The sequence below is a fragment of the Erinaceus europaeus genome, chromosome 2 (genome assembly GCF_950295315.1).
Source record: "Erinaceus europaeus chromosome 2, mEriEur2.1, whole genome shotgun sequence".
Taxonomy (NCBI): domain Eukaryota; kingdom Metazoa; phylum Chordata; class Mammalia; order Eulipotyphla; family Erinaceidae; genus Erinaceus; species Erinaceus europaeus.
In genome coordinates, this window is record NC_080163.1 from 38,120,557 (window position 1) to 38,264,735 (window position 144,179).

The 144,179-nt window shown below is 41.6% G+C and overlaps 4 protein-coding genes, 1 long non-coding RNA gene and 2 other non-coding genes across 9 annotated transcripts in view; 4 read left to right on the forward strand and 3 right to left on the reverse strand.

The window, feature by feature from the left end:
- Window positions 1-1,591: 1,591 nt before the first annotated feature.
- Window positions 1,592-1,722, reverse strand: LOC132537378 (small nucleolar RNA SNORA44). Its single transcript, XR_009548818.1, has one exon. It is a non-coding gene; the product is annotated as a small nucleolar RNA SNORA44 (small nucleolar RNA).
- A 12,774-nt stretch (window positions 1,723-14,496) lies between these two features.
- LOC103110732 (thymosin beta-4-like) lies at window positions 14,497-15,089 on the forward strand. Its single transcript, XM_060186397.1, has one exon. The coding sequence runs from the start codon at window positions 14,559-14,561 to the stop codon at window positions 14,691-14,693; it is 135 nt and encodes a 44-aa protein (XP_060042380.1). The 5' UTR covers window positions 14,497-14,558; the 3' UTR covers window positions 14,694-15,089.
- A 6,627-nt stretch (window positions 15,090-21,716) lies between these two features.
- Window positions 21,717-95,740, forward strand: SEC24A (SEC24 homolog A, COPII coat complex component). Of its 2 annotated transcripts, XM_016186780.2 has the most exons (23): window positions 21,717-22,234; window positions 31,789-32,283; window positions 38,350-38,515; window positions 40,661-40,740; window positions 41,180-41,337; window positions 43,320-43,492; window positions 45,258-45,360; window positions 46,881-47,007; window positions 48,946-49,055; window positions 55,562-55,674; window positions 58,305-58,423; window positions 64,453-64,508; window positions 65,559-65,765; window positions 67,986-68,106; window positions 72,079-72,237; window positions 76,483-76,656; window positions 77,373-77,483; window positions 81,507-81,682; window positions 83,398-83,535; window positions 85,425-85,529; window positions 86,095-86,187; window positions 92,067-92,170; window positions 92,522-95,740. In XM_016186780.2, exons 1-23 carry the CDS (start codon window positions 22,138-22,140, stop codon window positions 92,634-92,636), a joined length of 3,300 nt encoding a protein of 1,099 aa, XP_016042266.1. In that variant the 5' UTR covers window positions 21,717-22,137; the 3' UTR covers window positions 92,637-95,740. The 2 variants fall into 2 exon arrangements, with proteins under 2 accessions (XP_016042266.1, XP_016042267.1); XM_016186781.2 differs by lacking the exon at window positions 38,350-38,515 and having other exon boundaries at window positions 40,663-40,740.
- On the reverse strand, window positions 95,462-100,371 carry LOC132534364 (uncharacterized). Its single transcript, XR_009546090.1, has 2 exons — window positions 100,215-100,371; window positions 95,462-95,641 (listed from the first exon to the last, which is right to left on the reverse strand). It is a non-coding gene; the product is annotated as an uncharacterized LOC132534364 (long non-coding RNA).
- Window positions 100,371-121,033, forward strand: CAMLG (calcium modulating ligand). 2 transcript variants are annotated; one of them, XM_007519901.3, is made up of 4 exons: window positions 100,371-100,742; window positions 105,119-105,576; window positions 112,119-112,184; window positions 119,923-121,033. In XM_007519901.3, exons 1-4 carry the CDS (start codon window positions 100,574-100,576, stop codon window positions 120,112-120,114), a joined length of 885 nt encoding a protein of 294 aa, XP_007519963.1. In that variant the 5' UTR covers window positions 100,371-100,573; the 3' UTR covers window positions 120,115-121,033. The 2 variants fall into 2 exon arrangements, with proteins under 2 accessions (XP_007519963.1, XP_060034267.1); XM_060178284.1 differs by lacking the exon at window positions 112,119-112,184.
- Window positions 114,207-114,313, reverse strand: LOC132537311 (U6 spliceosomal RNA). The gene has a single exon (XR_009548764.1). It is a non-coding gene; the product is annotated as a U6 spliceosomal RNA (small nuclear RNA).
- Window positions 121,034-143,715: 22,682 nt separating the features above from the next.
- Window positions 143,716-144,179, forward strand: part of DDX46 (DEAD-box helicase 46) — an 80,637-nt gene continuing 80,173 nt past the window's right edge. Inside the window, exon 1 of the mRNA XM_060171335.1 lies at window positions 143,716-143,901. Within this exon, the coding sequence (XP_060027318.1) occupies window positions 143,885-143,901 (17 nt within the window). The 5' untranslated portion in view covers window positions 143,716-143,884. The remainder of the gene's footprint in view (window positions 143,902-144,179) is intronic.

A 144,179-nucleotide genomic window follows, 5' to 3' on the forward strand; every position in this document is an offset into this window, starting at 1 on the left:
GAAAAAACCGCCAACCAGTGAGGACTAAACCAAATGTCCCAGAGGGGGTGGGGTGGGGGGGGAGGGGAGAGACCAAACCAATATCCCGGAGGCAGGGGGGTGCCCAGCCAACAGTGGACATGCAAACAGAACACATCGCAAGCAACACAAGCGAACCCAATGTGATGATAAAAACAGAAGGCTTCACAAGCAGAATCCAGAAGCATACCAACAATATTCTATGGCCTATACAAAATCACAGATCAAAAATCTTGAATAATATAACTATTTCTAGTGAATATCTACTTTGAATATAAAATAGACTGAGAAAATAGGATCTAGGGAGTTGGGTGGTAGCCAGTGGGTTAAGCACAGGTGGAGCAAAGTGCAAGAACAGGCGTAAGGATCCTGGTTTGAGCCTCTGGCTCCCCAGCTACAGGGGAGTACCCTCACAAGTGGTGAAGCAGGTCTGCAGGTGTCTATCTTTCTCTCCCCCTCTCTGTCTTCCCCTCCTCTCTCCATTTCTCTCTGTCTTATCCAACAACAATGACACCAATAACTGCACAAATAAAATAACAAGGGAAACAAAAGGGAATAAATAAATAAGAAAATAAGATTTACAGAGAGTTAACGTAACAAGGTACTGAGACTTGATTTTGATTTGTTGTGAAAGAGAACACGTATACATTTTCATAGTGGTTTTTATGAAAAGTGCTAGACACATTCGCAAGAATTTAAGAAGAGCAAAAAAAGTTTCACAGTTTATGCTTTGGCATTAGGGGAGGTAGAATTATATACCTCTACTCTCTCTTTTTAATTTTTTTATATTTATCTATTTTCCCTTTTGTTGCTCTTATTGTTTTTTATTGTTGTAGTTATTATTGTTGCTGTTGTTGATATCGTCGTTGTTAGATAGTACAGAGAGAAATGGAGAGAGGAGAGCGAAAGAAAGACACCTGCAGACCAGCTTCACCACCTGTGAATCGACCCCCCCTGCAGGTTAGGAGATGGAGGGTCAAACCAGGATCCTTACACCAGTCCTTGCGCTTTGCGCCATGTGTGCTTAACCTGCTTCGCTACTGCCCGGCTTCCTATACCTTTACTCTAGAAGTAAGAAATGAACAAGAAGTGAGGAAGAGAAGTGGTGGCCATGGAAATGTTACATTTGCCTCCCTTTTAAGGAGAGCTTGAATGAAATAGTTTATGGGAGCCCCATGAAACAGGTCATATAGGAAGGTGCCTGCATTTCTTTTTTTTTTTTTTTTTTTTTACTTTTTACAAATATATTTTATTTTTATCAACAAAGATGGGATGCTTGGGATCAGTCTTCAAGCCTTAAGACTACGGCCATTGTAGTCCTGGCCACTTTCCCTTCTCAGCTTGGTTCCTTTTGGTTCTCCTTTTCTGTATTGCAGAGTACATCCTAGGAGCAGATGAAGATCGCTTTACTTGTAACAGATCTTTCTAAAAAGCAAAACTCTAGCAATTGGCCTGTCACAATCTTCAGTATTGACACTGCCAGGAAACCTGTTGAAGAAGTTAAAATTTCGTACACCCACTCCACCTGAAACTGGTGAAAATCCAAGAGAAAGTTATCAAAGCATATGTTGTGAAATATAGGAAAGTTGAGTGGCAGCTACAGGTATTATGCTGACCTGTGCTATCAAAGTCTCTCCAGGTTATTCTTGCATGCAGTTGGAGATCCCATGGCTACCACCAGCCATAAACCTTGGGAACATGCCGAGGTGCCTGCATTTCATGTGTGCTTTTTACTTTGACACAAGGTCAACTTTCTTTATTAAAAAATTAATTTATTATTAGATAGAGACAGTGAGAAATTGAGAGGGAAGGGGGAGGTAGAGAAGGAGAGGGAAAAAAAATGGATGATATTGTGTCCTTTGGGACAAACTGGATGGAATTGAAGAAGATGATGAAGCAAGTAAAGGAGGTGAAGGACAACATACAGGGAAACTTTAATTTGACAGCAGGTGCAACAAGCAATTAAAGAATGATAGATTTGGGGACCAGGGTATATAGCATAATGGTTATGCAAAGAGACTTTCATGCCTAAGGCTCTAAAGTCTCAGATTCAATCCCCTGCCCTACCATAAACCAGAGTTGAGCAATGCTCTGGTAAAAAAAAAAAAATGATTAGGGCAGGGGTAGATAACATAATGGTTATGCAAACAGACTCTCATGCCCAAAGTCCCAGGTTCAACCCCCTGCACCACCGTAAGCCAGAGCTGAGCAGTGCTCTGGTTAAAAAAAAAATTAATTAAATCTTTTTTTAAAAAATTAGACTTCCGGCTACTTTATTCCGCTTCCGGCTTGACACCACTGTCTTTGCTGAGGGTCACATTGAGCTGTGAAGCACATCAGGACTCTCTTTAGTCAGCACCATGGCAAATGACCAAGATCAAAATCAAGAACTACAAGACTGCCCCATTTGACAGCCATTTCCCCAACCAGAACCAAATCAAGAACTGCTGGTATCCCCCTTCCTCCTCGATTTCTGGTTGTCTCTATCCAATAAATAAATAAAGATAATAAAATTTAAAAAAAAAGAACGGCTAGTAGAACTACTTGGATTTCCATTGCTGTGAGAAGGCAATGACAGTTAAAGGGGGTGATGTCTCTGTGTGCCAGTGGTACCAGCGTGCATGCATGTCCCTCTGCCCCATATCCTGGGTATCCAACTGGGATGACCAACGAGCAGAAGGCACATTCCCGGGGAAGATCTCAACTTGCTCTACTCAACCTATCTTGACCTCTGTCCTTTTCCCAGGTGGTGAAGGGGAATCTGGGCACATGGCAATCCCCATCCTGGGATCCTGAACAACAGCTCACCTAGTAAATACTTGTTGAAAAAAAGAAAAAGAAAAAAGAAAGGGAAAAAATAGCTTTGGGAGTACAGGAAAATAAAAAAAAAATCAGTATTTAGAATCCTTGTTCAAAATGTAAGATGTACTGGAGAAAGGGAAATCAGATAGAGTAGCCCAGTAGTTCAAGCACAAAATGATGAGAACCAGAGTGAGCTGTTAGAATGATGAGAATCAGGTGGGGGCAGATAGCATAATGAGAATCATATAAAGGTTGAAAATTTTCAAAGAAAACAATGGGATTTACTGGCATTGCATGGAAGAGTTTACTTGTGGTATAGCTTCAGAGGTATTGACACAGATACAACCAGGTGTCTTGTCAGAGTCAAATGAGCCCAAAGGAGCTATCCTAAAATAGAAGCGCAAAAATTTCAGAACAGATCTTTTGCTTATAATTGAAACTTCTGTTTGTTTACTTGAAATAGAAAAAAAAAGTTTTGGGGCCAGGAGATGGCGCACGTGGTTGAGTGCAAGGTACAATGCAAAAGAAACTGGGTTAGAGCCTCTGGTCCCCACTTAGAGTGTTGCAGGTGTCTCTATCTCTCTTTCTCTCTATCATCCCCTTCCCTCTTTATTTCGGGCTGTCTCTGTCTAATAAATAAATAAAGATAATTTTTTTAATGTTTTAAATAGTTTTTTGTTTGTTTTTGCCTGAGCACTGCTCAGCTATTGTTTATGGTAGTGTGGGGGGATTGAACCTGGAACTTTAGAGCCTCAGGCATGAGAGTCTCTTTGCATAACCATTATCCTATGTACCCCCCCACCCAAGGATTTAGTTTATAAGTTATATATTTTTTAAAGAATTTATTTATTTATTTATTTATTTATTTCTGAGAAAGATAGGAGGAGAGAGAGAGAGAGAAAGAACCAAGACATCACTCTGGTACCTATGCTGCTCGGGATTGAACTGGGACCACCTCATGCCTGAGAGTCCAATGTTTGACTCACTGAGCCACCTCCCAGACCACAATAAGATATGTATCTATGTGTGTGTGTGTGTACATATATATATATTTATTTGTTTGTTTGTTTGTTTATTTTAACCAGAGAACTGCTTAACCCTGGATTATGGTGGTACAAGGGATTAAAACTGAGGTTTTGGAGCCTGGGCATGAGAGTCTCTTTGCATAACCATTATGCATTATTCCCACCCTTTACTTTTATTTTTTTAAATGAAGACAGAAGTTGAGAGGGAAGGGGCAGATAAAGGAGAGAGGGGCTGAGGTGAAAACAGAATGGTTATGCAGAAAGACTTTCATTCTTGAAGCTCTGAGGTCCTAGGTTCAACCCCAACACCATCATAAGCCAGAGCTAAGTAGTGTACTGGTCTTTCTCTCTCTCTCTTTTTTTTTTTAATATTTATTTATTTATTCCCTGTTGTTGAGCTAGATGTTGTTGTGTGCGGGCCGCGGAGAAGAGAGAGGGGGTCCGGAGCGAAGAGGAAACACAAATCTTTATTTGCGCTGGCACCTCAGAGTTGGGTGCTAGAGAAGCAGGTTGGGCCACGTGGAGGTAGCGAAAATGGCCGCCTCACGCAGTAAACTTTCCTGCGTCTAAACACCGGAGTGAAGCACTGGCAAGAGAGAGAGGTACGGAAAACGAAGGGTTTTTATAGGAGTAGCTTTCACGAGAATGGGAAGGGGGAGGAGTAACCATAGCACTCCAGGATAGGATGATAAGTCTCGTGAGAATGGGAGGGGGGAGGAGTAACCAAAGCACTCCGGATATCGCGGGGATATAGACAATGCCCTGAGGGCATAACATGGCGGGACAGGCACTCCGAGAATGTCCCAACTCTCGCGGGAACTAGCAGTAGCCTGAGGAGACAACATGGCAGATGTGACTGCATTGGCATAATTTCCCAGCATCCTCTGCTACCAAAAGGTTACTGCGTGAGGCAGCCATTTTCGCTACCTCCACGTGGCCCAACCTGCTTCTCTAGCACCCAACTCTGAGGGGCCAGGGCAAATAAAGATTTGTGTTTCCTCTTCGCTCTGGACCCCCTCTCTCTTCTCCGCGGCCCGCGCACAACAACATCTGGCTCAACAACATCTGGCGCTCAACGTGTCCCGCACTCACGCCCAGCCTGAGGTCCAGAAAGGCCGCCCAGACACAGGTAAGTGGCATCCACCCGCCTCTGTGGCCCCGCGTTTCCCTCCACCATGGGAATTTTTTCGTTTTATGAGGAGGTGTCCCAGTTATTATCTCCTTCTGCCCTGGGACAGATTTGCGCTCTCACAGACAGTTTAATTTTCGCTACCCCTTGGATTTTTATAACTGTGGTTGCCACTTACAAGATATGTACAACATGGTCTGCCATGAGGATAAGTGACCTTGAGGCTGAGATACGAGAGTTAAAGCACATGTGCTTAAGACTCAGATGCCCTCAGCGATCAGCAGATAGACCCAGAACTTCCGTTCCCACAGACACGTACAAGTGTTCAGAAGCTCCTCTTCCGACCCCGCCGCCTGCCACCCAGGGTTCAGCTTCTCCTGAGATACAAGAGTTAAGAGATATGTGCTTACAACCTAAACGCCCTAAGCGATTTGCAGTCAGCACCCAAATTTCTGTCCCTGCAGACACATGCTCAGTTCCTTCTGTGCCAGACACATGTTCAGTTCCTTCTGCTTCTCTGGCCCCGCCCCCTGATTCCCCTGAGGCTTCCAGTTCTCTAACCCCTCCTCCTACCTCCCCAGTTTTGGCTTCCCCTGAGGCTTCTGCTTCTCTGACCCCACCCTCTGCTGATATGTCATCATTAAGAGACCTAGTGGCTGAGGTACGGGAGTTAAAGGCAGCATTTAAGGACTTTAAACCATGTGCAGTCCACCCCAAGAGCTCCGTCCCCGTAGATATGTGTGCAGTTTCCCCTGCAGCCACTACAGCAGTTTCCACAGCACCTTCCACTTCTGTAGGTCCCTCTCCCGCACCATCGGACCAAATCCACACCTTCCCGGTAAACGTGGCCCCTTCTAAACAAAACCCACAGCCGTGGCAGCCATACTCCTCTAAAGTTCTCGGAGCACTCAGAACCACGGTCAGGGAGGATGGTATGCACGCTCCATGGACCAAGTCCGTTTTAAGGAGTTTTTACCACCATCTTAACACGCGCCAAGATTGGAAAGATCTGGCTCGTGCTGCACTCCCAGACCCCCTCTACCTACAGTGGAAGGCATGCTTCCGCGATGAGTGCTCTAGACAGTGGCAGGAAAATAGTAACAAACAGGTAGAATGGGATTCTGATGCTTTGTTTGGAGAGGGAGCGTATGAATCTGGAGCTCAGCAGGCAGAAGCCAGGTTTCCAACCGGTTATTTTGAACAGGTACGCATCTGTGCAACACAAGCATGGGAAAGGATGACCCCACCCAATGTAGATTCGTCAGTTCCCATTAACTCTCTTTGCCAAGGCACTGATGAATCATTAGCGAGCTTCATCTCAAGGGTGAAGACAAGTTTAGAGAGAAAGGTTTATAATCCTGATGTCCGCTCACTACTCCTGCGCTCTATTGTCTGGGAAGGCATGATACCACAATTCCGTCAGGCATGCCTTAATCTTAAATACCTACACCCAGATAATTGGATTTTAGTGACACAGGAACTTGTATCAGGCAATTATGGGGCATCCGCTACGACACAGGTTTATGCAGTTACCCCACGTAATCAAAATGGGGCCTGCTTTCAATGCGGTCACCAAGGACATTGGCGTAACCAATGTCCTGATAAGCTGCGACCACGCCTCCAGTCAGGGAAACCCCGCCTCCAGTCAGAGCAACCCCGCTTTCAGTCAGGGAGCCAGAGGCCACGTATTGTTTGTCCAAGATGTCGTAAAGGGTTTCATTGGAAGAGAGATTGTTGGTCCAAATTTCATAAAGATGGCACGCCCCTGAATGGTACAAATTCGGGGCCTGAGATTTTGTGGACCATTCCTGTTTTAGAACGAGGTCACCCTTCTATGACAGTAACGATTGGCAATATTCCTTTTAAATTTTTGATTGACACGGGGGCAGCAAAGACAATTTTAAGGCAAGAAGAGATTCCCCAAGATTGGGAACTCATCCCTGGACCCTGTTTACATGGAGTAGGAGGGGTGACCCAATCATTTCGCACACAAGATTCGCTCATATGGGAAGACCCAGAAGGTCCCCCTCCTCTCCGGTAAACCTTCTAATCTTCAACTCCACCCCCACAGTAGTAGGGGCATTGTGGCAAGACCATGGGGTTCTTGAGTGTCTTCACATGCCAGTAGGAGGAACTCCAAGACTCCTCACTGAGATAGACATGTTAGCATTCATGTTTCGCCAAGGAAGAAATAGGTCTGTGCAGGTCTTAGGGAAAGAACCGGATTTAATTATTCTGCCCTTTTCTCTCACAGATACAGAGTGGCTTATATGCCATCATTCCCGCTTTGCCATAAGCTTCGTGGGGTTTCCAGGACAAAAAGATAACCATTTTCCTTCTAATAAATTGATAGGTTCTTTACCTCTTTTGCCTCTACTAGCACCTAAAGTTTTCTCTCGAGATCCCATTATTTTGCTCCTACAGTCTTCACTGATGGTGGAAAAAAGGGAGCTGCTACCCTTATATATTATCCAGACAAACAATCTCCTAAACCTCTCTTTACTGAGCTTCCTGAGAATTCCCCTCAGTACAAAGAACTTTATGCTGCTTTCTTTGCATTAAAAGCTGTACCAGAATCCTTCAACCTTTTTTCTGACAGTGTGTATACTGTTAACTTACTTCCATGGCTTGCTCGTTCCTATGTGAAAATTGATGACAACCCACTTTCCCCTCTCTTGATTCAAATCGCCTCTATGCTCTCTTCTCGAACCCAACCACTATATATTCAGCACCTTCATTCCCACAGCCCTCTTCCTGGTTCCCTGTCGGAAGGTAATGCTGCAGCTGACCGCCTTGCCTCCACAGGAGCTCTCCTAGTCTCTGTCTCTGATCCTGCTGACTTTCATTCCCTAACCCATGTTAATCTTAAAGGCCTTTGAGCTCAATTTCCTGATGTACCGTTACCACAATTAAAACATATCCTACCTACATGCTCTTCCTATGCAAGTCTCATAAAAACACCTGCTATTCAGACTCTTGATGTTAACCCTCGAGGCTTAAAAGCTAATGCTATTTGGCAAATTGATGTCACCCACATACCAAACTTTGGCAAACAAAAATATGTGTTTGTCTCAATTGATACCTTTTCTAAATTTATGTGGGCAGCAGCTCAGACAGGACAAAGCTCTAAAAAGCTGATAAGCCATATGCTCTCCTGTTTTGCTGTGATGGGCTTACCTCTTCAAGTGAAAACTGACCGTGGAACAGCATTTACCAGCAAACAATTTAAAGATTTTTGTTCCCTATGGAACATTACTCATACCACAGGCATTCCCTATAATCCACAGGGACAAGGCATTGTTGAGAGGGCCCATCAAACCCTTAAGGCTCAATTAAATAAAGATAAAGGAGAAATGTACCCCCCCCAATATCCAGCTAGCAAAAGCCTTAACTACGTTAAATCTCTTTAATATTTACAATAGCTCGGACTTACCTCCTATTATTCTTCACTGGCAAACACCATCTACTCTCCCATCTATTAAGGTCAAATGGAGAGACCCACTCGATAAAATTTGGAAAGGGCCTGACCCTCTATTGACCATGGGAAGAGGTTTTGCATGCATTTTCCCTCATAATTACTCTAAACCTGTCTGGGTTCCTGCCCGCCATGTCCGACAATACCCTCATGATGGCACTGTTATCCCTGAAGAACAAGAAATACAAGAGGACTAGATGCAGGATACATCCCAGGATCCATAATATGACATGGCAGAACCTACAAAAGTTGGTTCACAGAGCCCTCTCTCCTACCCCTTCCCTGAATGTCTTATATTATGACTGGCCAGTTGTGTTTTGTGAGTGAGTGTGTTGAATGACCAAAAATTTTTGTATGACCCATCTGCTCAGAGTACTCTAAATGTTAAAACCATCGTCACTAACATGTGTTAACTCTCTAAGTAACCTGAGCCTGCTTATAGTCCAAAGTCAATTATAGTAAACCTCTAACTTGTTACAAGTTTTATTTTTTGTCACAAGTAAGTGATTACAGCTATCAAGCCTTCATATGAGAATTCATCTGTTCATATGGTAAGGTATTAAACTGTAAGAAGTTCCTCCATATCCAACCTATGTGAATTAACAACATTCACATATTCTTGTAAACTTAACTGGGGTATCTTGTCTTGCCACCATAAGCCATGCCTTTGTCAGCCAACAATTTAAAGATGTTTTCCTTTATAATATCACCCATGCCACAGACATTCTTTACTACCCCCAAAGACAAATGGCTGTTCCCCTAGACATCACATACACTGACTGCTTCCCTTAGACTTAAGATATGATCCTACCTCTTCATACCAATAGATATATTCCCCCTTCCTTACCTGTCTACCCTTAGTTGTAGGACCCTAGTTTGTTTTACTTCTTCTGCTCACAATAGGTCCTATAATTTTTTTAAACATTCTAATTAATTTATTAATGAGAAAGAGAGAAGGAGAAAGAAAGAACCAGATATCTTTCTGGTACACATGCAGCCAGGGATCGAACTTGGGATCTCACACTCGAGAGTCTAACGCCTTGTCCACTGGGACACCTCCCAGACCATGGTCCTATAATTCTTAACAAGCTCATGGCCTTTTTGCGGCAACAGATTGATGCCATAAAGATGCAACCTATACAAACTCACTATCATAGGCTGGACATGGCAGAATATTGAGTTGCTGTGGAGGATTTGCCCCCCTCCATCAGAACGTCCACCATGTAGAGAGCTGGCTAGTCAATGATGGGTAAGAGGAAACTAGCGCTATCCAGTCAACCTAAGACAGGGCACCTGGTACTACTGGGCAAAAATGACCAGGTGTTCCAATGACAGGTAAGACGGAAGGCTGATCCCCAACCTAAGACAGGCACAGTCCACCCTGCCACAAAACAAAGTCCACCAAACACCAAAACATGATATAAGACAGGGGACATGTGGGGAGCCACATGTGCCCTCAAGGTTGCTATTGGCATGGCCATAGAGTTTATTTATTTATTTTTTTAAATTTATTTCTTTATTGGGGAATTAATGTTTTACATTCAACAGTAAATACAATAGTTTGTACATGCATAACATTCCCCAGATTCCCATTTAACAATACAACCCCCACTATGTCATTCATCATCTTTCATGGACCTGTATTCTCCCCACCCACACCCACCCACCCCAGAGTCTTTTACTTTGGTGTAATACTCCAATTCCATTTCAGGTTCGACTTGTGTTTTCTTTTCTAATCTTGTTTTTCAACTTTGGCCTGAGAGTGAGATCATCCCATATTCATCCTTCTGTTTCTGACTTATTTCACTCAACATGATTTTTTCAAGGTCCATCCAAGATCGGCTGAAAACGGTGAAGTCACCATTTTTTTATAGCTGAGTAGTATTCCATTGTGTATATATACCACAACTTGCTCAGCCACTCATCTGTTGTTGGACACCTAGGTTGCTTCCAGGTTTTGGCTATTACAAATTGTGCTGCCAAGAACATATGTGTACACAGGTCTTTTTGGATGGATGTGTTGGGTTCCTTAGTATATATCCCCAGGAGGGGAATTGCAGGGTCATAGGGTAGGTCCATTTCTAGCCTTCTGAGAGTTCTCCAGACTGTTCTCCACAGAGGTTGGACCAATTGACATTCCCACCAGCAGTGCAGGAGGGTTCCTTTGACCCCACACCCTCTCCAGCATTTGCTGCTGTTACCTTTTCTGATGTATGACATTCTCACAGGAGTGAAGTGATATCTCATTGTTGTCTTGATTTGCATTTCTCTGACAATCAGAGACTTGGAGCATTTTTTCATGTGTTTTTCGGCTTTTTGGATCTCTTCTGTGGTGAATATTCTGTCCATGTCTTCTCACCGTTTTTGGATGGGGTTATTTGTTGTCTTGTTGTTGAGTCTGGCAAGCTCTTTATATATGTTGGTTATTAAACTCTTATCTGATGTATGGCATGTAAAGATCTTCTCCCATTCTGTGAGGGGTCTCTTGGTTTGGGTAGTTGTTTCTTTTGCTGTGAAGAAGCTTTTTAATTTGATGTAGTCCCATAGGTTTATACTTGCCTTAGTCTTCCTTGTAATTGGATTCGTTTCATTGAAGATGTCTTTAAAATTTATGCGGAAAAAAGTTCTTCCAATATTTTCCTCTAAGTATCTGATAGTTTCTGGTCTAACATCCAAGTCCTTGATCCACTTGGAATTTACTTTTGTATTTGGTGAAATACAGTGATTCAGTTTCATTCTTCTGCATGTTTCAACCCATTGTTTCCAACACCATTTGCTGAAGAGACTGTGCTTTCCCCATGTATTAGTCTGGGCCCCTTTGTCAAAGATTAGATGTCCATACGTGTGGGGCCTCATTTCTGGGCTCTCAATTCTATTCCACTGGTCAGTGTGTCTGTTCATGTTCCAGTACCAAGCAGTTTTGATGACAATGGCCCTATAATACAGTTTGAGATCTGGGAGTGTGATGCCTCTGGTTCTGTTCTTTTTTCTCAAGATTGTTTTGGCAATTCTAGGTCTTTTCTGGTTCCAGATAAACATTTGTAGCATTTTTTCTATTCTCCTAAAAAATGTGCTTGGGATCTTGATGGGGATAGCATTAAATTTGTAGATGGCTCTGGGTAATATATTCATTTTAATGATGTTAATTCTTCCAACTCATGAACATGGAATATCTTTCCACTTCTTTGTGTCTTTTTCAATTTCTTTGAGTAGTGACTCATAATTTTCAGTATACAAGTCTTTCACTTCTTTGGTTAGGTTTACTCCTAGATATTTTATTGTTTTTGTTGCTATAGAAAAAGGAACTGATTTCTGGATTTCAATTTCTTCTAACTTAGTGTTTGCATAGAGGAATGCCACTGACTTTTGAATGTTAATTTTATAGCCTGACACATTACTGTATTGCCTGATGATTTCCAAAAGCTTCTTGCTGGATTCCTTAGGTTTTTCCATGTATACTATCATGTCATCTGCAAATAAGGAGAGTTTGACTTCTTCTCTTCCAATCTGTATGCCTTTAATTCCTTGCTCCTGCCTGATTGCTATGGCAAGAATTTCCAACACTATGTTGAATAGTAATGGTGATAGTGGGCAGCCCTGTCTCGTACCTGATCTGAGTGGAAATGCTTCCAGTTTTTCACCATTGAGTATGATGTTGGCTGTAGGTTTGCTATATATAGACTCCACTATCTTGAGGAATTTTCCATCTCTTCCCATTTTTTGTAGTGTTTTGATCATAAAGGGATGTTGTATTTTGTCAAAGGCTTTCTCTGCTTTCTCTTTTTACTGCGTGAGGCAGCCATTTTCGCTACCTCCATCCACGTGGCCCAACCTGCTTCTCTAGCACCCAACTCTGAGGTGCCAGCGCAAATAAAGATTTGTGTTTCCTCTTCGCTCCGGACCCCCTCTCTCTTCTCCGCAGCCCGCGCACAACAACATCTGGCTCAACAACAATTCCCTTTTGTTGCCCTTGTTGTTTTACTGTTGTAGTTATTGTTGTTATTGTTATTGATGTCATCATTGTTGGATAGGACATAGAGAAATGGAGAAAGGAGGGGAAGACAGAGGGGGGAGAGAAAGACACACCTGCAGACCTGCTTCACTGCCTGTGAAGCGACTCCCCTGCAGGTGGGAGCTGGGTGCTAGAACTGGGATCCTTACTCCGGTCCTTGTGTTTTGAGCCAGGTGCACTTAACCCTCTGTGCTACCACCCGACTCCCGGTCTTTCCCTTTATACCTCTTTTTCTCTCATTAAAATGAAATTAAGGGAGTCCAACAGTGGCACAGTGGGTTAAGCGCACTTAGCGCAAAGCACAAGGACCTGGCGTAAGGATGCGGTTAGAGTCCCTGGTTCCCCACCTGCAGGGGAGTCGCTTCGCAAGCAGTGAAGCAGGTCTGCAGGTGTGTCTTTCTCTCCCGCCTCTGTCTTCCCCTCCTTTCTCCATTTCTCTATGTCCTATCCAACAACAAGGACACCAATAACCACAATAATGTTAAACAACAAGGGCAACAAAAGGGAAAATAAATAAATATTTAAAAAAATAAATTAAAATGTCAAGAGAGGCAGGGAGAGAAAAAGACACCTGCTCCGCTGCTTCACCACTGTATGTGGGGCCTGGGACTTGAGTCCTGCTCCTTGCTTATGACAATGTGTGTGCTTTAGGAGGTGTATGGAGGTATTACCTTGACAAAATGTTTTTAATAACTAAAGGACTTTGGGATGTGGAGATAGCATAGTGGTTATGCAAAAAGACTTTCAAGACCGAGGTTCTGAGCTCCCAGGTTCAATCCCCAGTACCACCATAAGTCAGAACTGAGCAGTGCTCTGGTATCTATCTGTCTCATTAAAAAATACTTAAATAGTGGTCCGGGAGGTAGCACAGTGATAAAGCTTTGGACTCTCAAGCATGAGATACTGAGTTCGATCCCTGGCAGCACATGTGCCAGAGTGATGTCTGTTTTTTTCTCTCTCCTCCTATCTTTCTCATTAATAAATAAATAAAATCTAAAAAAAAAAAAAACTTAAATAGGAGGTTGGGCAGTAGCGCAGTGGGTTAAACTCACCTGGCACAAACCCCAAGGACCGAGTAAGGATTCCAGTTCGAGCCCCCGGCTCCACACCTGCAGGCTAGTCGCTTCACAGGCGGTGAAGCAGGTCTGTAGGTGTCTATCTTTTTCTCTCCCCCTCTCTATCTTCCCCTCCTCTCTCCATTTCTCTCTGTCCTATCCAACAATGATGACATCAATAACAGCGATAATAATAACTACAACAATGATAAAACAACCAGGGTAACAAAAGGGAAAAAATGGCCTCCAGGAGCAGTGGAGTCATGGTGCAGGCACTGAACCCCAGCAATAATACCAGAAGCAAAAAAAAAAAAAAAAAAAAAACTTAAATAGGGGGCCGGGTAGTAGTGCAGCAGGTTAAGTGCACATGGCACAAAGCACAAGGACTGTGGCAGGGATCCCAGTTCAAGCCCCAGGCTCCCCACCTGCAGGTGGGTTGCTTCACAAGCGGTGAAGCAGGTCTGCAGGTCTCTTTCTCTCCCCCTCTCTGTCTTCTGCTTCTCTCTCCATTTCTCTCCGTTCTGTCCAACAACAATGACAGCAATAACAACAGCAACAACAATAAACAACAAGGGCAACAAAAGGCCCCACCAATAACTCTGAAGGAAAAAAAATAGCTAGGAGTATAGATCTACCTGCCAATGCCCATGTTCAGCGGGGAAGCAATTACAGAAGCCAGACCTTCCACCTTCTGCATCCCATGATGATCATGGGTCCATACTCCCAGAGGGATAAAGAATAGGAAAGCTATCAGGGGAAGGGATGGGATCCGGAGTTCTGGTGGTGGGACTTGTGTGGGATTGTACCCCTTTTTTCCTATGGTCTTGCCAATATTTCTATTTTATAAATAAAAATAATAATAATTAAATAGTAAAATATTAAAAAATAACTAAAAAGCTTTAAATAATGCCATCCCTTGCAGGAAACCGAATTGATCCTGTTTATCAGGTGATAAATGAGTTGAAAGTACACTCGGAGGCTGAACCGGCACAGGTCAATTTCTCCGGTCCGCTCTTGCCTCGTTCGGCTCTCCTCCGCAACCATGTCTGACAAACCCGATATGGCTGAGATTGAGAAATTCGATAAGTCAAAGTTGAAGAAGACAGAAACGCAAGAGAAAAACCCCCTGCCTCCAAAAGAAATGATTGAACAGGAGAAGCAAGCTGGTGAATCGTAATGAGGCAGGAGTCGCCAATATGCACACTGTACATTCCACAAGCATTGCCTTCTTATTTTACTTGTTTAACTTTGTAAGATGCAAAGAGGTTGGATCAAGTTTAAATGACTGTGCTGCCCCTTTTCACATCCAAGAACTACTGACAACGATGGCCTAGCCTGCCTCTCCCACCCCTTGGCTGGCAGGAAAGGGAAAGAACTTGCATGTTGGTGGAGGAGGAAGCTGGGTGGGAGACCACGAGAAATCTAGAGTCAAAATCCAGTTGGTCTAAGGTGGCCTGCAGGCTTATTAAATGCAGTTACATCAGAGTGCCATTTTTTTGTTCAATGATTTTAATTATTGGAATGCACAATTTTTTAAATATGCAAATAAAAAGTTTTAAAACCTGAAAAAAAATGAGTTGAAAGTAGTTATGCGCAGGCAGGGAAAGAGGTCCGTGTGTTAGCCCAAGTCAATTTCTACATATCAGCAAATCTTATTAGGAATGTCTGTCGTGGTCCAGGAGTTGATGCAGTGGTAAAGCTTTGGATTCTCAAGCATGACGATGAGGTCCCAAATTCAATCCCCAGCAGCACATGTGTCAAAGTGATGTCTGGTTCTTTCTCTCTCCTCCTTTCTTTGTCATAAATTAAAAAAAAAAAATTTTAAAAAGGAATGTCTGTCATCCTCTTTTCACTCTAAAGAATCAAGTTTAAAGAAATATAGTGTTGTCTTTTTACTGAAGCACATTTATGTCACTTGTTTTGGATATATATATATATATATAGTTATTATCAAGGTTTCACTGCTCCCAAGCTGACTTTTTCAGATAGAAAGACAGAGACAGACACATGCAGAGAGAGAGAAAGACACTACAGTGAAAGTTGTTCCATTGCATCGAGGCCAGTTTTTTTTTAAAATTTTTTATTTAAGAAAGGATTAATGAACAAAACCATAAGGTAGGAGGGGTACAACTCCACACAATTCCCACCACCCAATCTCCATAATCCACCCCCTTCCATGATAGCTTTCCCATTCTCTAGCCCTCTGGGAGCATGGACCCAGGGTCATTGAGGGTTGCAGAAGGTAGAAGGTCTGACTTCTGTAATTGCTTCCCCGCTGAACATGGGCGTTGACTGGTCGGTCCATACTCCCAGTCTGCCTCTCTCTTTCCCTAGTAAGGTGTGTCTCTGGGGAAGCTGAGCTACAGGACACATTGGTGGGGTCTTCAATCCAGGGAAGCCTGGCCAGCATCCTGGTGGCATCTGGAACCTGGTGATTGAAAAGAGAGTTAACATACGAAGCCAAACAAATTGTTGAGCAATCATGGATCCCAAGCTTGGAATAGTGAAGAGGAAGTGTTAGGGAGGTACTCACTGCAAACTCTAGTGTACTTCTGCTTTCAGGTATATATTTTGCAGTAGTTTATGGATACGTGTGAACATAAGCTCTCTCTCACAGAAACTGGTGTATATCTAGGTTATGGGACTTTGTTAGAAAGTGAACCACCTGAGATGAAATTAGAGTGTACTATAAAAGGAAAGGTCTCACCCGAGTAATGAAGCTGAAGGGTTGTCATTCCACACGTGAAGTCTCTGGACACAGTCTGAGGTGAAGCATGTTGAGGTGGCAATCGTTGCGTTGGTTAGGTTGTGATCGGCGGATGCAATATTATTTGGTATGGATTGGGAGAGGCATACGGGAAAGTGGGCCCTATCCAAGGGTTCCAGGACTGGGGAAAGTAGGGGCTCTATAGTGGAGATGTGAGGTTCCTGCTGTCTTAGGGTTCAAAAAGACACTCGATAGTTAATGTTATCATCACATTATTTGGTAATTGGGTTAACTTTGAAAAGTCCTTTTGTTAGGGTTTGCTGTACCAGTTTTTTTTTTTAAGTTTTTTAAAAAATATTTATTTCACTTCAGTTGCTTAAGTTAACTCAGAGGGTTGGCAAAACAAAAGATGCTACATTTCTCTTCAGTGTTTTAAAATTTATATATTACAAATGTATTGAGGGGGCTGGGTCATTGTACAACTGTTTGAGTCTACATGCTGCCATGCACAAGGACCCAGGTTCAAGCCCCTCCCTGGTCCCCAGTTGCAGGGGAGAAGTTCCACAGGTGATGAAGCAGTGCTACAGAACAGATGTCTCTATCTCCTTTTTCTCCATCAATTTCCTTTTGTATATATATATATATACCCAGGTTTCTTTTTTTTGGGGGGTGATAATAATAGAGAACTTTAGGGGTAGAACAATTTTAGAAAAAACTTTGTTGGACCAGTAAATTAGCTCACTTAGATAGTGTGCTTTGCCATGTGCATGACCCAGGTCTGAGCTCCACCGCCACCACATTGGACAAAGCTTTGGTGTTGGTAGTCTCTTTCACTCTCTGCCTTTGCCTCTATCTGATAAAAAAGAAAGCACTGTTTACTCATTAGCAAATTATGTGTTTATTTAGCCAATGAGGCTACTTACTTATCCCTTTTCTTTTTTTTAAGTAATGGTGTACATTTATTTATTTATTTTTTACCAGAACACTTCAATTCTGGCTTATAGTGGTGCGGGGGATTGAACCTGGGACATTGGAGTCTCAGGCATGAGAATATGTTTGCATAACCATTATGCTATCTATTCTTTGCCCTCTTTTTAAAAAATATTTATTTATTTATTTATTCCCTTTTGTTGCCCTTGTTGTTATTGTCGTCCTCATTGTTGGACAGGACAGAGAGAAATGGAGAGAGGAGGGGTAGACAAAGATAGACACCTGCAGACCTGCTTCACTGCCTGTGAAGCGACCCCCATGCAGGTGGGGAGTCCGGGGCTCGAACCGGGACCCTTATGCCGGTCCTTACGCCACCTGGGCTTAATGCATTGCACTACCACCAGGCTCCTATCTCTTTCTTTTTTTTTTTTTAACCAGATCACTACACTATTTTGGTTTATTGTGGTGCAGGGGATTGAACCTAGGACTTCAGAGCCCCAGGCATGAATTTTTTTTTTTATGAAAATGTTTTTGCATCACAGTTATGCTATCTTCCCCAGTCCTACTTTCCTCTTTCTTTTTCTTCCTTTCTTTCCTTCTTTCTTTTAAAATATTTTATTTATTTATTAATGAGAATGATAGGAGAAGAGAGAGAACCAGACATCACACTGGTACATGTGCTGATGGAGGTTGAACTTGGGACTTTATGCTTGAGAGTTCAGTGCTTATCCATTGTGCTACTTCCCAGATAACTCTTTCTTTCTTTTTTTTTTTAACCAGAGCACTGTTCAGCTCTGGCTTATGGTGGTGCGGGGGATTGAACCTGGGATTTTGGAGCCTCAGGTATGAGAGTGTGTTTGTATAACCATTATGTTATCTACCCTCCGCCCTCTTTCCTTCTTTCTTTTTTTTTTTTAAGATCTTATTTATTTATGAGAAAGATAGGAAGAGAAAGAACCAGACATCACTCTGGCACATGTGCTGCCTGGGATCAAACTCAGGACCTCATGCTTGAGAGTCAAAAGCTTTATCAGTGCGCCACCTCCCGAACCACTCTTTCTTTCTTTCTTTCTTCTTTCTTTCTTTCCTTTTTCTTTTTATCAGAGCACTGCTCAGCTCTGGCTTATGATGGTTGGAGACTGAACCTGGGACTTTGGACCCTCAGGCATGAGAGTCTGTTTGCATAACCATTATGCTAACTACCCCTGCCCTCTTAGTTTTCTTTTCTTTTTAAAAAATATTTTATTTATTTCATTATTTTATTTTTTAAAGAATTTATTTATTTATTCATGATAAAGATAGGAGGAGAGAAAGAACAGACATCACTCTGGCACATGTGCTGTCGGGGATTGAACTCAGGACCTCATCATTCAGAATCTAATGCTTTATCCACTGTGCCACTTCCCAGACCACTATTTATTTTATTTCTGAGAGAGATTCAGAGGGAGAGAAACACACACAGAGAGAGAGAGAAGAAACACCAGAGCACTGCTCAGTTCTGGCTTATGGTGGTGCGGGTGATTGAAGCTGGGACTTATGAACCTCAGGCATAAGAGTCTGTTTGCATAACCATTATGCTTTCTCCCCTGCCCCTTTTTTTAAAATTTATTTTCCCTTTTGTTGCCCTTGTTTTTTTATTATTGTTGTTGTTATCGATGTCATGTTGTTAGATAGGACAGAGAGAAATGGAGAGAGGAGGGGAAGACAGAGAAGGGGAGAGAAAGATAGACACCTGCAGACCTGCTTCACACCCTACAAATGGGGATCCATGGGCTTGAACCTGCATCCTTAAGCCCGTCCTTATGCTTCGTGCCACGTGCGCTTAACCCGCTGCACTACCTCCCAAGTCTCCCCCCCTTTTTTTTTTTTTTTTAAGATTTTATTTATCAGTGAGAAAGATAGGAGAGAGAGAGAGGAAGAACCAGACATCACTCTTCTGGGGACTGAACCTGGGACCTCATGCTTGAGAGTCCAGTACTTTATACACTGAGCTACCTTCCAGACCACTTACTTGCTTTTCTAAATGTTTGGTCTTCTCCATTTATTCTTCTATGAACAAAAACTTATTGCTTAAGCAGAGCAAAGTCCAAATAAAGTTAGAATTAGCCAAATTAAACTTCTACATCAGATCAACAAACCAAGATTACTACAGTTCCACTAAAATAAAGAATTAAACTAATGCAAGTTTGAGAACAGGTCAAGCATTCTTTTCTTTCAAGAGTGGCCCTGACTTTCTGACCTCAGAAAAGTTCATTTTCCCAATGAAATTGTCCTTTTTATTAAAAAAAAAAAAAAAAAAAAAACTGAGAGGCTTCTGTTTATCTTTTCCCCTGTTCTTAGGAGATGTGCATTAGGACTTTGTTGTAAGGGCTCCAAACTGAAAACAGACAAAAAGTATCACCTTTATCTTAAAGAAGACTTTGTACTCATACAAAGGAGTTTGTTGAGTCCAGGCACAGAAAATACATTTTAGCAAATATATGATATAAATAGAATTAGGATAAAATTTAACACTAATTTTCTTGAATTCTCACTTTTTTTTTTTTAGGCATATCTTAGTGGTTCAAGTCTTGCTGTTTGGTAACATAAACAATCACAGCAGGCATACATACTCAAGGAATTAAGTAAGATGAACTTCACCCTTCAGGATTGTGAAACCCTTGATATAGCATTTTAATCAATCGTACATATCTGTGGTTTAAAGTAGAGTTTTATCGTTAACTCAGAGCAGAAAAAACCCAAGTACAAAGAAGATAACTAGAGGAGGAGCTAGATAGGGGGCTAGTGTAGTATGTGGAAAACAGAAATGTTACACATGTACAAACTACTGTATTTTTTTTAAAAAAGATTTTATTTATTTACTCATGACAAATGACAGAAGAGAGAAAAAGGAGCAGACATCACACTGATACATGTGCTGCCAGGGATTGAACTCGGGACCTCATGCTTGAGAATACAAAGCCCTATCCACTGCGCCACCTCCCAGACCACACCAAATTACTGTATTTTACTGTTCACTGTAAACCATTAATCCCCCCAATAAAGAAAAAAAATAACAAATGGATAGTGGGATAATTAAGAAACTACATGATCTTCAGTTTCTGTCTTTGCTAAGTAAGAAAAAAAGTCCATTTGCCCAGAAAGGAAGTCCAAATGTTTCACCTTACTGTAAACTCTTAGAAGAGGAAAGAGGAAATAAAACTGCCATTTAAATGAGCTCTTGCTATGTTAATACTCTTCAGCGTGACTATGCTATGAATCAGCAAGTTTTGAAACTGAAATGACTGTTGAATCCTCCAGTCACAAAGCAAAGGTCTCCTCCTTGACTTGATCACATCTTTAACACTTATAAGATATAACAGCCCTGGGAGGTTGTGGGGCTTGGAGGTGATAGAGCCCCACTAGTAGCCCACAGGAATAGCTTGCTTGAGGTTCTAGTTTCGTGGGTAGGTGGGTGAGGAGCTTCATGTACCAGGGTGGAGATCCGGCTTGTCTGGCTCTCTCTTTCTCTGTGTCTCATGTGAAATTCTTTCTTTTCTCTTTCTCTGTGTCTCATGTGAAATTCTTTTTTTCTGATATGCAATAAAAATAAATCTAGACGGGGAAGACAGCATACAAGTTACTCAGAAAGACTCATGTCTGAGGCCCTGAGGTCTCAAGTTCAATCCCTAGCACCATCATAAGTTAGAGCTGAACAGTGCTCTGTTCTGTCTTTTTCTCTTATCTCTCTCATTAAAAAAATAAAAAATTAAATCTTTGAAAAGATTGCCTCTTAAAAAATTCCATTGCAATTAACAGCAGGAATGCACTATGACATGTATAGTAAAACAGTGAGATGCGGGGAGACGGGAGGTAGCGCAGTGGGTTAAGCGCACGTGGTGCAAAGCTCAAGGACTGGCAAAAGGATGGAGTCCCGGGCTCCCCACCTGCAGGGGAGTCGCTTCACAGGCGGTGAAGCAGGTCTGCAGGTGTCTATCTTTCTCTCCCCCTCTCTGTCTTCCCCTCCTCTCTCCATTTCTCTCTGTCCTATCTAACAACGACGACATCAGTAACAACAATGAAAAGCAACGAGGGCAACAAAAGGGAAAATAAATATAAACAAATAAACAGTGAGATGCGGGCGGGGGAGAAAGCATAATAGTTATGCAAACAGACTCTCATGCCTGAGGTTCCTAAGTCCCAGGTTCAATCCCCCGCACCACCATAAGCCAGAGCTGAGCAGTGCTCTGGTGTTTGTGTCTCTCTCTGCATCTCTCAAAAATAAAATTAATAATTAAAAAAAAACAATGAGATGCATATTCATGGCTCAGCTACCGGAGGCACAGTCCACAAAACCGTCTGTATGTGGTCTCGGGTAGTTTTCACATCATCCCACGAGAGAACCTGTCAATGTCACTACACTGATCACCCTGAGAGCCTGGCCGCCAAAATGACGTTCTCTACTGCGGGGATTTCCGCGACCGTGACACGCGCCACTTCCTGCCCGCTGTGAGTGTCGGTGACGTGGCAGGCGAGGCCGAGCACGGCCTTTCAGGGGGGTCGGGACACCCAGAGCTGTCAGGTGGCTTCAGGGTAGCCCCGCCGGGTGACTTGAGCGTAGCTACAGTAACCGCAGCGGTGAGTCCGGAGCCGGAAGTGCCACGTGTCCCTGCTGCGCCTGCGCGGCTGGCGCCTGACAGGCACTTCCGGCTGGGGCCTCCTCCTTCGCTGTCGGCTTGGCTGCCGCCTAGCAGACAGCCATTCCCGGTCCCACGGACCCGATTCCCAAAACCTCGGTTCCCAGGCCAGGCCGTGGCCGCCGGCGGACTGGGGGAGGATGAGGCGCTACGCCTAGGGGCCTGACGCGCCTCCTTCTCTCCTCCCCACCTTCAGCCCTAAGTCGTGAGCCCCCTCCCTTGGCTTCCAGCAGTCGTCTATCAGCTTTGCGCCGAGCGCTGTCGCAGTCCCCGGCCACCCCCTGCCGGCCCGGGTAGCCGCCCTCGTCATGTTCCAGCCGGGGATACCGGCCTCTGGCGGCGCCCCGACCGGCCTCCAGGCCCAGAACGGGGCGCCCCCCGCCTCGGGATCTGTCTACACCAACGGTGAGTGCCGCCGCGGGCGGGCGGGCGGGCGGGAGCAGGGTGCGCCCCGGCCCCCGGCTGGAGGAGAGTTGACCTTTGGGTGCAGCCGCCGCTGGAGGGGACAGGAGGAGGGTGACCTCTCGGCCGGGGTCTGGAGCGGCGGGTGCTGGCAGACTGGGCCACGGACACCGCGTGGGGATACACACCCGATGCCCTGGGCTGCTGGGCATAGTAATCTGTTTTATTCATGCATGCATTCTTGCATTCATTCATTTATTCGTTCGTGCATTCATTCAACAAGCCATCGATGAGCACTTGGTGTGTGCTGCGCCTCGTGTAGGCTCGGGCGAAGAATAGAGATGTGGATGTGCCTTCCGCCTCCCCGCTGTCTTCTCGGGAACCGAGTCGGGGCTCTCAGCCGCCGTGGGCTGGGGGTGGGGTGTGTGTGTGTTGGGGCGGGGGGCCGGGCTGAATGTGATGAACCAGCTGAATGAATGACTGTGCTTCGTGCGTCCAAGAACCGGACTTTACTTCCATAGCGCTTTGGCCGCCTTCGGCTGAGTTTTTCAAGAACCAATTAGAAGGGGGAGGAGCTGCTCTGATTTCCAGAGGTGTTGACATCACTTGTGGTTGGACGCAGCTCTGAAGCTCTGAGAGTGTACATGTGGCACTACTGTGGGCCATTTGATGTGAGAGTGTCTTCAGGTTATTTTTGTTTGTTTGTTTGTTTTTGTTTCTCCCAGGAATTCTTTAAATTGCCCTCCATTGTGGTATGTGCCACAATAATTATAATGGTAATACAGGCAGATTATTTATTTTGCCAACAGTTCGCCAAGTTACCAGTTTACCTATAAATCTTCGGTTTGTGGAAACAATGCTAAAAATACTTGAGCTGCCCAGGGGCATCTAAGGTTACCTTGAGGTTCAGGAAAATAGCCAATGACTAAAATTGCTAATTTACATTTTAAAAGAGAAGTCTACTGTCTTCTTTACAAAGAAGGCTTTAAAAGACTTTTTAAAACGTCACTGAGTAGGTAGAAGCAAAAATTAAGTGTGGGTAAGCACTGAAATCGTGTTAAATTGACTCCATTGTGCTCTTTCAAAATTATGGTAACAGATTTTGCAAACTGCGTTTTCTTGAGCAACATTTACACAGAGGATAAAAATCACATTAAGATGTTCATTTTAATAAAGCTCAAGAAAGAACATGCTTTAAGATAATATGTAAATTGAGATTTTATGTGAACTTTAAATGGCAAATATGCTTGTAAGTTTACTATGTAGTTGTGATAACTTGGAAATGTTAGAGGTATTTTGCCACTGGGATATGCTGTACTGGATATATTGTTATATGATGATCTGAAATAGTTTAACAGACATTGCATACCTTCCAGGTTCTGTTGTTGGGGGTATAAATAAAACTAGGAAAAAGTTCCCGCACAGTCCCCTAGAGCAAATGGGTATTCAAATAACGGAAAAATCACAGGACTTTTAAAAATAAATATATTTTTATTTATTTTACATGTCAAGAGCGAGAAGGCAGATCACACAGCTGGTACATGCTTCAGGCATGAGAGCACTATATTCTTTTAAAAAATATTTATTCCCTTTTGTTGCCCTTGTTTTATTGTTACTATTGTTGTTGGATAGGACAGAGAGAAATGGAGAGAGGAAGAGAAGACAGAGAGGGGGAGAGAAAGATAAAACACCTGCAGACCTACTTCACCGCTTGTGAAGCCACAAGCGACTCCCCAGGGGAGCCGGGGACTCCAACTGAGATCCTTACACCAGTCCTTGTGCTTTGTGCCACATGCTCTTAACCCGCTGCGCTACCACCTGACTCCCAAGAGCTCTATATTCTACCACTTGACCTATCACCTTGGTTGCCAAGTACATACCCTTTTTTTAATATGTATTTTTGTTTATTTTTTATTTTTTTAAATCTTTAAAATTATCTTTATTTATTTATTAGATAGAGACAGTCAGCAATCAAGAAGGAAGGGGGGTGATAGAGAGGGAGAGAGAGATACCTGCATCCCTGCTTCACCGCTTTGTGAAGCTTTCCCCCTGCAGGTGGGGACCGGGGGCTTGAACCTGAGTCCTTGCGCACTGTAGTGTGTACACTCAACCAGGTGTGCCACTGCCTGCCCCCACCAAGTACATACCCTTTAAAAGATGTAATTATAATGTAATTATAAGAATTTTAATTTTTTTTTTTTGCCTCCAGGGTTATTGCTGGTACTACAAATCCACTGCTCTTGGAGTCCATTTTTTTCCATTTATTTTTTTAATTTATATTTTTTATTGGATGGGAAGAGAGAAATTGAGAGCGGAGAGGAGCATAGAGAGAGGGAGAGAAAGATAGTCATCTGCATACCGTATTCACCTCTTGTGAAGTGACCCCCCTACAGGTGGGTACTGGGATGCTTGCACCAGGTCCTTGCACTGCTTACTGTGTGCCCTTTCTTCCTCCCTCCCTCCCTTTCCTCTCTTCCTCCTTTCCTTCCTTCCTTCCTTCCTTCCTTCCTTCCTTCCTTCTTTCCACCCTTTCCTCCCTCCCTCCTTTCCTTTTCTTTCTTTTTTCTTCATGTTCCTGGTAATGCTGGGGTGTTGGAGTCTCACCCACTAAAGTTTTTTTTTGGGGGGATTAATGGTTTACAGTTACAAAAATAAAATACTATAGTTTATAAATGTATAAAATTTCTCAGTTTTCAACATAACAATTCAAGACCTAGACCTAGAGGGCTAGGTCCCCTGACGTCATGTTCCAGAACCTGCCCCCTCCTTTCCACCCCAGTCCCTTTTTTTTTTTTTAAAGATATTTACTTATTCCCTTTTGTTGCCCTTGTTTTATTGTTGTAGTTATTATTGATGTCATTGTTGTTGGATAGGACAGAGAGAAATGGAGAGAGGAGGGGAAGATAGAGAGGGGGAGAGAAAGACAGACACCTGCAGACCTAGACCTGCTTCACCACCTGTGAAGTGACTCCGCTGCAGGTGGGGAGCTGGGGCTCGAACTGGGATCCTTTGCTAGTCCTTGTTCTTTTGTGCCACGTGCGCTTAACCCACTGCGCTACCGCCGGACTCCCCCCAGAGTCCTTTACTTTGGTGCAGTACACCAGAGCACTAAAGTTTTTTTGTATAACCATTATTTATCTCCCCAGCCTTTTTGCCAGTTGATAAGCTCCATTTCTAGGTTTCTGTTTTGTTTATGTTTTATTTATTTATTTTTAACAAGAGCACTGCTCAGTTCTGGCTTATAGTGTTGTGGGGGATTGAACCTGGGATTTAGGCTTGAGAGTCTCTTTGCATAACTATTACGCTATCTACTCCCACCTGTTGGTTGTTATTCTACCAGAGCACAGCTCAACTCTGGTTTATGGTAATACTGGGGATTGAACCTGAGACCTTTGGTGCCTCTGGCATAAAAGGCTGTTTGCATAATATTATGGTATCTCACTATCCCTGTTTTTGTTTATTTTGTTTTTGTAACGATATTCTTAGTAAAGTGAGTTAGGTCCTTTTAAGTTATAAGTCTTATATTAGTTTTCTTTACTGTTCATGCCATCACAAGTTGTGATGGAGAATTGGAGGGGAAGGTATGTACTCCCCTCAAATAGGTGAAGAAAAAGTTCAGTGCTGGAATCTAGTGTTATTGGCTTTGCTGTTAACTCTTTCAGTTATTGCAGTGTATATATACTCGAATGTTCTCAAGCTTTAATAAGTAGTTTAATAGCTAGCTTGCTTAAATTACATGCTACATTTCAATTGAAGCTCCAGATATTTTCAGACTACAATCAAAAGATCTAATAGTCCTGCCTTTTTCATTTTTCTGTGACTTGCTTTCATATTGTCTGGTGTCATTAATCCATCAGGCATCAAGACATTTCATTCTATGGTACATTGACACATTGTATTAGAATTTAAAGGTCATCTAGACAAGCTTTTCTAAGTCTTTGTGGAATTTGTATACATATATTTCCTTTATGAAATTTAAGAGTGAAACTGTAAGACCACTTAAACTGTCAGATAGTTATATAATTACTATGCAGTTTTAACTAGCTGACTTACTGATTTTTTAAATCAATTCGCAGCAGCAGTTAGAAACTGCATTTTTATTTTTTGTAATACTTATATGGTGTTGTTTCCATATGGATTAAAAGTACAAAGGATATTCTCTGTCTTCTGCCCACCTAGATTTCTTTGTTATATCTTACAGAATTATCCATGGTTTGAGATACCTTGATCACCTGTAGTTGGATAGTATGTATTAAAAGATATATTGAAGGAAATACATTGGGGAAATTGCTCAGCTGTTAGTGTTGGATTTACATGCTTAAGGTTGCTAGTTTGATCTCTCGCACCACATGTGCCAGAGTGCTGTTCTGATTTCTCTCTCTGCCTTTCTGTATGTCTTTGTGAAACTCTTTTATATGTAATACATAAAATTATTCATTTATGTATGTATGTGTTTATTTATTTATTTATTTTAATTGCCACCAGAGTTATTGCTGGGACTTGGTGCCAACTCTATGAATCCATCACTCTCAAAGTCCATTTTTCCTGGTTTTTTTTCTTCTAATTTTTATTTATTTATTTTTTTAAATATTTTATTTATTTATTAATGAGAAAGATAGGAGAGAGAGACAGAAATAACCAGACATCACTCTGGTACATGTGCTCCCAGGGATTGAACTCAGGACCTCATTCTTGAGAGTCTAGTGCCTTAGCCACTGCACCACCTCCTGGATCACTAATTTTTTTTTTTTTTTATTAGGCAGGGAGAAATTAAGAGGGGATGGGGAAATAGAGTGAGAGAGAAAAAGATAGATGCCTGCAGACCTGCAGGTAAGGAGTGGGGGCTTGGACCCCGGTCCTTGTGCTTAGTGATATGTGCACTTAACCAACCAGGTGTGCCACCACCTGGCCCCCCCTTTTTACAAAGATATATTTAAAGTGACAGAGGAGTGAAAGAAAAAACCCACAGTCATTTAATTTTTTTTCTTTCTTTTTTAAAAAATTTCTTTATTGGGGAATTAATGTTTTACATTCAACAGTAAATACAATAGTTTGTACATGCATAACATTTCCCAGTTTTCCATATAACAATACAACCCCCACTAGGTTCTCTGTCATCCTTCTTGGATCTGTATTTTTCCACCACCCACCCCAGAGTCTTTTACTTTGGTGCAGTATGCCAATTCCAGTTCAGGTTCTACTTGTGTTTTCTTTTCTGATCTTGTTTTTCAACTTCTGCCTGAGAATTTTGTTTTTAATCAGAGCACTGTTCAGTTCCAGCTTAGGGAAGTGCCAGGGCTTGAACTTGGGACCTTGGAACATCAGGCACAAAGGTTTTTTTTGTACCAAAGTATTGCTCAACTCTGGTTTATGGTGCTGTGAGGGATTGATCCTGGCAACTTGGAGCCTCAGACAATCTGTTTGAATAACTATTATGTTATCTCCCCCCACACCCCATTATGCTATCTCCCAGGCCTTCATTGAACTTTTATTACACTATATTATTGGGTTGTCAGAAATGTCATGACAATTTTCAATGTTTTTCTATGAAAAAATGTATGATGGCTTTTGTGCAACCCAGTATTATAGTGGTTCTTTATAATATAATATCATTGTAATTGTTGTTAATCTTAGACTGTCCACTTTATACGTTTATAATAGGTATGTAGAAGAACATGGCGTTTGATACCCTTCACATTTCAGATGCCCATTGGGTGTCTTATCATCTGTGGATAAAGGGCAACTACTATAATTTTTTTTTTTTTTTTTACCAGAGCATTGCTCAGCTCTGGTTTATGGTGGTGCTGGATATTGAACCTGGGACTATACAGCCTCAGGCATGAACTGTTTGCATAACCATTATGCTATCTACCCCTGCCCACTACTATGGTATCTCTGTTCCCACTGGATTGTAATCCTATAAAAGCAAGGATATTTGCTTTTACACATCATCTGTTCAGCTTCCTACATAGTCTAGTATATTTAATTAACTTTATGTATTTTATATGAGGTTGAGTTTCTCACAAGAAAGAGAAGACCAAACAAAGCACCTGAGAGCCTCAGACTTGCTGGTCCAGCATGCTCCTCTTTGAGGCATTTCCCTGACTACTAGTACATTTTAGAAGATGTCGAGTTTTTTTTTCTCCAGGGTTATTGCTGGGGTTCAGTGCCTGCACCATGAATCCACTGCTCCTGGAGGCAATTTTCCCCCCTTTTGTTGCCCTTGTTGTGTAGCCTTGTGGTTATTATTGTTGGTGTCTTTCATTGTTGGATAGGAGAGAAGTAGATAGAGGCGGGGAAGATAAAGAAGGGGAAAGACAGACACCTGCAGACCTGCTTCACCGCTTGTGAAGTGACCCTTTTGCAAGGGGGGAGCCGGGGGCTTGAACGCGCTTAATCCACTGCGCTACATTTCTTATTGCTGCTTTTTTTAAATTGTTGTAGTCATTGTTGGATAGGACAAGAGAGAAATGGAGAGAGGGGAGAGAAAGTTAGACACCTGCAGACCTGCTTCACCACCTGTGAAGTGACTCCCCTGCAGGTGGAGAGCCTGGGGCTCGAACCAGCATCCTTTTTCCTGTCCTAGTGCTTTGCGCCACGTGTGCTTAACCCGCTGCGTTACCGTCCGACTTCCCATAAAATAATTTTTTAAATGTTTAAATTCTTAAAAAAAATTTTCATTTTTTCATTTCAATTCAAAGAATTTTCATTGATTTAAACTTCAAAGTGTCCCTTTTAACTTCTGATTGAAGAATTTTCTCAAACTTGCATCTTAATGAATAGTTCATTGATCCTAAGGTGGGGGGAAAATTTTTTTTCTCACAATTCAGATTCTTGGAGACAGTGAGTTGACTAGTAATAGTTTGCTTGCTTCTCCTGTCTCATCTATCTGAAAAAGCCAATGTGGGGTGGTGAAATTACACATGTGCAAGCCCCCAGTCAATCACGCTCACACACACATGCACACACGCATATATATACACACACACACATACACACCTTGCTTCTTGGCATCAGAATATTTTCTTTCTCAAATTCGTAAGTGAAAATTTTCATTAATGGCTTTTGTACTGTTCTTGTAGTCATTCTTCTGGTCCTGTAAAAGACTGTATTTGTAAGAAAAAAAATCTAATTGCTTAATGAATTTTCAGTCTTTATAATATCAAAAGGCAGATACACTAACCAAATTATTATTATTATTATTATTATTGCCTCCAGGGTTATTGCTGGGGCTGGGTGCCTGCATTATGAATCCACTGCTCCTGGAGGCCATTTTCCCCATTTTGTTGCCTTTGTTATTGTTGTCATTGCTGTCATTATTGTTGGATAGGACAGAGAGGAATAGAGAGAGGAGGAGGAGAAGACAGAGGGGTAGAGAAAAGCACCTGCAGACCTGCTTCACTGTTTGTGAAGTGAGGGACGTCAGGTGCACTCAGACCACCATGTGCACTTAACCCACTGTGGTACTTCTCAGACACCCCCCCCCCCCCATTTATTGTCTTGATAGTAAAAGAGACGGAGGGACTGGGTGGTGATGCACCTGGTTGAGCGCACATGTTACAATGCACAAGGATCCGGTTCAAGACCCCGGTCCCTATCTGCTAGGGGGAAAGCTTTACAAGTGATGAAGCAAGGCTGCAGGTCTCTCTCTCTTTCCCTCTCTTTTTCCTCCTTCCCTCTTAATTTCAAGAGAGTTTTTAAAAATATTTACTTATATTATCATTTATTTTTTTAATTTAGTTTATTTATTTTGGCTCCGGGGTTATCACTGGGGCTCAGTGCCAGCACTACAAATCTACTCGTCCTGGAGGCTATTTTTTCCATTTAATTGGATAGGACAGAGAGAAATTGAGTGAGATGGGGGAGAAAGAGAGGGAGAGAAAGATAAACGTCTGTAGATCTGCTTCATTGCTTGTGAAGCTTTCTCCCTGCATGTGGGGAGCAGGTGTTCAAATCTGGATCCTTGCATGGGTCCTTACACTTTGTACTATGTGCTCTTAATGGGGTGCACCACTGCCTGGCCACTTATTTATTTGTTTATTTTATGGGACAAAGAGAAATTGAAAGAGAGCAGACAGAGAAAGAGAAAGTCATCTGCAACACTGCTTTACCACTAGTAAAGCTTCCCCATTGAAGGTAGGGACTAGGGGCTTGAACCTAGGTCTTTTTGCACATTGTAATGTGTGCACTCAAGCAAGTGTGCCACCACCTGTCCCCTTATTTTTATTTTTACCAGAGCAGTGCTCAGCTCTGAGTTATGGTGGTGCTGGGGATTGAACCTGGAAACTCAGTCTCAAGCATGAAAGTTTTTTGCATAACCATTATGCTCTCTCCCCAGTCATGTTATAGTTTTTTTTCCCATGCTGTAGTTATATATATATATATATAATTTATCCCCTTTTGTTGCCATTGTTGTTTTATTGTTGTAGTTATTATTGTCGTTGTTATTGATGTCGTTGTTGTTGGATAGGACAGAGAGAAATAGAGGAGGGGAAGACAGAGAGCGGAAGAGACAGATAGACACCTGCGGGTGGGGAGTCGGGGGCTCACACTGGGATCCCTGCACCGGTTCTTGTGCTTTGTGCCACGTGTGCCTAACCTGCTGCATGCTGTAGTTTTTTTTTTATTATTATTTTAAATATTTATTTTCCCTTTTATTTTGTTGCCTTTGTTTTATTGTTGTAGTTATTATTGTTGTTATTGATGTCATCTTTGTTGGATAGGACAGGGAGAAATGGAAAGAGATAGGGAAGACAGAGAGGGGGAGAGAAAGACACCTGCAGACGTGCTTTACTGCCTGTGAAGCGACTTCCCTGGAGGTGGGGAGCTGGGGGCTCAAACCGGGATCCTTAGGCTGGTTCTTGAGCTTTGCACCACATGTGCTTTACCCGCTGCGCTACTACCCGACTTCCCCCATGCTGTAGTTTTTAAGGAATTGATATATTCATTCGTTTATTAAAAGGCCAGAGTATTACTCTGACACATGCAATGCTGGGGATCGAACTTGGGACCTCATGCTTGATTAAGAGTCCAACAGTTTGGGGGTCGGGCGGTGGCGCAGTGGGTTAAGCGCATGTGGCGCAAAGCGCAGGGACCGGCATAAGGATCCCGGTTCGAGTCCCCGGCTCCCCACCTGCAGGGGAGTCGCTTCACAGGCGGTGGAGCAGGTCTGCAGGTGTCTATCTTTCTCTCCCCTTCTCTGTCTTCCCCTCCTCTCTCCATTTCTCTCTGTCCTATCCAACAACGAATTGCGTCAACAAGGGCAATAATAATAGCCACAACGAAGCTACAACAAGGGCAACAAAAGGGGGAAAAAAATGGCCTCCAGGAGCGGTGGATTCATGGTGCAGGCACCGAGCCCAGCAATAACCCTGGAGGAGAGAAAAAAAAAAAAAAAGAGTCCAACAATTTATTCAGTCTTCTATCTCCTGGGCTGCTTTGCCATATTTTTTAAAATACTGCTTTTTTGGAGGGGGGCTAGAAATAAGAATAAAATAAATGAGGAAAATACCTCTTTTGTTTATAAGACTAATTTTTTTTTCTTTTCTTTTTGGAAGGTCCTGTCCAAAATACGCTGATGTCTTCACAAGTGCCAGTGAGCCAAGAATATAATTCTCAGTTTCCAGGATCCTACCCTCATCTAATACCAGCAAAGACTTTGAATCCATCCTTGGGACAGTCTAACTATGGTGGTTCTCAGACTGTTTATCCTCCATTGAGTAATTATCAGGGATCTGGGCAGACTCTCAGTAGACCACCTGTGGCTTCTAATCCACCAACACTCCATAGTGGTCCTGTTCCTCAAATTCCACCACCTACTTCTCAGAACCCCGCTGCCACACCTATGCCTTCTGGTAGCTATCTTCCTGGAGGAGCCGGTGTACCACCACCTTTGAATTGGCAATTTAATTATTCATCCACGGGATCACAGACAAACCATAGTCTTAGTGTTTCATCCCAAGCAACTCTGGCTGGGAATACAAATTTTACACCAAGTCGTCAATATGCTTCTTCTGGAGAGCCTTCAAGTCAGAACAACTTCATAAAACCAGGTAGAGTTCTTAAAATGGGGAAATGGGAAGCTTGCTTGTTTAGATGCTTGAATTGCTATTTCAACCCATAAGAGTATGTAGAATACTAATGAAAAAATCATTATTAATCTTTTTTTAAAAGTATATTTTATTAATTAGAGGCAGAGAAAACTCGAAAAGGAAGAGGGAGATAGAGAGGGAGAGAGACAGAGGTACCACTTGTGAAGTTTCCACCCTGTAATGGGGGGCTGGGGACTTGAGCCTGGGACCTTGTACACCGTGACATGTTTGCTCAACTGGGTACACCACTGCCTGACCCCCAATCCTTGATCTTCAACCTCTCACTTAACTTAAAATTATGGTCAGGGGGGCTGGGTGGTGGTGCACCTGGTTGAACCTACACACTACCATGCACAAGGATCTGGGTTCAAGCCCCTGGTCCCCACCTGTAGAGCTAAGAGCTTCATCAGTGGTGAAGCAGTTGCTATCAGTATGTTTTTCTTTTACTGCCTGTTTCCTTCTCTCACTTTCACTCTGTTCTATCAAATAAAATAAAGAAAAAAAAATCATGGGCTGTTAGGTGGGAGAGCTTACCATGCTTGGGGACCTGGGTCCATGCCTCTGGTACCACACGGGAACACCAAGCACCAGGGCAAGGGGAAGCAAGCTTCATAGGCATTGAAGTGGTTCTAGCTCTTCCTCTTGCTTGGGGGGGGGGGGGGGGAGTCTCATGGGAGCTGTAGAATCTGGCTGCAGGTGTGGGTGATAAGATGAGACTATGTTTTGTTTCTTTTCTTTGAAGGTATCTTCTTTGAGTTATCCTCAATATTTCTAGGATTCAGGGGTGCACAGAGAATCATTTCTTTAACAATTACTGGGGGCCTGGCAGTGGCACACCTGGTTGAGTACACATGTTTTCTTGCTCAAGGACCCAAACTCATGCCCTACTTGCCATATGCAGGGGAGGTGCTTCACAAGTGATGAAGCAGGTGTGCAGGTGTTCTTTATATCTCCCTCTCTGCATGCCCCCTCCCTTCTCAATTTCTCTCTCTCATCAGATAGAAGAGAAATTTTCAAAAGTAAATAGACCCCCAGGAGTGATAAATTCATCATGCTGGTATTGAACCCCAGCAACAACTCTGTTGGCAATAAGAGAAGAGAAAAGAGAGAGTAGGGAGTCAGGCTGTACCGCAGTGGGTTAAGTGCACATGGCCTGAAACTCGACCAACTTAAGGATCCTGGTATGAGCCCCCAGCTCCCCACCTGCAGGGTGGTCTCTTCACAAGAGGTGAAGCAGGTCTGCAGGTGTCTGTCTTTCTTTCCCTATCTCTGTCTCCCCCTCCTCTCTCCATATCTTTCTGTCCTATCTGGCAACAACATCAAAAGCAACAATAATAATAACCACAACCATGATAAAAACAAGGGCAACAAAAAAGGAAAACAAATAAGAAAATTTTTTAAATTTTATTTCTTTATTGGGGAATTAATGTTTTACATTCAACAGTAAATACAATAGTTTGTACATGCATAACATTCCCCAGTTCCCCATATAACAATACAACCCCCACTAGGTCCTCCGTCATCCTTCTTGGACTTGTATTCTCTCCACCCACCCACCCCCACCCCAGAGTCTTTTACTTTGGTTTGATACGCCAATTAGTAAATAAATATTTAAAAAAAAAGAAAAGAGAGAGGAAATTAATCACTGCTTTTAAAAAATTGGATTTTATTTTGTACCCTAGGGAAATTTAACTTCTTTTTGTTCTTGATCTTAGACATTGATCAGCTTTTTATTATGTTCTAGTCAGGTTTTGGCCCCATAAACTGTAGTATCCTGGAGCAGCAAGTCAAACAAATAATATTTTTAGAGTACTGGATGTTGTTGAAGACAGCTATAATCACAAAGTAGAGGAAAGATACACCCTCCACACACAACACTTCAACTGTGGTGTATGATGGTGGAGTTTAGAAATTTAGGATTGAGGGAGTCGGGCAGTAGTGCAGCGGGTTAAGCACAGGTGGCACAAAGACCCGTGTAAGGATCCCGGTTCCAGCCCCCGGCTCCCTACCTGCAGGGGAATCGCTTCACAAGTGGTGAAGCAGGTCTGCATGTGTCTGTCTTTCCCCCTCTCTGTCTTCCCCTCCTCTCTCCATTTCTCTCTGTCCTATCCAACAACGACATCAATAACAACAACAGTAATAACTACAACAATAAAACAAGGGCAACAAAGGAGAATAAATAGATTTTTAAAAAATATTTATTTATGGGAGTCGGGCTGTAGCGCAGCGGGTTAAGTGCAGGTGGCGCAAAGCACAAGGACCGGCATAAGGATCCCGTTTCGAACCCCGGCTCGAACCCTGGCTCCCCACCTGCAGGGGAGTCGCTTCACAGGCGGTGAAGCAGGTCTGCAGGTGTCTATCTTTCTCTCCTCCTCTCTGTCTTCCCCTCCTCTCTCCATTTCTCTCTGTCCTATCCAACAACGACGACAACAACAATAATAACTACAACAATAAAACAACAAAGGCAACAAAAGGGAATAAATAAATAAAATAAAATATTTTTTAAAAAAGTTCTGAAGTTGTTAAAAAATTTTATTTATTTATTTTCTTTTGTTGCCCTTGTTGTCGTATTGTTGTAGTTATTATTGATGTTGTCGTTGTTGGATAGGACAGAGAAATGGAGAGAGGAGGAGAGAAAGATAGACACCTGCAGACCTGCTTTACCACGTATGAAGCGACTCCCCTGCAGGCGTGGAACTGGGGGCTCGAACCGGGATCCTTCCGCAGGTTAATGCGATTCACGCCACGTGCGTTTAACCCGCCGAGCTACCGCCCGACTCCCTAATTTTTAAAAATTTAGGATAGAGGGACTTGGGCGGAAGCGCAGTGGGTTAAGCGCACGTGGTGCAAAGCGCAAGGACTGTGGAAGGATGCCGGTTCAAGCCCCCGGCTCCCTACATTCAGGGGAATCGCTTCACAAGCGGTGAAACAGGTATGCAGGTGTCTTTCTTTCTCTCCCCCTCTATCTTCCCCTCCTCTCTCCATTTCTCTCTGTCCTATGTGCAGATGGGGAGCCGGGGGCTTGACGCCAGTCCTTGCATTTTGCGCCGCATGCACTTAACCTGCTGCGCTACCGCCTGACTCCCTACAAGCATTCCTATGTGTTGGCCAGTGGCGCAAACTCAGCTTCTTGATGATGTACATACTCTTATTGACAGTGATGTAGGTTGTGTCTCTTTCTCCCTCTGTTTTTCTTTGTCTTTATCATTAAAAAATAAAGGGGAAAAAGTGGCCTCTTGGATCACTGAAGTCCTCCTACAGTGTTGAGTCCCGAAATAACTCTGGTAGGAAAAAGATTGCTTTGACTATTTTGAGTCCTTTGCATTTTCTAAGAATTTTAGGATAAGCTTGTTAGTTTTTGCAAAAAGACAGCTAGGATTTTGATAGGTATTGCATTGAATCTGTTTATCAGTTTGGGAAGAAAACTGTATGTTTTTGGACTTTAGTATTTTTATTGAAAATTTTTTTCTTTATTTTTATTTTATTTTGGGTAGAGACAGAAATTGAGAGGGGGAGATAGAGGAGGAGAGAGAGAAAGAGTGAGGGAGGGGGAGAGAGAGAGAAAGAAACTGGCAGCACTACTTCATCACTTATGAAGCTTCCCACCTTCAGGTGGAAATATCAGAGTCTTGAACCTGGATCCTTGCCTGCTGTAACATGTGTGCTCAACCAGGTTTGCCACCACCCAGTCCCCAAGTCTTTTATTTTTCCGTAGATTTATTTTTATTGAGCCAGAGGGGGGAAAGGGGAAAGAGAAAACTAGATTATCACTGTGGCATGTGTGATGTCTGAGATTGAGTTTAGGACCTCATGTATTATAGTCTGATGTCACCTAGGCCTACTTTTTCATTGGGGTAAAGGGTTCCACCTCAGGTGCTATGATACACCCATGTGGTCTAGAACTTGAATGTGGGAGAGAAACACACGCAAGTGGTGACACAGGGCTGTAGGTGTGTGTGTATGTGTGTGTGTGTGTGTGTGCTGAGAGCAGTGAATTGTGCAGGCACAGAACCAGTGATAACCCCAGTGACAAAAGAGAGAAAGACACTACAACACAGAAGCTTCTTCCAGTGTGGTGGAGGCTGGGCTCAAACCTGGGCCCCACACATGGCAAATCATGTACACTATCCAGGCGAACTATTTTGCCAACCCTAGTGGGTTGTCTTATAAAACAGTGGTTTAAGTGTCCTTACAATGTTGTTTAAACCATTATTGAAAATAAAATTCTTCAGATACCAGGTGATAGTTCACCTACAAAATCTGAGTTCAGACCCTGATACCACATATGAACACCACAGCATTTGGGGAAGCTTCTTGGCTGCTGGATTAGTGCTATATTTCCCCCTCTTTGTCTTTCTGTTTTTCTATATACCCACACCAAGAATATGAAAATAACCGTTGGCCAGTAACAGTGGAATTGTGTATGCATGAGACCTCAGAACCACAAACAAGCAAAGTAAATTATTGGATAAATATTAAACAGTGTAAAACCTTACTGTCTCCTTCTCCTCAACCCCATGGTGAACTTTGCCACTATGTAGTTTCACCACTCCAGGCCACTCTTTCTCTCCCCCCGCCCCCATTCAGAGGGAGAGAGCCCTTGCATTGAAACTGGTCCTGAAGCTTAAACCTAGACCAAATACTTGGCAGTGTAGACACCCTGCCCTGTGAATGGTCGTCTCTCTAGTCCTATAATCTCATTTTTAACAAATGAAGCCAAGTGAATAAAACTTAGATGATTTTCAGTAGCCACAATACTTTGTAGTTTTAGAATGATAACTATAAACCTAATTGCCACTGATTGTATGCACTCTAATAAAATTTTAGGGCCAGAGAGATAATTCATTGCATTGGGCTCATGCCCTGACACATGTGGGTGCCCTGACACATGTGGGGTCCCAGTTCAAGCTCTGGCACCACATGGAGGTGCCTTGACACCAGGGGACCTCTAGTGTTGTGGTGTCTCTATCACTCTGTGTCTCTGTCTGAATGAAAAAGCAACCTGGAAGCAGTGAAATCATACATGATTCAGACCCCAGCTTCACAGCAGCAAAAACATTTATTTTCATTTCTACTAGAATATTTGATATGGAGGAGCCAGGTGGTGGCACACCTAGTTGAGCACACATGTTATAGTGCACAAGGACCCAGGTTCAAGCCCCTGGTCCCTACCTGCAGGGAGGAAGCTTTACAAGTGGTGAAGCAGGGTTACAGGTGTCTGTCTCTTTCCCTCTCTATCTCCCCCTTCCTCTTTATTTCTGGCTGTCTCTATCAAATAAATAAAGATAATTACTATTATTTTTTTTTAAAAAAAGAACATTTGATGTGGCCTGGTAAGCATAATTAGGGCAGAGGACATAGCTGAGCAGTGAACTAGTATGCCTTAGGCCCTAAAGGTCCCAAGTTCAAGCCCCATCATTATGATATGTCAGAGTTGAGCAGTACTTTGATTCCCTTCTTTCATAAACACAAACAATTGACATGGGAAATTTGCAGTGGATAGAGTGACAGCAAAAACTGTGCTCATCAAACTAAACTAAGAATGATACTTTATTGTCCTTATTTCTACTGATAACTCACTGCCACAATTCAGTTTACTATGAAGACAGTAAACCTTGACTACTGTAAAAATGCTTCTATGTGATATCAAAAGTCCTGAGTTCAGTGCTGGACATTGCATATGCCAGAGTGATGCTCTGGTTCTAATAAGTTAAATCTTCAAAATTAATAAATTAAAAATAAAAATAATAAGACATTATTTAAGGATGCTGGTTTTGTATTTATTGGCTTTAATAATTGACAAGTAAGAATTTGGTGGTAGGAAAGACTTGGAAATAGACTACTGGCTTTTGTTTTAACTTAATAATAATAACCATTATTATTATTAATAGTGTATCAGAACACTGCTCAACTCTGGCTTATGGTAGACTTCTGAGTTTCAGGCATGAAACTGTTGTGTAAACCACTGTGATATTTCCCCAGCTCTTAAATTCTTAAGTGACATATAAAAGGCCTTTGTTTCCACAGGTTCTGAGCCATTAGTGAATCCACCTCTGCCTACCATTTTACAACCAGGAGCTCCTCCTGGGCCCCCTCCAACTGGAAGACCTTCTCCAGTGAGGGCTCTCACTCCTCAGAAATTATCCCATAGACCTATGCCCCCACCTTCATTTAATTCAGCTACCAACCAAGAAGAAGGTAAGCATGGCAAAAACCTAAATTACGATTCTAGATCTTAAAAGGTATGATAGAATGGAAGGGGTCTGATAGAATGGAAGGATAAGTATCAGAATTCTATGTCTCACAGAAGTAGAACCTGAAATGGAATTGGCATATCACACCAAAGTAAAAGACTCTGGGGTGGGTGGGTGGGGAGAATACAGGTCCAGGAAGGATTCAGAAGACCTAGTGGGGGTTGTATTGTTATATGGGAAACTGGGTAATGTTATGCATGTACAAACTATTGTACTTACTGTTGAATGTAAAACATTAATTCCTGAATTTTAAAAAAAGTGAAAAAAAATTCTCTGTCTCTGCATCATATTTCCTCATTAAGTCAAAGTTTTTTGTGTTTATGAAATATATTTTATCCACATATAGACAACACACATAATTAGAAATTCATGAGATCACTTTTTTCTTTTTTTTATATTTATTTATTTTCCCTTTTGTTGCCCTTATTTTTTATTATTGTTGTAGTTATTGTTGTTATTGATGTTGTCATTGTTAGGACAGAGGGAAATGGTGAGAGGAGGGGAAGACAGAGGGGGAAAGAAAGATAGACACTGCAGGCCTGCTTCACCACCTTCCCCTACAGGTGGGGCCTGGGGGCTTGAACCCTGGTCCTTTTATTTTGTAACATGTACGCTCAACCAGGTGTGCCACCACCACCAGGCCCTGGATGTATATACTTTTATGAAATCCACAATGGACTATCCTTTAGAAGTCTAAAAAAAATTATTGAAACTTTTGCATATCTAAAAACTTGCAACATTTGAATTTTTTATATATATTTTATTTTTTTGGTGGAGCTAAGGCTTCATGAATGTGTGATTTCACCACTCTTGGGGTAATTTTTAAAAAAATATATATTACTTATTTATTAATGAGAAAGATAGGAGGAGAGAAAGAATCAGACATTACTCTGGTACATGTGCTGCCAGGGATTGAACTCAGGACCTCATGCTTCAGAGTCCGATGCTTTATCCACTGTGCCACCTCTCGGAACACTTTTTTTTTTTTTTTTTAAAGATTTATTTATTTATTTATTTATTCATGAAAAAGACAGGTGGAGAGAAAGAACCAGACATTACTCTGGTACATGTGCTGCCGGGGATTGAACTCCAGACCTCATGGTTGACAAGCCAATGCTTTATCCATTGTACCACCTCCCAGACCACTTTTTTTTTTTTTTTAAACAGCACTGCTCAGCTCTGGTTTGTAGGAAAAAAAAAAAAAAAAATTCCAGGGATTAAACCTGGAATTTTAGAGCCACAGGCATGAGGGTATCTTTGCATAACTATTATACTTTCTCCTCCACCCACTTTTTTCATTCATATAGAGAATAAGAGAAGGGGTAGGCAGTGGCACACCTGGTTAAGCGCACATATTACGGAGCACAAGAACCTAGCTTCAAGTCCCTGGCCCCCACCTGCAGGGGGAAAGCTTCTCGAGTGGTGAAGCAGGGCTGCAGGTGTCTGTCTTTCTCCCTCTCGATTTTTCTCAGTCTCTATTCAATAATAAATAAATAAACATATATATAAAAGAGAAAATAAGATAGAGGGAAGGAGAGACATCATGATATCAGAGCTGCTCTCCCAGCCCCATGCTTGTGTGGTGCTGGGGCTTGAAACTGGGCTGTGTGCATGACCTGGTGAGCTAACTCTTGGTCCCTGCAATTTGTATTTCAGCATTTAACATTTTCCTGAGCTGTGGTTTATAGTTTTTGCCACTTAGAAAATTATCTTAAATTTTACACACTAGCAAAAATCTTGAAGAAATTATAATCATTGTCCTTTTTTTAAGATAGTTTTATTTATGTGTACTTTTTTACCAGACCACTGTTCAATTCTGGCTTATAGTGGTGTGGGTGTTGAACTGTGGACATTGGAACCTCAGGCATGAGAAGTCTGCTCTGGGGTAGATAGCATAATTGTTATGCAAAGAGACTCAGGTCTGAGGCTCCAAAGTCCCAGGTTTAATCGCCCTCACTGCCATAAACCAGAGCTGAGCAGTGCTCTGCTTAAAAAAAAAGAAAAGTCTGTTTGAATAATCATTATGCTATCTCCCCCACCCCAATAATTGTTCTAATTTAAATATTTGGCAAACTTTTCTCCTTAGGTATTACATCAAATACCAATAATGGATCTATGATGACTCACAATAGTTACGATGAAATTGAAGGTGGTGGCTTCTTGGGTGAGATGCTATGAAAGATCTAAATATATATGTATGTGTTTATTGCAGAAGCAAAGAAAATTTAATGTTCATGTAATACATCAGCACTATCTCGAATTTTTTATCTTGATAAATTTAGATTTTGTTCCCTTCAGAATTGAGATTATAAACATTACTATTATTATTAATGACTATGGAATATTTTTGTTTAGATCTAAATGCATCTAATCAGTTGAACTAGAATTTTTGTGTTTGTAACTATGTTTACTATGTTTGCAACATTAGATTTACAGTTATTGCTATCACATCATTCATACTTGTTTTATTTTACGTATTTATCAAAAGTATGAAATTATTCAAAAGATCTTAGGAGTTGTCATTCCTATAATCTGATAAATTTGTGTTGATTTAAGGTAGTATGGAATATAAAATTGGACTTAAAAGTTAATCTTCTTTCTAGCAACACCACAATTCACTACTAAGAATCCCACAATGAGCAGAAATGTTGGATATTCATATCCCTCCTTACCACCTGGTTATGAGAACACAGCACCACCTGGTACTGCTGGAGTGCCACCTCCTATGAATTACCCTAGTGGGCCACAGCCCTTTACTCAGGTAATTTTTTTTTTTTAACAACCCATTATCTATGTTTGGTTTAAATTATACGCACTTGAAAAGTCTTATTTGAATTAACTTAACATCTGATTTACCATTATAAGATTTTAGGAATATAGTTCTTTTTTTTTTTTTTTAATTTTTTTTATTTAAGAAAGGATTAATTAACAAAACCATAGGGTAGGAGGGGCACAACTCCAAGGAATATAGTTCTATACACCACTAAGAAGTAATGGCTTACAGGACAGTTGTTGACACATGGTTACAGTTTCTTATCTCATGATAAATTTCTACTCAATACTCCTACAACAGACTCAAGTTCCTCTTCATCATCTATCCACATGTTATTTTTATATGATTTTTTTCAAGATCATTTATTTTAGTTATCTTTACATATGAGTGAAACCATTTGATAGTTTTCTCTCACTTATTACGAATGAAAAAAATAGGGTACTACAGTGAATAATTTTTTTCAGTTTTATTGAGAAATAGTTGATGATGGTTATTATGGGAGGGGCACAAAGCTACAATAGTGGGTGAAGTGTGGAACCATTTCCCTGTAATCTTATAATCTTGTAGATCATTATGAAGTCACTTGTTAAAAATAAAGGGAGGAGGCAGGGGAAGTAAAGGGAGAGTGAGAGAGGAGATAATTGACTATATAAGTTTAAGGAATATAGCATGCTGATTTTATTTACAGGTATGTGAAATGATTACAATAGTAGAGTCACCTAATAACCATCTTCTAATATAGGTGACATAGAAAGAAAAGAAAGTACTTGGAGATAGTTCACCCAGGGGTTCCTGCCTTATCAGGCTTGAATCATGGGGGGTGTTCCACAGATGATGGGATCAGTCTTCCTCTCTGTCTACTTCTGAAATTTTAAAAAGAATTCAGGGGGTAGATGGGAACCTAACTGGTGCAGTGGAATCTCTTATGTATGAGAGCATGGTACTGCCAAAATAATTAAGTTAAAAATAGAAAGAAAAAAGGGGGGGGGCAGGCCGTAGTGCACCGCATATGGCGCAAAGTGTAAGGGCTGGCATAGGGATCCCAGTTTGAGCACCGACTCCCCACCTCCAGGGCAGTCACTTCACAAGTGGTGAAGCAGGTCTGCAGGTATCTGTCTTTCTCTCCCCCTCTCTATCTACCCCTCCTCTCTCCATTTCTCTGTCCTACCCAACAACGATGACATCAGTAACAACAACAACTACAAAAATAAAATAAGGGCAACACAGGGGAATAAATAAATATTTTTTTAAAAAGAGAGAAGACAGGGGAAGAGAAAGATAGACACCTACAGATTTGCTCCACCACCCTCTCTGTCTTCTCTCTTGATTCCTCTTTTTCCTATCCAACAACAGCAGCAGTAACAACAAGGGCAACAAAATGGGAAACATGGCCTCCAGGAGCAGTGGATTCATAGTGCAGACATCGAACCCCAGCGATAACCCTTGAGGCAAAAAAAAAGGGGGGGTGGGGAATTCTCCTTGTTAGGAAAGTTTCCAGGAATATTTTTAGATACCACATAGTGTTAGCTATAATCCCTATGGACATTTTATAATGAACATATTTTTTTTTTTGGTCACAATTGTTTTGTTTCTCTCTCTCTCTATGTCTCTTTCTCTCTCTCTCTGTGTATGTGTGTGTGTGTGAGAGAGAGAGAGACAGAGAGAGAGAGAGACAGAGAGATCAAAGCACCAGAACTTTCTTCCTCCAGTGCTATGGGACTTCCATATGTGTTGGTGGCTCAAACCTGTGTCATGTATATGACAGATGAACTATATTGCCAACTGCTATAGTGAACATTTTCAACCAGTTAGAATAATAATGTTTCATAAAGCCTTCACTTTCTACATCTCTAGACCAAAAGATTGATCAGGGTATCTAGATTAAAGTGTTGTTATTGAAAATGAAGTTCTTAATGTTTGCAACTGAAAACGTTATAAAGACTAATTACTATGAAATTATATATCTTTAGACTCCTTTAGGTGCTAATCATTTAACTGCAAGCATGAGTGGATTAAGTCTACATCCAGAATGTCTGAGAGTTACCAATCTTCTTCAAGACAGAAACATGCTTCCACCAACACCTTTACAGCCTCCAGTTCCAAATTTGCATGAAGACCTCCAGAAACTTAACTGTAACCCAGAGTAAGACTTATAAAAACATCTTTACTGTGACATTTTGCTTGTTATAGATGTTTTTTTTTAGTATCATTTCTTAACTTTTATGTGCTATAAAAATTCATTAACTTACATAAATAGTTCTTAATGTAGAAATCAGAACTCTGCTGCTCAACTGACTGAGATTTGAAATGTTCTAAGAAAGGGCTGACACGATAGCTGCCCTGCAAAGGTACTCCAGCTTTGTCATATGCACGACTCAGGTTCAAGACCAGCCCCACTGTATTAGAGGAGCTTCAGTGGTGTGGCATCGTTTCCTCTCTTCCTATTTGTCTGTCTGAAGAGTTGGCTTAAAATGATGAGACCCCGGCAATGACAAATCTTTTGAAAAGGAATGTTTTGAGCTGGCAAAGTAGCTCATTTGGATAGTGTGTAATGCAGTTTTGAACCTGACAGTCACTGCATTAAAGGAAACTTCTCTGCTGTGATTTCTCTCTTCTCTCTCTCTTGCCTTCTCTGTCTATATCTAAACAGGGAAAAAAAAAAAAAAAAGGAAAGAAAATTTCTGAGAAAAAGTGTTGTAATTGTTCTTATTAGCTCTAGTGGGAATTTTATATCCTTTATCAATATGGTGACTGTATTCTTTATTCAGGTCCAAAGTACAAAGATTTGATTTCATATAGAATCTTTGATTTGTTTTTGTTAAAAAATTTTTTTCATGTGGCCATTAAAACTTTTTGATAAATTGAACTTTGTTATTTTTAAGTAGTCATCTTTAATAATATTTTATTTTTAATCATAGGCAGATGCAAAGAGAAGAAAAGGAAGAAAGATAGAGGCTAGAAGCACTGATCAGATCTTGGTTATCATGGTGCTGGGCATTGAACCTAGGACCCTATAGCCTCAGGCATGAAAGTCTTTTGCGTAACCACTATGCTCTCTCCCCAGCCCGAAATACTCTTTTTATTTTATTTTTAATTTATTTATGTATTTATTATTTTTTTTGTACTCATGGATTATTTGCTTGTACTTCTGGTGTTGTGTAGAGTGTCATTTTCCCCCTTATTTAACTAAAAGGGCCAAATGAAAGGGACTATCGAATATTTCATTTATAATATGGTCCAATGACAAATCTCTTTTATATCCATTTTATTAAAGACAATCATTTATTTTGGATACAGACCAGAATAGAGAGGGAAGAGAGAGAGATATATAAATACCTGAAGCCCTACTTCACTGCTCAGGAAGCTTCCCCTCTGCAGGTGGGGATCAGGGGCTTAAACCTGGGTCCTTGTGCACTGTAATGTGTGCACTCAACCATGTGCATCACTACCTGGTCCCTAACTAGTCTTTTTTTTTTTTTTTTTTAAAGATTTTATTTATTCATTAATGAGAAAGATAGGAGGAGAGAGAGAGAAAGAACCAGACATCACTCTGGTACATGTGCTGCCGGGGATTGAACTCAGGTCCTGCTGCTTGAGAATCCAATGCTTTATCTACTGCGCCACCTCCCGGATCACCCTAACTAGTCTTTTTAAGATATTAAGGAAAACTGAACTTCTCAGGGAAAAAAGCAAATTTGACTTTTTGTTTGTATTCATGGCTTATTTGCTTGTACTTCTGGTGTTGTGTAGAGTGTCATTTTCCCCCTTATTTAACTAAAAGGGCCAAATGAAAGGGACTATCGAATATTTCATTTATAATATGGTCCAATGATAAATCTCTTTTATATCCATTTTATTAAAAGACAATCATACTAACAACTGATCACATGATTTTTATTTTGATGTAGGTTATTTCGATGTACTCTCACTAGCATCCCTCAGACTCAGGCCTTGCTAAATAAAGCCAAACTTCCTTTGGGACTTCTTCTTCATCCTTTCAAAGACCTAACGGTATGTCTTACCAGTGAAACAAAATTTTTATGGGATATTATTTTGGTGGTGAGGATTTTTTTTTTTAATTTTTTTTATTGGGGAATGGTTTACAATTGACAGTAAAATACAGTGGTTTGTACATGCTTAACATTTCCCAGTTTTCCAAATAACAATTCAGTTCCCCACAAGGTCCTCCTCTGCCATCATGTTTCAGGACCAGAACCCACTCCCCCATCCCAGCGTCTTTTACTTTGGTACAGTACACCAACTCCAATCCAAGTTCTGCTTAGTGTTTTGCCTTTGTTCTTACTTTTCGACTTCTATCTGTGAGTGAGATCATCCCATATTCATCCTTTTTTTTTTTTTTTTTGACTTATCTCACTTAACATGACTCCTTTAAGCTCCATCCAAAATGGGGTAAAGAAGGTGAATTCACCATTTTTAATAGCTGAGCAGTGTTCCATTGTGTATTTATCACAACTTACTCAGCCACTCATCTTTTGTTGAACACCTGGGCTGCTTCCAGTTTGTAGCTATTACAAATAGTGCTGCTATGAACATAGGTGTATATAAATCTTTTTGGATGAGTGTGTATGAGGTCCTTAGTTTAGTACCTGGTAATCCATGTGCTACAGTGATGTTCTGGTTCTCTCTCCCCCTCTTTCTCATTAATAAATATACAAAGTTGTAAAGAGGTCCAAGGCTGTGTGTCAGTAGAAGGAGCAAACTCAAGATCCTAGGTTTGAATCGTAGCACCACTTGGAAGCAACAAGGACAGAGACAAATGAAGCTTCATGATGGTAGAGTGGTGGTTTGTTACGTCTTTTTAAAAAATATTGAAAAAAATAATTAGGTCACTCAGTGAAAGAGTGCATACATGAAATCCTGAGTTCTATCTCTGGAACCCCACATGAAAAGTCATAAATTACTTATTAAAATACTAGATTTGGGGGCCAGTTGGTGGCACGAATGATTGAGTACACATGTTACAGTGCTCAGGGATCTAGGTTCAAGCCCCTGGTCCCCACCTACAGTGGAAAAGCTTCACGAGTGGTGAAGCAGGTCTGCAGGTGTTTCTGTCTCTCTTCCTCTTTATCTTCCCCTCCCATCAATTTCTTTGTCCTATCAAATACAATATAAAATGAAAATGAATAGATAAAATAATTTATATTTGAGCTGATAAGATAGTTCACTTGAACACTATAGTACTTTTGAATATGCTCGACTCAGGTTTGGGCCCAGCCCCACTATAATGAAGGATGCTTCAGTGGGATGAGAGTTTGTGCCCATGTGGTACAGCATTCCTTTAATTTGCATATGGAACCAGATTTGAGTCCTAGTACCACAAGGGAGCATCATGGACAGCATCAGGAAAAAATTCCACAGAAGTGGAGAAGGACTAGTGCTGTGAGGTCTCTCTTTTTCTTTCTGAAATAACAAGAATGTAGTAAAGAAAAATAAATCACTTTATATCTTGGGCATGCATGTAAATCATTACATTTCAGTTGTATATATATTGTGTGTGTGCTTTCTTTCAGCAATTGCCGGTGGTTACCTCCAGTACTATTGTGAGATGCCGTGCGTGTAGGACGTACATCAACCCTTTTGTCAGTTTTCTTGATCAAAGGAGATGGAAATGTAACTTATGCTACCGAGTCAATGATGGTATATATATATTTTTTGATGGTATATTTTTTTAATAAACATTAAAATATTTCTACTTACATTGTATGGATACTCAGATGATATATATGTGAAATTTAAAACCCATGTCTTATTTATCTGTATCCTCCTACTCAGATAACTTCTGGAAATTTTTTTTTTTAATTTTTTTTTTAAGATTTCTTAATCTTTACTCATGTATTATTGGATAGAGACTGAGAGAAATAGGGAGAGGCAGAGAGACACCTCCAGCTCTTGCTTCACCACTTGTGAAGCTTTCCCCCTGCAGGTGGGGACCAGGGGCTTAAACCCAGGTCCTTGTGCATTGTAACATGTATACTTAACCACGTGTACCACCACCCGAACCTCCCAGAAAACACTCTTTTGAATCATGTGTATTCACGTGTAGTGCTGAAGTAGTATAGGCTACTGGTATTCCATAAAAGTCTCATTAATTAACTTACCAGGTCTTCCCGAATTTAATTGGAATGTTTGTTTGTTTGTTTGTTTTACCACACTGCTCAGCTCTGGTTTGTGGTGGGTCCAGGGATTGAAGCTGGGACATTGGAACCTCAGGCATGAGAATCTCTGCATAGCCATTATGCTATCTACCCTCCGCCCTTGGAGCATTTTTTTTTTTAAATTCATGGCTCCCTAGTGGCAGCTAGAGACACTAAATTTTATATATTAAATGTTAATATTTGGAACATGATGGCAGAGGACCTAGTTGGGGGGTGTGTTGTTAAGTGGAAAACTGGGAAGTGTTATGCATGTACAAACTATTGTATTTTACTGTTGACTGTAAAACAGTCCCCCAGTAAAGAAAAATTTTAAAATATTAATATTTTTGTACTGTTGAGAAATTTAGAATTCAGTCTATATTGTTAAGAAAACAATTTAAATTTTATGAGCTTTAATTATCCTTACTAGCTATTTTAGGAGAGCAACTTTAGCAAGAGTAAGTTATATTGGGCCGGGGTAGGTAGCATAATGGTTATGCTAAGAGACTCTCATGCCTGAAACACCGTAGTCCCAGGTTCAATCCCCTGCATCACAATAAACCACACCTGAGCAGTGCTCTGATAAAAAAATGATATTAATAATAATACATATTAAGAGTTAGGAGGAGAATTATAGTCCTTATAGTTTTTTTTTAATGTTTATTTTCCCTTTTGTTGCCCTTGTCTTTTATTGTTGTAGTTATTATCGTTGTTGCTATTGACGTCGTCATTGTTAGATAGGACAGAGAGAAATGGAGAGAGGAGGGGAAGACAGAGAGGGGGAGAGAAAGATAGACACCTGCATGCCTGCTTCACTACTTGTGAAGTGACTCCCCTGCAGGTGGGGAGCCAGGTGCTCGAACCAGGATCCTTATGCCAGTCCTTGTGCTTGGCGCCACCTGCGCTTAACTCACTGTGCTACTGCCTGACTCCCAGTCTTTATAGTTTTTTTTTTAAATATTTATTTATTCCCTTTTTGTTGCCCTTGTTGTTTTATTGTTGTTGTTATTGATGTCGTCATTGTTGGATAGGACAGAGAGGAATCAAGAGAGGCGAGAAAGACAGAGAGGGAGAGAGAAAGAGAGACACCTACAGACCTGCTTCACTGCCTGTGAAGGGACTTCCCCTGCAGGTGGGAAATTGGGGGGGCTCGAACCAGGATCCTTACGCCGGTGCTTGGCCCCACCTGCGCTTAACCCACCGTGCTACCACCCAACTCCCCTTAGAGTTTTTTTTTTATAGTTCTTATAGTTATAAAAGCAAAACATATGTAATGTCATTCAGTATATTGTGGAACTTGAATGTTACTCAAGAACAAAGTATATTTGATACTCTCTGTTTAATTTACATAATTATTTATGAATTCTTAGATTGAGAAAATATGAGGTATATTGAACTTAAACCTTTCACTTTAATCATTGTATTTTGTTAACTTACACAGTTCCTGAAGAATTCATGTATAACCCTTTAACCAGAGTCTATGGAGAACCCCACAGACGACCTGAAGTTCAGAATGCTACTGTTGAATTTATGGCTCCTTCAGAATACATGGTAAGATTATGTTTTTTATGAGGTAGATTTATTGTGTAGTTTTGAGCTTGTTTTTATTTTTTAATTTTTTTTGTAATATTCTCTTTTTTTGTTGCCCTTGCTATTTATTGTTGTGGTTATTATTGTTATTGACGTTGTTGTTGTATAGGACAGAGAGAAATGGAGAGGAGCGGAAGACAGAGGGGAGAGAAAGACACCTGTAGACCTGCTTCACCGCCTGTGAAGTGACTCCCCTGCAAGTGGGGAGTTGGGGCTCGAACCGGGATCCTTACTTGCGCTTTGCACCACATGCGTTTAACCTGCTGCCTATTTTACTTTTTTAGAAACAAAAGCTGAGATCAGAAATCCTCTCTACCTTTTGTAAAATTTCATCTATTCTGTTCTTACTGCTTTCCTAGTTGTTCTGCGAATTGAACCCAGGGCCCTGTGCATGCAAATCATAAGCATCACCTTTGAACCACCCTACCTTCAATCCCTGTATCTTTTTTTATTATTATAGGATAAAGACAGAGAGAAATTGATATGGGAGGGGGAAATAAAAAGGGAGAGAGACAGAGAGATACCTGCATCACTGCTTCACCACCACAAAGATTTCCCCCTGTATATGGGGACCAGGGGATTGAACCTAGATCTTTGAGCACTGTAGTGTTTGTGCTTAAGACTAGGTATGTCACAGCCTGGCCCCTATGAAAGTTATACTTGTTCATTATAAATGTGGTGAATTATGCCTGGGAAATAGACCTGGTAGACCTGGATTTAAGCCCAGGTACCATATACCTTGCATGGCAATAAGGGAAACTCCATGAACAGTGCTGTAGAAATCTGCCGAAAATAGTAAAAACACAAATGTAGAATACTAGCAGTAGGGGGAAAACATAGTTTGATTAATATGTAAAGGTAAGTTAAAAAACTGAAAGTATAGGAGGGTCAATTGGTTCATCCAATTAAGTGCACCTATCACCATGTTCAAGGATCAGGTTCGAGGGCCCAATCCCGACCTGCAAGGGGAACACTTGATGAGCGGTGAAGCAGGTTTGCAGGTGTCTTTCTTTCTCTTCACTTTTCTATCTCCCCTACTCTCTCAGTTTCTCTCTGACTTGTCAAATAAAAATAGAAAGGGGGAGAAAAAGGATATATAAAGTTTCATTTGTATTTCTTATTTATTTATTTTTTAAACCAGAGCACTGCTCAGCTCTGGTTTATGTTGGTGCAGAGGATTGAACCTTGGACTTCGGAGGCTCAGGCATGACAGTCTCTTAGTATAACTATTATGCTATCTGCCCCTGCCCATTTATATTTCTTTTCGTTTCTTTTTTTTAAACCAGAGCACTGATCAGCTTTGGCTTATGGTGGTGCAGGGGATTGAGCCTGGGACATCAGAGTCTCAAGCATGAGAATCTGCATAGCCCTCATTTATATTTCTTTTTTTTTATATATTTTTTATTATTGTTATCTGATAGAGACAGTCAGAAACCAAGAGAGAAAGGGTTGATAGACCCCTGCAGTCCTGCTTTACCACTCATGAAGCTTTCCCTCTGCATGTAGGAACTTTTAAGTCACTTTCAGCTTTTCTGTCTTCAATTTTAATATGTTGTTAATTTTATTGCCACTAGGATTATTACTGGTGCTTGGTGTCTTATCTACATGACAAATCTATTGCTCCCAGAGGTTATATCACCCCCCCCACTTTTTTACTTTTTTTTTTTTTTTAACTTTTTTGATAGGACAGCGAGAAATTGAGAAGAGGGAAAAGGGAAATAAGGAGAAAGAGCATGAGAGATAGCTACAATACTGCTTCACCACTCCTAAAGCTTCCTCCCTGCAGGTAGTGGCTGGAAATTTGAACTCAGTTTCTTGTACATGGGTTTGTGTGTGTTTATGGACCCTGTGTGCCACCACTCAAAAACCCTTGGTGTATTTATATTTGTCTCACTGGTGTCTTGCACATGTTCAATTTCATTATGCCTAGCCAACTTTTTCAGATTTTTTAATTTCAGCTACAAAGATACACAGGGGTGGATGGTTTTTCTCTGTTACCTTCTTGGGGCTAATGGAATAGCTCACTTGAATAGAATGCTGTTTTGCTATGTGCAGGACCCAGGTTCATGCCCAGTCTCTGCTGCATTAAAGGAAGCTTTGATGTTGTGGTCTCTTTCACTCTTTCCGCCTCTATCTGTTTTCAAGAAAGAGAGAAAGAAAGAAAAGAAAGAGGAGGAAAGAAATCTCTCTGTGATACACATCCTCTTGCAAGTACTTTTAAAACATTTATGAATATGTCAAAAATCTTGCATTATAAAATATTTTATGTCTAATGTTTTAAATGAATTTTAATTTATTTACTTATTAGACAGCCAGAGCATCATTATGGCACATGCAGTATTGGAGACTGAGCTCAAGCATTCATGCTTTAACTACTGTGCTAAATCCTGGCTTACTAATTGCCCAATTTTTAAAAATGTAATGTAAGGGGATAAACACAGAACCTCAGTACTGTTGAGTGGCTTTCCAGGCACGATTTTTTCATTGTTTTATCTATAGAGAGAGAGGAGAGAGATGTTTTTTATTGAATTAAAAATTGCAGTGGTGGGAGTCAGGCAGTAGTGCAGTGGGTTAAGCGCACATGACACAAAGTGCAAGGACTGATGTAAGGATCCTGGTTCGAGCCCCCAGCTCTCCACCTGCAGGGGAGTCACTTCACAAGCGATGAGACAGGTCTGCAGGTGTCTGTCTTTCTCTCTGTCTCTCCTTCCTCTCTCCATTTCTCTCTGTCCTCTCCAACAACAAATGACATCATCAACAACAATAATAACAACCACAACAAGGCTACAACAACAAGGGCAACAAAAGGGGGAAAAATGGCCTCCAGGAGCACTGAATTCATGGTGCAGGCACTGAGCCCCAGCAATAACCCTGGAGACAAAAAAAAAATTGCAGTGGCCTAGAAGATGGTGCAGTAGATAAAACATTGATCTCTTGGAGGTCGGGCGGTGGCGCAGTGGGTTAAGCACATGTGGCGCAAAGCGCAGGGACCGGCATATGGATCCCGGTTCGAGCCCCGGGCTCCCCACCTGCAGGGGAGTCGCTTCACAGGCGGTGAAGCAGGTCTGCAGGTGTCTATCTTTCTCTCCCCTTCTCTGTCTTCCCCTCCTCTCTCCATTTCTCTCTGTCCTATCCAACAACGAATTGCGTCAACAAGGGCAATAATAATAACCACAACGAAGCTACAACAAGGGCAACAAAAGGGGGGAAAAATGGCCTGCAGGAGCGGTGGATTCATGGTGCAGGCACCGAGCCCAGCAATAACCCTGGAGGAGGGAAAAAAAAAACAAAAAAAAAAAACATTGATCTCTTAAGCAGGAGGTCGTAAGTTCAATCCACAGCAGCACATGTACCACAGTATATTTGGTCCTTTCTCTCTCCTATCTTTCTCGTTAAAAATAAAATATTTTTTAAAAGAATTAAGAATTGAAAGCTAATCTTTGAAATTGGAAGTTCAAAATATAGTTGTACATTTAATTTTTTTTTGTTTTTAATAAAATTTCATTTTTCAAAATGTGCATTATGTGGGACCTGTTCATGCAACTTTATCAACAGTTGAAGCATCTATGTAGTTGTTGTTTCTCGTGTCAGTTACTTGAAATTTGTTTTGAAACCAGCTTAAAAAGTCTTTCTCTGGGGGGTCGGGCGGTGGCGCAGTGGGTTAAGCACATGTGGCGCAAAGCGCAGGGACCGGCATAAGGATCCCGGTTCGAGTCCCCGGCTCCCCACCTGCAGGGGAGTCGCTTCACAGGCGGTGAAGCAGGTCTGTAGGTGTCGATCTTTCTCTCCCCTTCTCTGTCTTCCCCTCCTCTCTCCATTTCTCTCTGTCCTATCCAACAACGAATTGCGTCAACAAGGGCAATAATAATAGCCACAACGAAGCTACAACAAGGGCAACAAAAGGGGGAAAAAATGGCCTCCAGGAGCGGTGGATTCATGGTGCAGGCACCGAGCCCAGCAATAACCCTGGAGGAGGGGGAAAAAAAAAAAGTCTTTCTCTGAGCAGCAGAGGTGAAGTCAAGTCTACTGCCTGACGAAGTCTGGGTAGACTGAGGCTGCCTGCAAAGCGGGAAGTCTTGGATAAAACCGAAGCTACTCATCCTTTTGCTTATGATCACACTGGTATTTTGGGGACTTATTGGCTACTTTAATCTTATGATTAAAGACCTTATAGGAGAAGTACATAAAAATAACAATTACAGCAGTGAGTGTAATAGGACCAAAGATGGCCTAGAAGCAAAAGCTGATGTACTCATCAAAAAACTCACAGAGAAAGAGTTCTTTGTTCCCCAGCCTACTACAGAAGCTACTACAACTACTATACAACTAACTGTAACTACTACAGAACCAAATTGGCTAAATAGATACAAGAGAACAAGAACCTTGGGCTCTTCCCACGACACAAGGCCACCTTGGGTAGCTTATACAATAGGTGGTAGATTGTCTCCCCCAAAGTGTAAGGGCCCATACCAATTACCCCCACCGACTGACCTCCCCCCTTCCATTTACAGGCATCTGTGATGAATACCTTGGACATGTGGTTAACATTAAAGGCAAGCAGGTTGAGGTTAGTAAGGTACCATCTATAAAGAAACTAGCAAGGCCCCGTCCCCCCAGGTGTATGTTTGCCAGGAATCAGACAAGCTAAACAAGATAATTTGCTTCACAGAAACTGACCTTTTAGAAACAATAGATGCTTTACAGAAAACACATGATATTCCAAGAAGCTTGCCCAAGAAAAATTAACTGCTAAAATAAGAAATGAAAATTTTAATATATTTTTTAAACTTTATTCATTTTTTTCCCTTTTGTTGCCCTTGTATATCATCACTCTTTTTGTTATTGCTGTCGTTGTTGTTGGATTGGACAGAGAAATGGAGAGAGATAGGGAAGACAGAGGAGAGAAAGACACCTGCAGACCTGCTTCACCGCCTATGTAGTGACCCCCTACAGGTGGGGAGCCAGGGGCTTGAACTGGGATCCTGATGCTGGTCCTTGTGCTTTGTGCCATGTGCGCTTAACCCACTCTGCCACCGCCTGGCTCCCAAGAAATGACTTTTATGGTAAATAGTTGTCTAAAGAATTCTGCAAAAGTAATGAATTGATACATGTTGTATCTGAGTGGAAAATGTATAAATAATAAAGCCCTGCAGAAGAGAAAGCAGAGACACCTCCTGCTCCTGAAGCAGTTGACGCGTCGCCGACCTCATTCTGCGCAGACGCTCCTCATCTTTCAGGGACCCTAATAACATGCCGGGGCCGGCCCCCAGCAACTGAGAAGCATCCAAAGGGCAGCTGTGGTCAGAGAACCATACACCTTAGGTCTCTCAGAAACAGCATCTGGGCTTATAAACTGATAGTTGGGAACTTCCTTACAGAACTAGAAATATGTGTCTGTCAAATAAGACCATGTTATTAAGCTTATCTTGAACTTTGCATTTGTACCACTTCTTTTTGGCCTTGTCCTTAGACTTGTTCACTGGATCCTTTATGTCTCTTGGCTGACTTTCCAGCATCTTGTCATGTTGTGGGTGGCAATTTTCAGCAACTGAATCCCCCTACTTCACCCCAGTAAATGGCCTCAGGTACTCAATTGTGTATTAAAAACAAACGAACATTTAACTAATAAGGGAAGAATGAGAATCAGCATAATATTGATGTGTGTGATACCAGGGACTGAACTCAGAACTTGGTGCATGCAAGTCTGTTGCTGTACATTATGTACAACCTCCCCTCCCACACAGTAATGTATTTTTATGGAATATGACCCAAATGTGTTGATTTAAGAATCAACTCAGGAGTCGGGCGGTAGCACAGCGGGTTAAGCACACGGGATGCAGAGCGCAAGGACTGGCTTAAGGATACTGGTTCGAGCCCCCAGGCTCCTCACCTGCAGGGGAGTCGCTTCACAGGTGGTGAAGCAAGTCTGCAGGTGTCTATCTTTCCCCCTCTCTGTCTTCCCCTCCTCTCCATTTCTCTGTCCTATCCAACAATGACGACATCAATAACAACAATTAAAAAAACAACAAGGGCAACAAAAGGGAATAAATAAATTTTTTTTTAAAAGAATCAATTCAGGCTAACTTGATCTGTCACTTTTTGAACTACAATTTCTTTAAGTGGTGAAATATAATGCAAAAATGGAAAAAATTTGTAAAACTTATATAGATTACCCAGTGACTATGAACACCTCAGTTAGTACCTGGTCAAGGAATAGAATGCTATAAAGATGCCCTAAAGATATTCTAATTATATTTCTTTCCCTTTCTGTCCTGGAGAAATTATTCTTCTGTCAGTAATCATATCCTCATTTCTTTTCATCTACTATTTTTATAGTGTCCACTTATTCTTTAACTAGTGTTTTTTTTTATTGTTTGCAGTGTATGAACTGGAGGAGCAAATTTATATTTACTCTTGTGTGATGTATTTAATAAGATTCTTCCCCCTCCCTTTTTTTTTTTTTTTAGTTACGACCACCTCAACCTCCAGTGTACCTCTTTGTATTTGATGTGTCCCATAATGCAGTTGAAACTGGATATTTGAATTCAGTTTGCCAGAGTTTATTTGACAATCTGGATTTGTAAGTATCTTTATTTAGCAAATAGTTATAAAAAAAAAAAGCCCATGCAATTATTTTAAAACTTTATTTAGCAGGAACTTTTGTGGGGAGGTGACTTGTGGGTAGATAGTAGGAGGCCCTGACTTTGATCCCCAGCACAACATATGCCAGAACAGAGTAATACTTTTCTGTCTTCATAAAAGTAAATCAAACCCTTTTTTGCTTTTGCCACAGTCTCACTGGGATCTGCCTGCAGTATTCTGTTGCTTTTGGTGAACTTTTTTTTTCTCCCTTCTTCATTTTCCAGAAGAAAAAGACAGCAGGAGAGAGATACAGAGAGAGAAGGAGAAACACCACAGCATTATTTCACAGCTCATGAAACTTCCACTTTGTGTGAAGCTACCATGTGGTGACTGGTGGCTTCAATCTGGGTCCTAGCATATGGTAAATTTTATAACTTACAGGGTGAGCTATTTCAGAGCCCACCAAAATTTTTTTTTCTCTTCTCTCTCTCCCCCTTCCTGCCCTCCTTCCCTTCCTTCCTTTCTTTCTGTATTTATTACTTATTTTCTGTGCTAGAAAATAAATCAAGTGTCTTGCACATGTATAACACAACTGTGTGGCTTCAATTTTTATTCTTTTTAAAAAAATATTTATTTATTTATTTATTTATTTGGATAGAGACAGCCAGAAATCAAGAGGGATGGGGCTGATAGAGAGACAGAGAGATATATGCAGCCCTGCTACACTACTTGTGAAGCCTTTCCCCCTTGAGCCAGGGACTCCAACCCAGGTCCTTGCGCACTGTAACGTGTGCTCAACCAGGTGCTCCACCACCCGCCCCCCACTTTTTTTTTTTTGAGAGAGAGAGAGAGAGAGAATATGACTCTCCAAAGTACCACTGCACCAGCCCTTGGTACATATCATGTACTTCCATATGATGCCAGGGAGAAATCTCAGGGCTTCATGCATATTAAGGTGTTCAGTTTACCCACTGAGCTATCGCTTTATCTAGTTTTCATGTCATGAATCTTTCTTGAATGTAGCTACTTGAAATGGCACTTACTTAAGGTAACCCATAAAGACTAATTTGAGCTTTCAATATAAGGAAAGCTGCTTTGTGTAATGTGGAAAACCAAAACTAAACAAACGAAAAAATTCCTCACCTTTGTGTCAGGAACATTCTTGTTTCTACAAGCACCTACACTTTTAATAGTATAACTTATGTTTGCAGAGTGCCTGCTAAGAGAACTGACGGATTCACCTAAGCATGAAGACGAGTGCAAATTTGTTTCATTTATTTATTTATTTTTTTCTTTTTTGTGCTGCCACCAAGATTATCGCTATGAACTTGGTGCTGGCACTATTAATCCATAGCTCCCAGTGGTCATGTTTTCTGTTTTTTTTTTTTTTCTTTGTTTCTCTCCCTTTCTTCCTTTTGATTATTCTTGATAGACAAAGAAAAATTGAGAGGGGAGGGGAGATAGAGAGGAAAAGAAAGATAGATACCTGCAGACCTGTGTCACCACTCATGAACTACCCCCCATGTATGTGAGGAGCAGGGGCTTGAACCAGAATCTTTACATATGGTAATCTGTGCCCTTAACCTGGTGTGTCACTGCCCAGACCCCACTAATTTGTGTTTTTCTGTACTCACCTGTATTTACATTCTTTATAATATCTTTTTCCTGCTTTTCTTAAATGTTTGCATTAAGAGGGCTAGGCAGTGGCACAATCAGTTAAGCTTACATGTTCCCATCCGCAAAGACCCAGGTTCAAGGTCCTGGTCTTCATTTATATGGGGAGAAGCTTTATGAATGCTGCAGGTGTTTCCATCCACCCCACCGCCCCCCCTTTTTTTATACCTGAGCACTACTCCACTCTGGCTTAAGGTGGGGTGGGGGGATTGAAACTGGGACTTTGGAGCCTCAGGCATGAGTGTCTGTTTGTATAGCCATTATGCTATTCACTTCCACCCGCCTCCCCCTTCTCAATTTCTCTCTGCCCTGTGTAAATAAGTAAATAGATACATTAAAGAATATAAGTATAGAATTTTTAAGAGAAAATGTAGTCTATAGATTTTTCTGGGTTTTTTTTATTATTTTTGTATGGCTTTTTGGTAACACTGGTTTATAATATTGCATAAATTTTAGGTATACAACTTTGTACTTGGACAATCTATACATAGTAATATTAAGATCATCACCAAAAGTCCAGTTTCCTTCTACCAACACACAGTTGACCTCCTTACCCCCTTAATCTGTTTTTACCTCCCTTCTTTCACTTCTGGTTGTTTTCTATCCCTTCCTAATCTGTTGTCTGAATCTAAGATTTTTTTCCCCATGTACTGCTCAGCTCAGACTTATGGTGGTGCTGGGGATTAAAACCTGGGACCTTTAGTGCCTCAAGCATAAAAGTCTTTTTGCATAACTATTAAGCTATCTCATAGACCCCCCCCCCCATTGCTACTACTTTAAAATGCTAGTTTCATAGTGATTCAATAGACATTGGGCGAGTAAAAGTCTATATTGTAACTCAGAAGATATTACATATATACTGTGTGTATACACATACATAATGTGTGTGTGTGTGTTTGTGTGTGTGTGTGTGTAGAAAACTTAATAAAATACTCTTCTGAATTTGTATTTTAGGCTTCCTGGAAACACTAGGACAAAAATTGGCTTCATAACATTTGACAGTACAATCCACTTCTACAGTCTTCAAGAAGGTCTCTCTCAACCTCAGATGCTAATAGTTTCAGATATTGAAGGTATATACTATATACATTAAATTGTTAAACTACCTTGGGATGTTTAGATCTAGAAATATTTTAGGTCTGCTTGATAAATGTAATTCTGTTTTATTAAGGGAAATGTAAAATTATGAGGTTGTAAAAGTCATAAGAATCTTTCAGCCCAGTTTCTTATTTTATAGAAGCGGAAATAGTATTACTGAGGTTTACTGAATTCTGAGTGATGCAACACAAATAATTTACTGTTAAAATTTAGGTTAATTATGTTCATAGCTACATTATTCATGATAGCCAAAGAGTGGAAGAAGCCTAGATGCCCATCATCAGATGACTGACTAAAGAAGTTATGGGGGACTTGGACAGTAGCATAGAGGGTTAAGCGTACGTGGCGCAAAGCACAAGGACTGGTGTAAGGATCATGGTTCAAGCCCCTGGCTCCCCACCTGCAGGGGAGTTGCTTCACAAGCAGGTCTGCAGGTGTCTATCTTTCTCTCCTCGTCTCTGTCTTCCCCTCCTTTCTCCATTTCTCTCTGTCCTATCCAACAGCGACATCAATAACAACAACAACAACAAACAACAAGGGTAACAAAAGGGAATAAATAAATATTTAAAAAAATTTTTTTTTAAGTTATGGGATATATATATATATATTCCATGGAATACTACTCTGCAATCAAAAAAGATGATATTGTGCCCTTTGGGACAAAATAGATGGAATTGGAGATGATTGTGCTTAGAGAAATAAGTTAAAGAGATGGAAGTCAACTGCCAGGTGGTTTGACTCATATGGGATCTATATGAACTTGCCAAAAAGAAAATAAATAAATAAAATAATAATCTAACAAAACAGAAGCAAGCAAACTGCTTGTAAGACTTATCAGACCATGGTGGGTATCTTTGGAAAGGTGAGGATACAGAACTTCGGTGGTGGGTGTGTTGTGGGAGTATACATTGTAACATTATTTTAAAAAAATGATCTTCATTACTTATTTGTTGGATAGAGCCAGAAATCAAGAGAGGAGGAGGAGAGAGAGAGGGTGGGCTGGGTGCTAGCGCAGCTGGTTAATCACACATAGAAAGAAGTGCAAAAACCCGTGCAAGGATTCTGGTTTGAGCCCCCAGCTCCCCACCTGCAGGGGAGCCACTTCATAAGCGGTGAATCAGGTCTGCAGGTATGTATCTTCCCCCCTCTCTGTCTTCCTCTCCCCTCTCAATTTTTCTCTGTCCTATCTAACAGCAACAACAATGAAAAAAGATGGTTGCCAGGAGCAGTGGATTCATTATGGCACCAAGCCTCAGCCATTACCCTGGAGGAAAAAAGAAAGAGAGTGAGGGAGAGAGAGAGACACCCCTGCAGCGCTGCTTCACCACTCACAAAGCTTTCCTCTGCATGTAGGGACTGGGTGCTCAAACCTGTTTCCTTGTACATTACAACATGTGCTCATCTGGGTGCGCCACCACACAACTCCTACATTGTAATCTTACAATGTTTTAACAAACTATTAATAATAAATAAAATAAAAAATTTTCGGTTAATGTCAAGAGACATTAACATTTAGCTTGCCCAGTATTGTACTACTATGTGATTGGCTGGGTTTGAGCCCTGGTACCACATAGGTGCCCTACAGATAGCACCAAGAGATCTCCCTAAATGGTGGCACACTGTTGTGGTATCTCTCTTTCTGGCTCTCAAAAAAAAAAAAAAAAACTGGGAGTCGGGCGGTAGCACAGCAGGTTAAGCGCACAAGGTGCCAAGGACTGGAGTAATGATCCTGGTTCGAGCCCCCAGCTCCCCACCTGCAGGGGAGTCGCTTCATAGGCGGTAAAGCAGGTCTGCAGGTGTCTATCTTTCTCTCCCTCTCTGTCTTCCCCGCCTCTTTCTATTTCTCTCTGTCCTGTCTAACAACAACTACATCAATTACAACAACAATAGTAACTACAATAGTAATAAAAACAACAAGGGCAACAAAAGGGAAAATAAATAAATATTTTAAAAAATTTAAAAAACAAAACAAAAACCTAGAATAAGAAATTGTGCTGGGATGACATTGGTAGCACACATTATGAGGCACTGAGTTCATTCCCTGAGCCACAATAAATGAATAAATGAATGAATGAATGAGAGAAAGAAAGCCCAGATTAGGTAATGGGAGCTAGGTTATATATCAGAGTATAGTTTACCATGAATGAGGATCATGGTTCAAGCCTCTTGCACCACATGGAACAAGGTATATGGCATCATAGGACAGTTCACAAATGATTGAGCAGTACTTTACTCTGTCTATCTGAATTTGATTAAAACAAAAACAAAGAACCTCTGCTCTCAGCAGTCAAAATGTACAGGTGTGACGCTCCCCTCACCCCCCAAAAAAGGTGCACTCAAATTTATTCTCTTCACTTGTCATTCCATCCAAATTATTTGAGGTGTGCAAAAGATGATTCAGTAGATAAAGTAGATGCCTTCATGTAAGCACAAGAAAAAAATACCCAAGACCATTAGTTACTAGCGAAATGCAAATAAAAATAGCAAGGAGAAAACACTTCATATCTATTAGGAGATCTGTTGTCAATAAATAAACACAAACAAATTTGAATGCACAAGGTCTTTGATATCTAGAACCAAACTTGGGTTGCACGCTTGGTGAAGCAGCTCACTATCCACGTAAGCTATATTTTTCCAGTTCAGCTTCTAAGGAAGGCAGTTTGGTTGATAAGAATGAATTTCTCTTCTTCATTTGATGAAGCCAATTAGTGTTCCTTCTGTTTAACTTTATCTTGTAATCCTGTATCTGCCTGTTTGATTTTTTTTCTTTTTTTGCCTCCAGGGTAATTGCTGGGGCTTAGTGCCTGCTCCTGGAGGCTATGTTTTCCCTTTTGTTGCCTTTGTTCTTTATTGTTGTTGTTATTGTTATTATTGTTATTGCTGTCATTGTTGGATAGGGCAAAGAGAAATCAAAAGAGGAGGGGAAGACAGAGAGGAGGAAAGAAAGATAAGACACCTGCAGGCCTGCTTCACTGCTTATGAAGCGAGCCCCCTGCAGGTGGGGAGCCCAGGGCTCGACTGGGATCCCTATGCTGGTTCTTGTGCTTTGCACCATGTGCACTTAACCCACTGCACTACTGCCCAGTCCCCTGTTTATTTGATTTTTACATTATCACCATACAGCTCTGGCTAGTGGTTGTAGGAGATCCAACTTGGGGCTTAATGTATGAAATTCATGTGTACTATTGCTGTGCTTTTTCTCCTGCCCAAACTAACTTTTTAAAAATTTTACTATTAGTGAGCTATGTTGCTGCTACGTAAAGATACAGTGGTTTTTGTCATCTCAAACATTTTTAAAGGTTTTTTTTTTCTTTTTTTAAAATATTTATTTATTTATTCCCTTTTGTTGCCCTTGTTTATTGTTGTAGTTATTATTGTTGTTGTCGTTGTTGGATAGGACAGAGAGAAATGGAGAGAGGAGGGGAAGACAGAGAGGAGGAGAGAAAGATAGACACCTGCAGACCTGCTTCACCGCCTGTGAACTGACTCCCCTGCAGGTGGGGAGCCGGGGTTCGAACCGGGATCCTTATGCCGTTCCTTGTGCTTTGCGCCACCTGCGCTTAACCCACTGCGCTACAGCCCGACTCCCTTTTAAAGGTTTTTTTTTTTTCTTTATTGGGGGACTAATAGTTTACTCGATAATAAAATACAGTAGTTTGTACATGTGTTACATTTCTGTTTTCCACCTAACAATCTAACCCCACACCATCCCAGGCCCACCTTTGTTCATGTTCCATGACCTAAATACTCCCCCCCCTCACCCCACCCCACAGAGTCCTTTATTATTAATGAAAGGAATAAGAAGAGGGAGGGTGGAGAGGATGGAGAGGGGGAGGGGAGAACTAGACATCACTCTGGTACATGTGACGCCATAATAGAGAGCTTAACACTTTATCCATTGTGCCACCTCCTGAAACCTCTTAATCATTTCAAAAAAGGTTTATTTATTAACAAAGAGAGAGATTCAGAATATCACGCTGGCACAGGTGATGCCAGGGGGATTAAACTAGAGATTAATGTAAAGCATTAATCCCCCAGTAAAGAAAAAAAAACTTTAAAAATTTTTGAGATGACAAAACACAACAGTATATCTTTACACAGTAGCAAAATAGCTACTAGAATAAACAACTAGATAAAAGACTTCATGCAGGGAGTCAGGTGGTAGTGCAGTGGGTTAAGCACAGGTGGCGCAAAACACAGGGACCAGCGGAAGTATCCCGGTTCAAGCCCCGGCTCCCCACCTGCAAGGGAGTCACTTCACAAGCGGTGAAGTAGGTCTCCAGGCGTCTCTCTTTCTCTCCCCCTCTCTGTCTTCCCCTCCTCTCTCCATTTCTCTCTGTCCTATCCAACGACAACGACATCAATAACAACAATAATAATTATAACAATAAAACAACAAGGGCAACAAAAGGGAATAAATTTTTTTTGGCTCCAGGGTTATTGCTGAGCTCAGAGCCTGCACCATGAATCCACTGCTCCTGGAGGCCATTTTTCCCCCTTTTGTTGCCCTTGTTGTTGTAGCCTTGTTGTGGTTATTATTGTTGTTGTTGATGTCATTCATTGTTGGATAGGACAGAGAGAAATGGAGAGAGGAGGGAAAGACAGAGGGGGAGAGAAAGATAGACACCTGCAGACCTCCTTCACCACCTGTGAAGCGACTCGCCTGCAGGTGGGGAACCAGGAGCTCGAACCAGGATCCTTACGCCGGTCCTTGCACTTTGCGCCACCTTCCTTTGACTTTTATGTTCACTCAGGAATCTTTTCTGTAATCATCATAAAAAATAAAAAAAAAGACTTCATGCTTTTAGATCTAGTCTCTAGCCTCTGTGCCACCTCTTTGAAGCTGTCACCTTTTTAAATGCAAGTTTCTTTAGCTAGATTTCAAGGATAAACTAGAAGGTAATACAGAATTCTAAATAGTCTTTAACCTAGTAAACAAGTCACTTGTGCAGACCCTTACTGTGTAGAAACAAATTAGTTTTTCCATTTAGATTTATTTATTTATGATAAAGAGGTAAAAGGGAACCAGAGCATCACTCTGGCACATGTGCTTCCAGGAATTGAACTTGGACTTTACACTTAAGAGTTCAACACTTGGGAGCCAGGTGGTGGTGCTGTGGGTTAAGCGTACATGTCGGAAAGTGCATGGATCAAGCCCCCAGCTTCCCTCCTACAGGAGGTTCGCTTCACAGGCAGTGAAAGCAGGTTTGTTAGGGGTCTTTCTCTCCACCACTCTATCTTCCCCACCTCTCTTGATTTCTCTCTGTCCTATCCAACGACAACAACAATAATAACACAATGACAATAAACAAGGGCAACAAAAAGGAAAAATAAAAAATTATAATAAAAGTTTTAAAAAAAAGAGTTCAATACTTTATTCACTATACTACTTCCCTGTCTGCCAGATGAGTACTTTTTAGTGGGTTTTTTTATCTTTTGCACAGCGATGAATAAGTTTCAATAGGGATCAGTAGCTGTGTCAGTCCTTTTTAATGAATCAACATAAATGGTGGTAATAATAGTGGAGAAAGGGGTCAGGTATTAGAGCAGTGGGTTAAGCACATATGGTGCAAAGCGCAAGGACTGGATTAACGATCCCAGTTTGAGCCCCTGGCTCCTCACCTGCGGGGCGGGGGGGTCACTTCACAAGCAGTGAAGCAGGCCTACAGGTGTCTGTCTTTCTCTCCCCCTCTGTCTTCCCCTCCTCTCTTGATTTCTGTCTATCATATCCAACAACAGTGACATTAATAACAACAACAATAATAACCACACAAAAAAAAAAGGCAACAAAAGGGAAAAAAATTAGCCTCCAGGAGCAGTGGATTCGTGGTGCAGGCACTGAGCCCCAGCAATAACCCTGGAGGGGGGAAATATATATATATGGAAGATGTGACTTTTCTTTTTCAAGTAGGGATGGATAGCACATTAGTGTTACAAATTTGGGACATCTGTAACAATTTATGGAACAAGTTTTGTTTAACATAAATATTTATTATTCTTTCAGATGTGTTTATACCTATGCCAGAAAACTTGTTAGTAAATTTAAATGAAAGTAAAGAGGTAAGTCACATTTCCCTAACATACTTTATTGAAATATTAAAGAAATATAACTTTTAAATAAATAAATTTTACTTCTTTTTGTAGTTTTCCTAGAATATATATTAACATTTTGTATTTGCTGTTAAATAAAATTCATCAGTGGTATAACTCTTGAGTTTACCTTTGAATTGATTAATATTAAGTCTAATGTAGCAAGTTTTATAAAATAGGATAGATAATAATCTTACTTCTTAAAGGAGGAGACCTGCCTTGCCAGCAATCTGGGGACTTGGGAGGGTTACTGACATAAGCTTCTGGTCACTACATAGGAGCACTTTTTAACTAGGCTGCTTTCAGTGCTCTTTGCTTTTTTGATTCACAGAGTATCATTGGGGTCAGTTCAGAAGAACTCTTATTACCTGCCTGGAAATTGCCATGACATAATACAGTGAGAGGTGAACAGAATGTGTCTGAAGGGGGGATGTTGTCTACCCTGTACATGCATTTATGCCGTAGGGATAATATTTTAACTAGCAAGTCTATGGTCTCAGCTGTTGGCAATGGTGACTTTGACAGAATGCAAAGTATCTTTTCCCCATTAACTATTTGTACAATTTAACCTGAATAGGTAGTTGTTTTATGTTTTGTTTTTCTTTTATAGTGATATTACTAGTTGACAAATTTACTGGCTATCATAGATTTTGCAATAGGGAAATAGTTAAACTCACTTTGGAACTGAAGAATTAAGTGTATAGAGGTGACTGAGAAAGCCATATTTTTCATGGCATTAAAATAAATCAACTCTCTATAGTGTGATGGTTCTTTTGGATTCATTTTGGACTTATAGTCTTGCTGGACTACTGCATGTGCAAGAACTGTAAGACCCCAATTTTGATTTGTCTTGCTTGCCAATTTATAATGTTGACTTAAAATATCATTTGACCAACCTCATTGTTTCATGTACTGTTTGTAGATTCTCTGACCATCATCAGTGTCTTGTCTGTTGTATTAGTTACTTAATGTGGAAAAAATCAGTTACAACACTCCAGCTTTCTTGCTTTATTTTATAAGCTTGTCCAAGATTTACTGAAAACTTTGCCACAAATGTTCAGCAAGACCTTGGAGACCCAGAGTGCCTTGGGTCCTGCACTTCAAGCTGCCTTTAAGTTGATGTCCCCAACTGGTGGTCGAATGTCTGTCTTTCAGACACAACTTCCAACTCTTGGAATAGGTGCTCTGAAGCCACGAGAAGAACCCAACCAAAGGTCATCTGCTAAGGTCAGAGTCATTGACTATTTGAAAAGACCTTTCCTAGTGCTTTACCTTTATTACTACAGAGTTAAGGAGAGAAGGGAATATTAGGAAATTGATAAAGCATTTTATGTGGACATTTTAACTTTATTAAATAATGTTATTTTCTTTCTTTTTAAAAAATATTTTATTTATTTATGAGAAAGATAGGAGGAGAGAAAGAACCAGACATCACTCTGGCACATGTGCTGCCAGGGATCTAACTCGGGACCTCATGCTTGAGAGTCCAAAGCTTTACCACTGTGCCACCTCCTGGACCACTAATGTTATTTTCTATATGCTGCATTGTTGCCTCCGTGTGTGTATGTATATTTATTAAAGAGGAAGAGAGAGAAAAAGAGATCTAGGGAATCACTGGTACATGTGCTGCTTGGTATTGAACTCAGGGCCACATGCTTTAGAATCCATTGCTTTATTTACTGCACCTGCACCACCTCCTGGACCACTGTTACCATCTTTTTACTTTTTTTTTCTTTTAAACATTTTTTAATGCAGCACTAGGGAATAAACTCAGGGCCTTACATATGCACAACACTGCTGGTGTTCTCCCAGACTCCACTCTTACTTTTGTTTAGAGAGCTGGTCCAGTGTTGTCACATGGTTTGGAACTCAAACCACAACACTAGAGTAAGCTCCACAGATGGTGGAGTGGTACTGCAGTGTCTCTCACCCTGTCTTTCTCTCTCTTCCCTTATCTGAATTAAAAAGAATGAAAAAGTTGGTCTAGTGTTGCACCAAAGTAAAGGACATGGATGTGTGGGTAGGGTGGGGTTTCTTTCAGATCATGGTACAGGATGGTGGAGGACCTAGGTTGGGAGTGAGAGTGTTTTACTGAAAATCTACACATGTACCAACAACTGTATTTACTATAAAACCATTACCCTCCCTCCCCCCCAATAAAAATGGAAAGGTAGGTAGAAAGGAAAGGAAGGAAGAGAGGTTGGGAGGAGGTGTGGCACACCTGGTTAAGCACACAGTACTAAGTGCAAGGATCCAGGTTTGAGCCCCCACTCCCCACCTTCAGAGGGGATGCTTCAAAAATGGTGAGGCAGGTCTGCAGGTGTCTGTCTGTCTCTTTCCTTCTCTATCTCTCCCTCCCCTTTCAGTTTCTCTCTGTCCTATCCAAAAAAATGGCCACCAGGTACAGTGAATTCATAGTGCTAATACTGAACCAAAGCAATAACCCTGAAGGAAAAAAAAAGAAAATATAACAAAAAGTTGGTCTCAGAGCAGTAGAGTATGCATGCAGCCTGGTGCCACAAAAAGAAATAAAATAGTAAGTCAGACTAGGCAAAGTTCCTGTTTGTGATGTGACATATGCCTAAGACCTTGTGTTTATTCCCTATCACCGAGAATAGTAGCAACAGCCCAGAAGGTGATATAGTGGATAAGGTACTGGGGTCCCAAGTTCATTCCCCAGATTATTGCTCTGGTTCTCTGTCCTCCCTCCCTCTGCCACTACCTCTCCCTTCCCTCTACCCCCTCATTTTCCTATAAATTAATTAATATTTTAAAACTATTTTTTAAATAAAGACCAAAAGGGGCAAAAATTTAAAAATCTTTTTTCATATTCTTTCTATTTACTATTTATGGGATGGATACAAAAATTGATAGGGAAGCACTGTATTGTCTTGAAGCTTTTCCACCTTCTGGTGGAGAAGATGGGCTCAAGCCTGGGTCATTGCACATTGCAATGTGTGCTCAACCAGGTGCTTCATCACCCAGCCACCAAAAGGGAAGTTTTTATGCCATACATGTTTCTTAATCAAAACCCAGAAAATGTTAGTCAAAAGACTTTTTTTTTTCTTTTTTCTTTTTTACCTCCAGAATTATTGCTAGGGCTTGGTACCAGTACTACAAATCCACTGCACCTAGCAGACATTTTTTTCCTTTGTATTGGATAGGACAGAGAGAAATTGAGAGAGGAGAGGGAGATAGACACCTGCAAACCTGTTTGCCACTTGTGAAACGTCCCCGTGCAGATGGGGAACCAGAGCTCAAACCCAGAGTCCTTGTGCTTAGTACTATCTGCGCTTAACTGAGTGCGCCACCACCCAGCCCACAGTCAAAGGATTTTCTAAAATAATCAGAGATAATTTTAACATCTTGATATGTGTTTGTTCTTCATATATATTTTTAACAATTTAATGATTTAATTTTTTTATCCTTATAATAAATTGTTAATAGGACATTCACTTGACACCATCTACAGACTTCTATAAGAAATTAGCCTTGGACTGTTCTGGTCAGCAGGTAGCTGTTGACTTATTCCTTCTGAGTGGACAGTATTCTGATTTGGCTTCTCTGGGTAAGTTCTTCCTAATGATTATTTTTTTGCAACCAAATATCAATATGGTATTTATATGATGTTATTGTAAGTAGAGGGCAATATAAAATATTCTTTAATCATTTGGGAGATATTGTTTCAGTTTACTTAAAATACCCCTCCTACCCTATGGTTTTGTTAATTAATCCTTTCTTAAATAAAAAAAATTTAAAAAAACAAAACTTGTTTTTCTTTTAATATTTCATTTATTTCCCCTTTTTTTGCCCTTGTTTTACATTGTTGTTATAGTTATTATTGTTGTTATGATTGATGTTGTCGTTGTTGGATAGGACAGATAGAAAATGGAAAGAGATGGGGAAGACAGAGAGAGAAAGATAGACACCTGAAGACCAGCTTCAACGCCTGTGAAGTGACTCCGCTGCAGGTGGGGAGCCAGGAGCTCAAACTGGAATCCTTACGCTTTGCGCCACGTGCGCTCAACCCACTGTGCTACCACCGGACTCCCACTTGTTTTTCTTTTAAAGCATTTTTTTTTTTAAATGTTTTACTAGTTTTAATGAGAGAGATACAGAGAGAAATAAACAGAAACACCAGAGCAAGGTTTATCTCAGGTTTACGGTGGTGCTGGAGATTAAACTTCAGAGAATGAAATTCATCTTTTTTTTTTTTTTCTGAAAGGATTAATTAACAAAACCATAGGGTAGGAGGGGTACAACCCCACACAATTCCCACCGCCCAATCTCCATATCCCACCCCCTCCCCCGATAGCTTTCCCATTCTCTATCCCTCTGGGAGCATGGACCCAGGGTCATTGTGGGTTGCAGAAGGTAGAAGGTCTGGCTTCTGTAATTGCTTCCCCGCTGAACATGGGCGTTGACTAGTCGGTCCATACTCCCAGTCTGCCTCTCTCTTTCCCTAGTAGGGTGGGTCTCTGGGGAAGCTGAGCTCCAGGACACATTGGTGGGGTCTTCAATCCAGGGAAGTCTGGCCGGCATCCTGATGACACCTGGAACCTGGTGACTGAAAAGAGAGTTAACATACAAAGCCAAACAAATTGTTGAGCAATCATGGACCCAAAGCTTGGAAAAGTGGAGAGGAAGTATTAGGGAGGTACTCACTGCAAACTCTAGTGTACTTCTGCTTTCTTACTTTGGTGCCATACTCCAAACTCAGTCAATTTCTGCTTTGCGTTTCTACTTCTTTTTTTTTTTTTTTTTTACATGCATAACATTCCCCAGATTCCCATTTAACAATACAACCCCCACTATTTCATTCATCATCTTTCATGGACCTGTATTCTCCCCACCCACCCACCCACCCCAGAGTCTTTTACTTTGGTGTAATACTCCAATTCCATTTCAGGTTCGACTTGTGTCGAAAAAACACAAGTCGAACACAAGTCAAACCTGAAATGGAATTGGGGTATTAAAGCATTTTTTTAATTAGTTAATTTACCATTGGATAGAGACAGATGAAATTGAGAGGGGAGAGTGAGATAGAGAGGGATAGAGAGACACACACCTGCAGCCCTGCTTCACCACTCAACAAGATTTCCCCCTGTAGGTAGGGGCCAGGGACTTGAACCTTGGTCCTTGCACACTGTAATGTGATCACTTAACCAGGTGCACCATCACCTGGCCTTTTATTATAAATATCTGTAATTGGGAAATTTCTCTAGTATGATTTGAAAAAATACAGTATCATTTTGACAATACCTTATGAGGATCAAGAAAGATTGATTCCAGAAAAGCGAGATTTATCCAAATGCTCATCCTCCTGTATCTCCAAACTCAGTGGCCAGTCACCCAACTCAAGTTGGACGTGCTAAGATTGACCCAGTCTGGAAAAGAGAAATTTCCCATGAGTGGTCATCCCACTTCCGGTTATCTTGTCCATCTCCAAAACTCTCTCCCTTTACACTGTCTGAACTGGAAGACGCTTTGAAGAGGGTTAAACCAGGAACAGCTGCTGGCTATGATAACATCACCCCAGAACTCATTCTTAACCTGGGTCCCGCGGCAAAGAAGTGGCTCGCTTCATTCCTGTCCCACATCTTGGAATCTGAGTCTATGCCCAAAGTTTGGCGTCGTGCGAAGATTATAGCGGTTTTGAAACCAAAGGAAGACCCAACACTAGCCGCCAGCTATAAACCAATTTCTCTCCTCTCCGTGTGTTACAAACTCCTTGAGAGGCTGCTTCTGTCACGTATTTCTCATCTTACAGAGAAATGCCTATCACCCGCCCAAGCTGGTTTCCACCCAGGAAGATCTACCTGCGAACAAACCCTGGCCCTCTCAACTTACATTGAAAATGGATTCCAGAAGAATTTAAAGACGGGTGCTGTCTTTGTTGATCTCACAGCAGCCTATGACACGGTATGGCACTGTGGTCTCCTAGTCAAGATCTCAAGATGCCTGCCTCCATGGGTGGCCAACACTATATCGTTTCTTCTCCCAAACAGAAGATTCCGGGTGCATCTGGGTGACAAGTCTAGCAGATGGAGACCTGTCTCAAGTGGCCTCCCCCAGAGCTCTGTTCTGGCTCCTACGCTATTTAATATTTACATCAATGACCTCCCAGAAACTTCTTCAAGGAAGTTCATCTACGCCGATGACATCTGCTGGGCAACTCAGGCATCCAAGTTCGACATCCTCGAGGAAACACTCACGAAAGACATGTCTCTGATATCTGATTACTGTAAAAAATGGCGACTAATCCCTAGCACTGCAAAAATGGTATCATCTGTCTTCCATCTACACCATGCCTCGGCCTTGTGTGAGCTTAATGTGCAGCTTGGCGGTACGAGAATCCGGCATGAAGCCCAGCCAGTCTATCTTGGCATTACTCTCGATCGCACTCTGTCATTTCACAAACATCTCATAAAAACTGCAGCAAAGGTGGGTGCGAGGAATAACATCATTGCAAGACTGGCCAGCTCCTCATGGGGCGCGAGCGCTTCCACACTACGATCATCATCTCTGGCATTATGCTATTCCACTGCAGAATACTGTGCCCCAGTATGGTTCCGTAGCCCCCATGTCCACTTGGTCGATTCCAAATTATATTCCTCCATGAGGATAATTTCTGGAACCATCCGTTCCACCCCAGTTCCATGGCTGCCAGTTCTTAGCAACATCGCCCCGCCAGATATTCGTCGGGATACAGCATCATCTAAGTTCATTTCCCACATCTATGCTTGACCGGACCTGCCAATATACACGGATATCTTCGCCTACCCTGTCCAACGCTTGACATCTCGTCACCCAATCTGGTCCCCTACGCCTACACTGACCTTCTCTGTTCCAGACTGGAAACAGAGTTGGCAGTCAGCTGAGGTAAAGAACAAACACCTCATCACAGACCCCTGCAAGCGTCAACCGGCTTTGACCTAGCACGTTATGACTGGGCCCTCCTCAATCGCTATCAAACAGGCCATGGCCGGTGCGCCGCTATGTTCCATCGCTGGGGAGCCAGAGACGACCCGAATTGCCCCTGCGGTTACAGACAGACTATGACCCACATAGTCAATGACTGCCACCTCTCCAGATTCAAAGGAGGTCTCGAAACTTTACATCAGGCTCAACCTGATGCTGTTGACTGGCTACGAAAGAAGGGCAAACGCTAGAAGAAGAATCCAAATGCCTGTGGTCACTTTGTGTTACTAGTAGGGTTTTTTTTTTCCCCTCCAGGGTTATCGGTGTTGCCCAATTCTGATATTACGAGTCCACTGCTCCTGGTTGCCTGCCTGCCTGCCTGCCTGCCTGCCTTCCTTCCTTCCTTCCTTCCTTCCTTCCTTCCTTCTTCCTTTTTAATTAATTGGACAGAAGGAAATTGAGAGGGGAGGGAGAGATAGAGACAGAGAAAGATTCACGTTCAGGCCTGCTTCACTGCTTGTGACGTGGGTCCTTGCACATAGTGCACTTAATCAGGTGCACCACCCAACCTTTTAGTAATAAATAACAGACTTTAAAAGGATTTTGTGCTCTCTTCTAGGTTGTATATCTCGGTATTCAGCAGGTAGTGTGTATTATTATCCATCTTACCACCATCAGCATAACCCACTACAAGTACAGAAATTACAAAAGGAACTGCAGAGATATCTCACCCGGAAGATTGGCTTTGAAGCTGTCATGAGGATTCGGTGCACCAAAGGTAGTCACTTTTTTCATATAGGAATAAAATTTTTTTATTATAGGAATAAATACTGCTTTTGGTACCAGTATATATACATTTTTTAATGTAGGCTTATCTAAATATTGTAATTAAAAAATAAAAGACTTCATGGGGGGCATCTTGTCATAGGTTTAAAGCAATCAAGGTTTATTACATGGCGGTATACCAGTATGGAATGGTGTATTTTAGGTACAGGAAGATAGGCAGTTAATCAGCAGGGGTAAGACTAGATCAGGCCCTTGAGTCCATAAGTAAGTCACCAAAGTTCAGCTCCTTATGTTAGTCTTGCCGGTGTGAGGCAGTATGGCAAGTCCTGGGGAGTGGAGCTGCCGTGGAGCTTGCAGGAAAAGAAGGAGCTGGAAAGGAAAGGGCCAGATTTTCAGCCACTTGGCAGTTAAATAACTAGGTTTGTATAGTTAGTTAGTCAGCCATATACAACCCCAGCCATATGCTAAATATGTCCAAAATCCATGCTGTATCACAACATCTAATAAGATTTGTTCTCCCAAAATAATTTATTATTTCTGATGGAATATGAAACTGAAAAATAAAGAAGCATTAAAAAATAATGGCAAGGAGGTGGGAGATGGTTCACCTGAATAAATGCAGACCATTGGCAAGGATCTGGGTTTGAAAGTCTGGCCCTCCACATGATGGCACCTACAAAGGGGAAGTTTCATGAATGGTGGAGCAGATAGTACTGTGATTTCAAAAGATACATATATCAATATTTCATACCTTTATTTATTTTTAATTTTTAATTTCTTTTCTAAAATGTCTTTATTGGGGAATTAATGTTTTACATTCAACAGTAAATACAATAGTTTGTATATGCATAACATTTCCCAGTTTTCCATATAACAATACAGCTCCTACTAGGTCCTCTGTCATCCTTCTTCATCATCTGTATTCTCCCCACCCACCCACTCCTAATTTTTAATTTCTTTATTGGGGAATTAATGTTTTACATTCGACAGTAAATACAATAGTTTGCACATTCAAAAGATACATATATCAATATTTCATACTTTTTAAATCACTTCCTTTATTTTTCTTGCCAAGTATTAGTCTATTGTATTACCAGTAGAAAAAATTCTGGGTTGTTTGCACCTTTTGCATATTATGACTAATACTGCTAAAACATTTGCATGGTGATTTTGGGGAAATGTTCTATTAGTAAATAAAATGTTAATTAAATGAAATAGGTTTTTGATTAATTAAGTGATGATTAATTCAACCCCCAGCCCCTCTCATTTTCCTACAGGCATGAAAATAGGGTGGGATAGAAGCTTCCACTCTTGGAGCAGGGTGGTGGCACATCTTGTTGAGTGCACATGTTACAATGTAAAGGACCCAGGTTAAAGCCCCCCAAATGGTTCAAGCCACCTACAGGGGAGAAGCTTCACAAGTAGTGAAACAGGGCTGTGGGTGTCTCTCTGACTCTCTTGCATTTCCTCTCAACTTCTGGCTGTCTCTATCCAATAAATAAATAAATAAATAAAGATAATAATAAAAGAAAGAAACTTCCAGTCCTCTGGGACCGGGTGGTGGTGTACTTAGTTGAGCACACATATTATAGTGCACAAGGACCCAGGTTTAATCCTCCAACCCCCCGACACCTTGGGGGTCAGGCAGTAGCGCAGTGGGTTAAGCACATGTGGTGCAAAGCACAAGGACTGGCGGAAGGATCCCCGTTCGAGCCCGGGGCTCCTCACCTGCAGGGGAGTCACTTCACAGGCGGGGAAGCAAGTCTGCAGGTGTCTCTCTCCCCCTCTGTCTTCCCCTCCTCTCTCCATTTCTCTTTGTCCTATCCAACAACGAACGACATCAACAATTACAATAATAACTAGTAGTCAGGCTGTAGCGCAGCGGGTTAAGCACAGGTGGCACAAAGCACAAGGACCGGCATAAGGATCCTGGTTCAAGCCCTGGCTCCCCACCTGCAGGGGAGTCGCTTCACAAGCGGTGAAGCAGGTCTGCAGGTATCTATCTTTCTCTCCCCCTCTCTGTCTTCCCCCTCCTCTCTCCATTTCTCTCTGTCCTATCCAACAACAATGACAACAATAATAACTACAACAATAAAACGACAAGGGTAACAAAAGGGAATAAATAAATAGATTTTAAAAAAATAATAATAACCACAACATAGCTACAACAGCAACAAAGGGGGGAAAATGGCCTCCAGGAGCAGTGGATTCATGATGCAGGCACTGAGCCCCAGTAATAACCCTGGAGGCAAAAAAAAAAAAAAAACTTAAATTTTTTTCCAGTCCTCTAATCATTTATTTCGTTATGTCTCCTGGCAACATTAGTTCACTTCCTTAGATTTTTCAAAGTGCTTAGAAAAGTTACTTCATTGGGGCCGGTGATGGCACACCTGGTTAAGCACGCATGTTACAGTGCACAATGACCCAGGTTCGAGCCCCCAGTCCCCACCTGCAGGGGGAAGAATGGTGAAGCAGGGCTGCAGGTGTCTCTCCGTCTCTCTCTCTCTCTATCTCTGTCTATCTCCCCATTCTTCTCAATTTCTGGCTGTCTTTATGTAATAAAAATAAAGATAATAGAGAAAAAGAAAAGTTACTTCATTAACAGAATAATGAATGTCTCACGCTTATGCTTAGGAAATTGCAATGATTTAAAGAATTTTTTTTTTTTGCCTCCAGGGTTATTGCTGGGGCTCGGTGCCTGCACCACGAATCCACTGCTCCTGGAGGCTACTTCTTGCCCCTTTGTTGCCCTGGTTGTTTTATCGTTGTTGTAGTTATTATTGTTGTTATTTGATGTCATCATTGTTGGATAGGACAGAGAGAAATGGAGAGAGGAGGGGGAGAGAAAGACAGACACCTGCAGACCTGCTTCACCACCTGTGAAGTGGCTCACCTGCAGGTGGGGATCCAGGGTTCGAACCGGGATTCTTACTTGGTCCTTGCACTTTGCACCACGTGCGCTTAACCTGCTGCGCTACAGCCCGACCCCTGATTTTAAGAATTTTGTACTAGAAAAAACAGTGAGGATTGGGAGTCTTGGCAGTGAAGCAGGTCTGCAGATGTCTTATCTTTTTCTCCCCATCTCTGTCTTCCCTTTCCTCTCTCCATTCTCTCTGTCCTATCCAGCAACGATGACATCAGTAACAACAAAAATAATAACTACAACAACAATTTAAAAAAAACAAGGGCAACAAAAGGGAAAATAAATATTTAAAAAATTTAAAAAAACAGTGAGGATCATATATACATTTATTTTTTAGTATTTACAGTCTGCTAAATGACAAGAATGAAGTATGAATACCAGGGGGCCATGTGGTAACACACCAGGTTAAACACACAGACTACAATGTATAGGGACCTGAGTTCAAGCCCCTGGTCTCCACTTGCAGGGAGAAAGCTTCACAAGTGGTGAAACAGTACTACAGTTATCTTTCTGTCTCTGTTCCTCTCTATCTTCCCCATCCCTCTCAATTTCTCTATATCATAATTACTTAATTTTTAAAAAATTTTTAAAAATATTTTATTTTATTTATTTATTCCCTTTTGTTGCCCTTGTTGTTTTTTATTGTTGTAGTTATTGTTGTTGTCGTCGTTGTTGGATAGGACAGAGAGAAATGGAGAGAGGAGGGGAAGACAGAGAGGAGGAGAGAAAGATAGACACCTGCAGACCTGCTTCACCGCCTGTGAAGCGACTCCCCTGCAGGTGGGGAGCCGGGGTTCGAACCGGGATCCTTATGCCGGTCCTTGTGCTTTGTGCCACCTGTGCTTAACCCGCTGCGCTACCGCCCAACTCCCACTTAATTATTTTTTTAAAAAGAGTATGACTCTCCATGTGTAGTGAATGGCTGGGGGAGGTGGAGAGAGTAGAACATTAGAGTTTTGAACTTGAAATTATGAGGTCCAGAACTAGATCCATTATACCACATAAGCTAAAATGATGTTCTGGTTCTGTCCCATGTAACAAATAAGTCTTTTAAAAATATCTCTATATATTGGTGTATTGTACCAAAGTAAAAGACTCTAGGGTGTGTTGGGGGCGATTACAGGTCCTGGAAAAAGATGACAGGACCTAGTGGGGGTTGCATTGTTATGTGGAAAACTGAGAAATGTTATGCATGTACAAACTATTGTATTTACTGTCAATTATAAAACATTAATCCCCCAATAAAGAAATATATGCATATATGGATAGATAGATAGATATATGTAAATCCATTTCATGATTTTTCTTTTCTAGGTCTTTCCATTCATACTTTCCATGGAAACTTTTTTGTTCGGTCAACAGACTTACTATCTTTACCCAATGTAAATCCAGATGCTGGGTATGCAGTACAGATGTCAGTGGAAGAGAATCTTACTGATACTCAGTTGGTTTCCTTTCAGTCAGCACTCTTGTATACATCTAGTAAAGGTAAGTTGTTTTGCTGTTTTTAGGTGGTGCCATATTTTAATCCCAGTGTCTTTCAACTATACTCGATTTTGCTGAGCTACATCCCTGCTCTGTTTTGTTTGTTAGGAGAGGGAGGTAAGTAGGAGACAAAGAGTACAAAAACATCTCTCGGACATTCGTGGAATTCTAGTCGTTTTCATCCTTAGTTGGTATCTGAGGTGGAACCCAGAGCTTCACACTTAGAAGTTATATTCTCAGGGAGTCCAGTGGTAGTGCAGCAGGTTAAGCGCATGTGGCGCTTACCGGTCCTTACCGGCATAAGAGTGAATAAGGGCAACAAAGAAAAGTTTAAAAAAAAAACACTAGTAGCATAACTGATTTTTGTGCCTAAGGCATGGGAGTCCAAGTTTTGGTACGGTACTAATAATAATAAGCTCACCTGTGTGGTGTGTCTACTTTGTCATGCACATGACCCAAGTTTAAGCTCAGACTTCACTGTATTAGAAGTCTCTCTCTCTCTCTCCCCTTCTCTCCTTCTCTCTGGAAGCTGGTTCAGAGCAGTGAAACCCTGATGAGGACAAAAAAATAATAATAATAATGACAATAATAACTTTTAGTACCATCATTGTTTATTATATGGCCTTGATTCTAAATTGAAAAGCAATATTCTTTTCATGTAACTTTAATGTAGACTTTCTAAAATACAGTTTTCCCTTTCTATTTGTTTTTTTTCAAAGGTGAAAGAAGAATTCGTGTTCATACTTTGTGCTTGCCTGTAGTTTCAACTCTGAATGAAGTCTTTCTTGGAGCTGATGTCCAAGCAATTTCTGGGTTATTGGCCAATATGGGTAAGAATTATAATATTAATATTATTTTTCTGCCAGTATAATATTAGAGAACATGGTTGTTTTTTCCTGTGAACATTAAGGATTTCAGTGTTTTATATCCTGTGGGTCTCTGCTAAGTAGCTATTTAAATGAAAGGATCTATGACAGATATATACATATATATATTATTATTTGCTAGAGACAGTCAGAAATCAAGAGGGAAGGGGGAAGATAAAGAGGAAGAAAGACAGAAAGACACCTGCAGCCTTGCTTCACTGCTTGTGAAGCAACCCCCTTGCAGGTGGGGAGCCAGGGGCTTGAACTGGAATCCTTGCACCAGTCCTTGCACTTCGAGCCATTTGCGCTTAACCCACTGCACTACCACCAGGCCCCTTATATACATATGTTTTTAATTGGGGTGACCAGGGAAATAGCATAGTGATTTATGAAACAGGTATTTATGCCTGAGACACCAGAGGACCTAATTTCAGTCTCTAGCACCACCACAAGCCAGAGCTGAACAGTTAAGAAAAATCTAGCAGGTTGGAGATATAGCTCATAAGTAGGAAACATGCTTTGCTATTCATGCAGCCAACATTTGATCCCCAGTACCACATAGAAGCTTCTAAAGCATTGGTGCTCTGGTGCTATGATATTCCTTCCTTTTTGTGTGTCTGTTTCTTTCTCTCTGCCTATCTGAATGAAAAAGTATCTGTGAATAGTGAAATAACCTTTGGAAGAGGGCTCTATAGAGCACTGACCTTTTGAAATAACCTTTGTATGAGGTGCCATCTCCACACATAAAAAAATTAACTACCAGGGGAGCCCAGCTATAGCACAATGGCTTAAGTGCAGGTGGTGCAAAGCACAAGGACCTGTGTACAGATCCCAGTTTGAGCCCCTGGCTACCCACCTGCAGGGGAGTCGCTTCACAGGCGGTTAAGCAGGTCTGCAGGTGTCTGTCTATCTTTTTCTGCCCCTGTCTGCCTCCCCTCCTCTCTCCATTTCTTTCTGTCCTATCCAACAACAATGACAACAATAATAACTACAACAATAAAACAACAAGGGCAACAAAAGGTAATAAATATTTTTAAAAATTAACTACCATGTTGAGATGAAACCTATATGCCATATACTTAACCTATTTTAAGCAGAAAATTTTGTTACTGTTAGTTCATCTACAAAGTAGTGTGACTGTCGTCTCATTCTAATTTAGAGCACTTCTATCACCTCAATAAGAACTTCATGTTCATTTGCAGTTATTGCCACACTATCTTCCCTCAGTGGTTATAGGCAACTACCAAAATGCATTTTGTCTATGATCTGCTCACTGTGAACTTAAATAAACATATTTGACTTAATGTTTAGTACTAGTGTTAATAATAGTGTATTTGTAAATTCTGACTTCAATCACAAAGACAGTGTCTATAAATCACCTGTTCAGAGCACACACCTTGCCACGCACAAAACCCTCAGTTCAGGTCATATGACACCACAGAGAACCACAACCAGCAGACATATGGGGAGGTTCATGCATGGTGGATCAGTGCTTTTATTTTGTTTCTTGTTCTCTGTGGTTTTTGATTTTTTTTTTTTTTTTATCAAAAGCATTGATCAGCTCTGGTTTATGAACCTGGGACTTGCATCAGGCATGAGAGTCTCTTTGCATAACTATTATGCTATCTACCTTGCCTCTTTCCTCTTTAAATGAATTAGTTGGGGGCCAGGAGGCCATAGTCCATTTTGTTTTATCACACATGCACAAAATCCTCAGTTCAGTCCCCAGCCCCAAATTTAAAATCAGAACAAGAGGATGGGGAAGATCACACAAAGGTTATGCAAAAAACTTTCATGCTTGAGGCTTCAAGCCCAAGTTCAAACTTGTCCCCCACCAGCAGTGAAAGAGCTGGGTAATACTCAGGTTGAGAGAGAGAGTGAGAGATTATTAAACTTGGGTTTATTTAAATTGGGATTAAAAACCAGTTTACTGGCCCAGTAGAATAACACACTTGGAGTGTGTGTTGCTTTAACATGTGCATAATCCATGTCCAAACTTAGTTCCCACTGCATTGAAGGAAGCTTTGTTGCTGTGTGTTGCTGTCTCTCTGTCTCTCTCTCTCTCTCTCTCTCTCTCCCCCCTCCCTCCCTCCCTCTGCCACATCTAAAAGAACAGGAAAGAAAGGGAGGAGTGATGTAACTGGTTGAGTGCACATATTACAGTGTGCAAGGACCCAAGTTCAAGCCCCAAGTCCCCACCTGCAGGCGGAAAGCTTCACGAGTGGTGAAGCAGGACTGCAAGTGTCTTTCTGTCTGTTCTCCCCACATTCTTCTCGATTTCTGACTGCTTCTATCCAATAAATAAATAGATAATTTTTTAAAAAATTAAAGAAAAAACTAAAGAGAGAGATAGATGCCAGTTTACTATTAAACATGTACATTTGCTGTCTTGACCAGGTCATATAAGTAAGCAGCAAGTTTACTAATATTGTCATCCCTTTAATTTCATCATGAATATATGTGTCTGCTTGCTGTGTTATTGATTCTTTCTTTTACAAACACTTAGTTTAACATTACTTTGGTTCTTGTTCCTTTTCCCTTTTAGGGAAGACTGCCAGGGAATCCATTTGCTTCAAACTCAAATGTATCTATAATAGAAATACTCATTCTCTTCAGTTTCCTTTGGGAATTTTTTTCTTCACTGGAGTCTATCAAAGGATTTAACCCCTACTTTGGTCTTCAATATTCAATATATATTTTTGAAAGATTTTATTTACTTATTAATGAGAAATATTGGAGGAGAGAAAGAACCAGACATCACTCTGGTACATGTGCTGCCAGGGATTGAACTCAGGACCTCATTCTTGAGTGTCTAATCTTTTATACTTTGCACCACATATTCTTAATGTTTAAAATGAAAGATTTAAACCTAAAAAAAAATGTGTTTCCTCAAACTACTTGCCAGATTGTCAGTCAACTTAGAAATAGCAGAGCACCATTTCCCAAAGATTGGCTGAGTCTCCAAAATACATGCTTATTTATTTTCCACATGGTAGCATATGTGCTCTATCAGGCTTGCCACCATGCCACATAGGTACTGTGTATATCATTCCCACCAGCAACTTAAGGTTATTTTTTAAAATATTTATTTATTCACTTTTGTTACCCTTGTTCTTTTATTGTTGTAGTTATTGTTATTGATGTCATCATTGTTGGATAGGACAGAGAAATGGAGAGAGGAAGGGAAGACAAAGAGGGAGAGAGAAAGATAGACACCTGCAGACCTGCTTCACCACATGTGAAGCGACTCCCCTGCAGGTGGGGAGCCGGGGGCTCAAACCGGGATCCTTATGCCGGTCCTTGTGCTTTACCGCCACATGCATTTAACCTGCTGCGCTACTGCCCTTCTCCTTAAAATACATGCTTATTTCCTGCTGTTTCGCTCCTTGTATGTATAATGAGTTGAAAAGAGAATTCTTTTCAACGGGTAGAATTCGTCTCAACGGGTAGAGCACTGGGTTCATATGCCTGAGATTCCCAGTTCAATCTCCAGCACCACATTTGCCATAGTGTACTCTGGCTTCTTTCTCTCCTGTGTCTCCTGTGAAACTCTTATATGTAATCATGTTTAATATGTAATCATGTTTAATTGGAAGCACTTATGTTAGTAAGAGAATGATTTATCTTATGTAAAAGAATTTTCTTTAAATCTTTTGCAGGAGGTAGAGCAATGGATAAAGCTTTGGACTCTCAGACATGAGGTCCTAAGTTCAGTATCTAGCATTGCCTGTGCCAGAGTGATGCTCTGGTTCTCTCTCTCTCATATTAATTAATAAATGTAAATGCACTTTTAAAATTTATCTCTGGCTGGGGAGATAGATGTTCATGTGTAAACCTTCAAAATTCCAGGTCCAGTCCCCAGTACCAACATAATCCCGAGTTGAAAAGTTCTCTGGTTAATTTTTTTTGTTCATCTCTTCTGTTCTTATCAGTGGGGTAGCTAAACTTTAATCTTATTTCTGTTTTGTCCTTATCCCTGCCTCCTAGCTGTGGATAGATCAGTGACTGCCAGTCTGAGTGATGCTCGAGATGCCCTTGTGAATGCCGTCATAGACTCTCTTTCAGCTTTTCGTTCTTCAGTCCTAAGTAACCAGCAGCCTGGACTCATGGTTCCCTTTTCACTGCGGCTTTTTCCACTTTTTGTTTTGGCTCTCCTTAAACAGGTAAGAGAATCAAAGCCAGGCACTGTGAAAATAGAAGTTAAAATAATCTTTTTGCATTATTTTTCTTTTCTATTGGTCATTTAGTGTCTTTAAAAACTTATAAAATAACAGGGTTGCAGCCCAGGAGATGGTGCAGTGGATAAGGCACTGGAGTGTCAAGTATGAACTCCTAAGTTACTGCACTTCCCTATCCTTGTCATTGAATCTTTGACATCTTCCCCCCACACACACCCTTTCTATGCTTCTAGAGAAAGGGATAGAGGAAGGAAGGAAAGGAAAGACACCAAAGTACTGCCCCCCCCCCATTCATGGATTGTTTAGTTTCTGTAATTGGTGTTCTCTTAAGCTGGGAATTGAACCCAGGGTTACATACATGGTGAGGCATACATTTTATCTGTGGAGCCAACTCCTGAGCCCTTAAATTTTTACTTAATATGTTCATGTTAATTAAGTACCTCAGTAGGGAGTCGGGCACAGCAGGTTAAGCACACGTGGTGCAAAGCTCAAGTACCAGCATAAGGATCCTGGTTCGAGCCCCCAGGTCCCCACCTGCAGGAAAGTCGCTTCACAAGCAGTGAAGCAGATCTTCAGGTGTCTATCTTTGTCTCTCCCTCTCTGTCTTCCTCTCCTCTCTCCATTTCTCTCTGTCCTATCCAACAACAACGATATCAAAATTACAATACAAAAGAAAAAGGCAACAAAAGGGAAAAAATTAATAAAGTACCTCAGTATTAATGCAGCTTGTGTAATAAAGACAAAACAAAACAATAACTAATTCTGACCTGTTGCTTCACAGTTGTGTGCCTTAAAAAATAATTTAGGACTAGGTAAATATAGCATGTAATTTTCACAGCAGACTTTCATGCTTAAGGCACGAGAGGTCCCAGGTTAAAATACCACCACTATAAGCCAAAGCCAAGCAATGCTGTGCCTAAAAAATAAACAAAAATATTAAAATAAATGTAATGATATCCCAGATGTGATCCTCTGACAGAAAAAGGACATTAGTGGGAAACTGGTGAAATCCAAGTAAACTTTAAAATTGAGGGCAGGGTAGATAGCAAAATGACTGTCATATCTGAGACTCCAAAGTTCAGTGTTCAGTCCCCAGCACTACAAGAACCCCAGAGTAAACAGTGCTAATAACAAGCAAGCAAACAAAGCACAAATAATTTAGCCTCTTTCAACTTCAATTTCCCTTTCTGAAAATTCAACATGTGGAAGATTATTGTGAAGATTAAATAAGATGGATATTGCACCTATGAAGTACTATTATGAGGTTACACTTTTACATTGTAGAGATTAGTTTTCAGAGGGAAATATTATGTAACATTTTGGTGTACTGTGTGATGATTACCTCAATAAATTTAGTTAACAACAACAAAAATACCAATGAAGTAGCTCAGTGTATGAGGGAGGGGATGACTTACCTAGTGGAGCGTATGCCTTGCTTTTACCATGGGAACACCAGGGATGGCATCAGGGGAGTTCCACAGATTGTGGAGTGGAGCTTTGGAGTTCCTCTCTCTCTTACTCTATATCTACCTCCCCCCCCCTTTTTAATCTTTATTTATTGGATAGAGACAGCCAGAAATTGAGAGGGGTGGGGGAGAGACAGAGAAAAAAAACAGTAAATTTGCTGGAAATATTTATATTTATAGTTATGTATTTTTTTTAAATAACTTGTTTTACATAGATGTTTGTTTTTGTCACAGAAATCGTTCCAGACGGGGACAAATGCTCGTCTAGATGAACGCATTTTTGCCATGTGTCAAGTGAAAAATCAGCCATTGGTTTACCTTATGCTCACAACTCACCCCAATTTGTATAGAGTTGACAATCTTTCAGATGAGGTAAGGTTTGTTTTATTAATTTACTTGGTAAGCAGACTGTATTGGTGTGAGAGCAGAAGACTTTATTAAAGGGAGATCCACATAAATTCAGTGAGAGTGAGAAGAGTACAGATGAGTGTTGCTAAATACTTCTTACATTTGGTATTTTAACAACTGCATACTACACTGCACTGCTGTTTTTCTAAGCATAAATATCTTTTTTTTTTTTTTTTTTTGCCTCCAGGGGTATTGCTGGGGCTCAGTGCCTACACCACAAATCCACTGCTCCTGGAGGCCATTTTTTCCCTTTTGTTACCCTGGTTGTTTTACCATTGTTGTGGTTATTATTATCGTTGTTGTTGATGTCATTGTTGTTGGATAGGACAGAGGGCTAGAGAAAGATAGACACCTGCAGACCTGCTTCACCGCCTGTAAAGCGACCCCCCTGCAGGTGGGGAACCAGGGGCTCCAACTGGGATCCTTACACCGGTCCTTGCGCTTTGAGCCACATGCACTTAACCCGCTGTGCTACTGCCAGACCCCCACATAAACATCTTAAAGACATGGTGGGGGTGGGGTTAATGCTTTGCCTACCATCACTCCTTCTCCCCCTGGCCCTCTCCCATCCCCTGGCCTCCCTCACACTAAGAAGACAACAGTGATGACCAACTGGATAATTGGTTGATTTTTTTAAGATTTATTTTATTTGTACATATTATTATCATTAATTCTACATAAAGACAGAAATTGAGATGAAAGAGGATAATAGACAGGGAGGAGAAAGAGACCTATACCACTACTTCACAGCTCACAAAACTTCCCCCTGCAGGTGGGGGACCAGGGGCTTGAACCCAGGGCCTTGCACACTATACATGCCCAATCTGCTGGGTGTTCCACAACCCAGCCCTAAATAATTTTCTTCCTCCTTCTCTTTCCTTTTCTCTCTTCCTCATAATTTAAATAAATAAATAAATAAATAAATAAATATGTATAATTTTTAAGGATCTGGGTTCAAGCCCCCAGTCCCCACCTGCAGGAGGGAAGCTTCATAATCATTGAAGCAATGCTGCAGGTGTTTCTCTGTCTTTCTCCCTCCCCATCACCCTCTCACTATATACACAAGCACACAAACACCCCTCCCTCCATACCTACCTACCTACCTACCTACCTCCCTCTCTGGAGCACTGATTAGCTCTGGCTTGCTGATGAGCTCTAGGGGATTGAACCTGGGACTTCAGAGCCTCAGGAATGAGTCTCATAGCATAACCATTTCTGCCTCTAGCCAATATATATCTATGTATATACTTTAAAATTAAATGTATAAAAAATGTTGGGGTGGGAAAGATAGCGTAATATTTATACAAATAGGCTCTCATGCCTGAGTCTCTAAGGTCCCATGTTCAATCTCCTTAATCACCATAAACCATAACTGAGCAGTGGAGAAAAAAAAATGCATTGCACCAAAGCAAAGGCCTGAGGGCTTGAGGAAGACCTAGCATGGGGGTGAGAATGTTTTGCAGAATATTCAGAACTTTTACACGTTATCAACATCTGCATTTACTGTAAATCATTAATCCCCCCCTCATAAAAAGAAAAAAAGAGGGCGGAAGTAGATAGCATAATGATTATGCCTGAGGCTCCAAAGTCCCAGGTTCAATCCCCTGCACCACCATAAACCAGAGCTAAGCAGTGGTCTGGTAAACAATATATGTAATTTTAAATACATTAATAAGAAAATAAATAAGGGAAAAAATGGCTGCTGGGGGTGTTTTGCAGGCAGAGAGCCCCACTGATAACCCTGGTGGCAAAATAAAAATAGAGGTGCGCTGTTTACGCTCTCTAATACTTTTGTGTTTTACTGTGACTATATATAACCTGTGTTGAAAGCTTTACTCTTGCTGATTCCTCAGGGAGCTCTCAACATCAATGATCGAATGATACCTCAGCCACCAATTCTTCAGCTTTCAGTGGAAAAATTGAGCAGAGATGGAGCTTTCCTCATGGATGCAGGCTCTGTGAGTCATTGGATCATGATCTTCCTCACTGTCTATTACTCTACCTTCATTTCCCTTAATGGCTTTTTCTCATTACAGCATGTGCCATGTAACCTATGTACTCATATACTTGTCCCCACCATCCTCAATAGACATTTTTCATGTCAAGAATAAAATGTCTTATCATGGTATGTAGTGATTATTAGTTCAACTATAGGATATACATTCTTGTTAAACTGGCTCATTACTTTATCTCCCCCCCCTTTTTTTGACCTTGTTTATCATCTTCGTTGTTGTTGTTATTGTCATTGTTGTTGGGTAGGACAGAGAAAAATGGAGAGGGGGAGAGAAAGATAGACACCTGTAGACCTGCTTCACCGCCTGTGAAGGGAACCCCCTGCAGGTGGGGAGCCGGGGGCTCGAACCAGTATCCTGCTGCTGGTCCATTCACTTTCCTCCATGTGTGCTTAACCCACTGCTCCACCGCTCAGCTCCCTGCTTTGATCTTATAAAACACACACAGGTTTAAAGGTGGGTTAACAGTTCATAATTAAGCTACATCACAATTTTTTTTTCCTGTTCTCAGGCATTGATGCTTTGGATTGGAAAGAATTGTGGGCAGAATTTTATCAGCCAAGTCCTAGGAGTGCAAAGCCATGCATTAATTCCACAGACTATGGTAAGACTGTTTTCTTATAGTGATTGCAGTATGATACCCCATTTTTAAATTATAGCATAGTATTAAACATCTTTTCAAACAAAATGTTCCCAAAGGTTATGGTTGCTTTTCTCACTGAAAATACTCATTTTTGTGCCTTTTTTTTTAATGTAAAATTTTAATAGTTTGTTTATTGGGTAAAGACAGAGAAATCAAGAGTGGAGTGGGTGGATAAAGAGGAATATCTGCAGCCCTGCTTCACCACTTGTAAAGCTTTCCCTTTGCAGGTGGGGACCAGGGGCTTGAACCTGGGTCCTTGTGCACTGTAATGTAATGTATCATTTAACCAAGTGCACCTGGTCCCTATAATTTATATTTTTTTAATTTATATTTATTCCCTTTTGTTGCCCTTGTTGTTTTATAGTTATAGTTATTTTTGTTGCTACTGCCCAACTCCTAATTTATTTTTTTTTAAGGACTGAGAAATACAAAGAAAAAGTTGCAGAGAGAGCACTGATCATCAGCTCTGGTTTATGGTAATGCTGGAAATTGAGCTTGCGACCTCACAGCATCAGCCATAAAAGATTCATTTCTTTACTGATTTACTTAGGTGCTCAATTCTGGCTTTTGATGGTGCAGGGAATTGAATTTGGGACTTTGGACCCTCAGGTGTGAGAGTCTCTTTGTATAACCATTATACTCTTTACCCCCACCCCATAGAAATCTTTGCCTTGCCATTATACTATCTCCCCTTCCTTATCCTTTTTGCTTGTTTGTTTGTTAATCTCTGGAACTTTACTGCTCCAGGCACACTTTTTCAGGTAGAAGGTGTGAGGCGGAGGGAAAGAAACTACAACACCAAAGCTTCCTCCAGTGTGGTGACCAGGCTCGAATCTAGGTCTCATCCATGGCACACCAGCAGAAGTGTGCTATATTTTTATGGACCTTAATTTATTTATTACTGGATAGAAACAGAAATTGAAAGGGATGGGGAGGGTAGAGAGGGAGAGAGACAGAGACAGAGACAGAGACACCTGCAACCCTGCTTCACCACTCCTGAAGCTTTCCCCCTGCAGGTCCTTTTGCACTGGCATATGTGCTGCTGGGGATCAGGACCTCATGCTTGAGAGTCCAAAGCTTTAAAAAGTTCTCTAGCTGGCATAATACTGCAGTTTTTTTTGGTGTTGTGTTTTTGGCAAATGACATGTTCTTTGGCAATCTTTTTAACTGCTGCTTTAGAGCAATTAAATTGATGCTCTGAACCTCTCAGAAGGCTAGAAATGGACCTACCCTATGACCCTGCAATTCCTCTCCTGGGGATATATACTAAGGAACCCAACACATCCATCCAAAAAGATCTGTGTACACATATGTTCTTGGCAGCACAATTTGTAATAGCCAAAACCTGGAAGCAACCCAGGTGTCCAACAACAGATGAGTGGCTGAGCCAGTTGTGGTATATATACACAGTGGAATACTACTCAGCTGTAAAAGATGGTGACTTCACCGTTTTCAGCTGATCTTGGATGGACATTGAAAAAATCATGTTGAGTGAAATAAGTCAGAAACAGAAGGATGAATATGGGATGATCTCACTCTCAGGCAGAAGTTGAAAAACAAGATCAGAAAAGAAAACACAAGTAGAACCTGAAATGGAATTGGCGTATTTCACCAAAGTAAAAGACTCTGGGGTGGGTGGGTGGGGAGAATACAGGTCCATGAAGGATGATAAATGACATAGTGGGGGCTGTATTGTTAAATGGGAAACTGGGGAATGTTATGCATGTACAAACTATTGTATTTACTGTTGAATGTAAAACATTAATTCCCCAATAAAGAAATAAATATAAATAAATAAAATAAAAATAAATTGCTGCTCTGAGCCCTTGTGCTTCAGGTAGAAAGAAATAGAGAGGGAGAGGAGAGACACTATAATACTGCTTCACCACCCTTGGTGCTGTATAAGGCATTTCCATGTGCTGCTGGCTACATCAGTCAGCCTGGTTAAAACGTGCTGTAACGCATGAGCTATCTCCTGGTTCTACAAATGACCTGATTAACGATGGTTATTGAAGAACGTAATGATAGACTATTATCAGCTTTGTGACCTTAGATAAATTATTAATAGCTTCACTTGTAAACTAAAGATGCTGTTATTGCTGGGGGCAGGATGGTGGTGCACTCGGTTAAGCATACGTTAACTATGCACAAAAAACTAGGTTCAAGCCCTTTCTCCCCACCTTCAGGGAGGACATTTCATGAGAGGTAAAGAAAGTATGCAGTTGTTTGTCTTTCTCTACCTCTCCTTCCCCTCTCAACTTCTCTGTCTTATCAAATAAAATGTAGAACGGAAAAAAATAGCATCCAGGAACAGCACCAGGCCACATAATCCTGGTGGCAATAAAAAAATAATAAAATGATGCTATTGCTCATGGAGAATTGAAATAAACCATGAAGCATTTGTTAACCTCCAATGCATTTGAATGTCTTAAATATTTTACTTATTTATTAGTAAGAAAGAGAAAGGAGGAGAGAGAAGCAGAGCATCATTATAGCACATGCAATGCCAGAAGTCAAACTCAGAGGGCCTACCACTTGAGCATCCAACATTTAATCTACAACACTACCTCCCAGACTAATGGATGTTTCATTCATTTATTTATTTATTTATTTATTTATTTATTTATTGTGACCAAGGTTATCATTGGGGCTCAGTGCCTGCACTACAAATTCACTGCTCCTGTGTTTATTTTTTATTTATTTATTTATTTTTGGATAGGACAGAGAGAAAATGAGAGAGATGGGGAGAAGACAGAGTGGATGAGAGAAAAATAGATACCTGTAGACCTGCTTCACTTCTTGTGAAGTAACCTTCCTGCAAGGGCCACAAACCAGGATCCTTGTGCCTATCCTTACACTTCTTACTATGTGTGCTTAACCTGGTGCACCACCACCTGGCTCCCTAAAATCTTCAATTAAATATTTTTAATTATGTTTATTTATTGGATAGAGACAAACAGAGGGGCAGGGGAGATAGAGAGTTAGGGACACACCTGCAGCCCTACTTCACTACTCACAAAGCTTTCTCCCTGCAGGTGGGGACCGGGAGCTGAACCCAGGTCCTTGGGCATTGTAATGTGTGCATTTAACCAGGTGCTGCACCTCCTGACCACCAGATGTTTTTTTTTGTTTTTTTTTAATATTTATTTATTCATGAGGGAGAGAGAATCAGACATCACTTTGGTACATGTGCTGCTGGGGATTGAACTTGCTTAAGAGTGCTTTATCTACTGCGCCACCTCCCAGACCTAAGTTTAAAATTAGAGTTAATTAGAAAATGATCTTACCTACATCAAATTAAAAAGCTTCTTCACAGCAAAAGAAACCACTACCCAAACCAAGAGACCCCTCACAGAATGGGAGAAGATCTTTACATGCCATACATCAGATAAGAGTTTAATAACCAGCATATATAAAGAGCTTGCCAGACTCAACAACAAGACAACAAATAACCCCATCCAAAAATGGGGGGAGGACTTGGACAGAATATTCACCACAGAAGAGATCCAAAAGGCCGAGAAACACATGAAAAAATGCTCTAAGTCTCTGATTGTCAGAGAAATGCAAATCAAGACAACAATGAGATATCACTTCACTCCTGTGAGAATGTCATACATCAGAAAAGGTAACAGCAGCAAATGCTGGAGAGGGTGTGGGGTCAAAGGAACCCTCCTGCACTGCTGGTGGGAATGTCAATTGGTCCAACCTCTGTGGAGAACAGTCTGGAGAACTCTCAGAAGTCTAGAAATGGACCTACCCTATGACCCTGCAATTCCTCTCCTGGGGATATATCCTAAGGAACTCAACACATCCATCCAAAAAGATCTGTGTACACATATGTTCTTGGCAGCACAATTTGTAATAGCCAAAACCTGGAAGCAACCCAGGTGTCCAACAACAGATGAGTGGCTGAGCCAGTTGTGGTATATATACACAATGGAATACTACTCAGCTGTAAAAGATGGTGACTTCACCGTTTTCAGCTGATCTTGGATGGACCTTGAAAAAATCATGTTGAGTGAAGTAAGTCAGAAACAGAAGGATGAATATGGGATGATCTCACTCTCAGGCTGAAGTTGAAAAACAAGATTAGAAAAGAAAACACAAGTCGAACCTGAAATGGAATTGGCATATCGCACCAAAGTAAAAGACTCTGGGGTGGGTGGGTGGGTGGGTGAGGAGAATACAGGTCCATGAAAGATGATGAATGACATAGTGAGGGTTGTATTGTTAAATGGGAATCTGGGGAATGTTATGCATGTACAAACTATTGTATTTACTGTTGAATGTAAAACATTAATTCCCCAATAAAGAAATAAATTATTAAAAAATAATAATAATAAAGAAAATGATCTTACCATCATATTATCACTACCCTACCAGTTTATATTCAATCGTAGGATATTGGTTTTATGTCATCACCTTTTGATAGTTGTGGATTTAACCCCATTTATAGAATTTATTAATATCTTAATGAATTTAACAGATATGTATGTGCTAGTCTAATTATAGCTAGGATAAGTACTTGTTTTCTTATTATATTTTTATTTGTTTTCAATGAGAGAGAAAAAGAGATCAGAGCACTGCTCAGCTCTTACTTATGGTGGTGCCAAGAATTGAACCTGGGACCCCAAGGTTCTGGAAGACTGGTATACAACTGCTCCTCTATTTCCTCACCCCAAGTACTAATTTTCAAACTTTGAGTAAAATTATTGTTCTGGGGTTGGGGAGATAGCATAATTGTTATGCCAAAAGACTTTCATGTCTGAGGCCCTGAGGAGCCAGGTTCAGTCTGCAGTACCATCATAAGCCAGAATTGAGCAGTGCTCTGGTATCTGTCTCCATCTCTTCCGCCTCATTAAGATAAATAAAAAGTTTTACAAAATTGGTCAGGGTGACTAATTGTAACTACTTGAATTAATCGAGTAATTCTAGACATCATTGTAAAATGAAGCCTTAGGACTCCTCCTAAAGCAGAGTTTGTCAAACTAAGATTTTATTTATTTATTTGTTTATTTTTCTGCTTCCAAGGTTATCTCTGGGGCTTGGTGCCTGCACTCTGAATCCACTGCTCCTGGAGGCTTTTTTTCCCCCTTTGTTTCCCTTGTTTGTTATATTGTTGTTATTGCTGTCATTGTTGTTGGATAAGACAGAGAGAAATCGAAGAGGAGAGGGGAAGACGGTGAGGGGGAGAGAAAGACAGACACCTGCAGACCTGCTTCACTGCTTGTGAAGCGACTCCCCTGCAGGTGGGGAGCCAGGGGCTTGAACTGAGATCCCTGTACCAGTCTTTGCACTTTGCGCTGTGTGTGCTTAACCCACTGCTCTACTGCCGGACCCCCAAAGAATTCTATTTTAGAAGAGATAGAGAAACTGCTGTGGGTTACTCTCCCTTCCCTCTCGATTTCTGTCTGTCTCTATCCAATAAATAAAATCTAAACAAATAAATAAAATATAAAGCTCTCAGCCCTCACCTGCAGGGAGGAAGCTTCAGGAACAGTGGAGCAAGTATCCTTTTTCTCTTTCCCTTTCTGTCTTTCAGCCTCTGTCAAAAAAAGATTGAAAATAATGGCTGCCGGGAGCAGTGGAGTTGTGAAGGCACTAAGCCCTAGCGACAAAAATAGAAATGGCAAAATAATAGTAATAGTTGCATACCCTTAGTAGAAAATTGTAATGTGCCGAATCTCATGTGCTCCCCCACCCCTAAATCTCTGAAATCAATACCAACAGTTCTGTAAGGTGCCCAGTGATTCATTTACATGATCAAGTTTGAGAAGCATTATAGATAATTCATTGAGTGTCTGATAAGAATAAATTGAATGTTGTTTTTTGTTTAATAGACAAACCTTCCAGTATTAGATACACCAGAATCTGCCAGAATGACAGCTTTCATCTCTTGGCTAAGAGAGCAGAGACCATTTTTCCCAGTACTTCATGTAATAAAGTAAGTTAAAATGTTCATTTATTAGTAGTGAAACAATGTGTTTAACGATGCAGGGACCTGTTTTGAGTCATCTGTATGTGACCTGTAACTTCAGCAAACTCTTTGGAAGACTACTAAAAACAAAAGACTTTAAACAAATTGTATTAAATTGTGCTTTATATTAATTAGTAATTTGTCACAATACCACTATTCTCCCCCTCCCATATGTATGAAGTTTTTTATTAGCCAAATCTTCTCAATGTTTTAGAACTGACTATATGATAAATATCATGATGTAAGGTTGTCAGTCTTGTGATTTATTTCACTATTTTATCTGATGTATATAAATATTTTTGTCTTTTTGTTCCTAAGGGATGAGAGTCCAATGAGAACAATCTTCCTCCAAAATTTGGTAGAAGACAGAACAGAGTCTGCATTATCTTATTATGAATTTCTCTTGCATGTACAACAACAAGTGAATAAGTGAACAAATAAAGATAACCAGCTCAGTTGTTTCTAAGGGAAGTCATGGTAACACAGAACACCTGAGAATGTGTACTACCTTCCTTTTCTATTAGCTTTGTGGACTAATGTGATGGTTAGATGTTCTCACTGTGATCTCAGCAAACTATAGCAAGTAAGGACCACTGCAGAGAATCAAACATGCAACTTTAAAATACTGTATTTTTAAAATCAAAATATATCTACATAAGATTGGATGCCCTTTTTTTCTTTGCTGCCAATTACATTTGAGGCTATTTATGGATTGAAATAGTACAGAGGCAAAGTACATTTTGTAAAATATAAATAAAGACTTGATATGCCCGCTGTATAATTCTCATTTTTCCTGAATTTTTGGCTGCTACATTTAAAACCTCACAAGACTTAAGTGTTGCAGGTAAATTACAAATCTATTGCTAAAGATCTTTTTATGATTCAAAAAAGTTCAGAAGACTGAGTAGACAAACTATCCCTCTCACCTGGTTGTTTTTTGTTTTGTTTTTTTAGTTTTTTTCTTTTTCAAGGAAGAAAAAGGATCATATTTTTAACCAAAACTAGAGTAAGTCTAGTTTGAGAAGAATACAAAATAATATATTTAAGCTTTAAATTCTGTCAGTATTCTCTATACTTGAAGAACAAAGTCACTTTAATTTGAAGTGAAAACTATAATTCAGTTGTTTTCTGTTTTGACAGAAGACTCAGATTCACCATTTTACTCTGTAGTGAACAGAATCTGAGCTCCCTTCATAAATACATTGGGACTGGTGATGATAATAGGGAAATGAATAAACTTCAGTTATTTTGATTCTTCTAAGTGGGTTTTGTTTGGTATATTTCTGCTCTGTGATGTATAATTTAGGTGTCATAATATCAGATGAGGATGATTGAAAGAACTTAAAGTCTTAAATGCTATCTCAAGTGCATCAGTAACATTTTTCTAGGATATTTAATAATTAAATTGGAAGCTGCTCATAACTATTTATTCTTGGATTTAAAAATTATTAAAGCATGAATGCTGCTGTTTGATTTGGTGGATGTTAAGATTATACAAATCCGATGAATTAAAGTTATGAAAGAAACTTGATTTCTGAACATGCTCAAGTGAATTTTGTTTACAAATAGGTAAATTATACATCTGTATATATAATGTGCAGTGATTGAATATCTTTAAAAGAGTTTGGCCCAGTTTTCACATAGTGATCTTGTCTTATAATGACTTCTTAAAGTGAAAGATGCTCATATGTAATACTGGATGAAAAGATTTACATGTTTTTGTTTTAGGAGGTTAGAAAATATGTTTACAATCTTGGTTTCATATGATCATCAATGAAATGATAAATTATTTTTTTATTTTATCAGAACCCTGCTCAACTCTTTGACTAATGGTAATGCAAGGGAATTGAACCCAAGACTTTGAAATCTCAAGAGCAAAAATTGGGGGGGGGTACCCATTATGCTATTTGCCCCACCCTGACATAGTAACTTTCAGATTTACATCAATATGAACTGATTTTAACTGAGTTTTCTTGGGATAGAGAAGAAGCAGGACCCACTAGAGTATATGCTACTATTTGCCAATCAGATCAGAATAACTGTATTTTATGAAAAATATCTCCCTAGAGCAGTGTTAAGGCTTATTTTTAATATACAAGTGGTATATTAAACTGGAAGTTGTCTTGAAAGGGGCAGGATAGATAGCATAATGATTATGCATACAGACTTTCATGCCTGAGGCTAGCAAAGTCCCAGGTTCAATCTCCCGCACCACCATAAACCAGAGCTGAGCAGTGCTCTGGTAAAAAAGAAGGAAGGATGGAAGGAGAAAAAAAGAGAAATTTTCTTGAAAGCCGCTTAATTGGTGGAAAAGCAATTACAAATCATAGCAAATGAAAATAAATTTATATTTTCCCTTCTAAAGAAACAGAGTCATTATCATGCACTGATGTTTCTTAATAGCTAAAATTATCTTCATAATGTGAATTTTGAATGTGGATATTTGTAATTCTTTTCTTAATAGTCGTAAAAAATCAGAGGGAAAAGTTTGTGCTTCTAAGGATAATCTTCCTTGTGCCTCATTTCATCCCTAAGTGGGTGTGAATCCTGTTATTACCACATGCTTGTTAGTATTTTTCACTACTTTTTAAATTTTTACTTTAAAAATTATTTTAGATATTGTATACCATGTGCAATCCAGAATAATTTTATTATAATAGGTCACATAAAACATTTTAGTTAGAATTCACAATACTTATTCTCCAGATAATGATGGAATGAGTGAACCTTTGGAAATCCTGACATTAAATACTTATATTATTTTACTTTTTTTGTGATACAGATTTTTTTTTTTTGCAGTAGGGCACACTACCTGCTGTCTCATCTTGTATTACTTTTTTGATGTAAAACAACTAATATTTACACTATGCCATATTTTTTTTATTGTAGTTGTAAATTATGAAAAATCCTTGAATTTTCTACAGATCTACAACTACTAAAGTAATAGACAAGGGCAATCTTGGGATTTAAATCTGAGCATGGCAGTTCTATCATAAAAAGTACTCTATTTTTCTAATTTCTAGGATTTTTAAAATACATTTCTGTAAGTCTGACATTAATATTCACTTAAGCAGTACCATTTATTTTAGTTTGCATATACTTCATTGTTTTAACTTAATTAAATGTACTGAGTCTAGTAAACTATTTTCCAGTAATTAGAATGAAAGATTTATTTCTTCTAATCAAAGATGTGTAACAGCTATTATCTAGGGGACCACCAAATGTGATTTCAAGATTTTGTTAACTATTACAAATATAATCCTTCTATAGAAATTTTAATTTTGTAAAGTAGTGTATAATATTGTAACATTAAATCCTCGTTCTCAAATTCAAATATGTATTGATCTTCAATGTGTTGTGTTCAGTCTTGCTTCTCTGCAATGGTAGAGACAAGATTTGTCTTCCTTTTTACAGTTTGTAATTTTCACTGTTTTATTCCTGTAAAAAGAAAAGTCATTTGTAACTCATTCAAATAATCATTTCAGCTGTGCTAACTTATCAATTTGGCTATTCAATAAAGTTAAATGCAAGAGCTGACTTGCTGTGTGACTTATTAAAGTGGTAAAAGAGGGGCTGGGCTAAGGTGCACCTGCTTGAGCATCCACGCTAAAAGAGTGAAGAGTCAGCAGTGGGAACAGAGCTCCCAAGGATATAAAGAGTGAAGAGAAAAATCAGCACACTTTCACATTCTCCAGTGATCCTTGAGTGTTTGTACACAAATTATGTCTCTTTTCCCTATGACTGATTCACGGGGTCCTCTGATTCTTTCATAGCAACTTCCATGATGAACCAGACACTAGGAAACACGTTTCTCCCAGCAAACAATAGCACCAGGCATCCCCAACAGTGTGGTGATGCTGTGATCTCCTCCTTCTCTCACTGTCTCTAGGACTTCCTTCTCAAATTAAAATCAGAATGAGGGAGTCTGGAGGTAGCCCAGCGGGTTAAGTGCACATGACGCAAAGCGCAAGGACTGGCGTAACGATCCCTGCTCAAGCCCCCGGCTCCCCACCTGCAGGGGCATCGCTTCACAGGCAGTGAAGCAGGTCTGAAAAAAAAATAATAATGTAAGAGTTGGCCTAGAGTTTCCCCCTTTTGTTGCCCTTGTTGTAGCTTCGTTGTGGTTATTATTATTGCCCTTGTTGACGCAATTCGTTGTTGGATAGGACAGAGAGAAATGGAGAGAGGAGGGGAAGACAGAGAAGGGGAGAGAAAGATAGAGACCTGCAGACCTGCTTCACCGCCTGTGAAGCGACTCCCCTGCAGGTGGGGAGCCGGGGGCTCGAACCGGGATCCTTAGCCGGTCCCTGCGCTTTGCGCCACATGCGCTTAACCCACTGCGCCACCGCCCGACCCCCCCAAAATAATTTTTTTTAAAAATCAATCATGGGAGTCAGGTGGTATCGCAGCGGGTTAAGCGCAGGTGGGCAAAGCTCAAGGACCAGCGTAAGGATCCGGGTTTGAGCCCTGGCTCCCCACCTGCAGGGGAATCGCTTCACAGGCAATGAAGCAGGTCTGCAGGTGTCTGTCTTTCTCTCCCCCTGTCTTTCCCTCCTCTGCCCATTTCTCTCTGTCCTATCCAATAATGACGACATCAACAACAACAATTATAACTACAACAACAACAATGGCAACAAAAGGGGAAATAAATAATATATATGTATATATATATATATAAATAAAAAATATACAGACACCAGCAGACCTGTGGAGTGAACCCCCTGCAGGTGGGGAGCCAGGTGCTGGAAATAGGATCCTGATGCCGTCCGTGCCCTTTGCAGCATGTGCACTTAACCCACTGTGCCACTACCCAGCTCCCCCTCTTTCCCTATCCACTCATTCTCTCTCAATTACTCACTGCCTCCATTCAACTTAAATAAAATATTTACAAAAGAGTTATTACAAGAAATGAAAGACTTGTATACTGAAAATTAGGAGCCACTACTCCAGGAAATAGAAAAAGACACAAAGAAGTAGAAATATATTCCATGTTTATGGGTTGGAAGAATTAACACCATCAAAATGAATATACTACCCAGAGCCATATACAAATCTAATGCTATCCTCATCAAGATCCCAATCACATTTTTAGGAGAATAGAACAAATGCTGTAAATGTTTATCTGAAAGCAGAAAAGACCTAGAATTGCCAAAACAATCTTGAGAAGAAAGAACAGAACTGGAGGCATCACACTCCCAGATTAAATTTTATTATAAGGCCATTGTCATCAAAACTGCTTGGTGTTGGGAACATGAATAGACACACTCACCAGTGGAATAGAATTGAGAGCCTAGAGTAAACCCCCACACCTATGGACATCTAATCTTCAACAAAGGTGCCCAGACTATTAAGTGGGGAAAGGAGAGTCTCTTCAACAAATGGTGTTGGAAAAAATGGGTTGAAACATGCATAAAAATGAAACTGAGCCACTATATTTCACCAAAAAACAAAAGTAAATTATTTTTTTTAAATATTTATTTTTGGGAGTCGGGCTGTAGCGCAGCGGGTTAAGCACAGGTGGCGCAAAGCACAGGGACCGGCATAAGGATCCCGGTTCAAACCCCGACTCCCCACCTGCAGGGGAGTCGCTTCACAGGCGATGAAGCAGGTCTGCAGGTGTCTATCTTTCTCTCCTCCTCTCTGTCTTCCCCTCCTCTCTCCATTTCTCTCTGTCCTATCCAACAACGACAGCAACAATAGTAACTACAACAATAAAACAACAAGGACAACAAAAGGGAATAAATAAATAAAATAAATAAAAAATACATATTTTTTGTTGCCCTTGTTTTATTGTTGTAGTTATTGTTGTTATTGATGTCATCGTTGTTGAATAGGACAGAGAGAAATGGAGAGAGGAAGGGAAGACAGAGAGGGGGAGAGAAAGACACCTGTAGAGATAGACACATTGCATTTAATCTTGACTGCACTTAATCAAATCTCGCACATATGTTACTATTTATTACTAAAACAGAATTGCTTTTGTCAGCAGGGTTATCATTAGGACTCCCTGACTGAAAGACAGACTCCACTATTACTAGCAGTCTTCTTTTTTTATTTTTTATATTTATTTATTTTGCTTGTGTTGCCCTTGTTTTTTATTGTTTTTGTAGTTATTATTGTTCTTGTTATTGGTGTCGTCGTTAGATAGGACGAAGAGAAATGGAGAGGTGGGGCAGAGAGGTGGAGAGAAAGATAGACACCTGCAGACCTGCTTCACCGCCTGTGAAGCGACTCCCCTGCAGGTGGGGAACCGGGGTCTTGAACCCGGAGCCTTACGGGTGCTTAAGCCGCTGCACTACACTCCCACTAGCAGTCTTTATTTTCAGAGACAGAAATAGAGACGCAGGTGGGGGAAAAGGGGAGGAGAGAGACAGATCAGGGGTAGATAGCATAATGGTTATGCAAAGAGACTCATACCTGAGGCTCCAAAGTCCCAGGTTCAATCTCCCCTCCCCCATAGGTGAGAGCTGATCAGTGTTCTGGCAAAAGAGAGGGATCTGGTCTCCTACGCCTACACTGAACTTCTCTGTTCCAGACTCTTGGAAACAGAGTTGGCAGTCAGCTGAGGTAAAGAATAAACACCTCATCACAGACCCCTGCAAGCGTCCACCCGGCTTTGACCTAGCACGTTATGATTGGGCCCTCCTCAATCGCTATGGAACAGGCCATGGCCGGTGCGCCGCTATGTTCCATCGCTGGGGAGCCAGAGATGACCCGAACTGCCCCTGCGGCTACTGACAGACTATGACCCACATAGTCAACGACTGCCACCTCTCCAGATTCAAAGGAGGTCTCGAAACTTTACATCAGGCTCAACCTGACGCTGTTGACTGGCTACGGAAGAAGGGCAAACACTAGAAGAAGAAAGAGAGAGGGAGTAGGGCAGTAGCGCAGCCAGTGAAGCGCTAAGTAAGGTAAAGATCTGGGTTAGAGCCCCCGGCTCCCCACCTGCAGGGGAGTCGCTTCACAAGCAGTGAAGCAGGCCTGCAGGTGTTTTATCTTTCTCTCCCCCTCTCTGTCTTCTCCTCCTCTCTTCATTTCTCTCTGTCCTATCCAAAAACGACATCAATAAAAACAACAAGGGCAACAAAATGGAATAAATAAATAAATATTAAAAGAAGAAGAAGAGAGAGACCAGCACAAATGAAGTTTTCCTAATCCAGGTGGGGACAGGGGTTTGAACCAGGATCCTCACTGATAGTAAAACACATGCTGTACCAGGTGTACCACCATCTGCCCCCTGAAATTGGAATTTTTTTTTTTTTTAATTAGTTCCGTTCTGGTTTACAGTGTTACTAGGGATTGAACCTGGGAGTTTAGAGCCTCAGGCTTGCAAGTTATTTCCATAACCATTATGCTATGTCTGGGGCCCTTACGTTTTTTTTTTTTTTTCTTTCATTGTTTTTGATAACTGTATCAGTCTATGGAAACTGTAATCCGGGACATATTCATTTTTCACATTGATTATTATTAATTTTTCCTTCTAATTTAGAAGAAAATGAAGATACTTTAGGGAGGCTCTCAATGCCCACTATTCAAATGTTGCTGTCAGTCTTGTTCAAAGTTCACATTGTTCTAGGAGTTACAGCTTTGAACAAAAGACAATGATTGTATTCGTGGATCCTGCATTTCTAGTTAGGGAGGAAGCGACAAAACAATAACATTTAGCATACAAATCGGTTTTAAGGAGAAAAATCAGGCAGATGAGAATAAGTAGTGTTGGGGGAGGGCCGGTGATTCACATAGAACGGTCAAAGAAGGTTCCAAGGTGAGCCTTAAACCAAACCTGAAAGTCTGGGAACAAACCACCGATTTCCCAAAGGCTAAGCGTGAAGCATCAGGACAAGTACAAGTCACAAACACTATTTTCCAAAGCGTCGCGCCTACAGTGACGTATTCCCACGGCTTACTAACTCCGAGGCCGCTGACATTTACGGGAAACAAGTGCCAGTCCCTAAAGCCTGCATTTTTCTTCGTGGCACCATCGCAAGGCAAATCGCTTCATTCTCACCTGTTGCCCATTATCTCGGGCTGGAAGTGTTTTTTTTTTTTCGCTTCAGATACAGTAATAGCGTGATCCAGTGACAGGAATATTTCATCACTGAGAGCCTGCGAAAATGATTAGCGCCCAGAAGTAACTCGCGCTGCCCATATTCAAGATGGTGGCGCCAGATTCACGCTTTGTCACCGTTCAACAGCGCGCATGCTCGGTGCACTTTGACCACCCGCTCTGGGGGCGGGTCTACGACGAGAGGGTGACGCATGCCCTGTAGTCTGCCTTGAGTCATCGGCGCCGCAGTTGCCTCCTCCGACGCCACCTTCACCCTTGTCACCACTCCCTCCCTCGCTCCCTCCCTCCCTGTGGAGAAGATGGAGCCGGTGACTGTCGCCAGTGAGAACGGGGACTGGCCGGGGGCCCCGCTAGGCTCAGGCCTGTCGGAATCCCAGCGTCGGGCCGAGCTGAGGCGGAGGAAGCTGCTCATGAACTCAGAACAGCGCATCAATCGGATCATGGGCTTTCACAGGCCCGGGAGCGCGGGTGAGAATCTCGCTTTCCCCGCACCCCGCCCACCGCTGGGAATCTGCAGAATCTTTTTTTTTTTTTCCTTAATAATCCATTACTGCATATTGACAGAGAAATTGAGAGAGTAGGGGGAGATAGGAGAGAGCCCTGAAGCCCTGCTTCACCGCTTATGAAGCGTTCCCCCTGCAGGTGGGGATCAGGGGCTCGAACCCGGGTCCTTGAGCACTGTAATGTGAGCGCTTAACTAGGTGTACTTTCTTTTCTTTCTTTCGTTCCTTTTTTTTTTTTTACAGATTAAAAGAATATCTTTTTAAATATTTAATTATTGGGTAGAGACAGATGACCAGAAATCAAGAAGGTTGAGGAGATAGAGACAGAGAGACGCATGCAGTCCTGCTTCTCCACTCGCAAAGCTTTCCCCTTGCAGGTGGGGACTGGGGCCTTGAACCCAAGTCCTTGTGCACTGTAATGTGCGCTCAACTAGGTGGCCACCACTGCCCCCCCCACCCCCATCCTTCATTGCTCTCCATCCCATCAACCTTTTAGATCCAGCTCGTGGCTCCACTTCTGGGTCAGGCCCCACCTTCCCACTCCTTAGCCCCCCCCTCACTGTTCAGGGTGCTTTGCCCAGAGTTCGCCCACACCGCCACCCCTAGCTCTGAAGTCCCTGCCTCCGGAGTCCCTCAGGGATGGTGCCCTCTGACAATCCACAAGTCCCCGCCCCCCATTATGCCTTCCCTTCAGCCCGTCTCTTCTTTTAAAATTTTTTTTAAATCTTTTTTTTATTTGCTGGATAGAGACAGTCAGAAACTGAGAGGGAAGGGGGTGATAGGGAGGGAGAGAGACACCTGCAGCCCTGCTTCACCACTTGTAAAGCTTTCCCCCTGCAGGTGGGGGCCAGGGGCTCGAACTTGGGTCCTTGCACACTGTAACATGTGCACTCAACCAGGTGCGCCACCACCTGGCCCCTAATTTTTTTAATTTTAATTTTATTTTATTTTAAATATTTATTAATTTCCTTTTTGTTGCCCTTGTGTTTTTTTTGTTGTTGTTGTCATAGTTATTGTTGTTGATGTCGTCGTTGTTGGATAGAACAGAGAGAAATGGAGAGAGGAGGGGAAGACAGAGGAGGAGAGAAAGACACCTGCAGACCTGCTTCAGCAACTCCCCTGCAGGTGGGGAGCCAAGGGCTCGAACCTGTTTCCTCATGCTGGTCCTTGGGCTTTTTGCCACATGTGCTTAACCCGCTGCTCTGCCGCCCAACTCCCTTAATTTTTTTTTTTTAATATTTATTCATTCCTTTTTGTTGCCCTTGTTGTTTTATTGTTATAGTTATTATTATTGTTGGATAGGGCAGAGAAAGAAATGGAGAGAGGAGGGGAAGACAGAGGGGAGAGAAAGACACCTGCTCTTTTTAATTTTTTTTTTTAATTTTTATCAATTGGATAGAGACAGAAATAGAGAGGGGGGAGTCGGGCTGTAGCGCAGCGGGTTAAGCGCAGGTGGCGCAAAGCACAAGGACCGGCATAAGGATCCCGGTTCGAACCCCGGCTCCCCACCTGCAGGGGAGTCGCTTCACAGGCGGTGAAGCAGGTCTGCAGGTGTCTATCTTTCTCTCCTCCTCTCTGTCTTCCCCTCCTCTCTCCATTTCTCTCTGTCCTATCCAACAACGACAACAACAATAATAACTACAACAATAAAACAACAAGGGCAACAAAAGGGAATAAATAAATAAAATAAATATTAAAAAAAATTAAAAAAAAAAAAAGAAATAGAGAGGGAAGGGAGGGATAGAGAGTGTGAGAGACAGAGGGACACCTGCAGCACTGCTTCACCACTTGTGAAGCTTTCCCCCTGACAACTGTGCCTGTTGAGAGAAGATCTTTTCTCTCCCTGTTACAAACCCCCCAGTGTCTTCCCTGATGGGAATGTTTTGTTACGATTCTTTCTTCCCACAGGACCTTGTATTTACTGAACAATCTCAAAAGTCCTTCTACACCGATCAGGGTCAGCTCTGGCTTATGGTGGTGCTGGTAGTTGAACCTGGGACCCCAGTTTCAGGCATGAAAATCTTGCATAACCACAATGCTGTCTCCTCAGCATTGCTCAGTACTCTGGCATTTGGTGATAGTGGTGAGGGAGATTGAATCTGGGCACTTGTAGCCTCAGCCCAAGATCAGAGAGTCTGAGACATTTTTATCCTTGTGTCTGTGCTTGTTCCCCTATGGTGAGGAAGGAAGGAAGGAAATCAACATTCTATATAGACCCCAACAAGAGACCTTTTTGACTAGTGTGTCCAAGTTGATATAATGTCAAGAAACTGAAGTTAGCCGTAAAAGTTGTAGCTCGTTTCTTCCCCCTTAATGTCTACAATACGTCTCCCTCTCTCTCTCTTTCTCCCCCCTCCATGGGTTTCTTTCACTCGAATGCATGGAACACTTTTTATGTGCTAGTGTTCTCTACATTTCCAAGGAATGCTGCCTTTAGTAATTGACCTTTGGTCACTGGTTGCAATTTATTTAGATATTTCTGACTTCTATTCTGAGTGAATTCATAGATACAGCTCAGAGATTTTAGATAGTACCCAGATATGCACATGAAAACTACTACTCAATTCTGGTTTACAGCAGGGGCACTAAACCTGGGACCTCAGAGCCTCAGATATGAAAGCCTTTTGCTTAACCATTGTGCTGTCTTATCTCCCCAGCCCCTGAAAACTACTAAGAGAGCTAAGAACTTTACTTCAAGCTCTCCTAGATTAGTTAGAAGACACATTTCTTTCTATAATGATTATATAGAATTATTTTTTAAAGTTACATTATATACAAATATATATATATATATAATTGTTCTTTGGCTTTCGATACTTTATCTGCCAGTGTGGCATTAGTTTATTTTGAATCAGAGCAGCATTTTATTATTAACTACTTAAATACCAGCTAGTGGCTTTCTCATTGCAGTAGAAAGATTAGCGCAGACAGTATTTGTAGAATATGCCACACCCAATGCTGACAGTTTCTGGATGCAGAAATTCACTATTAAATTATAGATGCTGCTGCTGCTGGTGATGATTATTTGCCTCCGGGGTTATCATTGGGGCTCAGTGCCAGCACTACGAATCCACTGCTCCTGGCAGCCATTTTTTCCTTTTTTTTTTTTTTTTCTCTCTCTCTCTCTGGATAGGACAGAGAGAAATTGAAAGGGTAGGGGAAGATAGAAAGGTAGAGAGAAAGACATCTGCAGAACTCCTTCTCCACTTGTGAAGCTTCCTCCTCTGCAGGTGGGGAGCAGAGAGCTCAAACCAGGATCCTTGTGTGGGAGATTAAAAACATTTTTTTTTTTCTTATTTGTATCAGAGCACTACTCAGCCCTGGCTTATGGCAGTTTGGAAATTAAACCTAGACCTCAGGCATCAACATTGTTTGAATAGCCATTGTGCTATCTCCTCAGCCCAAAATACAGATTTTTTTTTTTTTTCCTCCTCCAGGGTTATTGCTGGGCTCGGTGCCTGCACCATGAATCCACCACTCCTGAAGGCCATTTTTTCCCCCTTTTGTTGCCCTTGTTGTAGCTTCCTTGTGGTTATTATTATTGCCCTTGTTGACGCAATTCGTTGTTGGATAGGACAGAGAGAAATGGAGAGAGGAGGGGAAGACAGAGAAGGGGAGAGAAAGATAGACACCTGCAGACCTGCTTCACCGCCTGTGAAGCGACTCCCCTGCAGGTGGGGAGCCGGGGGCTCGAACCAGGATCCTTACGCCGGTTCCTGCGCTTTGCGCCACATGCGCTTAACCCACTGCGCCACCGCCCGACCCCCCAAAATACAGATTTTTAAAAGCTTTTGTAATTTAATTGTTTAACAAAGTAAGTAGGTAGAATAGTGACACTTCTGAGATGATCCATGAAAACTTGGTCTTTATAACTAGTTCTACCCCAGTTGGTCCGAGAGTTGTGGTTTATTGTTAAGCTATTTAACCCCAGACTGTCTTTGAAAAAGATAGGAGGAGAGAGAAAGAACCAGATATCACTCTGGCACATGTGCTGCTGGGGATCAAACTCAAGACCTCATACTTGAGAGTCCAAAGCTTTATCACTGTGCCACTTCCTGGACCACCAGACTGTCTTTCCTAATTTGTCTATTTTACCATGTAACCACAAAGTTTGAATTATAACCACTGCAGGAACATTTTTTTCCTGGGTTCTGGGTAGCTTTGAAGTACATCTTTGAGCAAGTAGAGGTAATAACTAGTGTATGTTTTATGCAGTGTCAGTATCACTTTACAGTCAGCGATTGCTGACTCCTAACTGAAAAGGAATATTTTAATAAAATATTCATATGAAATGCACTTGCCAGTATTTAGTATGTGAGGCTTCTCAATTTCTCTTCTCAGAAGAAGAAAGTCAAATAAATTCAAGGCAGCAGGAGAGTGATAAACTGAATTCCCTCAACATTCCTTCAGTTTCAAAGCGAATAGTGCTGGGTGATTCTGTCAGTTCAGGAACCATTGACCAGCAGAGTGTGGCTGAGGGGAAGGGAACTCAGCTGGGAGACAAACTGGACTCTTTCATGAAGCCCTCTGAATGCAGTAGTGATGCCAGCCTGGATCTTCGGCAACGGAACAGAGGGGACCTGTCAACTGATACTGTCCAAAGGGGTTCTCGCCATGGCCTAGAACAGTACCTCTCCCGATTTGAAGAAGCAATGACGCTAAGGAAACAGCTGATTAGTGAAAAACCCAATCAAGAGGATGGAAATACAGCAGAAGAATTTGACTCTTTTCGAATATTTAGATTGGTGGGATGCGCCCTTCTTGCCTTTGGAGTCAGAGCTTTTGTTTGCAAATACTTGGTAAGAATGTAAAATGCAAATTGATGATAATAGTGCTATTAATACATAATTACATTGCCAGTATATCTGAAAGATTTGAGAGAGTGTGGGAGGAGGAGAGGGAGAGAAATAGAGCATCACTCTGGTACATGAAATGCTGGGCATTGAACTCAGGACTTCATGATTTAGAGTTCAATGATTAATCCACTACTCTACCTCTGGGCCTGCAGCCAGTATTACAGTTTATCAGATTCACACGATTGTTAGACAATGTATTATGAACTGTTATTCACCTGAGTTACAGAATGATGTGTCCTAATTAAAAACAGAACCTGGGAGTCGGGCAGTAGTGCAGTGGGTGGCGCAAAGCACAAGGACAGTTCGAGCCCCTGGTTCCCCACCTGCAGGGGAGTCGCTTCACAGGCGGTGAAGCAGGTCTGCAGGTATCTATCTTCCTCTCTCCCTCTGTCTTCCCCTCCTCTCTCCATTTCTCTCTGTCCTATCTAACAATGACAACAACAGTATCTACAACAACAATAAAAGACAACAAGGGCAACAAAAGGGAAAATAAATAAATATTAAAAAAAAAAAGAATCCGATAATTGTTAAACTCTTTCTACATGTTAGCTACCACTATATTCATTTAATCCTCATCAATATAAACTAGTTATTATTTGACTGTATTATAGGTGAAAATTCAGGTTAAGTTATTTGCCCAGAGTGGCCCAGGATGTGGTGCAGTTGATAAAGTATTGGGACTCTCAAGCATGAAGTTCCAAATTTGATCTACAGCACTGCATGTGCCAGAGTAATGTTCTAGTTCTCTCTCTCTCTCTGTCCATTTTTCTCTCACAATAATACTTTTTTTTTTTGATAGAAACAGGGTGAAAGAGACCACAGAACCAAAGCTTCCTTTAGTGCTGTAGGGACAAGATTTGAACTTGGGTTGCACATGTGACAAAGCACACCACGCAAATGAGCTATTTCAGCAGCACACTAATAAACATTTTTTAAAAATTATATATATATTTGCCAGAGGTCACACCGCTACTAAGTGACTGTTGGGAGAGCTAATGAAATAGCTCGCTTGGATAGTGTGCCATGTTGCCCTCTGTGCAACCCAGGTTTGAGCCTAGCCTTCACCGCACTGCAGGAAACTTAGCTGCTGTGGTCCATTTCACTCTTTCTCTCTTCTTTTTAATTATTTATTTATTCCCTTTTGTTGTCCTTGTTTTATTGTTATAGTTATTATTGTCGTCGTTGTTGGATAGGACAGAGAAATGGAGAGAGGAGGGGAAGAGAGAGAGGGGGAAAGAAAAACAGACACCTGCAGACTTGCTTCACCACCTGTGAAGCGACTCCCCTGCAGGTGAGGAGCCAGTGGCTCGAACCGGGATCCTTAAGGTAGTCCTTGCACTTCTTTCTCTCTTCTGCCTCTCTTATCTCTGTCAAGTAAGTGCCAAGGGTTGAACTCTGGACCTGATGCTTGCTTGTTGTGTGCTCCATCAACTGGTTATTTCTGGGGTTCTGTGCAAGCAGTACAAATTCACTGTTCCCAGCAGCCATTTTTTTCTTTTTCTTTTTTTTTTTTTTTTTCTATTTTATTGGCTAGGACAGAGAGAAATTGAGGGCGGAGGTAGATAGCATAATGATTATGCAGACAGACTCATGCTTGAGATCTCTAAAGTCCCAGTCTCAAATTCCCCCACACCACTATAAGCCAGGATTGAGCAGTGCTCTGGTTAAAAAAAAAAAGGCAGAGAGACTGAGTGGGGAGAGGGAGATAGGGAGAGATTGAAAAAGACATCTGCAGACCTGTTTTAACTTGAATTGTCCCCCCTGCAAGTGGGGAGCAGGGGCTCAAATCTAGGTCCTTATGCATAGTACTATGTGCTCTTATCCTGTGCGCCACCACCCAGCCCCCCTCATTTTTTTTTTTTTCTGATAGATCATGGCATTATGTTCTATTTTTCTGGGAGAGGTTTTGATTTTCTCTTTTTTATTTTTCCTTTTTTTTTTTTTTTTTTTTTCTTTTAACCAGAGCAGTGCTCATCCCTGGCTTATGGGGAGGGAGGGTTGAACCTGTTACCTGGGAGCCTCAGGCATGAGAGTTTGTGTGCATAACCATTATGCTATCACCTCCAACTGATTTTGGTTTTCTTATTAAGTTGCCAACTGTTTTTCATTGTTCTCATTGTATTTCAGTCTGTTAATGTTTGCTCCATCACTACTTTGTAAATAATTATGTAGATTTTTTTTTCTATTTTTATTTGATAGGACAGAGAGAAATTGAGAAGGGAGGGGCGTTAGAGAAGAAGAAAGATAGACACCTGCAGACCTGCTTCACTGCTTGTGAAGCAACCCTCCTGCAGGTGGGGGGCAGAGGGCCTGAACTCAGGTCCATGTGCATGGTAACGTTTTCACTTAACCAAGTGTATCACCACCTAGACCCCTAGATTAAGTATTGTTTTGACTTCTCTTATTTCTTTTAATATTTTTATTTTAATGAGAAAGATACAGAGAAAAAGATACAGAAACAACAGAGCACTGCTCAGTTCTGGCTTTATGGTGGTACTAGGGTTTGAACCTGGGAGCTTGGAGCCTCAGGTATGAAAGTTATTTTGTATAACCGTTATGCAGTCTCCCCAGCCTGACTTAATTTATTTTTTCTTTTAGTTGCACTGGTTGTTTTATTGTTGTAGTTATTGATGTTGTTGTTGTTGGACTGGACAGAGAGAAATGGAGAGAGGAGGGGGAGAGAAAGATAGACACCTGCAGACCTTCTTCACTGCCTGTGAAGCGACTCCCCTGCTGGTGGGGAGCCGGGGCTCAAACAGGGATCCTTACGCCTGTTCTTGCACTTTGCGCCACCTGAGCTTAACCCACTGCGCTACTGCCCGACTCCCCTGACTTACTTTTTGAAAAGACTAGCTTTTCACCCAAGGGTTAGAGATGTATCTATATGAGTTAATTCCTTTTTCCAAAGTCTGAGAAATAATATGACACCTATTAAGTACTAGGCCTTTTTTTTTTTTTTTTTTTTGCCTCCAGGGTTATTGCTGTGGCTTGGTCCCTGCACTATGAATCCACTGCTCCTGGAAGCCATTTTTTTCCCTTTTGTCGCCCTTGTTGTTTATTGTTGTTATTGTTTGATGGGACAGAGAGAAATCAAGAGAGGAGGGGAAGAGAGAGGGGGGAGGGGGAGAGAAAGACACCTGCAGACCTGCTTCACGGCTATGAGGCATCCCCCCACCCCCGCAGGTGGGGAACCAGGAGCTCCAGCTAGGGTCCTCACGCGGGCCCTTGTGCTTTGAACACCATATGCGCTTAACCCGCAGTGCTACCACGCGACCCCCTAGGCCATTTTTTTTTAATATTTATTTATTCCCTTTTGTTGCCCTTTTTTTTTTTTTCACTTCCTTTTCCCTTTTTTTTTTTTTTTGATTCCTTTATTGGGGAATTAATGTTTTACATTCAACAGTAAATACAATAGTTTGTACATGCATAACATTCCCCAGTTTCCCATATAACAATACAACCCCCACTAGGTCCTCTGTCATCGTTCTTGGACCTGTATTCTTCCCACCCACCCATCCCAGAGTCTATTACATTGGTGCAATGCTCTCTCTCTCTTGTTTTTTTTTTTTTTTTTTTTAATATCTACCTTTTTAATTTTTTATTTATTATTTTTATTTATTGGATAGAGACAGAAATCAAGAGGGAGGAGGGTGATAGAGAAGGAGACATCTGCAGAACCTGCTTCACCACTCGTAAAGCTTTACCCCTGCAGGTGGGGAATGGGGGCTCCAACCTGGGTCCTTGCGCATTGTATTACATGCGCTCAACCAGGTGTGCCACCACCCGGGTCCCTTGTTTTTTTTTTTTTGTTTTGTTTTTTAAGATTTACTTATTAATGAGAGAGACAGAGAGGACAGAGAGAACCATAACTTCACTTTGGCATGTGACAATATCAAGGGTTAAACTTGGGGCCTCATGGTGAGAGTTCAACACTTCCACTGAGTCCCCTTAAGGGCCACTTGAGTACTAGCCTGCTTATATGCTCATTTGTTAGTTAATTACCTCTAGGTGAGTCATATGTTACTGATTGATGTATTATGTGTTGTCGTCACTGCATTCTTTTTTTTTTTTTTATCTTTATTGGATAGAAACAGTCAGAAATCAAGAGGGTAGAGGGAGATAGAGAGGGCGCAAGACAGACACCTGCAGCCCTGCTTCACTATGCATGAAGCTTTCCCTCTGCAGGTGGGGACCAGGAGCTTGAACCCGGGTCCTTGTGCACTGTAATGTGTGTGTTTAACCAGGTGCATCACCACCTGGCTCTCACTGCATTCTTTAAATATTTTTTTATTTATTCCCTTTTGTTGCCTTGTTTTATTGTTGTAGTTATTATTGTTGTTGTTATCGATATCGTTGTTGGATAGGACAGAAAGAAACGGAGAGAGGAGGGGAAGACAGAGGAGGAGAAAAAGACACCTGCAAACCTACTTCACCACTTGTGAAACGACTCCTCTGCAGGTGGGAAGCTGGGGGCTCAAACCAGGATCCTTACCCGGTCCTTGCGCTTTGCACCACCTGCACTTAATCTGCTGCGCTACCACCCTGCTCCCTCTTTAGATATTTTAAGACGTAAATTGTGGGCTAGGTAAATAACTCAGTGTTATAGCATGGTCTTAGTATGCCTGAGGCCCTGAATGCTTTTTTTTTTTTCTTTCCTCACCAGAGTTATTACTGGGATTCAGTGCCTACACAGCTCCACTGTTCCCAGCAACCATTTTTTTTCCTTTTCTATAGAGGGTGAGAGAGGGAGCCATCACAGTACTGTTCCACTACTCAAGATACCTCCCCCTGGAAGAGCATGAAAGCCTGATGCCCTATCTCCCTAGCCTGAAAAATAGGCTTTTTGTTTTATTTTTTTAAATATTATATTTATTAATGAGAGAGATAGGAGGTGAGACAGAATCAGCCATCACTCTGGTTCATGCAGTGCAGGGAATCAAAGTTGAGACCTCATACTTGAATCTTCTGATCCATAGTCAGACGCGTTATCAACTGTGCCACTGGCCCCAGCCTGGGATCTCACACTTGAGAGTCCAGTGCTATAGCCTCAGTGATGGCACGGTTGGTAAAGGGGGGGCCTGCTTATGATGCACCTGGCAGAGTGTACATGTCACCAAATCTAAGTACCGGGAGCTAGGCAGTAGCACAGTGGGTTAAACGCACATGGCACAAAATGCAAGGACCGGTGTAAGGATCCCAGTTAGAGCCCCCGGCTCCCCACCTGCAGGGGGTCACTTTGCAAGCAGTGAAGCAGGTCTGCAGGTGTCTATCTTTCTCTCTTTCTGTCTTCCCCTCCTCTCTTGATTTTTTTTTTTCCTGTTGCCGCCAAAGATATGACTGGGACTTGGTGCCTACACTAAGAATCCACTGGTTCTTAAGACCATCTCCTTCCCTTCCTCCCTCCCTCCCTCTTTCTCCCTCTCCCTGCCTTCCTTTTCTTTCTATTTTATTTGATAGGATAGAGAGAAATTGAAAGGGGAGGGAGAGAGAAAAAACACCTGCAGCGCTGCTTCACCATATGTGAAGCTTTCCCCCTGGAGGTGGGGACCAGGGACCTGAACCCAGGTCCTTGTGCACAGTAATGTGTGCGCTCAACCAAGTGTGCCACCACCCAACCCCATAAATACACATATTTTAAATTTTTTTTTTTTTTTAATGGCTAGAGACAGAGGAATTGAGAGGGAAGGCAGAGATAGAAGAGACACCTGCAGTACTGCTTCACTACATGTGATGCTTTCCCCCTATAGGTGGGGACCAGGGGTTTGAGCCCAGGTCCTTGTGCACTATAACAGGTTCACTCTATTGGGTGCACTGCTCCCCACCCACCACCCCCTTTAAAGATTTTTAAAATATTTATTATTTATGAGAAGAGGACAAATAGAACCAGAGCATCACTCTGACACATGAGATGCCAGAGATTGAATTTGGAACCTCATGCTTTAAATCTTTAAAGAGACTCTAATGCTTTCTCTACTGCATCATCTCCTAGGCCACTTACTCATGTTTTATGGTTAGGAAATTCTCTTTATTTTCATCACTTTTGTTTTGCAGAGGTAAGATTACTTTCATCCAGGAGTCGGGCGGTGGCGCAGCAGATTAAGCACAGGTGGCGCAAAGCACAAGGACCAGCATAAGAATCCTGGTTTGAGCCCCTGTCTCCCTACCTGCAGGGGAGTTCCTTCACAGGTGGTGAAGCAGGTCTGCAGGTGTCTATCTTTCTCTGCCCCTCTCTATCTTCCCCTCCTCTCCATTTCTCTCTGACCTATCCAACAATAACGACATCAATAATAGCTACAACAACAAAACAAGGGCAACAAAAGGAAATAAATAAATAAAAATTTTTAAAAAAGATTACTTTCATCCACTAAAATTAGATGCTTTATTATAGTTCTTGTGCTTCAGATTTTATATTTGCTATTAGTTTTAACTTACCATGATTTGAATGATAATGTTGGGAAATATATTTTTATCTTTTATCTTCACAGTCCATATTCGCTCCATTTCTTACTTTACAACTTGCATACATGGGACTATACAAATATTTTCCTAAGGTAAGTTAGTTTTTTTCTAATTTATGGTGACATATTTAGATTGATATCTAGATACTTCAAAGATCTTTAAATCAGTTGAACTTGTAGCCTGTGTCAATACTTCCAAAAGTGTGATTGGTTCACTGATGCTGATGTTCAAACTATTTCTTTCTTTCTGTGATGAATGAAATTCAGAAATTAAGAATTAAAAACTTATACAGCACTGTAACAGGGGTAGGTGGTGTCACACCTGCTTGTACACATTTTACAATGCGCAAGAACCCAGGTTCAAGTCCCCAGTCCCCACCTACAAAGGGAAAGCTTTGTCAGTGAAGAAGCTGTGCTCTCCCCCTTTCCTCTTAATTTCTGTCTCTCTCCAATAAATAATGAAGTAATAAAAAAATTTTTTTAAAAAAAGACATTGCTGGGAGTTGGGCAGTAGTGCAGCAGCATAAGTGCATGTGGTGCAAAGGGTAAGGACCGGAGAAAGGATCCCAGTTCGAGCCCCAACTCCCCACCTGCAGGGGAGTCGCTTCACGGGTGGTGAAGCAGCTCTTCAGGTGTCTTTCTTTTCCCCCTTTGTCTTTCCCTCCTCTCTTCATTTCCCTCTGTCCTATCCAACAATGACGACATGAATAACAACAATAACTACAAGGACACCAAAAGGGAATAAATACATAAATAAATATTAAAAAAAAAAAAAAAAAGATATGGTCTGGGAGGCAGCGCAGTGGATAAAGCATTGGATTCTCAACCATAAGGTCCTGAGTTTGATCCCCAGCAGCACATGTACCAGAGTGATGTCTGGTTCTTTCTCTCCTCCTAACTTTCTCAAGAGTAAATAAATAAATTCTTTAAAAAAAAAAAAAAAAAGACACTGCCATAGAGCTTTTTATTTTTCAACAGGTGTTGGCCTGCTGTGATTCAGTGAGAAACTTGAAGATATTTGTTCATGAGTGAGAGATATAGAGAGAATCAGAGCATCACATTGGCACAGGGGATGCCGGTAGTTGAACTTAGGACCTCATCCTTCCATTGTGCCGCCCCACAGTTACATACTTCATCACCTCATCTTTAAGTTAAAAATTTTCAGGGTGTCAGGTGGTGGCACACCTGGTTAAGCACACATAGTACAGAGCACAAGGACCCCTGCAAGGGTTTGAATTCAAGCCCCCAGCTCCTCACTTTCAGGGGCACATTTCAAGAGCAGTGAAGCAGATCTGCAGGTGTCTATCTTTGTTTCTTCCCCTCTCCCTCTCCTTCCTCTCTCAATTTTTATCTGTTATATCCAATAAAACTGGAAAAAATGGCCGCCAGGAACAGTGGATTAGTAGTGCTGATACCGAGCCCCCCAGCAATAGATAACTGTGGAGGCAAAAAAAAAAAAAATCCCTTAATTGGGATTTAATTAATCCCTTAGTTGGGGCCAAAAGGTGGCTCACCTGGTTCAATGCCTGTTTTACCATACATTAGGACCCAGGTTCAAGGCCCCAGTCTCCACCTACAGGAGCTTCACAAGGCGTGAAGAAGTATTGCAGGAATCCTCTCTCTCTTTCTTCAATTTTATTTATTAATGAGAAAGAAGGAACAAGAGAAAAGAACCAAACATCACCCTGGTATATGTGCTGCCAGGGACTGAACTCAGGACCTCATGCTTGAGAGTCCAATGCTTTATCCACTGTGCCATCTCCTGGACCGCTCTCTCCTCTATTCCCATTTCCTATCAGTTTCTCTCTATACTATCAAAATAAATAAAGTTAAAGTAAACCCATATAGTAATATACTTCAGTCTTTATTGTACTGTTTAATGTGAAACTCAAATCTGTTGAAGGTTTTAGAGCATTGTTACCTCACCAATGTCTGTCTTACTCCTTTTCAGGGAGTTGTAGCCTCTATATTCTAAAGGCTTGATGTTCTTTTTCCCAGTGTAGATTTGTCTTGCCTGTTTTAGTACGCACAATGTAATGAGTGATTTTATATATACTTTAGAAGCTTCTTTCAACCTATTTAGTATTTTTAAGGTGATTCCTTTTTTTCCTCCTCCCTAAAATGAAACATTTCACAATACTTTGTGTCACCCTTGAGTCAGAGCCATGTTAATCTTTACTGTATTGCTCCAGTGTTAGTATTTATGCTGCCAAAGCCAGCACCAGGATGCATTCTTGTGCAGAGTACTTTTTTTTTTAAGGAGGTTAATGCTTTTTTTTTTTTAAGATTTTTTTTTACGGTTTTTGTTATTGATGTCATCGTTAGGTAGGACAGAGAGAAATGGAGAGAGGACGGGAAGAGAAAGATAGACATCTGCAGACCTGCTTCACCTCCTGTGAAGTGACTCCCCTGCAGATGGGGAGCCGTGGGCTCGAACCAGGATCTTTATGCTGGTCTTTGCGCTTTGCGCCATGTGCGTTCAGCCCGCTGCGCTACTGCCCGACTCCCGAGGGGTTAATGCTTTACAGTGCAGTCACTAACAAATGCATACAATTCCATCATATAATAGCCTCCACCCTCTTCCTCCCTCCCCAGTCTTTTGCTTTGGTGCAGTGCACTTTGTGCTCTCCCATAAGAGGTGTTTTTTTTTTGTCTCTAGGGTATTGCTGGAATTCACTGCCTGCAGTATGAATCCACTGCTTCTAGAGGCTATTTTCCCCCTCATTTTTGTTGCCCTTGTTGTTATTGTTGCTATTGCTGCTGTTGTTGCTGGATAGAATAGAGAGAAATGGAGAGAGGAAGGGAAGACAGAGAGGGGGAGAGAAAGAGACGCCTGCAGACTTGCCTCACTGCCCATGAACTGACCTCCCTGCAATTGGGTATCCAGGGGTTCAAACTGTGATCCTTATGCCCGAATTTGCACTTAGCCCCATGTGCACTTAACTCGGTGCACTACCACCTGGCCCCCCCATAAGAGTATTTTTTGTCCTGCTCAGTAATAACTCATTTGTATGAGTTGTACCCAATTTTATGGTTTATCCATTTATTTATTCTCTTGTTGATGTATATCTTGTTTCCAACTTTTGGTTATTATAACTAGAGCAGCTAAAAACTTTGGATGACCCGGTTTAGTCCCCTGCACCACCAGAACTGAGCAGTGCTCTGCTGGTAAAAAACAAAAACCAAAAAGGGGGCCGGGCAGTAGTGCAGTGGGCGTAAGGACCCTGGTTCGAGCCTCTGGCTCCCCACCTGCGGGATGGGGGTGGGGGGGTCGCTTCATGGGCGGTGAAGCTGGTATGCAGCAGTGGACTTGTAGTACAGGCACCAAACCCCAGCGATAACCCTGGAGAAAAAAGAAAAATAAACAATTTTAAACCTTTTAGTACATTTCTGTTTTGATTTTTCTTGAGCAACTATAGTGTTTTTGTTTGTTTATTGTGCTTTTATTGCCACCAGGGTTGTGGTGGGGCTTGGTACTGATGCTATAAATCTACCACTCCCGGTGGCCATTTTTTCCTTTTCTTTTTAATTCAATAGAACAGAGAAATTGAGGGGCCAGATGGTGGCTCACCTGGTTAAGTGCACACATTACAGTGCACGAGGACTCTGATCCCCACATGTGAGAGGAAAGCTTCACAAGTGGTGAAGCAGGGCTGCAGGTGTCTCATCTCTCCCCCTCTACTCTTAGTTTCTCTGTCTCCAAGAAAAGATTTCTTAGGGCCAGAGACACAGCGTAATGGTTATGCAAAGAGACTCATGACTGAGGCTCTGAAGGCCCAGGTTCAATCCCCAGCCTCACCAGAGTTCAGTATCTCTCTCATATTAAAATAAAATGAATAAAATGAATAAAATATTGTGGTCCAGGAGGTGGTGCAATCAATAAAGCATTAGACTCTTAAGCATGAGGTCCCAAGTTCAACTCCCAGCAGCACATGTACCAAATTGATATCTGGTTCTCTCTCTGTATCATTCTTTTTTTTTTTTTAAGATTTATTTATTAATGAGAAAGATAGGAAAGAGAGAAAGAGCCAGACATCACTCTCGTACATGTGCTGCCAGGGATTGAACTCGTGACCTCATGTTTGAGACTCAACTGGTTTTTTTTTTTTTTTTAAATTTTATTTATTGATTGATGAGATTTTATTTATTGATTGATAAGATTTTATTTATTGATTGATGATGCTGCCGGGGCTTGAACTCAGGATCTCACGCTTGAGAGTCCAGCGCTTTATCCACTGTGCCACCTCCCGGACCACATCTTTTTTTTTTTTTAACAATTTATTTATTTTCCCTTTTGTTGCCCTTGTTGTATTTTATTGTTGTTGTAGTTATTAATGTTGTTGTCATTAGATAGGACAGAGAGAAAATCTTAAAATTTTACTCGGTTAAACTTTTTTTTTTTATTTAGTTGGTTTTTGTTTCGTTTTTAACAGAGCACAGCTCAGCTCTGGTTTATGGTGGTGTGGGGGATTGAGCCAGGGACCCTGGAGCCTCAGGCATGAGAGTGTCTTTGCGGTGGTGTGGGGGAATTGAACCTGAGACTTTGGAGAAAGACACCTGCAGACCTGCCTCACTGCTTGTGAAGTGACCTCCCTGCAGGTGGGGAGCCTGGAGCTCAAACCGGAATCCTTATGTTGGTCCTTGCGCTTTACACCATGTGTGCGTAACCAGCTGTGCTACTACCCAGCCCCCTTCTTTTTTCTGTTTCTTTTCTTTTCTTTTTTTTTTTTTTTTTTTTTTTTACCAGAGCACTGCTCAGCTCTGGCTTATGGTGGTGCAGGGGATTGAACCTGGGACTTTGGAGCCTCAGGCATGAGAATCTGTTTGCATAACCATTTTGCTATCTACTCCTGCCCTTTGTCTTCTTTCTTTTCTTTTTTTTTAAGGAGAAAGAGCATCAGTTTTTTTTTTAAAGAGATTTTATTTATTAATTAATGAGAAAGATAGGTGGAGAGAGAGAGAGAGAAAGAACCAGACATCACTCTGGTACATGTGCTACTGGGGATTGAACTCAGGACCTCATGCTTGAGAAACCAGTGCTTTATCCACTGCGCCTCCTCCCGGACCACCCCTTTTTCTTTTTAATATTTGTTTATGATGAGAGACAATATCAATCACTCTGGCATATGCAACATCAGGGATCTAATTTGGGGCCTCAGGCATTAAGTCCTCTGCTCTTCACTCTTCACCTTCCGAGCTACCCTTTCTAGTTCTCGCTCAATTTTTTTTTTTTTTTAATTATTTCAGATAGAGTTAGACAGAAATTGAGAGGGAGGGAGAGAGACTTGTAGCACTGCTTCACTGGTTGTGAAACCTCCTTCCCCACCATAAGTGGGGAACAGAGATTTGAACTGAGTTCCTTACTCATTGTAATGCTGCACTCTACTAGGTGTGCCACCAGCCCACCCCTTGCTCATTCTTTTTTTTTTTTTTTCCTCCTCCAGGGTTATTGCTGGGCTCGGTGCCTGCACCATGAATCCACCGCTCCTGGAGGCCATTTTTTCCCCCTTTTGTTGCCCTTGTTGTAGCTTCGCTGTGGCTATTATTATTGCCCTTGTTGACGCAATTCGTTGTTGGATAGGACAGAGAGAAATGGAGAGAGGAGGGGAAGACAGAGAGGGGGAGAGAAAGATAGACACCTGCAGACCTGCTCCACCGCCTGTGAAGCGACTCCCCTGCAGGTGGGGAGCCGGGAGCTGGAACCAGGATCCTTACGCCGGTCCCTGCACTTTGCGCCACTTGCGCTTAACCCTCTGCGCCACCGCCCGGCCACCGCCCCCCCCCCCCCCTTGCTCATTCTTAAAGGTCTTCCTCCCTTCCTTCTTCCTCCCTTTATTCCTCCTTCTCTCCCTGCCTCCCTCCCTCCCTTCTTTCTTTCCTTCCTGCCTTCCTTCTTTCCCATCACTAGAACTTCACTGCTCTGAAACAACTTCTTCAGCTAAGAGACAGGGAGAGAAGGGAAAATGCCACATCACCAAAAGCTTTCCACAGTAGGATGGGGGCCGGACTAAAATCAGGGTCATATGCTTGGCAAAGCAGTATCCTTTTTTTAAAAAAAAATTTATTATGTTTATTTATTTATTGGGTATAGACAGACAAATCAAGAGGGAAAGAGGTGATAGGGAGAGAGAGACACCTGCAACCCTGCTTCACTTGTGACTCGTTGCTCTAACCTGGGTCCTGGTACACTGTAGCATGTGCACTCAACGAGGTGCACCACCTCCCAGCCCCAGAAGTGCACTTTCCAAGTGATCTGTTTTACAGTCTTTTTTTTTTTTTTTTTTTTTTTGCCTCCAGGGTTATTGCTGGGGTTTGGTGCCTGCACTAGGAATCCACTGCTCCTGGAAGCCATTTTTACCATTTTTGTTGCCCTTGTTGTCATTATTATTGTTGTCATTGCTGTTGTTGTTGGGTAGGACAGAGAAATGGAAAGAGGAGGGGAGACAGAGGGGCAAAGAAAGACAGACACCTGCAGACCTGCTTCACCGCCTGTGAAAGGACCCTCCACCCCCGCAAGTGGGGAGCCAGGGACTCGAATCAGGATCCTTATGCTTGTCCTTGTGCGTTGTGCCATTTGCGCTTAACCCGCTATGCTACCGCTTAACCTGCTATGCTACCGCCCGACCCCCAGCCTGGTTTTTTTTTGCCTCCAGGGCTATTGTTAGGGTTCAGCACCACGAATCCACTGCTCCTTGATGCTATTCTTTTCCCTTTTGTTGCCCTTGTTATTGTATCATTGTTGTGGTTATTATTATCATTGTTATTGATGTCATCGTTATTGGATAGGACAGAAATGGAGAGAGGAGGGGAAGACAGAGGGGGAGAGAAAAAGACACTTGCAGATCTGCCTCACCGCCTGTGAAGCGACCCCCCTGCAGGTGGGGAGTCGGGGACTCAAATTGAGATCCTTGTGCTGGTCTTTGCTCTTCACGCCATGTGCACTTAACCTGCTGCGCTACCGCTTCCCCACCCCCCCGCCTGTTTTTAATTGTACTTCTTGAAATCTTTTCTGTACTTTGCACATAAAGAAAACCCTATCATAATTACTCTCTCCTTTGGATCCTAATATCTCATATTCTCTGTTACTCATTTAGCAAATACTTACATGCTGTCTAGTGGTGCTTTTCCTGTTTTACCTGATGTTACATATTTTATTGTAGCCTTTTTTTTTTTAATTTTATAAAGTGAGAGAAAGTACTGGGAATGGGCAGAAGCCTGCAGCACTGTTTCACTGCTCTTGAAGCTTCTATCCTACAGGCGGCACCAGGGACTTGAACCCACACATGGTCCTCATGCATGGGTGCATCTTTGCCTGGCATCAGAGTACTGTTATACTCTGACTTACAGTGGTGCTGCGGATTGAATCTGGGATCATTCGTGCCTTAAGCATGAAAGTCTTTTTTGCGTAGCTACTATGCTATATCTCCAGCCCACTGTTACATTCTTTTAATGTTTGTTTATTTTAATGAGAGAAAGACCAGAGCATTGCTCTGGCTTGTAGTGCTGGGGATTGTACCTGGGATTTCAGAGCCTCAGACATGAAAGTCTTTTGTAGAATCATTATGCTGTCTCCCCAGTTCCCACCGTTACACATTTTTAGCTGCTCTTTATGTCTTGCTTCTGAGAAAGATATAAGAATGGTATCTCTTTCCTACTACTTAGTATGGTTGCTACTTTATATATTTTCAGTAAATGTTTGTTTATATGTTATTAATTGATGTTTAGAGACTTAATAGTTTAGAAATCAGACAAAAAATGAGCAGTACTGATAATGTTTTTATGGAGCTTAAGTATTCTGTAAGCTGTCAGACTTAAGTCTTCTTCTTTACAGGGTGAAAAGAAGATAAAGACAACAGTACTAACAGCTGCACTTTTGTTATCTGGAATTCCTGCTGAAGTGATAAATCGATCAATGGATACCTACAGCAAAATGGGCGAAGTCTTCACAGACCTCTGTGTCTACTTTTTCACTTTTATCTTTTGTCATGAACTGCTTGATTATTGGGGTTCTGAAGTACCATGAACCTGTAGAATCAGGATAGTCTTACAAAAAGAAAGTTTCTCTTCCATATCGAAATATCTTGAAAGGATACAAATTGGTTTACACCTTTATGTAATACTCTACTATATAGGAGTTGTAAAACTACTTGGTTAAGAATGAGACTGCAGGTTCCCTGATTTAAAAGGGCTGAGTATGTATTAGTAACTAATATGAAGAATAGAATATCAGTGTCATTAATTGATGTTTTTGTTTAATTGTAATAGAATTGCTAGTCTGTACCTCTTCCTAACTTCTCAGATTCGTAATTGCTCTTCTTAGGAGCTGAGCTAGTGCTTTTAGGAAAGCAAATTAATGTGTTTTTTGCCAGCTTCAAGGGCTGCATCTTGTATTTGTATTCTGTCCTGAGAAATGGAGTCATCATAAAAATAAAATGAAAGAACCTGAATTCTCTAATGTTAACTCTGCACTACTGACCTCTGAGGGATAAATGAGACAGCCAATTCACTTCCTTATTGAGTCTTAATTTTTACTCCAATATAAATATTTAATGGAAAGAATTATTGATTCATATTTGTGAAAGTAGAAGGTATTTAAGAAATGTTTATTTATTTTACTTTAATTTTTATTTATGAAGGTTTGTATTACCAAAGCCAGAATTGGGTATTTTTACTTTTGAGCTTTAAATTTTCAGAAGAATGTTTTTAAGTCAAATTAGAATAGAATGACTAGATATAAAAAATGGAATTTAATTGCCTGAGGTGTGCAATCCAGTAACATAAATACCCTTTTAACTAACAACACTGTTTTACTTGTTTTCTTTAAAAAAATACTATAAAGCATAAGTGTTATATCACTTGGTAATACATTTCTTTACAAATTTTTGTATGGTCTATTTGGTTAATCCTTGTGATATTAAATACATATATACTTTTTAAAATTATTCACACAGTCTTGATTTTTGTCACTATTTTGAATCAGAACTATGGAAAGTACAACAATTAAGGCTGGTTCTTGGTTTCAGTTTAAAACACTTTTCTGATATTTTAATGAAGCTAGTTATCTAAAAGGTTGGAAAGCATTCTTGAATTTGTCACCCAACCCTTGAATTCTCTAATTGTCTTCAAACTAATTTTTACTTTTTTTTTTTTTCCTTTTGCCTCCAGGGTTATTGCTAGGGCACTGAGAATCCACTGTTCCTAGAGGCTTTTTTTTTTTCTTTTCAGATGGGTGACTGCTTCTGATAACATAGGCACAAATACATTAGCTCAACTATCTTAGAAGACATAAACACATTCAACTTTTGGGCCCAGGTAGTAGCACATGTTACAATGTGCAAGGACCCAGGTTCTAGTCCTAGGTCTCCACCTGTGGGGGAAAGCTTGACGAGTGGTGAAGCAGTGCTGTAGGTGTCTCTCTGTCTCTCTTCCTCTCTATCTCCCCCTTCCCTCTTGATTTCTGGCCATCTCTATCCAATAAATAAATAAAGATAATTTAAAATTTTTTTAATTCAACTTTTGTGTGTGTGTGTGTGTGTGTGTGTGTGTGCCTCCAGGGTTATAGCTGGGACTCAGGTGCCTCCACTATGAATCCACGGCTCCTGGAGGCTATTTTTTCCCTTTTGTTGCCCTTGTTTATTGTTGTTGTTGTTGTTGTTATTGCTGTCGTTGGATAGGACAGAGAGAAATGCAGAGAGGAGAGGGAGACAGAGAGGGGGAGAGAAAGATAGATACCTGCAGACCTGCTTCACTGCCTATAAAGCAACTCCCCTGCAGGTGCGGAGCCGGGGGCTCGAACCGGGATCCTTACACCGGTCCTTGCCCTTTGTACCATGTGCACTTAACCTGTTGCTACTGCTCAGCTCCCTCATCATGTTTTTTTGTAATAAAAAATTTGTTAAATGTTTGCTTCAATCTGTGTTTAGAGCATTTCTCTCTTCTGCTTCAATCTTTCTTATAGGTAAATAAATCTAAACAAAAAGGGAGGGGGTTCGGGTGGTTAAACACCAGGTTAAAGACATGTAGTACAAAGCAGAAAGCCCAGCGCAAGCTGGTTTGAGCCTCCAGCTCCCCACCTGTGGGGTGAAGGGTGGTGCTGCTTCATAAGCAGTGAATCAGGCCTGCAGATGTCCATCTTTCTCTCCCACTCTGTCTCTCCTCCCCTCCCCTCCCCTCTCAACTTCTCTCTCTCTCATATCCAATAAAATGAAAAGAAAAGAAAGGCCACCAGGAAGAGTGGATTCATAGTGTAGGCACTTCTTCTAGCGTTTGCCCTTTTTTTTTTTTAAATTTATTTCTTTATTGGGGAATTTTTTTTTTAATAATTTATTTCTTTATTGGGGAATTAATGCTTTACATTCAACAGTAAATACAATAGTTTGTACATGCATAACATTCCCCAGATTCCCATTTAACAATACAACCCCCACTATGTCATTTATCATCATCCTTCATGGACCTGTATTCTCTCCACCCACCCACCCCAGAGTCTTTTACTTTGGTGTAATACTCCAATTCCATTTCAGGTTCGACTGTTTTTTTTCTTTTCTGGTCTTGTTTTTCAACTTCGGCCTGAGAGTGAGATCATCCCATATTCATCCTTCTTTTTCTGACTTATTTCACTCAACATGATTTTTTCAAGGTCCATCCAAGATCGGCTGAAAACAGTGAAGTCACCATTTTTTACAGCTGAGTAGTATTCCATTGTGTATATATACCACAACTTGCTCAACCACTCATCTGTTGTTGGACACCTGGGTTGCTTCCAGGTTTTGGCTATTACAAATTGTGCTGCCAAGAACATATGTGTACACAGATCTTTTTGGATGGATGTGTTGGGTTCCTTAGGATATATCCCCAGGAGGGGAATTGCAGGGTCATAGGGTAGGTCCATTTCTAGCCTTCTGAGAGTTCTCCAGACTGTTCTCCACAGAGGTTGGACCAATTGACATTCCCACCAGCAGTGCAGGAGGGTTCCTTTGACCCCACACCCTCTCCAGCATTTGATGCTGTTACCTTTTCTGATGTGTGACATTCTCACAGGAGTGAAGTGATATCTCATTGTTGTCTTGATTTGCATTTCTCTGACAATCAGAGACTTGGAGCATTTTTTCATGTGTTTCTCGGCCTTTTGGATCTCTTCTGTGGTGAATATTCTGTCCAATTCCTCCCCCCATTTTTGGATGGGGTTATTTGTTGTCTATTTGTTGAGTCTGGCAAGCTCTTTATATATGTTGGTTATTAAACTCTTATCTGATGTATGGCATGTAAAGATCTCCCATTCTGTGAGGGGTCTCTTGGTTTCTTTTGCTGTGAAGAAGGTTTTTAATTTGATGTAGTCCCATAGGTTTATACTTGCCTTAGTCTTCTTTGTAATTGGATTCGTTTCATTGAAAATGTAAAATTTATGCAGAAAAGAGTCCTGCCAATATTTTCCTCTAAGTATTTGATAGTTTGTAGTCTAACATCCAAGTCCTTGATCCACTTGGAGTTTGCTTTTGTATTTGGTGAAATACAGTGATTCAGTTTCATTCTTCGGCATGTTTCAACCCATTGTTTCCAACACCATTTGTTGAAGAGACTCTGCTTTCCCCATGTAATAGTCTGGGCCCCTTTGTCAAAGATTAGATGTCCATACGTGTGGGGCCTCATTTCTGGGCTCTCAATTTTTTTTTTTTTTATTAAAGAAAGGATTAATTAACAAAACCATAGGGTAGGAGGGGTACAACTCCACACAATTCCCACCGCCCAATCTCCATATCCCACCCCCTCCCCCGATAGCTTTCCCATTCTCTATCCCTCTGGGAGCATGGACCCAGGGTCATTGAGGGTTGCAGAAGGTAGAAGGTCTGGCTTCTGTAATTGCTTCCTCGCTGAACATGGGCGTTGACTGGTCGGTCCATACTCCCAGTCTGCCTCTCTCTTTCCCTAGTAGGATGGGTCTCTGGGGAAGCTGAGCTCCAGGACACATTGGTGGTGTCTTCAATCCAGGGAAGTCTGGCCGGCATCCTGATGACACCTGGAACCTGGTGACTGAAAAGAGAGTTAACATACAAAGCCAAACAAATTGTTGAGCAATCATGGACCCAAAGCTTGGAAAAGTGGAAAGGAAGTATTAGGGAGGTACTCACTGCAAACTCTAGTATACTTCTGCTTTCTTACTTTGGTGCCATACTACAAACTCAGTCAATTTCTGCTTTGCGTTTCTACTTCTTTTTTTTTTTTTTACATGCATAACATTCCCCAGATTCCCATTTAACAATACAACCCCCACTATGTCATTTATCATCATCCTTCATGGACCTGTATTCTCTCCACCCACCCACCCCAGAGTCTTTTACTTTGGTGTAATACTCCAATTCCATTTCAGGTTCGACTGTTTTTTTTCTTTTCTGGTCTTGTTTTTCAACTTCGGCCTGAGAGTGAGATCATCCCATATTCATCCTTCTTTTTCTGACTTATTTCACTCAACATGATTTTTTCAAGGTCCATCCAAGATCGGCTGAAAACAGTGAAGTCACCATTTTTTACAGCTGAGTAGTATTCCATTGTGTATATATACCACAACTTGCTCAACCACTCATCTGTTGTTGGACACCTGGGTTGCTTCCAGGTTTTGGCTATTACAAATTGTGCTGCCAAGAACATATGTGTACACAGATCTTTTTGGATGGATGTGTTGGGTTCCTTAGGATATATCCCCAGGAGGGGAATTGCAGGGTCATAGGGTAGGTCCATTTCTAGCCTTCTGAGAGTTCTCCAGACTGTTCTCCACAGAGGTTGGACCAATTGACATTCCCACCAGCAGTGCAGGAGGGTTCCTTTGACCCCACACCCTCTCCAGCATTTGATGCTGTTACCTTTTCTGATGTGTGACATTCTCACAGGAGTGAAGTGATATCTCATTGTTGTCTTGATTTGCATTTCTCTGACAATCAGAGACTTGGAGCATTTTTTCATGTGTTTCTCGGCCTTTTGGATCTCTTCTGTGGTGAATATTCTGTCCAATTCCTCCCCCCATTTTTGGATGGGGTTATTTGTTGTCTATTTGTTGAGTCTGGCAAGCTCTTTATATATGTTGGTTATTAAACTCTTATCTGATGTATGGCATGTAAAGATCTCCCATTCTGTGAGGGGTCTCTTGGTTTCTTTTGCTGTGAAGAAGGTTTTTAATTTGATGTAGTCCCATAGGTTTATACTTGCCTTAGTCTTCTTTGTAATTGGATTCGTTTCATTGAAAATGTAAAATTTATGCAGAAAAGAGTCCTGCCAATATTTTCCTCTAAGTATTTGATAGTTTGTAGTCTAACATCCAAGTCCTTGATCCACTTGGAGTTTGCTTTTGTATTTGGTGAAATACAGTGATTCAGTTTCATTCTTCGGCATGTTTCAACCCATTGTTTCCAACACCATTTGTTGAAGAGACTCTGCTTTCCCCATGTAATAGTCTGGGCCCCTTTGTCAAAGATTAGATGTCCATAGGTGTGGGGCCTCATTTCTGGGCTCTCAATTTTTTTTTTTTTTTATTAAAGAAAGGATTAATTAACAAAACCATAGGGTAGGAGGGGTACAACTCCACACAATTCCCACCGCCCAATCTCCATATCCCACCCCCTCCCCCGATAGCTTTCCCATTCTCTATCCCTCTGGGAGCATGGACCCAGGGTCATTGAGGGTTGCAGAAGGTAGAAGGTCTGGCTTCTGTAATTGCTTCCTCGCTGAACATGGGCGTTGACTGGTCGGTCCATACTCCCAGTCTGCCTCTCTCTTTCCCTAGTAGGATGGGTCTCTGGGGAAGCTGAGCTCCAGGACACATTGGTGGTGTCTTCAATCCAGGGAAGTCTGGCCGGCATCCTGATGACACCTGGAACCTGGTGACTGAAAAGAGAGTTAACATACAAAGCCAAACAAATTGTTGAGCAATCATGGACCCAAAGCTTGGAAAAGTGGAAAGGAAGTATTAGGGAGGTACTCACTGCAAACTCTAGTATACTTCTGCTTTCTTACTTTGGTGCCATACTACAAACTCAGTCAATTTCTGCTTTGCGTTTCTACTTCTTTTTTTTTTTTTTACATGCATAACATTCCCCAGATTCCCATTTAACAATACAACCCCCACTATGTCATTCATCATCTTTCATGGACCTGTATTCTCCCCACCCACACCCACCCACCCCAGAGTCTTTTACTTTGGTGAAATACTCCAATTCCATTTCAGGTTCGACTTGTGTTTTCTTTTCTAATCTTGTTTTTCAACTTTGGCCTGAGAGTGAGATCATCCCATATTCATCCTTCTGTTTCTGACTTATTTCACTCAACATGATTTTTTCAAGGTCCATCCAAGATCGGCTGAAAACGGTGAAGTCACCATTTTTTTTATAGCTGAGTAGTATTCCATTGTGTATGTATACCACAACTTGCTCAGCCACTCATCTGTTGTTGGACACCTAGGTTGCTTCCAGGTTTTGGCTATTACAAATTGTGCTGCCAAGAACATATGTGTACACAGGTCTTTTTGGATGGATGTGTTGGGTTCCTTAGGATATATCCCCAGGAGGGGAATTGCAGGGTCATAGGGTAGGTCCATTTCTAGCCTTCTGAGAGTTCTCCAGACTGTTCTCCACAGAGGTTGGACCAATTGACATTCCCACCAGCAGTGCAGGAGGGTTCCTTTGACCCCACACCCTCTCCAGCATTTGATGCTGTTACCTTTTCTGATGTGTGACATTCTCACAGGAGTGAAGTGATATCTCATTGTTGTCTTGATTTGCATTTCTCTGACAATCAGAGACTTGGAGCATTTTTTCATGTGTTTCTCGGCCTTTTGGATCTCTTCTGTGGTGAATATTCTGTCCAATTCCTCCCCCCATTTTTGGATGGGGTTATTTGTTGTCTTGTTGTTGAGTCTGGTAAGCTCTTTATATATGTTGGTTATTAAACTCTTATCTGATGTATGGCATGTAAAGATCTTCTCCCATTCTGTGAGGGGTCTCTTGATTTGGGTAGTGGTTTCTCTTTTGCTGTGAAGAAGCTTTTTAATTTGATGTAGTCCCATAGGTTTATACTTGCCTTAGTCTTCCTTGTAATTGGATTCGTTTCATTGAAAATGTCTTTAAAATTTATGCGGATAAAAGTTCTTCCAATATTTTCCTCTAAGTATCTGATAGTTTCTGGTCTAACATCCAAGTCCTTGATCCACTTGGAATTTACTTTTGTATTTGGTGAAATACAGTGATTCAGCTTCATTCTTCTGCATGTTTCAACCCATTGTTTCCAACACCATTTGTTGAAGAGACTCTGCTTTCCCCATGTAATAGTCTGGGCCCCTTTGTCAAAGATTAGATGTCCATAGGTGTGGGGCCTCATTTCTGGGCTCTCAATTCTATTCCACTGGTCAGTGTGTCTGTTCATGTTCCAGTACCAAGCAGTTTTGATGACAATGGCCCTATAATATAGTTTGAGATCTGGCAGTGTGATGCCTCCGGTTCTGTTCTTTTTTCTCAAGATTGTTTTGGCAATTCTAGGTCTTTTCTGGTTCCAGATAAACATTTGTAGCATTTGTTCTATTCTCCTAAAAAATGTGCTTGGGATCTTGATGGGGATAGCATTAAATTTGTAGATGGCTCTGGGTAATATATTCATTTTGATGATGTTAATTCTTCCAACCCATGAGCATGGAATATCTTTCCACTTCTTTGTGTCTTTTTCAATTTCTTTGAGTAGTGACTCATAATTTTCAGTATACAAGTCTTTCACTTCTTTGGTTAGGTTTATTCCTAGATATTTTATTGTTTTTGTTGCTATAGAAAAAGGAACTGATTTCTGGATTTCAATTTCTTCTAACTTAGTATTTGCATAGAGGAATGCCACTGACTTTTGAATGTTAATTTTATAGCCTGACACATTACTGTATTGCCTGATGATTTCCAAAAGCTTCTTGCTAGATTCCTTAGGTTTTTCCATGTATACTATCATGTCATCTGCAAATAAGGAGAGTTTGACTTCTTCTCTTCCAATCTGTATTCCTTTAATTCCTTGCTCCTGCCTGATTGCTATGGCAAGAACTTCCAACACTATGTTGAATAGTAATGGTGATAGTGGGCAGCCCTGTCTAGTACGTGATCTGAGGGGAAATGCTTCCAGTTTTTCACCATTGAGTATGATGTTGGCTGTAGGTTTGCTATATATAGACTCCACTATCTTCAGGAATTTTCCATCTATTCCTATTTTTTGTAGTGTTTTGATCATAAAGGGATGTTGTATTTTGTCAAAGGCTTTCTCTGCATCTATTGATATGACCATGTGGTTTTTGGTCTTGCTTTTGTTGATGTGGTGGATCACATTGATTGATTTACGTATATTAAACCAACCTTGCATGCCTGGGATAAACCCCACTTGGTCATGATGAACAATTTTTTTTGATATACTGCTGTATCCGGTTGGCTAGAATTTTGTTCAATATTTTCGCATCTATGTTCATCAGAGATATTGGTCTGTAGTTTTCTTTTTTGGTTGTGTCCCTGTCTCCTTTTGGTATCAGGGTAATGTTGGCTTCATAGAAGCTGGCAGGGAGTATTCCAGTGTCTTCAATCTTCTGGAAGACTTTTAAAAGTAGAGGTATTAGTTCTTCTTTGAAAGTTTTGTAGAATTCATTTGTAAAACCATCTGGTCCAGGACTTTTATTTTTGGGAAGATTTTTGATAACTGTTTCAATTTCATTAGCTGTGATGGGCCTGTTCATGTTATCTACTTCCTCTTTACTTAGTTTTGGAAGTTGGTAGGTATCTAGGAAATCATTCATTTCTTCCAGGTTCTCTAACTTGGTGGCATATAGTTGTTCATAGAAGCCTCGCATGATATGTTGAATTTCTGCGGTGTCTGTTGTGATATCTCCTCTTTCATTTAGTATCCGATTTATTTGGGTCTTCTCCCTTTTTTGTTTTGTGAGTCTGGCTAAAGGTTTGTCGATTTTGTTTACTCTTTTGAAGAACCAACATTTACTTTCGTTGATCTTTTGTATGGTTTTCCTATTCTCAGTGTTATTTATTTCTGCCCTAACTTTAGTGATTTCTGTCCTTTTGGTTGCTTTAGGATTCCTTTGTTCTTCTTCTAGGTCTTTAAGATGTGCAATCAGGCTGTTTATTTGTGCCTTTTCTTGTTTCCTAATGTGTGCTTGTATAGCTATGAACTTCCCTCTTAGGACTGCTTTAGCTGTGTCCCAAATATTTTGATAGCTTGTGTCTTCATTTTCATTGAACTCTCGAAACATTTTGATTTCTTCCTTGATTTCCTCTTTGACCCAGAAGTTGTTAAGAAGTGTACTGTTGAGCTTCCACATTTTGGGACTGTTACTAATCTTTTGTTGATTGTTAAGTGTTAGTTTAATTCCACTGTGGTCTGAGAAGATGCTTGGGATGATTTCAGTGCTCTTGAATTGGCTGATGCTGTCTTTGTGGCCTAACATATGGTCTATCCTTGAGAATGATCCATGTGGATTTGAGTAAAAAGTGTACTCCAGTTTCTTGGGATGAATGACTCTGAAAATGTCCAATAGTTCTAGTTTATCTATCTCTTCATTTAGCTCCCTTATGTCTTTACTGATTTTCTTCCTGGATGATCTGTCAAGTTGAGAGAGTGGGGTGTTGAAGTCCCCTACTATGATTGTGTTACTGTTAATATATTGCTGTAGCTCCTTCAGTAGAAGTTTGATGTATTTAGATGGCTTCTCATTGGGTGCATAGATATTAATAATTGTTAAGTCCTCTTGATTGACTGATCCTCTGAGCATTAAGTAGTGTCCATTCCTATCTTTTTTAATCTTATCTATTTTAAAGTCTATCATGTCAGATATGAGAATAGCTGTTCCTGCCCTTTTTTGTGGGCCATTGGCTTGTATGATAGTTTTCCATCCTTTCATTTTAAGTCTGTGTTTGTCTTGTTGAGTTAGGTGAGTTTCCTGTAGACAACATATTGTTGGGTTGTGTTTTCTGATCCATCTTCCTACTCTGTGTCTTTTAATAGGTGAATTCAGGCCATTGATATCAAAGATTGAAGATATTTTAATGCCATTCTTGTAGAGTTTTATAGTGTTTTGATATATGTCCTATTTGTGGTGGTCTGGTTGTTTATAGGAGACCTTTCAGAAGTTCTTTCAGGGCAGGCTTGGTGATGGTTGCTTCCTTCAACTGTTGCTTGTCTGAGAAGGTTTTGATGCTTCCATCTAGTCTGAATGACAGTCTAGCAGGATATAGTATTCTTGGCTGAAAGCCTTTCTCATTGAGCAGTCGATAGATATCTTGCCATTCTCTTCTGGCCTGTAGTGTTTGTATGGAGAAGTCTGCTGCTAATCTTATGGGTTTTCCTTTGTAGGTGACTCTTTGTTTTTCTCTTGCAGCCTTGAGGATCCTTTCTTTATCCTTATTCCTTTCCAATCTAAGTATGACATGTCTTGGTGTCTTTAGGTCTGGGTTAATTCTGTTTGGGACCCTCTGGGCTTCTTGAATCTTTATGTCTTTGGTGTTGTCTAGACTAGAGAAATTTTCAGCTATTATGGCCTGGAGAACGCTTTCTTCCTCCCCTTCTCTTTCTTCCTCTGGTAAGCCAATAATGCGTATATTGTTTCTTTTGAAGTCATCCCATAGGACTCTGTTGTTGTTTTCAGCATCTCTTAATCTCTTTTTGAGATCTCTTACTTCTTTTTTAGTTGTCTCTAATTCATCCTCAATCTTGCTAATTCTGTCTTCAGCCTCATAGATTCTATTCTCTCTGCCCTCTACTGCTTTCTGGAGTTCATCTATTTTGTTGCCCTGCTCTGATACTGTTTTAGCTTGTTCAGCTAGTTGCCTTCTTAGCTCAGCTATTTCAGCTTTCAGCTCTCTAATAACCATGAGATAATTAGAATTTTCTTCCATTTTCTCATTTGTTGTTCCTGCATTTCTGATTACAATTTTTTCAAATTCTTCACTCACTCCTGTTATTATTTCCTTAGCTAATGTTTGGATGTTGAATTCGTTGTTTTGTGCTTCACCCTCTGGAGGACTTTTAGCTGGACTCTTGTCCTGGTTCGAGTCTCCAATATTTTTTCTTGTTGTTTTAACCATTTTATATATGTTAACAGTTTTTTCAATCCCTGAGTTGGAGCTCAGTGGTGTAAAAGCCTCTTTTTTTTTCTCTTCCCTGTAGGCTATGGGAGCCTGAGGGCTGTTAAACTATCAATAGGCTTCTTAGCTTAATCACTGACTCCTGACCAAGAGATAAAGCAGGGTGTGGCAGAGATAATCTAGTGGTTATGCAAAGAGACTTTCACAGCCCCTCAGCTATGCCACCGAGGTATAGGTCTTCTTCTGAGTTTCCCGGTTAGATCTCTGTCCCCTGGTGTCCCTCCCTGTTGCTGCTCCAGATTCTGAAGGTAGTAGCAATGGAGACTCAGAGTTGCACTTGGTGAGTCTCTGGGGAGTCCTTTCCTCCCTTCAGCTGTCCCCTTGTTGTGGAGCAGACTGGAGGTGGTGTCTCCACTGATAAACTGTTGAACTGTTAGCAGCCACTTAATCTCTCCTTAGGCCCCTCTCTCCTCTCTGTCACCAGCCATGCGTGTTTGTACTCATGGGTGATTTACTGGGTTCCTGTGGTCATTCTAGTCCTGTATTTTTTCGGTCCGGGTGGTCTCCTTTGGTATTCCTAGTTGATCCAGGAGAGGAGAGGAGAGGAGAGGAGAGGAGAGGAGAGGAGAGGAGAGGAGAGGAGAGGAGAGGAGAAGAGACCCTAGAGGCTATTTTTTTCCCCTTTTGTTTTCCTTGTTAAAATCAAGAAAGGAGGGGTCGGGCGGTGGCGCAGTGGGTTAAGCACGTGGCGCAAAGGGCAGTGACCAGCGTAAGGATCCCGGTTAGAGCCCCCGGCTCCCCACCTGCAGGGGAGTCGCTTCACGGGCGGTGAAGCAGGTCTGCAGGTGTCTATCTTTCTCTCCCCCTCTCTGTCTTCCCCTCCTCTCTCCATTTCTCTCTGTCCTATCCAACAACAAAGCAACGTCAACAATGGCAATGATAACCTCAACGAGGCTGCAACAACTAGGGCAACAAAAAGGGGGGAAAATGGCCTCCAGGAGCGGTGGATTCATGGTGCAGGCACCGAGCCCAGCAATAACCCTGGAGGGGAAAAAAAAAAATCAAGAAAGGAGGAGAGAAAGATACCTGCAGGGCAGGGGTAGATAGCATAATGGCTAGGCAAACAGACTCTCCCAGGTTCAATCCCCTGCACCACCATAAGCCATAGCTCAGAGCTGAGCAGTGCTCTGGTGTAAAAAAAAAAAAAAAAATACCTGCAGACCTGCTTCTTTGCTTGTGAAGTGACACTCTTGCAGGTGTGGAGCCTGGGGCCAGAACCAGGATCCTTAGGCCATCCTTACACCTGTCCTTGCGCTTTGTACTACATGCGCTTAACCCTCTGCACTACCGCCAGACCCCCATGTTTACTTCTTTTATCTCTTGGTGGGAGCAAGCACCATTTGGCAAAAAGAAACTTGCAATTTACATAATTATAGATAATTGTGAAGTTAATTTTTTAAATATTTATTCATTTTACCTTTTGTTGCCCTTTTTTTTATTGTTCTTGTAATTGTTGTTATTGATGTCATCGTTGTTAGATAGGACAGAGAGAAATGGAGAGAGGAGGAGAAAAAGATAGACACCTGCAGACCTGCTTCACCGCCTGTGAAACGACTCCCCTGCAGGTGGGGAGCCGGAGGCTCGAACCGGGATCCGGTCCTGGTTCTTGCACTTTGCGCCACCTGCGCTTAACCCCATGCGATACTGCCTGACTCCCAAGTTTAAATTTCAAAGAAGAGAGCTGGAAGATTTCTGCATTTGTGCCACTTTTTGAACTGACTGGTATCTCCCTGAATATTTGAGAGAGAGGGAGAGAGAGATGGAGAGAATGTGTGTGTTAGTTTTGTTTTAACCAGAACACTGCTTAGCTCTGGTTTATGGTAGTGTGGGAAACTGAACCTGGGACCTCAGAGCCTCAGGAATGGGAGTCTATTTGCACAAACATTATTCTCTCCCCAGCCCCGTCTAAGTGTGCTTAATAATACTAAAAGAAATAGTTTAGTGTTTGTAAAAAAAATTAAATTTAAATGTTTTTCTATTTTTTATTCATTTATTTCCTTTTTTTTTAATCAGTCAGATAGAGTGGAAAAATAAAACTCAACAACTCAGATACAGGAGTTGATTCCATGGATGTAGCATTGAAACCTCAAATATGTGGCCTCAAGTTCAATCCCCAACATCACCATGAGCCAGAGTTGAGCAATGCTCTGGTGAAAACCAACCAATCAAAAGCAAAACAAAACAAGACCCAGCTCAGCAAAAATAAATAATGGAAAATGTTTCAAGATTTTGAAATGTTTGTGGGATAAATGTAGATTAGTAAGAATGGCTGTTTGTAAGTGACATCTTGGCCCAATCTACCCAGTATGTTTCTAATCTGTTTATAAATATACATACATGCATCATTGTTAGCACTAAAAACAAGAGGTGATGAGTTACCCACCTCTGGGTCAATTAGAATGTAAATCTGCATTGGGGGAATTGGGCAGTAAAACAGGAGGTTAAGTGCACTTGGTGCAAAGCACAAGGACCGGCGTAAGGATCTGGGTTTGAGCCCCTGGCTCCCCACCCGAAGGGGAGTCACTTCATAGGCGGTGAAGCAGGTCTGCAGGTGTCTTTCTCTCCCCCTCTCTGTCTACTCTCTCCATTTCTCTCTGTCCTATCCAACAGCAACGACAATAATAAAACAAGGGCAACAAAAGAGAATAAATATTTAAAAATCTGCATTGGAAACTCAGGCACTTTGCTGAAAGTATTAGATTACAGTGGACTATATAGTCTTAACCTGGTTTTTCCATAGCAAAAAGTGCTGTTAACTGCCATAAGTAAATAGTGAGCATCAAAAGCCAGAATTACATTGATGTGTTTATTATTATTATTCACACTAAAGCACTGCCCTGATATCTATGATGTTCTGTTTGTCTTCATCTTTCTAGTTTCTTCTAAATAATTTTTAAAAATTATTTATTTACTTATTGGATAGAAACAGAAATTGAGCAGGGAGGAAGGGGAAGTTAGAGTGGGAAAGAGGCCAAGAGACACCTGCATCCCTGCTTCACCACTCAAGAGGCTTTCCCCCTGCAGGTGGGGACCAGGGGCTCCAACCTGGGTCCTTGTACACTGGCAAGTGTACACTTAGCTGGTGCACCACCACCTGGCCCCCCAAATAATTTTATTAGGGAAAGAGAATAAGAGTTTACAGTATAGGCATTGACACATGGGTACAGTTCCTCATCTCCCTGTTACAGCTGTCTGCATACCACCTCCAACTTAGGTCAAATTCTCTGCCGTCGTGCACTGGATACCCAACATTCTCTCTGCCCTTTTCTGTCCCCTCGTCCCCCAGAGTCCTTTGCTTTGATACAAAATAGATAATGTGTTCTCTTAAATGAGACTTAAGTGACTAATCTTGAAATGAGATAGTGGCTAGAGTGCTGTACTTGCAAGTGTGAGGGCCCAAGTCATGCTCTTTTGCTCCTTTATCTAATTTTTAAAAGAATTGAATCCCCAGCACCACCATAAACCAGAGTTGAGCAGTATTCTGGAGAATAAAAAAAAAAAAATCTTAAAGAGTTGGGCCTTCTACCATGAGGTACTGAGTTTAATGCCTGGTAATTTACTTGCGAGAGTGGTATTATTCTCTCATTCTTTCTCAAATATTTTAAAAATAAAAAAAAAAAAACACTTAAGAGCTGGCTTGAGTATCAGACTCTGGTTTGCAATTCCATTTTAATATTTGAAAAAATGTAATCTAGGACTACATTTATTTCCGGAGTCTCAGGTTTTCTTCCTATAACTTTTTTTTTTTGATATTTTTTTATTTCCTTTTGTTGCCCTTGTTTTGTTGTTGTAGTTATTATTGTTGTTGGTGGTGTCATTGTTGGATAGGACAGAGAGGAAGGGAAGACAGAGAGAAGGAGAGAAAGACACCTGCAGACCTGCTTCACCACCTGTGAAACAACTCCCCTGCAGGTGGGTGGTTGGCTTGAACCGGGATCCTTATACTGGTCCTTGCGCTTTGAGCCACTTGCATTTAACCCTCTGCCCAACTCCCTATAACATTTTTTTTTTTTTGCTTCCAAGGTTATCACTGGGGCTCAGTGCCTGCACTGTGAATTTACTGCCCCTGGAGGCCATTTTACCCATTTTTTGCCCTTGTTATTGTTCTGGTTGTTATTGCTGCTGTTGTTAGATAGGACCGAGAAATCTAGAGAAGAGGGGAAGACAGGAGGAAAGAAAGATAGACATCAGCAGACTTGCTTCACCACTTGTGAATCGACCCTGCCCCTGTAGAAGGAGAACCAGGGGCTTGAACAGGGATCCTTAAGCTGGTACTTGTGCTTCACCCCATGTGCACTTAATCCGCTGCTTTACTGCTCTGCCCTTCATGTTTTCTTTCTTTTTAAAATATACTTTATTGGGTGGAGGGTAGATAGCATAATGGTTATTATGCAAACAGATTCTCATGCCTGAGGCTCCCAAGTCCCAGGTTCAATCCCCTGCACCACCGTAAGCCAGAGCTGAACAGTGCTCTGGTTAAAAAATAAAATAAATACATATACATATACATATGTATGTATAAGTACACACACAAATATATATATAAGTATATTACTTGAAAGAGTACCAGGGCACTGTTCTGGTATATGTGATGCTGCAGGGATCAAACTCAGCACCACTGGGAGTCAGGCGGTAGCGCAGCAGTTTAAGTGAACGTGGCGCAAAGCACAAGGACCTCCTTAAGGATCCCGGTTCGAGCCCCAGGCTCCCCACCTGTAGGGGAGTCACTTCACAGACGGTGAAGCAGGTCTGCAAGTGTCTTTCTCTTCCCCCCTCTGTCTTCCCCTCCTCTCTCCATTTCTCTCTGTCCTATCCAACAACAACGGCATCAACAACAACAATAATAATAACTACAACAACATTGAAAAACAACAAGGGCAACAAAAGGAAAATTAATTTAAAAAATTTTTTTTAAGTTTTAAACTCAGCAACACATGTTTGACAGTCTAATGCTTTTTCCATTGTTCTGCCACCTGCCCCCTTAAGTTTTCTTAAAGAATTTGTGTATTGTGGTACAGGAGGTGGTGTTCTGTAAAACTAGATTGTAAAAATATGAGGTTCCAAGTTCAGTCCCTGGCATCACATGGACCAAAGGCATGCTCTAGTTCTCCTGTCTCTCATAAATGAATAAATATTTTTTAAAAATACATCTTTTGAGTATGCTTTAAAAAATTTATTCTGGGGTGCTGGCGGTAGCCCAGCGGGTTAAGCGCACATGGTGCAAAGCGCAATGACCAGTGTAAGGATCCCAATTTGAGCCCCCGGCTCCTCACCTGCAGGGGAGTTGCTTCACTGGCAGTGAAGCAGGTCTTCAGGTGTCTGTCTCTCCCCCTCTGTCTTCCCCTCCTCTCTCCATTTCTCTCTGTCCTGTCCAACAACAACAACATCAATAGTAACAATAACAATAACCATACTGATAAAACAACAGGGCCAACAAAGGGGGGGGGGATAGTCTCCAGGAGCAGTAGATTCACACTGAGCCCCAGCAATAACCCTAGAGGCAAAAAAAAAAAAAAATTCCAGGGAGTCAGGCGGTAGCACAGCAGGTTAAACACACATGGTGCAAAACGCAAGGTTCGAGCCCTTGGCTCCCCACCCGCAGGGGCTCATTTCACAGGCCGTGAAGTTGGTCTGCAGGTGTCTTTCTCTCCCTCTCTGTGTCTTCCCCTCCTCTCTCCATTTCTCTCTGTCCTATCCAACAACCTCGACATCAATAACTACAACAATAAAGAAGCAACAAGGGCAACAAAAGTGAATAAATAATAAATATATATAAATAAAAATTTTAAAAATCTATTCCAGAGACCGGGTGGAGGCACATTTAATAGAACACAAACATTACAATACACAAGGCCCTGAGTTCAAGCCCCTACTCCCCACCTGCTGTGAGGAAGCTTCATAAGTTGTGGAAGTGGTTCAAATTTCTCCCTCTATACCTTCCCTCTCAATTCTGTCTACCAAAAACAAGTATTAAATTGGGAGTCGGGCGGTAGCGTAGCAGGTTAAGCGCACTTGGCGCGAAGCTCAAGGACCTGCGTAAAGATTCCGGTTCGAGCCCCGGCTCCCCACCCGCAGGGGAGTCGCTTCACAGGCGGTAAAGCGGGTCTGCAGGTGTCTATCTTTCTCTCCCCCTCTCTGTCTTCCCCTCATCTCTCCATGTCTCTCTGTGCTATCCAATAACGACAAGATCAATAACTACAACAATAAAAAAACAAGGGCAACAACAGGGAAATAAAATATATAAAAATATTTAAAAAAAACAAAAGGGGAGTCGGCGGTAGCCTAGCGGGTTAAATGCAGGTGGCGTGAAGCTCAAGGACCGGCAAAAGGATCTCCTGGCTCCCCACCTGCAGGGGAGTCGCTTTACAAGGGGTGAAGCAGGTCTGCAGGTGTTTATCTTTCCTCCTCTCTGTCTTCCTCTCTCTCCATTTCTCTCTGTCCTATCCAACAACAATGACATCAATAGAAACAATAAAACAAGGGCAACAAAAGGGAATAAATAAATGTTTAAAAAAATTCAAAAAAAATCTTAAAAAAACAAACAAAAAAGGGAAATAGTACAGAGGCATGTAAAGTAAATATTAGATTCTTTTTTTTTTTCATTGTTGTTGTAGTTATTGTTGTTGCTATTGATATCACTGTTGTTAGATAGGACAGAGAGAAATGGAGAGAGGAGGGGAAGACAGAGAGGGGGAGAGAAAGAGAGACACCTGCAGACCTACTTCACCGCCTGTGAAGCGACTCCACTGCAGGTGGGGAGCCAGGGCCTCGAACCGGGATCCTTATGCCGGTCCTTACGCTTTGCACCATGTGTGCTTAACTCGCTGCGCTACCACCCGACTACCAAATATTAGATTCTTTTCCCAACTCTATTAAACAGCTCCAGAAAAAGAACGACATTTAGGTGTATTTTGTTAGGTAATTGTTATCAGTCTTGACTGTATTGAGCATCATCCGGAACTGCCAGGGAGGTGATTCATGGGTTAAAGCTTCTTTGTTTTTGTTTTCTGTAAGTATTTATTTCCTTTTTATTGTCCTTGTTTTTATGCCAGTCCTGGAGCTTGCGTCATGTGCGCTTAACCTGCTGTGCTACCGCCCAACTCCCAAAGCTTATTTGTGTACACATAAGCCGCTGGGTTTCCTCTCCATACTGCATATGACCAAGTGGTGCTCTGGTCTCTGTCTCTGTTATAAATCAACAAACTTGTTTTCTAATCACTTGGGAATCTTGCAATGTACAGGAAACACTCTAGGTGAATTCAGTCAGAATACTAGAATGTAGACATTTTTCTTTTTACATTTTTTTTTCATTTGCCTCCAGTGTTATCACTGGAGCTTGGTGTGGCTCTACGAATCCACTGCTCCTGGATGCCATTTCCCCCCATTTTTATTGGATAGGACAGAGAGGAATTGAGAGAGGAGGGGAAGGTAGGGAGAGAGAAAGTTACCTGCAGACCCGCTTCACCCCCTTACAGGTGGGGAGTTGGGGGCTTGAACCGGGATTTTTGCTGGGGTCCTTGTGCTTCATACTATGTGTGTTTAACCCATGTGCTTAACTGGTGCCCCACTGCCTGGCCCCCTTTTTTTTTTTTTTTTTTTTTTTTGAAATTTTGCCTGCTTTAATTGCTACTAGCCCAATCTTGAAAACGGAAACAATCACTTGCAATCTTCCATACAGTGTTGCTTGGAGTGCACTGTGCAGTCAGCAGGAAATTCTGGTTGAAGTAATGTTGTTTGTTTCCATCAAATTTCACGGTTCCACTGGTCACAACAAGAATGGTAGTTTGGGGAGTCGGGCGGTGGCGCAGTGGGTTAAGCGCACGTGGCGCAAAGCGCAGGGACCGGCTTAAGGATCCCGGTTCGAGCCCCCGGCTCCCCACCTGCATGGGAGTCGCTTCACGGGCGGTGAAGCAGGTCTGCAGGTGTCTATCTTTATCTCCTCTCTCTCTCTGTCTTCCCTTCCTCTCTCCATTTCTCTCTGTCCTATCCAACAACAAAGCAACGTCAACAATGGCAATAATAACCACAACGAGGCTGCAACAACTAGGGCAACAAAAAGGGGGAAAATGGCCTCCAGGAGCGGTGGATTCATGGTGCAGGCACCGAGCCCAGCAATTAAAAAAAAAAAAAAAAAGAATGGTAGTTTGGGCCTGAGTAGCTTGCTCGTGAACTGGCTGACAATCTAACATATTGACCTGGAACTCACTAGAAGGCAACATATCAAAAAAATTGGCCAGAGCATCCAATCCTGTCACAACATTTCCATTCCAAATTAAAGTAGCTTTGTCCAAATAGAGTCTGGTGAGTGCCTGTCTTCTTTTGTCCATTGTCTCATAGTAAATGTTGACAAATTCCTTAGCTGCACGACAAGCCTGATCTACATGAGTTTTTTTTTTTTTTTTTTTCCTCCTCCAGGGTTATTGCTGGGCTCGGTGCCTGCACCATGAATCCACCGCTCCATTTTTTCCCCCTTTTGTTGCCCTTGTTGTAGCTTTGCTGTGGCTATTATTATTGCCCTTGTTGACGCAATTCGTTGTTGGATAGGACAGAGAGAAATGGAGAGAGGAGGGGAAGACAGAGAAGGAGAGAGAAAGATAGACACCTGCAGACCTGCTCCACCGCCTGTGAAGCGACTCCCCTGCAGGTGGGGAGCCGGGGGCTCGAACCGGGATCCTTACGCCGGTCCCTGCGCTTTGCGCCACTTGCGCTTAACCCTCTGCGCCACCGCCCGGCCCCCCTACATGAGTTTTAAAATCCACTGCTGCGGCCATCAGAGAGCCCGAACTAGCCGATGCAGCTAGTGGCGGCGTCACTACTTCTTCAGGAATCCGGTTCCCTTGGCGTGAGTGATCACCTTGTGGACCATAATAATGGCTTCCACTGCCCTCGGGTTGGCGGTGCTGATCATGTTGCTGGTAGTGTCTTCCTCGATTTTCTTCAGACCAGTCTCTATGGTAGCTTCCCGTGCCTTCCATCTGCTTTTTCACCAATTCTCACTATTACCAATTCACACTAACTCTTAAGGCAGTAAAGCCACCGTACCTCCTCGGTCGCTCCCCTCACACCTCTTTTTTACATTTCTTGTACTTTTTTTTTATTGTTGTAGTTATTATTGATGTCATTATTGTTGGATAGGACAGAGAGAAATGGAGAGGGGAGGAGAAGACAGAGAGGGGGAGAGAAAGACAGACACCTGCAGACCTGCTTCACCGTCTGTGAAGGGACTCCCTGTAGGTGGGGAGCCATGGGTTTGAACCAGCATCCTTATGCCAGTCCTTGCGCTCTTTTTACATTTCTAAGACCATTGATGACTTAAAATTTCTCTAATCCATTTACTATCTCTTTGTATCTTTCCATCTGTATCATTAAAATGAACTAAAAATATATATAATTCTTAAAAATATTTATTTTCCCTTTTGTTGCCCTTGTTTTTTATTGTTGTTATTGACGTCATTGTTGTTGGATAGGACAGAGAGAAATGGAGAGAGGAGGGGAAGACAGAGAGGGGGAGAGAAAGATAGACACCTGCAGACCTGCTTCACCGCCTATGAAGCAACTCCCCTGCAGGTGGGGAGCTGGAGGTTCAAACTGGGATCCTTAAGCCGGTCCTTGCATTTTGCGCCACCTGTGCTTAACCTGCTGAGCTACCACCTGACTCCCAATTTGTAGTTATCTTACCTTTCTCATAAAAAGGGGGTGAGAGATAGCATAATGGTTATGAAAAAGACTTTCATGTGTGAAGCTATAAGTTCCTAGGTTCAATCCCAGTACCATGGTAACCCAAAGAGGAGCAGTGCTCTGATAATAATAATAATAAGAAGAAGAAGAAGAAGAAGAAAAAAGAGGAGAATTAGAAAAAATATGGCTATTTATTTTGACTCCCCGCCCCACTAAGAAACAGAGAAAAAGCCTTGTAGCACTGTTTCACCACTGGTGAGGCTTCCTCTTTACAGATGGAGACCAGGGACTTGAACCAAGGTCCTTGCACATGGCAACATGTGCACTCTACCAGCTTAAATTACTTTCATGTAAAGAAAGACCTATGGGTCCAGGTAGTGGCACACTATGTTGAGCACATATGCTACAATGAACAAAATCTTTTTTTTAAAATATTTTATTTATTTATTAATGAGAAAGATAGGGGAGAGAGAGAAAGAATCAGACATCACTCTGGTACATGTGCTGCCAGGGATTGAACGCTTGAGAGTCCAGTGCCCCAGCCACTGAGCCACCTCCTGGACCACCAATGTACAAAATCTTAAAGCCCCCAGTCCCACCCCACCTGCTGGAGGAAAACTTCACAAGCCGTGAAGCAGTGTTCCAGGTGTCCTTCCGTCTCTCTCCCTATTTCTCCACTCCCCCTCTTAATTTCCCTGCCCCTATCTAAATAAATGAAATATTAATAAAATAAATGACTTATTTTTAAAAAGTCAACAATCTTTCTTTCTTTCTCTCCTTAAAAGAAGACAGGGGCCAGGTGGTGGTGCACCTGGTTGACCACACATTACAATGTGCAAGGACCCAGATTCAAGCTCCTGGTCCCCATGTGCAGGGGGAAGATTCACAAGTGGTGAAGCAGGGCTGCAGGTGTCTGTCTCTCTCCCTTAAATTTTTTTATATTAGTTTTATTTGTTTTTTAGAGACAACTAGAAATGAGAGGGAAAGGGGAAATAAGAGGGAGAAAAACATCTGCAGCCTTGCTTCACCACTGGTGAAGCTTTCCCCCCTACAAGTGGGGACCAGGGGCTCGAACCTGGAACTTTGCACATTGGGATCTTGCACGCTATAACATGTGCGCTCAACTAATTATACCACCACCCGGTCCCTCTCTCTCCCTGTCTCCCATTTCTTCTATATATTTTGGCTCTTTCTATCCATAAATAAATAAAAAGATGTTGATAATAACAATAATAATAAATTAAAAAGAGAGAGTAGGGGCCCGGGCAGTAGCGCAGCGGGTTAAGTGCACACGGTGCGAAGTGCAAGGACTGATCTATGGATCTTGGTTCGAGGCCCTGGCGCCCTACCTGTAGGGGGGTCACTTCACAAATGAAGCAGGTCTGCAGGTGTCTATCTTTCTCTCCTCCTCTGTCTTCCCGTCCTCTCTCTATTTCTCTCTGTCTTATCTAACAACAACGACAGTGACAATAATAACAATGATAAACAACAAGGGCAACAAATAAAAATACTTTTAAAAGGACTTTTAAATTTTTATTTATTTTTATTTATTCCCTTTTGTTGCCCTTGTTTTATTGTTGTAGTTATTATTGTTGTTCTTATTAATGTCGTTGTTGTTAGGACAAAACAAATGGATAGGACAGAGAGAAATGGAGGAGGGGAAGACAGACAGGGGGAGAGAAAGATAGACACCTGCAGACCTGCTTCACCTTCAGGTGGGGAGCCAGTGGCTTGAACCGGGATTCTGGTCCTTGCGCTTTGCGCCACCTGCGCTTAACCCACTGCGCTACCACCAGACTCCCTAAAGGGACTTTTTTAATGAGAAAGTAGTAAAGAGGGGAACCAGACATCACTCTACTATCTGAACTGCCTGCGATTTAGAACCTCATGCTTGAGAGTCCAACACTCAGTCCACTGCACCACTTCCCATACTAATAAAGTGAAGTCTGGGATTAAATCAGCTTGTGTTTTTATTAGTGTCTACAATCAACCAACCCTACCCCCTCGCTAAATAAACTCTCTGAGATCTAGCACATCCTCGTCACGAAGCAGAGTTCATGAATGAATAAATGTGTATTAAGATTTTTTGCGGGTAGTGTGGCGGTAGCGCAGCGGGTTAAGCCCACGAGGCGCAGAGTGTTAATGGACCGGCGTAAGGATCCCGGTTCGAGCCCCCGGCTCCCCACTTGCAGAGGAGTCGCTTCACAGGCGGTGAAGCAGGTCTGCAGGTGTCTAGCTTTCTCTCCCCCTCTCTGTCTTCCCCTCCTCTCTCCATTTCTCTCTGTCCTATCCAACAACAACGACATCAATAACAACAACTACAAAAATAAATCAACAAGGGCAACAAAAGGGAATAAATAAAACAAATATTTAAAAAAGAAAAGTTAAAAAAATTTTTTTTGCAATTTCATTCGACGCAGGTAAAGGATTTGCACTCTTGTCTATCAGTGGCCCTTGCTACAGACAGACTATGACCCACATAGTCAACGACTGCCACCTCTCCAGATTCAAAGGAGGTCTCGAAACTTTACATCAGGCTCAACCTGACGCTGTTGACTGGCTACGGAAGAAGGGCAAACGCTAGAAGAAGAAGAAGTGGCCCTTGCAGGCAAGAACCTGGCGAGGCTGAGGCGCTGCCCTGCACCACACCAGTAACTGGGAGTTTCTTCCCCAGTCCAGAGCTTGGTAAACGAGGTCGAGACAGCTTTCCGGCTCGCGGCGCTGTGTAGCCTCCCGCCCGGAGGCGGCGCTGTCACGAGGGATCCGCTTCCGCCGCACTTTCTCCTTCCGCTCGCCGCCGGCGCCAGCACGTCCTGCTTTCGTTGTTGGATGGCGGACTCTGGGGTGGCTGCTTCGTGCTAGTCCTCTCCTCGCTGGGCGAGCCGACGGCGACGCGCGTGTATCCATTGTCAGCTGCTTCCGCGAAGCGTCCGGGAACGTTGTCCTGCAGCCGGCAGCATGGGCCGGGAGTCGCGGTGAGACGGCGTGTGGAGCGGACCCGCGGCTTGCCGCGGCTGGGGGGAGAGGCGGGAGCGGAGGTGACCGCGGGCCCGGCCAGACCTGGCGCGGCCCCACGTGCGGCCAGAGCTGCCCGCGGCCCCCGGGGGTTGGGGCTCGACGCCGGCAGAGACCGCCCGCCCGCCGGCCCCGAGCGGGGCCTGACTCTCCCGTGCCGCCGCCACCCGGCCGGATGCCCAGCGCCGGCCGCCCGGTCCCGCCGCTCCGCTCAGTCCCGGTCTGCGGCGCTCGCAGC

Coding starts and splice junctions, on each gene's coding strand:
- LOC103110732 (XM_060186397.1), top strand. CDS start 14,559: ATGTCTGACAAACCCGATATGGCTGAGATTGAGAAATTCGATAAGTCA.
- SEC24A (XM_016186780.2), top strand. CDS start 22,138: ATGTTCCAGCCGGGGATACCGGCCTCTGGCGGCGCCCCGACCGGCCTC. Junction 68,107..72,078: donor TTCTGATTTGGCTTCTCTGG/GTAAGTTCTTCC, acceptor GCTCTCTTCTAG/GTTGTATATCTCGGTATTCA. Junction 92,171..92,521: donor CCAGTACTTCATGTAATAAA/GTAAGTTAAAAT, acceptor TTTGTTCCTAAG/GGATGAGAGTCCAATGAGAA.
- CAMLG (XM_007519901.3), top strand. CDS start 100,574: ATGGAGCCGGTGACTGTCGCCAGTGAGAACGGGGACTGGCCGGGGGCC. Junction 105,577..112,118: donor CTTTTGTTTGCAAATACTTG/GTAAGAATGTAA, acceptor TTATCTTCACAG/TCCATATTCGCTCCATTTCT. Junction 112,185..119,922: donor TATACAAATATTTTCCTAAG/GTAAGTTAGTTT, acceptor TCTTCTTTACAG/GGTGAAAAGAAGATAAAGAC.